At 41.8% G+C, this 144,179-nt stretch overlaps 1 protein-coding gene and 1 non-coding gene across 2 annotated transcripts; both read left to right on the top strand.

The window, feature by feature from the left end:
• The first annotated feature begins 76,850 nt into the window (after positions 1-76,850).
• fam20cb (FAM20C golgi associated secretory pathway kinase b) lies at positions 76,851-141,948 on the top strand. The gene is made up of 11 exons (XM_049562595.1): positions 76,851-78,200; positions 78,413-78,588; positions 83,392-83,470; positions 131,402-131,494; positions 135,296-135,411; positions 136,102-136,282; positions 136,694-136,803; positions 136,968-137,049; positions 138,298-138,357; positions 138,556-138,706; positions 140,186-141,948. Exons 1-11 carry the CDS (start codon positions 77,689-77,691, stop codon positions 140,300-140,302), a joined length of 1,677 nt encoding a protein of 558 aa, XP_049418552.1. The 5' UTR covers positions 76,851-77,688; the 3' UTR covers positions 140,303-141,948.
• trnar-ccu (transfer RNA arginine (anticodon CCU)) lies at positions 134,268-134,340 on the top strand. The gene has a single exon. It is a non-coding gene; the product is annotated as a tRNA-Arg (tRNA).
• Positions 141,949-144,179: the final 2,231 nt, after the last annotated feature.

The following is a 144,179-nucleotide window of genomic DNA, read 5'->3' as shown; positions in this document are numbered from 1 at the left end:
TTAGACGACTGAGGGAAGTATGTTGCGTCAACACAATCGGATTTGCAAAAGTCGCTGTTTTTCTGCGTTTGTTTCGCAGTGATGCCTTAACTGACAGGGACATCTGACAGTTATTTCCAGTGTAGTTACAGTTAAATCATCTGCTCTACAATGTTCTGCTCCTGTGTTACTTTTGTGCCAATTCTTTACCAGTTGTCACCAAATTAATGGCTATAATGAAACAGTTTACACCGGTTCATGTAATTGATTAACTTGCTATCACACTACTGCATTGGAAAAGTGAACATCTCTAGCAGTTTTCGTTGCATAAACAGCCAAAATATGAAAAATTTAAGCAGTTCTTGGATCCTTGGATGGTTGGGAGGTGAGGGGTTAGATGAACTCACTGCCCACGAGCCCTGAAGACCCCAAATTAAACAAACATAAAGCAAAAGATGATTAGTTTTACTAAGCAAAACAACACCCACATTTCTGCCTGTGCGTGCCAGCTACACTAAGGTCACAGATTGTAATGTAACCTCTTTCACCTTGCACAACTCCTTTCCTAAGGCAATGAAAGGTTAATGTTGTCTCTGGCCTCTGCTTGACACTGAACATTTCTCTGCACTCCATTCACTTCCTGCCCTGCTATTTCACTGCCAAACTGTTTGCAAACCCCGCACTGCTGATGCAGGATAGACGCGGACTCTAACAGACCTCTCAAAACGTCCTCTCAGGTGAATATCACCTCAGAGAGTGCCAAGTCGATAAATAAGTCCTTGCGGAGAAGGCGCCTCTGATGTTGTGGGGAAAACAAACTTCTCAAGAAAGTGAGACTGTCTTTTGCTGTTTGAGTTGTGTGTTTTAATGTGACAACATCAGTTTGGACAGAGCTGTTCCTTTTCCCTTACTGATGCGGCTGGCTCTGCACAAACACTTTAGTGCTGTGTGAATGTGATGAGTCTCAAGATTTTCTATTCCTCAGTCAACATCTGCAGCATAAGCCGAATAAATATCCAGGATCTTTATCCTCTGTCCTCTTGTTATTGTTTGGCTGTCTGTGAAGGTGACACGTTGGGCTTTGGGAGGTTGTGATGGTATTGTTTTCACTATTCTTTAACATTTCATAGACTGTGTGATCAATAGAGTTCTCGGAAAAACAATGAGATCAATTGAAAATGAAGATATCAGTTAGTTGCAGCGAGGGTTGGGCTGGTGTAAATGTTGGTGGTTTGGCGGCTTATTATCAAACTGGTTTGATATCAAGCCAAACGCTTGACAACGGACCGCTACAATAAACTTACCACTAGGTGTCGCAGTTGACTCAGCAGCTGCTCCCTAGTGGCGCATAATAAAACCTTGTCCTAACAGCAAACAACTATCTGACCATTGCGTTACATTGCATAACATCAGAGCTCTCTGTCAATATTAAATCCATCAAATATTTACTTCTGTTACGTCATGTAAACAAACCATAAAGGCAACCTATCAGATGTGCTCTCAAGATCAGATTGGACACTAGGGCTGGGCAATATATCAATGATTATATCAATATTGTGTCATGAGATTAGATATCATCTTAGATTTGGGATATCGTAATATTGTAAATGTTGTTTTTTGGTGGGTTTAAAGGCTGCATTACAGTAAAGTGATGTCTTCTTCTGAACTTACCGAACTGTTAGCTGGTCATCGTTATATCCACATTACTGAGTATCATTTATCAAAAATCTCATTGTATAAATATTCTGTGAAAGTACCAATAGTCAGTCCTACAATATCAAAGCAATATCGATATCGAGAATTTGGTCAAACTCGTGATATTTGATTTTCTCCATTACGTCTAGCCCTACTGGAGATGTAACCACTTAAAAGATGGGTGAGTAGCCCACTTGCTATCTTCCTATTTTTACGTAACGTTACTTTTTAAACAAAAAACACACATTTTATATTGATATTTACTAGAAATTGGATCCAGCATATCCAATAGCAATAACCTAACTTTTTATTAGTGATGGTCATTTATCTTACAAGAAACTTTCAGCTCCCTGGTTATCTCCCTCCCTATTAAGGTTTTTGTAGTGAAATAAAGAGGTACCAAATAGGGGTGTAAACCCCCTCTTTCATCACGATACGATATTATATCGATTTTTTGGAAAACAATACAATGTTTGCTGATATTACAAACCAATGATACGATTTTTATTCAATGTGATTTAGAAGTCTGCAATCGATGTGAAGCAATATTATCTGCCATGATGGCTTACAAAAGAAGCTTCCACCCCTTTTCATTTTTGCTTTTGGCCATAAAGGATGAAAACAACACACAAATAATGTAAATAACTGTAACTGCTTAAGTGCAGTAAAGTCTACTTTAAACTGACTCCACTAACACATAAAACAGCACATGGGATAAGTTAACCTTCAGGGCTTAAAAACCTGGAGGCAAACTTCTCCAAACAGCCATAAATCATGGACTAACAACAACACCGTTTAACAAAGACATCAAATTCAGCTCAATAATAACTGTCGAGGTTCAGAGACAAAACAATTGTTTTTCACTAGTCATCCATTATTAGCTTTCCATAAACTAGCCTAGGGGCTAGTGGACTTTTTCCCTCTACTCATACCTTAACAAATTACATGTTACATTATTATTTTCTTACTTACCATTGGTTTAAGTCACTGTATCACCTGGCAGAACTGCAGGGTTGAATATCAGTCTGCAAGCACATTTTTTTGCTGTTGCTGAAGTGAGAAGCTAGCCGAGTGAGATGGCCGTCAAAGCATGTAACATTATGTCATGTTTTATCTCGTAACTGCATTGTTTTCTGACTGTTGACCCCTTTCTTCTGCCAAATCCAAATTATTTCCTCACTGCTTATTTATTCCCAAGTACATAACGTTACCCTGTTTGACAATGACACAGACTTTCAAAATTTCAGCGTATCCTAAAGATGACGATATACCGTAGATTGATGTTTTCACATTAAATGAATTATACTGGATTGTTGATCTTTAAATCGATATATCGATCCAGACTAATCATTACACCCCTACTATAATGTAGATAATTCCTCAGTTCAAGTTAAAGAATCAGCCTCGTCCATTGAGGTGCTTTCAAAGCAAGCAACAGGAATAAATAGGAACAGGGATCCTGGTAAAAGTTCAGCTCAAAATGGCACACAGTGTAACAATTTTGTTCAGAGATGAACTTTGCCACGTTCACTCTTGTCACCCCAAAAAACACACAAACTCTCTGGTAAACAAACACAACGTGTGCTTCTCGTCCCTCCAACCTCTACTGACATTTGTGTCGCTTATGTTTCCAGCCCCGGCTCCCCGGGAAATTGCACACGGCTTGTCTGACACTATTGTCTCCCTTAGTCTGTTAATGCATTACAGGTTGGTTTAGAGCTGTGATGCCGTCAGCACAGGTTGCTGATGCAGGCTACTTTTTAATCTGCCATAATGTGTCATAATGACAAATGCTTTTTCACCAAAATCAAACAGGTTTAAGCTCTCACAATGGACCAAAACCTGAAACAGACCCAGCTCTACTTGCAGCATCTGTTTACCTCCTCATCAGCATCATAAAGAGCAAAGCACAAGATATGAAATGCATCAGATAGTGCTGAGTTTGCTTCATATCATGCTTTGTTTGGTTAATTGTTGCTCTCACAATCATAATCAGTGTGAAGACATTAACATATGCCCACAGGTTAGAATTTTTAATTTTTTTTTTTTAAATCAATGTGTTTTATTCAGTTCCCGCTGCAATTTCCTGATTTCACTTACATGCTATAATTAGTTGCATCTGCTTGATTGCATTTGTTTATTGATTTTGTTTTTCATTGTCTGGTGTTTATATGAAGTGGAATGATTTGAGAAATATGATAAACTCATGGGATGAGTTGAACCCTAATCTATGATCAATAAGTGTGCTGGAGGGATTATTGCTGATTATCAGGCACAACTACACACGTTTTTGTGGCACTGATAACTACTCTGCTACCACCACTGTCTGCACTTGCATCCACAGCGATGGCCACTACCAGCTCCGTACTCAGGTAGCAGACAGAGCATAGGAATTTTAATGCTTACAGTGTATCCTCTATCTTTCTGATGCTACAGCAGCTGTGTACTGAGCCGTGATACAGCCCCTAATTAGACGCGATGGTTTAATCAGCCTAACAAGCCACAGTCAGTCAGTCACTCCGACAGGCTCCTAATGAACCAACAAGTGTTTGTAACGAAAAGAAACCTCATGCTGTGCGTGAACTGTCTCTCAGTCGTGTGAATGGATGGAGAAGGGATGTATTTTTCCCTTACTCGCAGCATGGTGCCAAAAGCTGATGAAGACAACGCTGATAGAAATACAGAAGCTTCTGATTCTTGATCAGCAAGTGTCCTGAGGATTATACAGACCAGTGGGAGGGGAGGAATAATGCAGACACCTACACGATTCAATGTAATAACTGCAGATGTCACAGAGAATGTCCTTCGCTTTAAGGAGGGCTATTTGAATAAATCCCATTATCAATATGCTGAGGCAGTTTTTACATCACAGAGAAGAAGAGAAAAAGTGAGCGCGAGGGAAAAAAGAGTGAATGACAAAGAGGATAGTGAGGAGAGCGAGCGAGATGTAAAATGGTGTCTAACAGAGATGAGAAACAAAGAAGGAGGGGCGGCGGGGTGAGGAGATATGATAATAGATTCACTACAGAGCCAAACCAATTTCCATTCTTAACCTCATCCAGACCAGCTGATGATTAAGAACACAGCCGGGGTCACCTTGCTCTCGCTCTCCTTTCTCCAACCCAAATTAGAGACACTTATGGATTCATGACATGCATACAGTGGATAGAGTCACTGTGAATTATATGCCAATATATAATTCAGGGCGCTCAGACTTAATAAGTGAGACTCGCCAAGATAGCATATGTATGAGAGTATGTAAAGGAAGCAGAGTGTTCGAGTTTGATCCATTTCTGTGCTGTATGTGGAGGGTTAGAGGTTAGACATACAGTATTATAATCAGGACACTTTAGTTGTGTTGAAGAGGTGTTGGAGTTCACCCACAGGTGACCTTTGAGCTCAGGGCTACTTCTGCTCTTGTCGTGCACATCCTAAAGAGACACTCCAGTTGTAAAGTATTGCATTAATGTCCGAAAAGTTGAAGGATTTGTGAGAGACAGCTTTTTGAAAGAATAGTTTGACATTCTGGGAAATACAGTTGTTCACTTTATTGCTGAGAGTTATATGAGAAGATTGATACCACTTTCATATCTAAAAAGTGAATGTGAAGCTCCCATCAGCAGCTGCGTAGCTTAGCACATAAACCGTAAACAGAGGAAGAGAGTCAGCCTGATCTGTCTAAAGGTAACAAAAGTCTCTTTACATAACATGTTCTTTCTCTGTAGTTTAAACTGTACAAAACTGATGAGTTATGCATAGGCATAGCCTTAGGGACCTATGATTTGAGTCCTATGAGGGTCTGATGATTCTGTATCAAGCTAGCAGTCACTCAGATCTCCATGGTCAAACTGCTGGCTGCGGCTAAAGTTGTGCACTTGTAGGTCTGTTTAATCTGGTCTGACTCGTTGCTTTAATGCATTGAAACAGCCCAGGATACATGTATGACTATACCTGCTTTTCAGAATGAGATGTTATTACAGTATAAATACATATATGGAAATGAGATTAATTTGATTATATTCACAGAAAGTATAAAAACATGGTACCTCAATCCCTTATAAATTAAGAAATCCCGCAGTTGTAAGGGGATGTTATTAAATTTTGAAAAATAATGCAAATTATTGATATCATTATTATTTTTAATAATTTCTTATTGTATTGTTGACATTTTATTCAGCCCCCCCATGATTAGACACACATTTTCAGGACAAAGTGTGCTTAAATTGTAAAACACAGAATTCTGAGAAATTAAAATGGAAAACACTGTTTGGGAAAAAATAAATTGTAATCTAGAAAAGATGTAAAGTGGATTTCATAGAGCCCTTCTTAGCTGTCACAATTTCAGTGTGTTTTCAGTTCATAAAAGGCAATTGTAACATTTTGGTCACTTAAAAAAGTCTCGTTTAGGTTTGTTTGGGTTGTACTAATGATTTTCTGCCTGGTTTTTGCTAGTGAAAATAGAATTGCATTAAACCATAGCTCTAAATGGGCCATGCTAACCAAGCTAGCAGCGACCATTACGGTTATTTCCATCATCTCATCCAAATATGTTTACCTCTGGCTCCAAAAATTGAAGATGGCGACGGCCAAAATGGCAAGCTCGAGGCTTGCAAACAGGAGTCCGCAAACCAATGGGTGGAGTCACTGGGTATGTCCATTATTTATACAATCTGTGGGTTTTAGATGGGGCTTATGTGCTGTGTTACTTCCTGGAGGTTACTGTGCCAGCCTAAGGAATAATCTTGCACATTACCCCTTCTTAAATAGCACGACTTTGAATGAATTACGCAAATAAGTGATTAAGTTTAAATTGCACAGTTCAGTGAGCTTTAGAGATGCCGGTTCGATTCTTGACAGAGCCAGGCGGGATAGCCATTCCCATCTGTTCCCAGTCTTTGTGCTAAGCTATGCTAACTTCATATTTCCTGATGTGAGTGGTCTCAATCTTCTTATCTTACTCTTACCTAACTCTTCTTTTCTAACTAAAAGTGAAGGAGCAGAGGCCAAGTTAATACCCATAATGATTGATAGCACCTTCAAGAGACCAAATCTGCCTGATGAACACCATCATCTATCAGACTCCTCAACCAATATCACATCTGTCAAACTCCTCAACCAATATCCTTTAACAGTAGTAAGTTTGACTTTCCGAAGATGGTGCTGCTTTCATTGTCTTTCTAGGCACTCTGGCTGTCACTGCACATGCAGACTGTCCAGTTCTTCCACAGATTCCTCCAAACAAACACATTTTGCTGCTTTGAAAACTTCATGTGCACTGCAAGATTTTAAATGCCCCGAGTGAGAGGCTGTATTTTTTTTTTTTTTTTTTTTTTTGCATCACTCCAGGACCTTGTTAGAACAGTGTAGGGGCTGGATTTTGTTTTTTTTTAAGGACGCCAACATTCAAAGCTAATCTGGTATTCAGTGAAATCTCACACTGCACTGATCTGAGGAAGGTCTCCGTTGCAACCAACAGATCCATCCCTTCTTTCATCCATCCCCCCACTGACATCCTTTTCTTCTGTGAGCTCATTTATCCCATTGGAGTGTAGCCTAGTGTAATTGACTCCAAAGTGGAACTGAAATTGCTCACAGTAGCGCCATCATTTCCAGTATTATAGCAGGAAAATGGCATGGAAAGTCTTTTTGTTTCGTCTTTTTCTTTCAGAATCCCAGCGTTCATTTACACTGCAGTCGGCTTGACACCCTTTGAGCTCTTTCTGACATTACGGAATATTTCATACACAGTTGGTGCAAATCATTTCACTTTATAACCATGTAAGCTATAGCCTTCTGTCCTGTAAAGCCCTGTTCAGACCAAAGATTCATGATGAGACGAGTTGAAATTTGCAACTACTTGTAATGTGCTGCTCAGTGATGTTCCAATGCAACTACACACAACTACTAGAGGGTGTACATCTACATATCAATGACTCTATGTACTTCCATTCTAACTTCTGGATTTCATGGTACAAGTTACTACTGCTTTGTTTTTTGAGTAATATTATTATGTGTGTGTGAAGTGCACATACAGCCAGCAGCAGCAGTGACCCACAGTCCCTTAACAGTACACCATAAGGACAGAGACCGACATACCTGTCAACAGCTGTGGGGATGTCAATGAGACGGACTCGGGCTTGGTGTGCAGAAAATGACAGCTGACAGTTTGTGACTGACTTGACCAGCTGATTTTGCTACTAGCGGATTGGCTTGGCTGATGACAAGCAGATGCTGCGCTGGGAGTGACATAACACCGGAGTTGACTGTGTTCCAGTAAACAAGTCGGAAAGCCAAGATGTTGATATAGCAAGTTCTGTTTGCACTGGGAAGTCGGAGTATCTGAGTTCCCAGTTGTAAATTTCAAATGGAAGGACACCTGAAGTCGGATTTCCAAATCAGAAAGTCAAAATCCAATACAGCTGCTCTGTGCATCTGCAGTAGCTTTTAGTTTGTTTCGACAGAGCACGAGAAATATAAACTTGTTAGTATTAGCACATCATTTTATGGTAAGCACATGATGTAAAATTGATGGTCTGTTGAGATACTGCCGCGATGCTACACCTAACACCTTAATGGCAATTCCCATCATGTATTAGCATCGAGCTAATGGACTGAGCACTAGTTATTTGCCACATGGTTGTAACAGTTAGAATCAGAATGAGGTCGATTATTATTATGTTATTTAAATACACAACACAGGAAGAGGATAGGAGGATGGGATGGGACAGGAGTCATTCTTCCCGGATTGGGACAGGACAGGAGTATTTTTGTGGGAGTGGGAATGGACAAGAAAAATCCACTCCTGACTTCTTCTACTGAAAAACTTGCCAAGGTTAATGGAATGCACCATGAGCAATGCCAGTTCTAGTCAGGCTAGCCATTGTTAGTAATACCAGTTGATAGCAACACATTACTCTGAATTTTGTGCCTATAACCACAGTAGCAACATGTCCACATGTGCATGTTGGACACTACTGTGTGTATAAAATTGTTTGAATGAGACACCGATAAGTCTGAGGTGCAAATGAACTGCAGCTTTCACTACTGTAGATGTGCGCAGCAGCCATCTTGGATTTTGAGGTTGAGGTTGATGATATTCCTCCGACTTTTTCAAGTCAGATATCCGACTTCAGGGGGCGTTCCAGTTGAAGTTTCTGACTGGACTCAGAGATTCTGACTTCCCAGTGCAAATGGCACTCACAAATCTTTCATCTGAACTGGGCTTAAGATTCTCATATAACATGAGTCTGCTATTCAGCTTTCGTGACAGTAGTAATAACTGCATTATCATTGTTAAGCCATTAGGGACTGTTGGCCTTATCTTTCATATTATAATTAGCTGAGAACATTAAAATAATCCCCCAAATGGTGAAAAACATATATAGGAAGAGAGTTCAGAGGAAAAACAATTAACAGCCTAATCAGTAGTGCCTAATAGCAGCTAATTGCTGCCTGTTCTTACTGACCTTGTTATCACACACACACACACACACACACACAGAGGTAAACTCTTGGGCCGTATACTCAGATGCATGTTGAAATTATTTCCATGTGACTTAATGTGTTTCCCATTATGCTGCAGTGAAAAGTGACCGATCAGTTAAGAGAAACAGAAGATGAAATGTGAGGATCTGAGAGAGAAGGAGACTGAAGTGCCGGTAATCTCTTGGATTATGTCCCTGATTACAACTTTGATGCAACCAAGTATCCTGTCCCATGCACACACACCACCTCAAGATCTTATTTTGCTCTACCTGAAGGGCACACATGACATGATTTCCATTAGAAAACACCACATTACATCCGTCCTCCAGCAGCCAATTTTCTTGCGGGTGGCTGTGCACGCTAACAGGTTAATAGGTTCAGTGGTAACCCTGTGGTAAATTGGTTGCTCTGCAGTGGTTAAGGGAGTAATCAAAGTGGCTGATTGCGGCCCACTCACCTGTCCTGATCCCCGGGGTCGCACCATCAAAGTGGCTGGTCACACCGCTTCTGCTGCTGCCGGCCAGGCTAGCAGATGGCTAATTGAACGGGCCGGGGCTTTCAGAAGGGAGATGGAGGAGATGAAAAAAGCTGAGTGAGGGAGGGACAAAGGACAGAGGTGGGGAGGAGTGGAAGGAGGGATATTCAGTCAACAGCAGATTCTGAGAAACTGTAAATATGATACCAAACTGTACATCATGTTGTGAATCTAAAAATGCCTTTTGATATCAGTTAAACACTTTTACCAAAGCTCTTGAAAACACCAAACTTCATACCAGACGGACGTGATGCTTGTTTAGGTTTGGTCGATAACATGGAACTTTATTTTACACGTTATTTTTGAGATACTTGCTGGAAGGGAGTCAATGCAGAGGGACGTGTGGATTAGAAAATGAAGGGAATGTTAAAACTTGGAGGAAGAGGAAATTAGAGAGTACAAGTGTAAAAAGGTAAAGATGTGAGAGACATGAAATATTTTAGCATTTTGTGAAAAACTCTCTTTGCATTCTTTGCGAGTGAACTTTGAGAAACGGGGAAAACAGCTAGCCAAATCTATGTCAAGCCCACATATTTAAGTAGAAACAGGTAATGTTGATGCCACTGTCGCAAAGACACAGGATGGTTGTTTCACTATCCACCATTTTTGCTACTGGGGAGAGTAACTGCAGAGAACACAGACTGAAACCCTTTGGTATGTGGGGATAGCTACCGAAAGCGGCTGTGGCCCAGAGGTAGAGCGGGTCATCCACTAATCAGATGATCAACGATTCAATTCCCACATGTCAAAGTATCCTTTGACATGTGGACCCCAAATTGCTCCTGATGGCTGTTCTATCAGTGTGTGGGAGCTTGTGAATGGTTACTGAGTAGCAGGTCAGGTAGCACTGTGTATGGTAGCCTCGGCCACCAGTGTGAAAATTGGCGAATGTGACGTGTAAAAGTGCTTTGAATGGTCTAAAGACTAGAAAGGTACTATACAAGTGCAGTCCATTTACTGGGTAAAACAAAAGCGCTATCCTCTTCCTGTTTTAGTAGCGCAGGGGTTGACACACGTCCTTTGTGCCATAAATCCAGCCTTTAGTTTCCCAGGAGATGGTACTTGGTGGCAAACAGAATTGCACAGTGAAAGCAAGGCTTATAAAGAACCAATGTAAACGTAGATGGTGGTTCTATAGCCATCACACTGTGCACTAAACATTTATTTTGTGATGGTAACTTAAACAAGGTCAAGTATTTCTTGGACAGGCGCAGTGACTTCCATAACAGTCTTAAAGGTCACTAAAAAATTTAATGCTAAACTAATCTAACGATCATCAGGCTGTATGATCAAATTTTGCACACAGATATGAGAGTGATGTCTATCGTCTCATTGTACTCTTGGCAAGGAATTGAAATCAAGCTTTTCTGAAAATGTATGTTCTTTAACTATCAACTGTTCCTTTAAATAAACTCCTAAACATATACTTAAAAAAAATTACCAATAGTTGCGTACACACAGTGTTAGTGTGCTGTGAGAAATTATTACTCTTGTTTCTGGATATATTTGTTGATACTTTAAGATACATAATCAGGCTAAATTGTTGGCTTATGTGACTTCTCTTCATATAGGGTATCTTACCTGGTCAGCGGTGATGTGGCCATGTCCTAGAGCTCAGCTATTACTTTGGTAAGTACGGTGTTATATCGTTTAGAAATTGTGGACAAAACTTTTAAAATAGGACCAAATTAATTTGAATGATCTTCCAGCTTGTATCAACAATCACATCACTGTACAGTAAATATGAAGCTACTGTAAGGTTAGCATAAAGACTAGAAATTGTGTGAGTAATGTCTCACAGATAGATAAAGTGGAAAAAGAAGTGAATACAGAAAGAGTGCACAGGGGTAAGAAAGGATGAAAGGCAGACAGGACAAATGCAGGTAAATACTAGGGAGCCATGAGAAACAGAAAAAAGCAAAGGTTGTGAGAAATATAAGGACATAAAGTTTTGAAAAGAGAGGAGAGAGAAAGAGGAAAAATAGAGGATACTTTTAAATATGTACAGAAGAAGAGAGGCAAGCTGTAGGGTCACTCAGTCAACATGACCTATATCAACCTTTTGCAACACGCCAGCAAAACACTGTTTGAATAACCACTGCTTTCCTTTTGCCCAACATGACCCCTGGACCGTGGGTCTGAATATTTATAGAGACGACATGCAGAGGAAGAAGCTCTGCTGCACATTATCCCAGTGAGAAATTCATCTGCTATTCCCTCTTGCTGCAATAAATGCTTTACAAAGCATTTTTTAGACCTAATAAAAAAATAATAATAATGCACCACATGCAATTTTTTTCCCCGGCGAGAGATCCATTTCGGCGCTGGCTGTGGCCAGTTTCTCTTGCTCTGATTATCACAGTGGCACTGAGCCTTTCACCTTGAATTTCCAGTCATATCTGCAGTAAACTCAAAGTAGTTAATAACTTTGGTTTGAAGGACAAAAAGTTTGAAAGAAATGATTTGCAGTGACTCACACAGCATACGAGGTGTTTACCGAGACGCTCTGCCAGATGCTAATTTTACTTTGCTTCGTACTGTTTCATATTCACCATTTGATGGATGATGGCAGGTTGTGTTAATCATTTTCCAAAATAAAACCGCCGTCAATAATAGATGCCCCTTTCATCTCCATTTTCCTGTCGCTTGGTGCGATTGTGTGTGATTCACTTTTTAGCTCGCAGACAGACGGCTATTGACACAAGTAGGCAGGAAGAGAGACAGGTGTGCACAGTCAAGTGGTCAAACGTTCTGGCACTGAGGGAGTCGAGCAAACAAGCGGTCACATAAAGGCGAACATTTAGGAAATTCGATACTGATGCAGTGAGATAGTTCGATATAATCAGGTGTTCGCACAGGTGGTCAACCAGTTCAGCAGACAGACAGGCAGGCAGTTAGACCGGTTGGTAGGTTGCTGTCGAGGGAATACACTAGTCGGTGCCGTTACAGCCCTACAAACACAGACAGCATGGCAGATTAGCCACTCTCCACTGACCAGACGCTCTGGACAAGCCAGCAGAGCCACAGACAATGAATGGATCATTTAACAATAGGTCCCTCTTCCTAGAGTGGGTGGAGGGTGGGGGGGCAAAACGACCAATATGGCTACCAGAAAGACAAACTGTGAACCCTGGAGGACTGAGCATTGCAAGGTTTTTCTTGGTTAGGGGCACAGGATCTACTGATGACATTGCTGTTTAGTGAACTTCCCAGTGAAAACTTTGAGCTTTGGAGAATGTACTGTACATTGGAGAGCGATGAGGTATATTTTACGTGATCGCAATGCAAAATGAGGGCTGAACTGTTTGGTTAAATTGACTGGAATGGTGCAGTTTCAGCCTCATTAGCCGATCGCTGCCCATTAATTCTATTAGAATCAGTGTTGTGATGCAGAGTTTCTGCTGTGGATATTATCCATGACCTTCTCTGAAACAACATTAGTGATCAGGCGTTCTTATAATAGATCACTGATGGTAATGTAGTGCAGGGGGCGTAGGAGGGAAATAGTGATAACACAGCAAGAGCAAAGCAGCAGGTTATTATATATCGTTTATTAAAAATTCAACATGACCTGTGGTTGCACTGCATTGTGGGTGACTACGGCTACTGTGGGTAGAGAAATTGATATCTGTGTTTCTTCTGGGATGAATTTGTATCTGTTGTTTTTTGTACAACCTGACTTGACACTTAGCTTGCAGAGACATGTACTGATGCACATTAAATATGTATGATTATATTCAAACATCATGATATCCAGACTCAGCCACTTAAGATGTTATGGTGGATGTTTTAATAAAGTCATGGTCAGTATCAGCCTAGAGCTGGCTGCACCGCCTGCTTATAAGTTCAAACTTCTCCCAGGTATATTCTGAAAATCTTAAATAAGTAGAAACAGGGCCCACAAAAAGTACGCCAGGCTTTGAAGTAACTTTTTTGTCGTGGTGGCCAAACAATTACAACTTCCAAGCCCGTGACGTGTTACCATCGGGCCCACAACCCCTCGAAATGAATTTGATCCATTTGGTCCAATAACATTTGAGAAGTCTAGAGAAGCAGCATAATTGAATCATTTAACAAAATTCAAGTTAGTGGAGTGTTAAACCAGACATAGCTGGTTTGTGCAGATCATCCAGGTATTTTTTTTATGCAGCAGTTGAATGTTTTTGGCTTCCTGCGCCACTGAGCAACTTTTATAGGAACTAATGCGGCCCTGCCTCCAATGTTGTATCAAGGTCTCTTTACACATCCATGGTGGAAGTGCATACCTGAGCTAAAACAGATTGCACCCCACAAACTAGTTCTTATGTAGAGAAAATTGTTACTGAATACAGTAGTTGCACCAGTAACTGCCAGATGTAAAATAGGTAATAGTACAGTATGCTCAACATATCAGACCTGACACTTGATCAAAATGCTGTTTAATATTGATAGAAACTGAGAAGATTTTAAATGGCATTTTACGAAAATAACACAATATTCTTGGCACTGCAAATCAGGTTGCTATCATTGATTTTGGTAGCATAACCCAGCTCATTCCTTACAGCATAAATACTGCTAGCTAGGGGTCGACTGATGTCGTTTTCCAAGGGTTGATACCAATAGGCCCTTTTACACTGCCAGATGTTCCGCAAATGTCGGGCCATTTTGCCGGCAAGCTGCGAGTGTTTAGACACAGAGCCAGATTTGCGAGTTGATCCGAGGTGCCCAATTATCCGCCTCGTAGGGTCGTCATTATTTTGGCGGAACCCTTTTAGTTTAAACAGACCGAGGCGGCCTTTCGCAATGGGAGGGGCTGTTGAAGACTTGTGGGAAGAGCTGTTGATGACACCGCACGTGCGACCCACTGGCGGTGGAGAAACAGGAAACAGTTGATAGCAGGAATTAGTGAGCAGCTAGTAGCAAGAGGGAAACGCAAACCTGACAGATATTGTAAAGATGAGCAACTGAGGAGACAAGGAATTGCGCGCCATCCTTGCCCTCGCAAACGAAGAGGCCATTAACCGTCAGACGACAGGAACGGTGAAGACGTTTTTTTACTTGCTCACGCCCCCCCATTGCCCCGAAAAAGGCGCATTCTGTATAAACAAAAGTAGGTAGGTCCCATTTTGCCGCACTCCCCAATTTTGTTTTTATACTGCCAATGCTGATAGAGGACTGATTGGGCTTTCCTGCAAATTTGCACAATTCCTGTTTAAACAGGGCTAATATAATAATTAGTAATCCCAGAGACTGTTTAAGGATATTTGAAATTGATATACATTTGCGGTAAAAATAAAAATCTTGCGACACTAGTACACCTACCTTGTTTATATCTGGATTTTGGACTTTTCAGTTTGATGTGAAGCAAAATTACAGAAACGAAACCTTTCCATGACCAAACAGAAGAACCTTGGTCCGATGAAAAGAGGTGGTCTCAGATGGGATCATGCCAAAGCATGATTCGGCTCATTCTGGTGTGAAAACATTTTTTTGATGGTTTGGACTTTCGGTCCAATTACAGGAAATTTTGGCAGGCTATTGTCAAGTGATTAGAGTAGTTTTGCACCTAAGTGTATAGTGTGTCTGTGGGGTTTAGTGGAAAATCAATTAATGTCAAGTAAAGGGAGACCCTGCTCTGGTATGCAATGATGGCAGTACATTGGTATGTCATGTCATGTATAGTTTTTGAGTCCCTAGTCATTACTGCAAAACCAAACTAATCAGATCTAATGTAAACAATAAAACAAAAATTTGAACTTGATTCAGACTTTCAGGTGTGAAAAAGCCCCATAGATTTAAATTTTAGGATAACAAAATCCACAGCACAAAACTTTGTTAAAATCCTTTTACCGTTTTTAATTTAATGATTTGATTAATTTTGTTAAATACATTTTAACTTTAAAAAGATTTAAATCAATTTAAATCACTGTAACAGATTTAACATGAAAAAAGTAATTGCTTTTCCCTTCTATGCATGTATTGCAGTCCTGGGCGATTAGAGTGTAATACTCACATACAGTACTGTGCTTTTAGACAGACTCACTCCTTATCCTATCTTTTCATTTCTCATACTCATACAACTTGCTGTAAGTTACATCCAGAAACTACGATCACTCACAGCAGAACATTACTAGCAGAAGTTCTGGGTGTTTTTGCAACTTCAGCCATAGAGGATTATGAATTTTAAAACAGCTTCATGCATCCATCTTTACCTGTCGGAAATGACATGTAACCACTCAGATAATGCTGTGGGTGGGACACTGATGCGGCTGCATCTGAGCCAAAGTAGGGCATTTTTCAATTTTATTTTATCAGCTATTGGAGAAAACACAATAATGATTCTGATAATTGTAAAAATGCCAAATATCAGATGCCATTATTGGTCAGGCAGGTCACATATTTCTTCATGTGTGTATGCTAATATCATATCTACATTTACAAAGAGTTTACAATTAGGTTGATTAGCATTAATCCCTGTTAAAGGGTTATTTTCAGCAGTTAGGTTACAGCTTGTACGGCTACAGTACCGAGTAAAATTCTCATGCTAGTTTAAGTTCTATTGGTGTTACCAGATTTGGTAATCACTACTTTGAATCTCACTGGTACAGTTAAAGGGAATAACTAAGAATTTAGAAAGGGCTTTAGATGTAAATTTAATGGATTTACAAGTAGCCTGTGCAACCTGGACCAATTTGTGAAGCAGGTCTTACAGCGAATAAAGTCAAACAAAATGGCATTTGAGTCTTTAAAGCAGCAGACAGTTTGACTTTTCATAGCACAGGTGTCACTAATAACATTAATAATGAAGTGTCCCAGCAAGCCATGACTGTGTGACAAAATGAAATCCAGCCATTATGAATTTTATTACCTATACCTGTTTTCCTAATGTAACATGCCAAAATGTCTCTAGTGAAAAAGAAAAAGGCCTATTATCACGCTGGCTCTGTACAGTGGCACTGTAATATGCAACACAAGTTGTCATCCATATTCCGCTTTATTCTTGTTCTTTGGATCTGTGCTTTGAATCTGCATAGTTAGCACAGAGACTTTTGAATATATTCAAAACTCTGCAAACTCTGTCAGCTCCTCTAAATTCTCCTCACACACCTCCCTCTGCCAGGTTGTTTGTTAAGGTATTTTGCCTGCTCACAGCCGCTAAATGATAGAGAGAGATTTATTCCAACTCCTGCTCAGGTCAAAAGCCTTGTTTTGCTTCCGGATGCAGTTTAATAATGCCCATAACGAGGGCTGACAGAGAATTAATATAAATTAAAATGGACCAAAGAGTGCCTGCAAACTTGTCTTCATTAATAGGTAAGTGACAATATAATTTTTGTGGGGTACTCTTGCCAAGAGGCTCACACAACCAGCTCTGTACAGGCTGCCGTCCTTTGAGTTATTTCATTGTTTTTGAGCATAATTAGCTTTTGATAAAGCTTTATGAGGGGGGTGTAGACGAAGGCAGGAAAGAGGAAGGGTAAAATAAAACTGCTCTAACAGGGTATTAGCCTCTGGGCCCTGTCCTCTTATTGTGGGGTCTGGGCTCTGCACGTTGTGTATTAGGTTATATTAATTTGGAGAGCGGTATCTCTTGCAGCGAAAGGGGGGGCCTCTCTTTGATGTGCTCTCTGCGGTTTCCCCCTGAACCATTTTTCATGTAGGTGCTCCACTCCGTATTGATTAGGCCTCATAAATTGTGAAAGAGTATAGGGGCGATGGAGAGGCCTAAAAGCTGCCCTAAATAGGTTAATGCTGGGGAGCGAGAGCCAGCAGGGAACGAGAGCCTAATCTCAGAGCGGCTCATTTGAAGGCACTGCTGAGACCATGTATAATCCCCTCATGAAATTAACTAAACGTGCAAGAGGCTCTTTATTCATGTCTGCCTTTTGTCTCATACAAATACAGATATGTGTGCACGCTGCTGCTGAGAGATTTTACCTCCAGATTTTCTGCTGATTGGATGTTTTATCATCAGTGTGAGAAGCAAATAGAGCAGGGAGTTTTACATGTTGGAAATTTAGTCTACAGATACGTTTCATTTGTGCGTTTCATACAGAACATATCAACGTTTCTGAAGTGACATACTTCCGACTGAATGTATATGAGCTGACCTTGTCATTGGAGGGGATGGTGAATGGCGTGACATAGGCGAGACAGCTGCTAAGCTGCAGACCACTGTCTGAAACAAAAGTGGTTGTTTTTCAGTGTGAAATTGGTGGCATTTCCAGCACAGACTGTACCACTAAAAGCAGGTATTTAAGGCCAGAACACAATCTCTTTCTGACCATAATCAAGTGGTTTTTATGCCTATACATAACCCCATTTTAACCACAGCATTGTAGACACATTAAGTTTCAACATATCTCTTTAAAATAATGTGCAAATGCTAAATATCTGTGGTTTGTTAACATTCATTCTGGCATTTGGGTTGTAGGATTTAGGCTATACGACACTCTAATCTATTAAATGTGACACGCTGTGAGCACAAAGTAGTGTACATGCTGTGGACACCGCGGCTTTTTTCGTTGCATTGTGGGGTTTGTTTTCGAGGGCTCTAAAGTAGCAGACAGTAAATATAGTGCGCTGCAGAGTGAGAAGGGAGTGATTTTGCACACAAGTGTATTTGACAACTCAACCTGAAATTTGGCAACGTTACCATAGCAATAAGCAAATACCATGCCTCTTTTCATTGCTCAGTGTGTGATTATTAAACCTGGAGATCACTTACGCTCTCTGTCTAAGCTGCAAAGAGACATGTGAGGTATTTTTTTGGCATATCCACTATAGATCGCCTCATTCCAGGAGAACTACTACGAGGATTTTTAACTGAGCTCAAACTTTCAGAGTCAAATTAGTAGTTGTCAGAAAACGTAACCACCAACTTACAGAATATTATAATCCTTATAATCCTCATCTGTATAGAGATGGTTTCTCATGTTAGTTTTGGAGGAAGCTTCAATTTTTTGGCTGTTGAAATATACTCTTTCACTGGTCAATACCACCTCTAGTACTGGCAGTGCAGTTCAGAATCTGCCACCTGTACATATACAATTAGCACTGTGGCAGTTAATTTACCAGCATAAACACATGACAATAAAAAGAGGAAAAGATTAAATAAAAGCCTGTAACATTTACTCCACTCGTCTATTTCTCCATTGTTTCGACACAATATAAAGTACCTGACATTGTTGATATGAAAATTCAGTCATTCAGAACTGTCAGATATAAACAGCAGACTGGAATTGGGCTGTGAACAAAGCTGCAGACATTTATATGTGTGCTAACGCACGCAATCAGTCATGTACAACTGTATATCTTTGCTGCAGTTTATGTCATCTCTGTCAGAATTGAATATATGCTCGCAGTCATGTGTTCTGATCCCGCAGACACTGACGTATTTAGATTAAAACCATCTCTCCATTCCCGTTTATCACACTCGACTGCCGGCTGTCACTGCGTGTTAGTGCGGGGAGAAAGGGAAAGATGAATGTCTGTGTTACTGTGTTTGTTTGGTACAGTGTATAGTGTATTAGAATGTAGGCTACATGTGTTTCCTCTGTGCTGAATATCTTACGTGTGTGTGTGTGTGTGTGTGTGTGTGTGTGTGTGTGTGTGTGTGTGTGTGTGTGTGTGTGTGTGGGTGTGTGTCCTCCACTTCATCCCATGCATGGAAATAAGGTATGAGTTGTAACGCGCGAAGCACCACAGTCATCTGTCTTTGTTCAACGCTGATGTCCTGTTATATATCAGAGGCAAAGATGAATGCAGTTAATAGACTGTGACACAGCCATTAACTACAGCTGTAATAGAAGTGTAATGGAATCAAACAGCCATTTCTCCCCTCAGCGTAGGCAGGCACAGGTAAATGTTTAAAGACCAGTCGCTGTTCAGGCACCTGTCTCTTCCTTTCTCACTCTCGTTGTTATGTTTCTCTTTTATCTCATCCGGTCCTTGCTCTTCTTTCTTGCATACGTGCACATTCCCATTTCGTCTCTCCCCACCTATGACACGCATCAGTCCCACCTGTCCCGCCCCTCCTCGGCCCCCGCTCTCCCATGGCGTTGCAGTCGTCCTTGAACCTCCATCAGCTTCCTCACCAACATCAAAGCCAGCTGATAAAAGTGTCCAGTTGTCCATTTTCCCGCTGATACTCGCCGCCGCCAGACAGATCCTCTGATGTCTGCTTTTATCCCCTGTGTCTTGGGGATAAAATGTGACATTGCTCCCCGCACATCCCTCTCTGCAACCCCATTTGTAACTCCTTGTATATTCCTGTATGAAATTACTGTATTGATCGGTGAAATTGTCGTTTATGGTCGAGCTCTTGAGTTTCAGGAGATAATGGAAGGCGTGTTATGCACCGACGTGGACAGAAAATCGTTGGAAAATGGAGAGCAGTCATATCTGCAGAAGAGATATCCACATATGAACAATGCGGGGAGGATATATTGAAAGCCTATATGGCAATTTTTTTTCTCCCGAAAATCCTTTCATGTGATTTTACGTTGATCTTAACAAGCCATTTGACAGTTTCATCTGAAGCCAGTGCATTTTCTCAGAGCTCACACAGTGATCTATATGTGGCATACTGTAATGTAGAGATCTCACTGCCACTGTAGATACGGGATGATACAACTTGTTTCTTTTTTGAAAGAAACAGTGACTTTTTTTTTTTTTTTTTTTTTTAAAGTACTATTCATATTCTTCTTCCTACCTGTGTCATAACCTGCAGTTTCCATTTCTTTCCAGGTCTCTGCACCTACACATACATACCAGGGAAATATGCCTTGCATCCAGAGGAAGGTAATGGGGTTCAGGTGCTGTAGCTTGTCCCATGGGAATGCTTCATCGTCTTCCTTCTCCTCCTGTCAGCACATGACCGACCCCAACACCAATCACCACAGCAAGGTTGCCACACATGGAGGAAAAGGTACAGATGACTGCATTTACACTCTGCCATCTGTGGTAACATACGTCCTTCATCACTGTAATGTTTTACTATTACATGTCTGCTGTTCTTCGCTCACATGTATGTACATTTAATAGATGCATTTTAATATGTTAAAGGTGCCATTTAACAACATATCCTTAAGGTCCAACAAACATGTTGAATGCACTTCCTTTCAAATTATTTTGTATTGCGCTTTGTTAACCTTCATGTTTGCTTGGTGGCCATCTTCTTGTTCACTGGCTTTGTTGCGCAGTGCTGTGTTTTTTGGGCGCTGACCGGAATCCTCCGTCGTGCCAGGTACCCAGTAGGTGACCTATAAGAAATGGATGTGCTGGTGGTAATTTGTCTTAATTTTATCTCTGGGTTCAGTTCTGGATGAAAAAAGGAACATGCGGGTTGGATGGGGGTGTTGAATGATATGTATATTGAAATTAAATTAGATTTCACGTGTATGAAATGTTCCAAAATGACCACATTAAATGTGCTGCCTGACCGAATTATTTGTACAGCGCATGGTTAATTTAGGATCTGCAGTTTCGGGTCAGGCCACAGATTGTATGTAGGCGAGTTTGGTTGAGTTGTGGAACTAATTAGTCATATGTGCAGGTAGCGGGGCAGATGCAGCACTGTATGTTGCGTTTCTGGTTCAGGAGTGGGTTTTTGAAAATCTGACCCTTTGCAGGACTCTGTTGTTGACGGGCAACTTTTAATTACTCTGAAACTGACGTGTGTGTGTGTGTGTGTGTGTGTGTGTGTGTGTGTGTGTCTGAACAGTATCAGCAAATGGGGGCCCACTCGCAAAAGCATTATTCCATAGCACTACTAGTGGTCCAAAACTACTCAGGGTACCTTTTAGAAAATAAATTGTGCCTCACTCGCCCATGGGGATTTCTAAAGAGACGATAAGCACCAACATATCTTTCCAAGGTAGCCTTTACAAATAGATGGAGCACCACAGAATTAGTCTATGTGATCTTTCTGTGGTGAAGTACATCAAATTAAATACATAGTTTTGTGGACTTTCTCCAATTTTTTGTCATTGGCATGCGCCATTAGTTCTGTAAAGGGAAAGAACATTATGCACATCTTCCGCCTTTTTCCAAATGAACAGACTCACAGCACCTCACCAGGAAATGATAAGTGTGATGAGGCACTTTCCTGTGTCTAATGCTCAACTGTTGTCCACTACTCAAGCAGCAACCCCCAGGGCTATAAAATGAAGCCAACGCAGAAGTGCCAAAAACTGCAGTTCCTTGAATGGCCACTTGAGGCTGGCTCCAGAAGTGAGTCAATCCCCGTAGACACCCATGTTAAAATGCCCAACTTTACAACAAAAATAAACATGTTTACAGCCTGGAATAAAAAACAGTTTTGGTCTCTGTAGCTAATTTCGACATCCATTGCAACTTTACGTGGGTTTAATTTTTATATAACTCACCCATTTAGATTTTATTACAGCTCAAAGTTATGCATATTGAAGGGCAGGGCTGCTTGAGTGAAAAGCTGTCACCTTACGCTTTCAGTCAGATCCACCCCTTGCTCCTCCACAGCTCCAACCTCTTGTCCAAATATGGTCACGTCTGGCTCCAAAAAAATGCGAAAATCGAGGCTTCAAAATATCAGTTCACACAGTAATGGGTGATGTCACTGTGGCTATGTATGCTATTTTACACAGACTATGCTACTTCTACCACTTATTTTTGACCAAATGTTAAAAAATCTGATTCGGTTTGTGCCTCTGTGTAAAATGGAGTGATACTGAGGCGGCCAAAATGCATACCAAGTAACAGTTCTTGTTATGTCTGTCTTTAGTCTGCATTATTTTTATCTTGATACCAACTCACTTCTGTAAATAACCACATTCTAGGGACTACATGAAAGTGTGTCACGTGTTGAGTTGCCTTGGTGGCAACATCAACAGTAAAGCAACCATGTCGCTCCTCTGTTCACTCGTTTATCTACTCAACCAAACACCTCAACAACATTCTCCAACATTACACTGAAATATACTCCTCACTGTACTCTAGTCATACCATCCAACAATAAAACAAACCTGCCAATGGTAAATTGCACTTGCAGTTCTGTATGTTTGCACACTGCCCTTTATTCTGATCTGCGTTTGCATGTCTGACCCATGTGTCCTGTCAAAAAGAAAAGAACAAATGCACTCAGAATTCCAGTCATTTTCCCCATTTTTCCACCTTTCCCCATCACACCGATCGATTCGGACCAAATCACTGTCATTTGCCTGCCTATAGCCTGGCATGCCTGCGTGCACATCTCTCCAATACAGCACAAAATCAATCAGAAAGCACGTCTCCTAAACATATCGATGTTAGCTCTGTAATGAGATATGCCTTTGACCATTGTGCCTCGGCTCTTGTCAGCTCGTGGATAAACGGAGAAACATTTTTAAAATGAAACACTGTTGATATGCCATGTAGGCAGCCGTCACCCTCGGAGACGTGCGCGATATAAAAATAACCTCATCTTGATATTGTATGTATCTCATTACAATATGAGGGAGAAAAAAAAGTGCTGAAAAGATAAGATGTGTGTGACTCTTTCGGCGCCTTTGGCCTTGAAGGACAGTATCGGATGTCAGTGGCTTGTGAAGCAGTTGATGAGATTTTTGTCAGAACCAGCTTGCGTGATGGGAAAATATTATCAGAAATGTTTCGAAAGTTCCGATTTGAAAAGCAACACTTTAGAACAAAAGACGAAATCACTCTCCGCAACCACAAAACTCTTTGAAGATATTTTCATGTGTGGATGCTAACAGGGACATATTTCAGAAATGATTAAGGGTGAATAAGCTCCATCCTGTCCAGCTGAGAACAATCATGTGGTGATATATGAATTGTGTCTGCTTGGTGTTTACCAGAGCTGTGTTGCTGCTTCCTGATTAATCAGACTCACCTGTTTCCGGCCCCGTCTGGGACTGGACAAACTGAGCAGTGCATCATTACCTGGTCTGATTAGACCTGGATGGCTGCAGACGGCCACCACGGAGCTCTGCACCTGCTTCTTTTGCCAGGTAAAACTGAGTCATAACTTTCTCTTTCCTTGAGATACTTGGCTGATAAGTTTGTCCATATTTCTATCCCTCTTTTCTTCCTTCAGATTAGTTGCACTTAAAGGGATAGTTCAGATTTTTTGAAGTAGGGTTGTATGAGGTTCTTACCCATAGATAGTATATTACACACAGTAGATGTTAGTTGGCATGGCCCCAGTTTGGAGAAGCAGGCTGGAGTGTGACATCGAAGCGAAGCAATCTACTGCTGTGGAGTGGCCAGCAAAAAAAACCGCCTCCTTAAAAAAAAATCAATATTACTTTAAGCGTACACTATATTCAGAATATTTCCACTGCTTTACCTTAATGTCAGACAGAGATTTCCAACAGGAAAATTAAGCCATTATATTGCTTTCTTCCAAGCCAGACTCCATTGAGAAAAACAGTGATTTAAGACTGCTGAACACAGATGCTGCTGGTCTACTTCTGCCTTGAATAGTTATTTTTACTTGTCTTATTGTGTAACTTTGGCATTTAAAATGGTTCGTTTGGGCTCACCAAAGACACACAATTACAGTAACTAACTAATTTATGGAAGCAGGGGTAGACTAGCAGCTACTGTGTTCAGTGTGCTAAAATGACTGTTTTTGTCAATGGGGTCTGGTGCCTTTGACAAGAGCATAAATGGTTAACTGCAGCCACTAACAGCTTCTCCACTGGAAGGGACTGTCTGATGGAAAATACTCACAATATAGCGTGTTCTTACACTGATATTGATTTTTTTAGGTGGGACTCTTTATGTAGCCTGGAAATCCAGACCCAAATCTAGAAAGATTTAGTGTCTGGCTATGAGTAATGCAAATGGCCCAACTCGAGGGGCGGCACCAAGCATGCCTTTGAAAATATCACTGCATGCAATTGGATAACACTACGACCAATCAGAACAATCCACGGGGTGACGTATCCAGAGTGCTACCAGCGGAGCTAACTGATAGATTAGACTCTTACCGTATCTGGTTGGTAAAACAGCAAAAACATCCTTCTTGCAAAGTAAAGATTCGAGCGTCGTCTTCAGTTCCTCTTTTAGAGAAAAAGCCAAGTCTAACTCGTTCATTATAGCGGCCAAAGCCGTTTCAAACAACTGGTGTTCATCCGTAGCCATCTTACGGTGTTTACTGACTGATTCCGGACTTCGTCATCGCAGCGTTGTCGACATCTGGCCCGCCTATATCAGATACACCGATGTGATTGGTGCAGCTCGGCTCCAAGGGCATGGGTAATGAGCATCATTACTGATTGCCAGAGTGACTCGCTGAGCAAATTCAAATTGTGCTTTAGAGAGAACTCTGGATTTCCAGGGTACTTTTTATGGTAGATAGAATAGGTTTTGTTGTTGACCCCCATCCATAGCAGAACATCGTTCAGATTCTGTGTCAGACTTCATCCTGGTTCTCCAAACTGGGGTTGTGCTGACTGATATCTACTGTATGTCATACATTTACTATGGATAAGTACCCCGTACAACCCCACTTCAAAATATCTGAAGTATCCCTTTAACCTCTTCGAATTTGTGCTCTGCATTTTCCTGAGATGAATGCAAACATAATTAATTTTTAGATGCAAACAACACCAAAGAGTGAACTGCAGACTGATGTTAACATCCGAGCAGGCAGAGCAGCTTCACTGTAAGCCGAGGAGTAAATCAAGCTCAACTTGTCCTTCCACCTACTGTCCCCCCATCAGGTGTTAAGAGTCATTGCTCTCTGGAGCGCAATCCACCATTCTGGCTGCTTATGTGGCTGCCTGCTTGGGATTTAGTAGACTTGTAAATGATGTCATCCGTAGTACATACACACACACACACACACACACACACACACACACACACACACACACACACACACACACTCAAGGCCCCTCTTGTCGAAAAGTCCTGTTAGTCAGACAGATGGAGAATTACAGCACTGCAAATTGTGGTTTGCTCACATTCTGCAAACAGTCACTCACACGAAAACACACTTCGACTCGGTCTCGTGCACACAGGTGGAATCAGATTAAGATGCGTGTGTGTGAAATGCGCGGAGTTAAACACAGGGTGCAAAATAACAAGGGTACAGAAATGACCTTGAGTGAGACACTGTCTAAAATGCTACGTTAATAATAGGAATTAGCTTTTTTTCATTACACTTTGTTCATATTTTATTCATTAAGCTGTAAATATTTACATCATCCCTTCTCAGGGTGCTTTTTTTGATCAGAAAACAACTGAGTGTGCAGTCTCAAGTAGTAGAAAACGTTGGCATCGTTGCAGGAGAAGAAAGTGCCAACTCCACACAAACTACTCCGCTAGCAAAAAATAACCAAGTGATATGGCTATAAAACTTAAAGAAGATAGTTGACGGCAGAAAAAAACAGCAGCATCCTGTTCTATAAGGGTTGCTGGGAGAGGAACTTTTACCTGCCTATATGTACTGTAGGTATTAAATCATTGGTAGAAAATGCCTCCTAAAACCTGTTGGCGCCGGTGCAGACACATGCATTAACACACAAGTGAGGAGACGTAATATGGAGAATGAGCAAGCAAGCACGCGCACACACACACACGCAGAAAGGAGCAGTGAGGCAGCAGGCAGACTCACCTTGCTGTGTACTCTGTGAATGAGATGTAAATGTGCTGCTCACCTTGCCACCGCGAGATCCCGCTGTGATCAAAGCGTTTTTAGAGACATGACTGCTCTGCTCAGTGTGAAAATCTGCTCTGAAGAATATCACTGCAGGTGGAGAAACAGGCATTTTAATTACATTGTTTTGTGCGCGCGTGCTCGCCGACACCCGCACGCATATGACTGTGTTTATGCATGTGTTTTTTTGTGTTCGTATTTTATGTGTCTGCATTCCAGCATTTCTTGCGTGCGTTTCTGTGCAGTGGATGCAAGTTAGGCTCTGTGAGTGTGTGTATGTGTGAGTGTGTGTGCATATGTTAGCAGGCTAAAGTGTGACTCCAGGCTGCCAATGGTATCTCAAAGAGGCAGGTGGATCTCTTAGAAGCATCTTTTTTTGCAGCAGCAGCCACAGTGCTCACAGGCTCAGCCACCTGCTGTTTACATTACAAGCCAGCAGACCATAAAGCATATCATGCAGGTCTTTGTGTCAGCATATTTAACAATGTTTCAGACTCCTCAGAAATGCAGCATTTTGGCCCCATTTGACATATTCTGTAGTTCACCTCTGCAAATTCATTTGAGTGTGAAAGATTGTGCGAAATATATCTGGGCGGCGATGGATATTAGCAACTTCATAAATGGTTTATGACACCGACACAACAACAGTATATGAAGCCCATGACTCAGAGGGAGCCAGAGAGAGAGAGAGAGTGAGAGAGAGAGAGAGAGAGAGAGAGAGAGAGAGTGTAGCCACAAAACTCTGCGGCGTCTTGAAGATAGTCAAACAATTTTCAAGACCAGCAACTTTCAAGTCTATAAAAATTGATCTGTTTGTCATGAGAGGAGACCCATTTGGGATTTCTCAAGCGTGAAATCTTCGTGAAATGGGTGTATCAATCAGAAAAACAGAGAGACAGAGATTGAAAGACGATGAGGGAAAGAGAGAGATGAGAAAGGAGTGAGTGGAAGAGCCAGAGAGAGAAGAAAAGACAATATCTCTTTAATTTAGTCATTGTTTCAGCTTTCCTAAATCCTTTCAAGAAGAAAGGCAGTCTTCCAACCGTCTCTCTCTCTCTGAGCTACGGGGAGCAGAATATCACTGCACTGTCAGAGCAGATATGAGAAGCAATCGGCTCCTGTTACACGTACAAGTGTATGCTATCTTGTATTGTCTGTATGTTCCTAATAATGCACGGCTGCTGTCGGATAAATGCTCTCCACAGTATTGGCGTGCAGCGTCTGTTTATATAAAGTGCATTCAATTTTCAGCATCCAGTAGACTGATTCCAGGGTCGGACTGCCGACACAAACCATCTCAGGAATACTGTCAAGCGGCCCCAGAGTTGATGCACCAAATTCAAACTGACACAACATGTTTGTCGATCAACAAATCATTGATTAAAAAGAAAAACCACAATCTGTTAATTTGTATTGTTTGTGTTAGGCTAATATGTAAAATGGTGAAACTAATTTTCCAAAGTTTTTCCTCCCCATGTTTGTGTACAATTGAAAAAATGAAAAGTTTAATTAATATAATGATCACCTGACACCTAATTTGAATTAATAGCCTGGTTTTCAGAATTATTGGAAAATATTGCAACAGTGTTTAAACCTAGAACTAAGTTAGAACCAGCAGACTCTATTCGCAGGAGCACACTACATTCACACTGCATATTCACACAAAGCACACTATAATTATACTAAGTAAGTATATAACAACTCATTTTTACTGCTGGGCTTGTTATCACATATTACATACCTTGGCAGTGGTAGCCAACACGGTGATGGCCTGCATGGAGAAAATATGTCAGCCACAGGGCACGTTCTAAAAATAACAAGCCAGCCATCACTCACATCTTGGCAAAGTCAGAAGAAGAATACAAGGGTGACTGTCCGGTTTGAAAAATCAGGTGTAAAAAAAGGGTATATAATGCCGGGGTTGAGCAAAAAAGACCGGCCCTCACAAGGGGAATATTCCTTCCAATGGCCAGTCCGTACCTGGCTGATTGTTTTACATATAGTGCAGCTCAGCAAATATCTTCTTACACTTGCAGAGCTGCCATACTCATTCTTATGATAACTCAGTCATGGGCTACATTTGTATTGTACATCTGCGTGTACAGAACTCACAAAGAATCATGCAAGTGCAGCAAGTGTCTAGACTGATAGTAAGGAACCCAATGAGTTCTCTGCAATTTATAATGGTTACATTTACATGCACAGAAATATTCCACTTTTATTCAGAATATGACAATATTCTGAATTTGACAAGACAAATGTAACAGCATATTCCAACTGAATATTCCTGAATTAGGCCTTATTATAAAGGTTACATTTTTTGATTAAGAAATGTGGGATATGCTGGTATTTTTCGGGTTTTGGGAGCATTTCTTTGGACATATCTATGGTGCATTTTGAATATGCTTCTCAGTTGGGGTTTTTACAGCAATTTGCGACACAGCAGTTTATAACATATGGTTTCTTGCCTGTTTACAATCAGCTCTGTGCATAGTACATGTAAGTGTTTTTCCTATGATGGCAAAGGCATGAACCCAATCTGGAAATCCATCGGTAAAAAAAAAAAATTCTTCCTTTACCTCAGGAGGCACTGCCCAGGGGCCTCGGGGATCGCTCACCCCCTTCACTTCTGGCGGTGCCCCCAGTGTTACACTCCTACCTGCAACTTGAACCAAACAGCGGTAAAAACATTGCCGCTAATGCCCTTTTTTTTCCTGTTGTGAGGTGTGCTGGTGGATGCACAACACTTGTAAGTTGTGCTGTTGTCCATGTTTTTCACGTTGACGAGACAGTGTTTTGGGTGGAGCGGTCGCCATGGACGCAGAGCTTGCTGTTTCTGTAGGTACACATTTCCTGGGGACACCTGCACGTCTTGGCCCCACCCCCTCCATTGTGATTGGCTAAAGTGCAGCATCATTCAACCTCAAAGCCCCACCCTCCCCCCCTCTGTAGTTGTCTTTCACACAGGGCTGCCGACAGATTCTACAATGTAAATTGCAGAATCTGTCTTGAGAGATTAGCATAAACCTAACCAACCAATGAAGGCAAAGAGTGCTAGTCAAGCAAACTGGTGTTGTACACCAGCCAACAGTTTCCATATTTCTGTTGGAAGGAAGGAAAAATACAGCTACTTTCAAACGTAATCAAAGACAGATATCAACAGGTTTTTTGGATATGTGCAAATATCACAACGCCAACCTTCTCAAGAAGGTAGCTGAAGGAATGAAAGAGGGGAGTTCTGTTCGCATGGTCATACAAGTCTCCACTGGTGGAAAATGTTTAAACCGTAAGCTAATTGATGACGAGTTGGACACTGGCAGCATTGTGGAGAACATAAAGGATGATGAGGTGCGATCAGAGGAGGCAGATACTACCAGGTAGATTCAAGATGAGGCCAACCATTCATCCAGGACTCCAGGGGCTGTATTCACAAACATTCTGAAAACACTTACAGAAAGCTCCTAACTTAGCCTAAAAACTTCCTGTAAGGAGTCCTATCTTAGGAGGGATTTAGGGAAGATGTCAGAGCAACTCTGAGCAAGGAAGGGACAGAAACTTTTACCTGAATGAGGTGTGGTTGACCCCATTGCAAGGTATGATGCATTCTCTTAACAGATGTGATTGGTTGTCACAGACACACCCTTTTGTGATTCTGCAAGGTGTGGACACCCAGTGGAAATGAACTGCTGACTGTGGAAGTTTTGTCATTGTTAGTGTGATCACTCTGCTGATAAAAGGTTGAGACAGACTCAAGTCATGAGTCATGCAACAGTCATGACTGTTGCATTTATCCAGTTTTCCAAATATCTTAGTGTTGTGATCGTTTTATTTCTGGTGTCATAGCGTTATTGCGTCAGGCAGGAGCAAAGTGTGCATCCCTAATGAGCACGATCTAATCTGTAACATTTCATTCACTCACTGTCATCCAGTGTTTGGAGAATATTTCTACGACCTCTTTGTGTTTCTACCATTTTCTTCTCTCTTTAAGAAACTCTAAAGCCTCTTAAAAGTCCACCTCCCTATTCCTAACCTTTTTTCATGTCAGGAGCTCTTTTAAGGTTTAAGGTGCTTTGTGAATAACTTTCATCTTAACAAGGACCTAGTCTTAACTTTTGGGGGAAATTCTAAGAAAACAAAATGTTCTTAGTATTTTGTCACTAGGTGCAACTCTCAGCACTAGGAAGCTTTGTGACTACAGCCCCAGGTAAGCATAAGTTAGGAGGACTAATGCTAAGTAAGAGACTAGCCTATATCACAGTTAGTGAATATTCCCTCTGTTATATCAGGAAATTCTGAGTTTCTGAGAACTTATTTTGATGAATAGGTCCAACTAGCAGAAGGAGGCAGAGCTCTGCCATGAGCACTTGGTCTGCACAGCAAAAGGCATTTTGATGAGAATGCAAAGCCAGCAAAATCAGTGGCCATAATCCCAGATTCATCAGAGCTTGGGAAGAGAGAAGAGGCTTCTCTCAATGACGTTGAGATGTACGCCTGTTCCAATGAGCGCATGGTATCACCCTTGTGGAGGGTTTCTGAAGCATCCAGCCTCAGCCACTGCCCCTGTTTGTCCCTCCCTATCAGGAATACAACCCAACATCTCAGAGCCACTGCATGTATGCTCCTGATGTGAACAGATACTCTTATAATCCAATGCCAAGGGAAGGAAAGGGGATACACCCAACTGTAGTTGGTAGTTTAGTTTCATGTAAAGTTACTTTATTGAATGCTCTATTGGCTTAAAAGTCTATGTTTACAGAGGCCTATGGATAACTGTAAGTTTGGTTTGATTCTGTCCTAGTTTCAATACAACTATACAGAGTGGCGCAAGAATGAGTTCTAAAACCTGTAAATGAGTTTTAGCACTGGTCACAAAGTCAATGGGTTTTTTGAATGGGTGTTTGGTTAGATGCCTGGAATAAGGTCTGTGGTTGACACAAGCTTAAGTGATGTTCAAGTTTTAGGTCTCCTCTTGCACTCCACCTCCATTTTATAGCAAAAACGCCTAAAATGACATACCCAAATTAAAATGACTGTAGCTTCTAAACCGCTCTGACTACATGCATGCATGCATGAGGTGTTGCCAGAAAGAAAACTCCCTGAAGTTTCTTGTGAAAGTGTCAGAAACACTCTAGGTGATACAGAGACAGAGTAATGGGCCTTTGAAGTCAGTAAAAAATTGAAGATTTTGCCTAAAATAAAATTTAAAAAAGTTTTTCAGGATGAATAACTGTCTGTGGCTTCTGTGCAGGTAAGTCACAGTATGGGGCTGTAGGCACACTATCAATGAACACTTGTTTCAAATTTGAAGAAGAAAGCACAAAGTATGACCATTCTACAGTGTTTTTTCCATGAAAAGATCCAGGCAGAGCTCCAAAAGACAAGTCAGTCTTTCGGCTTCAAAACAGTACTGTCAGTGATCAAACAACACTCAGCCAGCTTCTAACATTGTACCATATTGAAATCAGGTGTGATTTTGACAGCTAGTGTTGTTTTTGACACAGAAACACCATAAAACATCACCAGAATAAAGCCACATGAAACATAAAAGTTATGATCCCACTTTCTAGATGGTGTATCTCCGCCAAAAATAGTGGTAGGAGTGAGACTCTTACCTTTTATAAAACAGCTAAGTCCCTGCTAACAGGTGCTTATAAGAATGCGTGTAATCCTGTAACTTTTCCTGTTCAAAAAACGGCATGACATGACTTGTCACCACTCATCGCAATTTTGGACTTTGTGTGTTTAGTCTGCTCTTGTGTGAAATACAAAAGAAATGAAAGAAAAACTGAATCCAGCAATACCAAACATCACATGGTTTGATGACGTAGTGCGCCTGGGAGATACCATTTAACAGAAGAGGGGGGGAGCGAGGACATCGGCGTCCTCGCAGAGTTAGAGAGGTTAAAAAAGGTAGTTGCTTACAAGTGGCTAAATGAGACTCCAGGACATCATCACACCAAACATGGCTTTACAGACTTGTTGTGGTGGCAACATAAAGTCATGCGACCAGTGTAGTTCGTTTATAGCCTAACGTCACCTTTCCACTTCTGGCAAATGCATTTATGCCTCTACATAATATTGGGGAAAATTATCTTGCGGAACAAAATGTTTGAAGTATCATAAACTTTTGTTTGTCACAGAGCTTATTTTCTGCCATTATCCAAAATCCAATGGAAAAGTCCCGTTGGCTTTTTGACGAGAGGACCAGGGCGACACTAACTTCTTCATCAGCCTATAGAAAAACATCATTCCAACAGCACTCCAGGGTAGGCTATTGTGTCTATATGTTTGCAACTGACCTAACAGCCATCACATGTGATTACAGAGGCCTGCAGCCTAACGTCAAGTTCAGTTTGACTGTGTTCAAGCCTTACTTGAGAACTGTTGCATTACCCTTTTTTTGTTGTTCAGCACAACAGCAGAGTAACACAGTTCACTGTGTACAACACAATACAGTATTTTATCTCTTTGAAATAAAAAATATGAGAACCTTGAGCTCTTGTGTGCCACTGCTACACAGGAACATTCATACATTGAATAAATCATACATTTTGGCTGGAGGTGGATCATCCGACTGAGTGGTGTAATGAAAGCAAGAGAGATGATAATAGACTTCAGAAGGACCAAGGGCAGACGATACCTTCCCTCCACATACATGGAGAGGTAATAGAAAGTGGAAAACCTGGAGTTCCTTGGAATCACCTTGTCAGAGCCGCTGACACGGACCACCAACACCTCACTGCTGGGAAAAAAGGCTCAGCAAAGACTCTTCTTCCCCAGGAAACTGACACAAGCCAAACTCCCACAGAAGCTAATGCTAAACTTCGATAGGAGGACAGTTGAAAGCATCTGGGCAAACTGCACCACAGTGTGGTTTGCCAGCTGCACAGCCACTGACAGAAAAGACTTGCACCGCGTGATGAAGGCGGCTCAGCGCATTGTTGGGATGGAGCTCCCATGATGGGACACCATCAGCGCCCACAGGCTTGAAGAAAAGGCAAACAGCATCATCAGAAACATTAAACACCCCGGCCACTCCCTGTTTGAACCGCTGTCGTCCAGTATATAGCTCAGGACAAATAACCAGAACAAACAGTTTTAGCACTGGTCTAAAGATGAGATAAAGGGTAAATAATCATACACCTATTGACACGCTAGGGACTGAAACAAACACACAAACAAGACTAATACTGTCTGCACAAGTCAATTTTTACACTGCATTCTGATGCTGCTTTTGTTTATTCAAGTACTAGCTTTATTTTTTTTGTTTTATTTTGTTTTATTTCATTTCATTTATGTTGCCGCTGATCTTGTGCTTCTCTCAGTCTTTTTGAGTTTTGTCTTTGTCTGGCTGTTTTGTTTTTATTTAGTTTTAAATTGACCAGAGAGTAGCCAAACAAAGTTTCATTGTACCTGTAGTGACAACAAAGATCATCCTACTTAATTGTATTTTCTTATATTCATTAATTTGACAGTCAAGTTTGTAAAAGCAAACAACACTTTATTTTTAAATTTACAGCTGTAGAGTGAGTGACTAACAGACAGCTACTTGAGAGAGACAGCAAACTACCTCAGTGACATGGCCAAACGCAAGTATGATGCTGAATATATTCAATAGTGTGGACCTTGAACTAATGACTAAGGGGAAATCTAGACCCCATGGCTGGACCAGTTGGGAACCACTGTTGTACAACAAAAGTGCACTCACATCTCTGGTGGTACAGGTGTGTGCAGAGGGACATCCTGGGGATGCGTGGTTCTCTCCATCATCAAACATAACTTTGGGAAAGACATGCAGGACATGCAGATGTTTTCTCTTTATTTTCCATCACTTAATTCTTTGAGGACCACTCTCCCACCAATCCTTGCTGCGAACTCTCATCCAGAATCTTGTGTGGTTCATGGTGGCATTAACATGATCACCGTAACGGAGTAGGCTACCTGCTGCATAAGTTGTATGTGTCGGAATCTGTTGCATACTGTAGCTGTGAAAAGAATAGCTTGAAAAACACAGTTTTGCAAAACTTGCATAACAGTGACAATGAGGTTTCATCACAGGAGCAACATGACTGCAACTGGAAAAGGAGGGAAATTCCTCCATTGGGCAGTTGGCGTTATTTAAAGGGTGTAGCCATATAGGATGTACTTCATGGGGGCATTTTACTTTGGTCGTGTTATGCATGGCTGCATGTACACAGGAATATTAGTGGAATATTAATTTTTAGCCAGGTAAACAGCTCCGTGATAATATTGTTCTTTGGAAAAGGCATAATTTGTGCATGTAAACATAGACACTGACAGATTTCCCACTCAAAATTCACAGTCATTTTTGAAGAGGTAGGTCTTCAAATTCAAGCAGAACTAAACAAAAGCTTGTTTTCAGCTGAGAGTCGTGGAATTATCAGAAATGACATCTAGCAAATTTTAGCTATTAGCTGTAACGAGCTAGAGTAAGCTAATGTTAGTGCTAAAACTCAAGTCAGTTGAAACTGTCTCAAGCTGACTTTTCAGTGTTTTCAGCCGATTCTTTTTTTTTTAAAAAAAGAAAAACTGTAAAAGTGTCTTTAATGTGCATGTGATAGCTTAAAAAAAAAACGAGGCTAAAGCTACATCCTCACCATGTGATGATCCACAGAATCTCTAGAAATAAAGGACAAACATAATAGAAATGTTGTTCTAATGAATAACTGCTAACGTAACTTTGATATTCCAGCACTTAGGCTCCCAGGCAGCTCATGTTTCAGGCCTGAATAGCTATTTTCCTAATGTAACCTCTAACCCCACATACCCCTAGCCTTTGGCAATAATGCTAGCATATTACAGTCAGCAGTAAGCTAGTTGCTTGTTAGCTGGAAATGCTAACGTATACATCTTACGTTAGAGCAGATAAATACACAGTTTGACCCTGTTCTTGAATGCCATCCTTGATAACTGCTGTGCTGTGTTACAGGGCTTGTGTTAAGTTATTTGTTAATTTGGAGTAATGGAATATTTGTAGCTTTTAAGGAGACTTTCACATCAGGGACCTGGACCTGGATCCTGGATAAACTTGTACCACTGTACCAAATATAAGCCCAAGTCCAATTTAAAAGATGGTCTCAAGTACAGTTCATGTATACTTGAGTACTGTTCACATCAAGTGTGACAACCTATTGTACCAAAACATGTAAGTTCGTTGACTGCTGTTTAACATGAGTAGCAGCTGGCAAGTAGAGATGCAAAGGCCTTCCTCAGCACACCCATTAGCACCTGTCATGTGAAGTCAAGTCATTTTTATTTATTTAGCACAAAACCACAGGCTTGTCTGTGAGGAACTTGCAATCTACAATATATGACACTCAAATCAAACAAAGGAAAAACAAAAAATACAATAAACAGAAAAAAAGAAATGGAAACCCCCTAAGAAAGCAACAGGAAATGAATCCCTTAAAGTGACTGTTGGGGATTTCAGTGCGCTCCTAGTTTTGTATCATTTGATACAGTGATGTAAACTACATACGGGTGTGTGCAAAGTTTCATTAATATACTTTTGGTTTTCAGTGTCTGCACATAGTGTTAGGCTGAATGCACGTTCATATTTTATGTAAGAGATTGCATCTTGTATCCAATAGTTTGTTCTTCACTCCTTTGTGTAATCTGTCATGATACACAATGTAAATGGGTTCATAAGTAGTTCACAAGCATGCTAGAAAGCAAAGAAACATAATACTTCAGGGTTTTACCAATTGGCATCATTCTTCAAATGTTTGCTGCTCCTTTGAAGAAAGAATGTGATAAATCTTGCTCGGCAGGTACAATGAGGGAAAATCATATTGGTAGGCACACAAGGAAGAGCAAAATTCACTTGTGAACTGGTAGTGACACACGTCCGTCATTCCAGCAGTCTTGTCAGTCCTGTCTGGTGTTTATACATGCAACTAGATATCCTACTGAGTTTCTGCTCTTTTCTGTCTTAAAACAACAATCATAAGGCACTAGAATGATTGAAATGCTTTTGGAGGTCAAGTGTCACACTTGCTCAGAATCACTGTACCTACTTGCAATATGGGGCTTTCAGGAGAGGATTTTTTTCCAACAGCTATGGTCCTCTGTGCTGCCTCACCTCCACTCTGAATGTCTGTCACGCTCTCTCAAGGTTGTGAATGTGTTGTCAGGATCAGAGGTATGATGGTCATATCCTGCCTCTGTCTGAGAGGAACATTCAGTCTATAACAATACATCCTTATGTGGAGCTGACAATGAGCTGCCGTGAAGACGTAATGACAAGCCATAACCACACTCTCCGGCCATTATGGTCACAGAGAGCACCTTGATGTTCATAAGAACTTCAAGAACTTCATGCAGAATGGATAAAACAATTATGAGCAACTAGGAAACTTTACCTTGAAAGGTATTATGATCGCATTTATCAGTTGTTGTAGTGTTGTTGTTATCAGTTACTGCCACCATACACCACTATAAGGGCCCCAACACACCATGCTGATGGTTAGCCGTCGGTCAGCACTGGGCTGTCGGTGAGCATCTGTGACCCTCACTGCTGCAGCATGTCCCGCGCCATTGGCCCTTGATGGTGCTAGTCAGCTTTTTTTGTAATGTAATCACTGATTGGCAGTTCAGCTCAGGGCAACAAAAGAGAAACCGAAGTGAGGAAAGTAAACAAAGAGCTTGGGCGGGAGTGAGACCAAAACATTCACCAACTGCTGACAAGCAATTTCTTCTTAAAACCCACTTATGCAGTTTAATTTAGGATGATTCTGAATTCACCAATGTTTTCTTACCTGGGATGTGTTCTGATGAAGGAAGAATTGAATCTATGCACATTCATTAGTACACTTAGGCACATTTGTGCAGAATAAAGGATCTTTGAGTTTTCTTCAATTCTACAGCTGTATAACATAATAGGATTTATATTACAATAATATTTTTATATTATATTTTATATTATATGATTATATGATTTTTAAAAAACATTCCCATCCCATACATTCCCATCCACATTCGTTTTGTTATTGGGAACCATGCCATCTAATAATTAGTGATTGATCACGCTAGTAAATATCAATGGTGGCTCAGATGGGAGGGAAAAAGAAAAGATACGTTCTGAGTTAGTTATTACTACTTTGCAGAAATATTGTGTGAAGTAGACCACCTTCACTTTCTCTCCCCCTCTCTCTGTCTGTCTTAAAACACACAGACACACTCCTTGGAAAGCATGGTGGCATTTAACTCTGTCCTCAGTCCAGACTTGTGCTACTATATTATACTACAAAGTTTACTGTTTGTGGGTCAGGTGGTTGATGAACACGTATTTTTAGCATCTCATGCATTTTATTTCGTTATTCTATATCCGCTCCCAACGCTACTAGATATGACAACTCATTTGGAGTTCACTTTCTGCCGAAGTACCTTCACTTCTCTACTTCAGGCAAGAAGGTGTTTGTTTGTTTGTTTGTTTGTGTGTTTGTGCACATGGCCTTGTGGACTCAAGGCCTTTCATGGGGACATCAAGGGTGTTTACCTATGCTAATTAGGGTCAACTGACACATACTTTCAAGTTACAAGGACAATGGCATTCGTCATGTTAAGAGCATAGGTACGAACAATGCTTGGGCTTAAGAACACATCATGAATCAGATATAGACTTAACAACAAATTCAAGAAAAAAACTTAGAAAGATATTGGTGAGTCCCAATCCCAACGTCATCTTTAACTTGGATGAACCACAGATGTCAGTGTGAACAGTTTTCATTCAAAGAACTTCTCCCAAAGAAATGGTACCTATTTTTCCTTTGCAAAATACGATAAAACTATTTTTGTACATATTTGTGGGAACAAGCTTTAACATTCTTGGTGGGTGTTTCCCATGGCAGTGCTTAATAGGCATCTGAGAGATGGCGTTGCTAGGAGGCACATTGTCAACTCTTGTGGCGTACTTGCCAACTCTCCCGATTCACGTGGGAGACTCCTGATTTTTAACCCTATCTCCCGCGATGCTCCAGGTCAGTAATTTCTCCCGCTAATCTCCCGATTTTACAGTGAAGGAAACAAGTAATATTGTGGGGGATATTTGTCGCAGTATCTGGCAACCCTGGCCTGCCTGCGCGTATGAGGCAAGCCGGTGACGTGACTCTCTCTGGAGGCAGTGATACGCCAAGTAGTGTTGATACTGCCGAATAAAAAGAAAGAGAAAAAGAAGAAGAAGAAGAAAACGAAGAAGAAGAAAAAGAAGAAGAAGAAGAAGCAGAAGTCACTCGCTGGTTTCTGTCTTCCGTTCAGTTGAGAGCCCAGACAGAGATGGATAGAGAAAGAGAGACACCTGATGCCAGGGCTACACCGCCCGTGGAAGTGCTGCGAAGCGCAGCGCATCGAAATTCTCCCACGATCCGAACCACAGATGTCAGGGTGAGACAGTTTTCATTCAAAGAATTTCTCAAAGAAATGGTTCTGCTCCCAGTTTTGTCTCCAAAACCCGGCTTGACAATAAAACTATTTTTGATAATAGATCAGACGCCAAAACAAGCTTTAAGGTTCACGGAGCTGCGCGGTGTTTCCCAGCAGGTGCTAATAGGCATCTGAGTCGGTTAACACGTTGCCGAAGGAAACTGGCTTCGCTTCTGCCAGCTCTCCCGATTCGCAGCGTGGGGCGGTGTGATTTTTGGCGTGACACACCTCCGAGGGTGGCATAGTCAGTAGCACACACTTTTTAATTTGATGTGCAATAAATACTGTATACTAAATGCATTGCAGTGTAACCGCCTTATTATTTAGCCTTCTGGTACTCATTTCAACAATTAAAACTGCTAATTTTTTCATTGTCCTCAATGGTAAATAGAATCATTTATTGAATATCAAAGAAACGAAAGATGAAGTTTCCTTCATCAGGTTTAAAATAGGCTACAAGGCAAGAAATTATGACAATTATACGCACACCCTGCAAAGGAACCTTATTCCTTGGGCCGATACACCAATGAAAAAAATCTCCCTATTTTTCACAACCCAATGTTGGCAAGTATGTTGTGGAGTTCAAATGACTGAAAAAAATCATAGCCTACTGCAGCAATTTGAATTCCTCTTAGAGAGTAGCAGTTAGTCAGCTAGCTTTCCAATGTTAGCACTGATTTCTCCATGTTATTTGTTTCGTTCATGTTATTTTAACACCTGCTGAGTCATCAACAGCTCCTGTAGCTCAGTGCTAGCTAACATTTGCTGTCTCTGTTTACTGGGTTCAGATGTGATGATGAGAAATAAGACAGTCGCAGTATAATGTAGGAAATGCTGGAAGCATACATGGGATTAAGCAACAGCAAATAGTGATTAACAGCCTCTGTGGCCACTGAAGTGATGTAACAAACTGTTTTTAGTGATATTACACATAGTGCACCACTGACATTACCTGTACAGCCACTGTCAGCTGGTGAACACTATGCCGGAGGTGCTGTTACTGCAGAAAAATAAAAAACATTTCATTACAGTTTAGACCAAATAGGGCTGCACAATTAATTGAACATTAATCACAATCACGATTTTGACTTCATCCGTTGTTTGGAAAAAAATTTAGATTTAGGAGAGGACAAATCATATACAATTAGTGCATGAGACTTTTACCCCCTTTTTGACACCCCTGGCTTGGCTTTGTTTGGGCTATCAGCCCAGCACAGCAGGGACTTGCATTTACATTACAACAGGGCTACCTTCTTGAGAGTGTGGCTGAAACTAATGATTTGTTTCAGGGGAGAAGGGGGGTCATTGGGGTTGGCTGCAATCAGCGAGAAGTTACCACTACTCTCTTGAGGGTGTGTGGCCTGGCTTTTGGACCTACTCTGGAGAAGGTCCATCTTTCCATCTGGGTCCATGTCATTGGTTCGACATCCCATTAGTCTGACTGTCCACGGTGCTGAACCAGCTTGAGGCGGAGCAGGCTCACAGCTTATGTGTTTGTCACTTTCTTTTTCATTTAACCCACACCATGATCTTTTCCTGACCCTAACCAAGTGGTTTTTGTGCCTAAACCTAACCAGACCTTAACCACAGGGCATCATGATGATTTCGGAACGGACTTCGGAACAATGAGTTTAATATGGTCGGAACAATGGGCTGTCGAACCAATGGGCTGTTGAACCAATGGGCAGTTCCCTTTCCATCTCACGCTTGGCATGTCACGGCATTTCTAAACTGACAATGGAAACACAAATCGGCGTAGCATGGCTTTACTCGGCGCAGCCAAGAGTGACAATGGAAAAAGGGTATATGTCACAACACAACTAATTTGTCAAACGACATGAAAAACACTTCAATCTGCAGTACAATGAAGGCCAGGAAAAGTAATATCATTAGTGTTACCTCACTGAATCCCTGCCCATGTCCAGGGTCAACTCATAACAGTAACGCTGTGCGGCACGTCACAGTACAATGACTGCTGTAAAGAAACAAATACAGCAGTGGATACATACCCATCCAGCTCTTAAAGACGGACTGAAATAACCAATGCAATCACACCCATTTGGCCAAAGAAGTGTGTCCAATAAACACTGTTTTTATTTGGTTACAGTTTGCAATCTCGGCATATTTTGTTTTAGTTAACCAATATTTTGGGTACAAATTTATTTATATTTTTGCTTGTAGTAGGTGCACTGAATTCAGGTAGAGGACAACCTTATTTTAAGTCATATTTTTATTTATTTTTTCTCATTAGCAGGAATGTGGCACAAGGTGAAAGTAAAAGCAGTGCTCTGTTGATTTAATATGGGGTAATAAGTCTCGGTACAATTTTATTTATATTTTGCCTCAAGGGGATGCAAATGAAAGCAGTGCTCTACTGCAAAAGTGCAATAAAATATTTTGTGCCTAAAATTAATGAATAATCATGATAAAACAAAAATCATGACATAATATTGATTATGATTAACATTTTGCCCATAATCATGCAGCCTTAAAACCAAATACTGCGACTGTACAAGTCAAAACAACTGCCAGAGATATTCAGTATAAACTACTTTTGTAGACTCAAAGACAAATTTGTCCAAACTACTGTGTATGTGTGCCTGCCCCATTAGAAGTAAGTGAAAAAATATGTTTCTTTTTTTGGTATTTTGGCTGGACAGACCCTTTAACTGGTCTATTTGTGGGCACAGAGACAGTTACAGGGTCAGTTGCAGGGCAGGAAAGGTGCAGCTCAACCAGAAAAAGATCTCACTCAGGACGCAGATTATGGCCGGTTGTCGCATCACTCCCAAATGTAGCCATTTAGTCTGATTTTAGGAACAAAGAGTGGCAGCTAAAAGCCCTAAAAAACGGTCCCTGCTTGTGGTCAGCGCTGCTCCTCCACCATAACATGAGCTGAAATGAAGCATGATCTCCACCCCCCCCACCCCCCCACCATCACACACACCATCACCACCTGCAGCTCTGCTCCTCTTCCTCCATTTGTCATCAGCCTGGGAGAACAGAGAGAGAGAGAGAGAGGGAGAGAGAGTACCTGAAAATGAGTGTGGTGGTAGAGATATAATTGCTTTCTTGTCTTTTTCGGTTCCCTCCCAAAAGGAGAGGAGGCATAGCTGTGAGTGACTGAGGTTATCTTCACCGCACTATCTGCTGAAGAAGCACATTAATGAATAGTGCATTAAAAGTTTGAGTCTGTGCTGCGCAAAAAAAACACACTATCCTGCAACTACTGTAATTTAAAAACCACAATAGCCACTATGCAATCTTGAAAATGAAAAATAAAGGCCTTCAGGCATTGTGCACAGGATTTCTTTTTATTCAAACAAAGCAAAGAAAAAGTAACATTCACCTATCTGTGGTTACAGCCTAATTGATTCGTCTCACAGCTCTTCAGTTATTCCACAAGTACACACTTTCCTTCCAAGAAACACACCATGTAAGCAAATATACAGGTAAACACAGAAATTACCATAGTGGGGGTGAGAGGAAAGTAATTCAAACCACGCACAGCTGCGGTGTTGGTAAAATGAATAAAAAGTAAAAACGTGATTAAAAAAAAAAAAAATGAATGTGGCACCCTGTAGAGCCCAAGACTTTCTGCACCTTGAACCAAAACTGGCTGAATGAACTGAAAACCTGATTACTGTAGCGTGAATGCTTGTTTAATTAGCCTTGTATGATAGGCTGCCCATCCATTACGTGGCTAATTGCCATCCTATCAGACCAAATAAAACACGCTATCACACTCTGGCGTCTGCATCATTGCGCCAGATGATATAATTTCCTTGTGAATCATCTGGATAACGAAATGAGGAGTGACTGATTGAGAAGGGGACTAAATGTGTGTGTAGTTGCGCATGTGTTAGATGGAGTACAGCGGGAATCCGGAATTAAACCTTTTGAGCTGGTTTGACAAAGTGGCCAAAGCAATGGCTAACAAGAAATGTTTCCTGTGTGGACTTCACCAGAGGGCCGCTTTCTCTCTTCTAAGCTCCCCGTGGGTCTCATCTGAGGAAACTGCACAAACCCCCGCACACACTTTATCTCCACTGCGGCCAGCGTCACCCCTCAAACAGAGGGACTGAACATTCCTGTTCATTTACTCTAATGTAGACAACCCAAAGTAGCTTGCCCTCGAATCAGTTTACTTAGCCAAAAAAACCTCCCCCTCCTTAAGCCCTGCAGTCATTTACTCCCATATTTGTTCCTCCCGGGGCCCTGCCACAGTGTATTCTCCTGATGAAACTGAAGCAAAGAACGACTATGAGTAGATTTTCACATCGGCCGGCCCATGTGAAGTAGAAGAGACTGTCATTATGCTGTTCAGTGGAGCAGCAATATCTCTAGCTGCTCGGGGACATTGGGTGCCTGAGCGTAGCCGACCTGCCCTCCTGCCTGTCTTGCTGCCTCCAACTGACTGTCTGCGCGTCTACCTGTCTGCCTGCATGGTTGCACGTGTGTCTCTCTGCTTGTCAGATTATCCGTGTCGTTTTCCTGTGTAGTTGTGGGTTTACCTGCATGTGTGTGTCTGACGAGAAGCACAAGCTGTACCCCAGGGATCGGGCTCTCGCCTCTGAGACAGCACGGCAGATAATAGGAGCTCCTCTGGTAGATTACTGGGCCTTGTTCTGTCCCCATCAGCCTCTCGGTGTCTCCTCCCAGCTCCTGTTTTAAAACCCGGCTGGTAAGGTTGTCGAAGCAATTAAACTGACTCCCTCTCCGTCACAGCCCCTGTCACCTTCTTTATTTTTATTTTTTCCTTTTGCTCACTCTCCATCTTTCTCCACATCTTCTCCTCCTACTTCCTTTTTTTTTTAAAGCGCTGTATATAGAATAGTGAAGGTTTCAGAAAGAGAGAAATTGGACATAAGCCACTCATCCTCATGCTCCTCATTCCTTCTTATCATCCTTTCCTCTCTCCGCGATCACCCTATCCTTCTCCTTTATGTAAGACCTTGACAGCTGTCCTCATAGAGAGAGCTGCAGCTCACACTGAGACAAATACAGATTCTGTCCAGTCCAGTGATGCATTGTGTGACAAAGACTTATAGCAAAGGAGACCTAATAAGTGATCTTCTTACTCGTGTAATTCATATTGATCTGCTGTCTCTCTGCTTTGGAGAATTCCGTAAGTGCAGGCTACATCACTTGCACGTAAAATTAGCCAGACCCCCTTGGTATGAGCTAAATTGTCTCATTTCTCAACAACTTTTATAAAAAAAAATTGTCTGCATATTGTGATGTTTTTTCCGTAACGGGAATAAGTGAAAGTTGCAAACATTCTTTGTATAATTTGCTAAAAATCAAAAGCAACTTGTTCCAGTAAGAATAAACACACTGTTTTGTGATTTACACTACACCAACGTTACCACTGACCATGTATAATTAATATCTCACCTTGTTTCTTTCAGCACTTGCAATAGATCTTAGTGCAACGGTCTCTGTCATGGTGATTTGTCTTTTCTGTGAACACCGCATTTCAGCCATTCTTCAGGCATGCTTTGTGGTAGAAATGTATGTATCAATCCATGGTTTTTGTTTGTATTCCACCACAGCATTGCACATGGTGCAAAACAGTCTACCCCTGCTTTCATGCAGAACATCAGGGAATTGCCTTGCATGATCTTAAGCAGTGGTTTGTGTTGGTAAATGTGAGACATTTGTGTTACATGTCTGTATCTTCACAACCAGAAACAAGAATGTAAGTTTGGTGACGTTATGCAGGGACTGGTGAAGCAAAAGGGAAAATACGATGACAGATCAAATTTGAAGGGAAAAAAAAAAGTTACAGGGATTGGCGAAAATTGCAAAGTCGTGCAGAATTCGCATACACTAATTTTGCTAATTAGTCAAATTAGTGGATGAATAAAACAGACTGTTTGCAACCTGCTCAAAACCAAATGGCAGAAAGACAAAGCTAGCAACTATAGCCAGGAAAGACAGTGGAGCATTTAGCAGCTAAATAGCCTCTTATTTTCTTTAAGAGTTGGTAGAGACCAAAAAAGAGCTAAAAGGAGAGAGAATATCACACTTACATTAATCTGGTAGCTAGAAACATGAGTCCCAGTGAATGCTCTGTGTCTGCTGGATGTGTAAATAGTCAACTGTTTAAAAACAAGTCTTCCATATCAAGTTAAAAAGATATGTCAGTGATGTGTAGAGCTTATTTCCATGTACAGCCCCTAAGTGGTCAAAAAAAATCACTTATCACAGGTTTAAATAAATCATAATTATATTTTGAAAAATGTACTTATTCACTGTTGCTGAGTTTTATGAGATGATTGACACCACTCTCATCTATGCATTAACCACGGGGCTTAGCTTAGCTTGGCATAAACACTGGATGCAGGGGGAAACAGCTAACCTAGCTCTGTAAACTCATGGTTTAATCTAAACCCTATAACCCCTAAAATGTTACATATGTCACTTATAAGGAAACTATCCCTCAGTTTCACAGTAATTTGCACTTCAACGCAGATCACTCACCACACAATGTAAGAGCAGCCAATAGAGCCCGACTGCTAGACGCTTTCTGATGGGGATAGCCTGCCTTCATTTGCAGTCCTGCCATGACAGCGTTGTTGTTAGGCACTGTCAGAGATTTTGGGAGGTAGCCCTGGACATTGTACAGTTTTGAAGGAACTGTTCCTCCATGAAACCTTCCTCATTGAGGAGCTATAGTTGTGTCTTTTTTATTCCTTTGTGTTCTCACTCTCATCCTCCACATATGACTAATTGTAATCAACCTCCACAGCATGATGAAAAAATCGAAATTGAGCGTTAAGCCCTGTAATGTGAGCATAGCCTCACAGTCAAAGGGGGGTTGCATGTCACATGTACAAGCTGATGGGTTAGTCAGTCAATCAATAGATCAATCATCTCCTGAACAAATAAACAGATGCATAAATGAACTAATGTACAAATGCACAGTTGAACAAACTAAAGAGCAATGTCCGGACAAATCAATTGATGAAATGATCAAGGATCAACAAATCAATCATGCAAAAAAGTGGAATTAACAGGACTGATCACTACAAAGCACAGTCCATGGATGTAACTGGATTACAAAACATCCCTCATCTCACCCAGACCTGTCAATTTCCCTCACTGTATAATAGAAACACTTAGTGAAATGAGGATTAACTAATGAAAATTATGGAAAATCTGCACCCGCAGCCCTCACAAAGTCAATTGTTTATCCAGCAGGGCTGAGATTACATTTAAACGGATAAAGTGATTTAAACACAGCTAATGGAGGTACTTTTACCATAATAAAAAACAGCCTTTATTAAAAACAGACTCTTATTCATAGTGAGTTTTTTTTCTCCTTCCTCTTCTCCCAGTGCTAATCCAGGCCCAGTGGTCCTCATCTTGACAGCCAATGAAATCAAGCCTGGCACCCACAGCCCAACATTATTAGCAAATGCACAAGAAACTCTGCCTTTGCCTGCTGGGTCTGTCTCTCCCTCCATCTTACTCTCACTCAACACACCAGGGCCACAATTCCCTCTGACAGCTTTCTAGCCCCAGTACGTGTGTGTGTGTGTGTGTGTGTGTGTGTGTGTGTGTGTGTGTGGAGGAGGGTCTGGGTGTCATGTGTGCCATGATACTTGCGCTACAGAGCTGCTCTTTTGCTAATTGCAGCTATTAGGCCTCCAGAGACCATCTCAGAGTGTAGCATGGTTAATGAGGAGAGCACAGTGAGATAAATGAGACATTGTATATCTCATGTTGGAACAATGACAGAGTGACGTTCGAAGTGCGGTCGAGGGGCACTTGGAGCGGTTATATTCCTCGTGACCCTTGTCCTAACAGCACTGAAGAGGTATTACTTAGCGGTTTTTGAATGGCAATAATTAAGATTATTATTTCTTTTTATGGCCGCTGATTAGGTCTTTGTCCTAGAAATTACTTGGAGGCTACAGTGATGTATATGGTTATCTTCCAACTTCTTGTTTCACTATATACATATATATATGTACATACAGTATATGCTTGGCCAGTGACACTGACAGTTTCTTCTTCTCTTCTTCACACTGTTTTATAAGCCAAGAACTGTAAAAATTCCTGAACCTGCGGGTGAGTCTGGAGTCCTTCAATTAATGATGAGATATTGTCACTGGCAGGTGAAAAGGAAATGTTCCTTTTCAGCCAGTAAAAGCAGTAACTTTTTTTTTTTTATTTATTTTTTTTTTTACCTTGAGTTGAAGATAATACATTTTGAGTTCATTAAAGCCTCATTTCCACCAGGCAGTCTGCTTCAGTTCAGTTCAGTTCAGTTAGGTACACATTAGAAAGGTTATTTTTGTGTTTCCATTGTCCAAGTTGAGGTTGGTACCAACATAACTATTTCAGTCTGTCCCCATTTTTTGTTACTCCTCTGTTGAGGTACCTAGCACACTGATCCCATACTAAAAGGCGGAGCTCGAAACACTGCAGTCAGGGTGTAAAATTAACATTTTACTTCATCTGCCATTGGCTAGTGACCTCCAGAAATTTACCAGCCAAACATATTTTTCACCAGCCAAATAAAAAAATTGTGCCTTATTTGACGAAAAATAATTACCTTACGTTTTTAGTATGAAAATCCAACTTTAGGAAAATCCAACCCTGTCCTCTGTGTTTCTTTGGCGTGCTTGTGGCAAAGGCTGCAGTAGTAGTATCACGATACCACAGCAAAAATGAGGCAGATGTGCCTTTTTTCATTTATAAAAAGATAAATCACTTTTCTATAATACATCAATGATATTTCAATGGAATAAATTACTTATTGATTTATTCATACTTCAAAAACAGCATCAATAAGTGGTTAACATAGGGGGATCAAGATAAAATAAAAATCAACCAGCCACCCTGCTCTCCTGACAGTCCCTCCATAAGTAACGAACAGTCCCTAAAGTGTGGTGAGGTTTGTGGAAATGTTAATGGCTCGTTTCTCCTCTGACACGCTACATACCTGTGTACCGCTACGGCTCGGTTGTCCAGGTACTACTGGGCAGTCATGACACCAACGAAAGAGGAAATTATTGGACCTGGAGTCGGACTTTGTCGGAGACGGCCGGTAAGCCGTTATCTTGCGCCGCAGAGCACTATGAACCTCCGCCGTGTTCCTGTCTGTGACCCCCGTTCAACCCACAACCTCCAGGATTCTCATTTCCTTTCTGCTGCTGGTTGAAACGTGATAATAGGGGCGCCCCACTCCACTAACTTGACGTGGAAATGAGCGGTAGTCTAGAAAACTGGTGAGTTTTTTTGTTGTTGTTGTTTTGTTTTTTTTCTAGGGTGCCCATGCGTCCTCACATAGATTGCGCCCTGGGCGGTCGCAACCTTATTCGGTATTTTTCAACCTGGGCCCTATTTCCCCATGTGTATGTGTGCATATGATTCATGGGTACCACTCGTTCTAAAATTGGTTCAGTATTGAGGCGCGAAACGAGCTAAAACGGTAATGGGGGCAAATGCGTCCTGTATAAAAGTGCTTTTTTTCGCCACTGACCGGTTCAGATCGCCAGTGCTATCTCTGTAAATAGCATATTGTAGCGGCCCTGGGGCAGTGGCGAGTGTGAATGAGTGGAGTCAGCTGTCAGTCAGTGTTGGAGCAGAGAGGCGGAGGGTGTCCCCGCTTGGTACTGTAAGTGAGTATGTGTGTATGAAGCGTGTGTTTTTTCGCCACTGACCGGTTCAGATCACCAGTGCTATGTCTGTAAATAGCATACTAACTTAGCCTTTCCCTTACCTCTGGGTTGTGTGATGTCACGAGCTTTGCTCCACTGTGTCTGTAGCTCTCTCTACTCATGGGACAGCCGTTTTCTTGAGGAAGAGGTGTTTCGGGATTGGATGTCTTCTCTTCTTCGGCAGTAGTCATCTTGGGAGAAGTGAGCACTGCAGACCCGATGGTCTGCAAGGCGCAGTGTCTGGAGAGGAGTGTTAGCATCCATTTGTAGCACAACTAGCCACAACTTCAGCATCTCGCCGTCCGACAAAGGCAGCCTGTGAAAGCTGTACGGGGTGTTGCGCGACATCCTGTTCTTGCGTTCGGGTAAAAAGGCCTGTTTATTTGAGCACTCCAAAAACTCCAGGGGGTAGCACGTAAAAGACTCCTGACTCTTCTAGCGTAACACACTTCACACACACATACTCACTTACAGTACCCAGCGGGGACCTCTCTGCTCCAACACTGACTGACAGCTGACTCTACTCATTCACACTCACCACTGCCCCAGGGCCGCTACAATATGCTATCTACAGAGATAATGCTGGCGATCTGAACCGGTCAGTGGCGAAAAAAAAGCACTTTTATACGGGACGCATTTTCCCCCATTACCGTTTTAGCTCGTTTCGTGCCTCAATACTGAACCAATTTTAGAACAAGTGGTACCCATGAATCATACGCGCACATACACATGGGGAAATAGAGCCCAGGTTGAAAAATACCGAAGTTGTCCTTTAAGGCCTTTACATACACCGCAAGAACAGAGAAGTTTGTTCTCTCTCGCAGGGCTGCAAGAAAATGACGTCATTTTTTTCGTGCAGCTCTGGTTTGGGAGTTCTTGCAGCTTGTGCTCGACACATCATCTGGGCAGAACTTTTTTCTTGTGTGGTGTCCGAGAACTACTGTGTGATTGGTCAGAAATTTGAAGTGGGCGGGTTTAATGCGGAAAAGCGCGTGTGATGTATGCAGCAGTGGGAGGGGCCTATGAGGACTTCCCAGGAGTTCTGCACTTGAGTTTCTCTTGAAGTATGAAATATCCTGGCCAGAAAGAACTTTGTTCTTGTTATTGCCACCTTGAGAAAAAGAACAAATTTCTCGGAGTATGTACAGGGCTTTATTCTGTAGGCCATAAATGAGGTGCAGCTGTTCCTAAGCATCACCAGTGAAGAGGTTTTCCCAGTGGCCACTTGTGGTATTGCAGCGAAAAAATCCCCTGCCTGCCAAAAAAGCATTTTCCGCTTAGGCCACCACTGTAAATGCAAACAAGGTCACTTGTAACTCTAACGTGAATTTTTGATCCATGGTGGTTTTATATTGGTAAAACTTTTCTCAAGCCCAGAAAAGTGTTTTAAAAATCTGCAACGTCATCACAGTGTAAAGTCTGTAAGCTGCTGGCCGCATACTACTGAGGTTAAACTGCAAGCTAGAAACTTTTTTGAGTTATGTGCCAGGTGAGCAACTCCAGTGGAATTAATAGGCACCATCTTGGGATTGGGTATCTAGTTATCATTAAAATCTATGCAACAGTTCCATTAACATTTAAGAGTAGCCTACTGTCTGTGTTGGAAACACTAGACTGATGTAGGGTTTAGGTAAAGGTTTTTGGTGGAAACACGGCTTTAGTGGGGATTGAAAGAGTTGTTAATCAGTGATGTCTCAAATCATAAACCTCTTATGATCCTTCATTTCAAGTGCAAACCTTTAAACCACCAAAGGTTTTCACCCAGCAACAACACAAGCATCTGCAGATGAGTAATACGCAATGTTATTGAGCTGATGGTGCAGACAATAATAAATGTGTGACCTTTTGTGGGCTTCTCCACAGATACTGTAGCTCTACAGGAAAAAAAATGTACTTTCAGTAACACAGGTGATCATGTTGCTCACAGTGTGAACACGTGGTAGACTATGTATAGGTGCAGCGTGTTGGGGGTTGGTGTAAGTGTGGAGAAGTATAGGTCTAATAAGCTGGGACAGTGGCAGCTCCAGGGTAGCAGAATGTACAGTTGAGCCCTTGGGTGGTTTTATTCAATTGTACACAGTGCCAGTGTGATAACCTACTGACATGTGCACCTTATCTTTTTTTTTTTTTTTTTTTGTCCAACATCCAAACCCAGTTTTCTAAATATAGGAGAAGCACACAAACAACTTGTGTAGTGCTATATAATGTATTTTATACCTAAAAAACAGAAAGAAATCTTGACATATGTAGATATTAGATTCTAACTGAACTATGAACTATTCTCACTTCGCGCTGTGATGCAAGCTGATTTTCTGTGGTGCACTACCTGTACCGTTTCGGTGCCCATGTTAACCAAGTGGGTTGGTTAAACTGGACATGCAGTGTTCTGCAGCAATAGTTTCAAATCTTAGCAAGCAAATGTGGCAAGAAAACATACTGATAATCTATAATAAATGAAGGCCATATCTTATCATTAAATATGCATACAGTGCTTACTTATTCCACATATTTGTCAGGTGTGTCTAAAAAGGGGGAGAGAGAGCCATGCAGACACACACATACACAAGCAGACAGGGATAGTGTGTTTAGGGATATGTGCAATTACAAATTCAAAACAGTTCTGCCTAGCACGCAAGACTGAGACTGTTCGTACTGTTGTTTTTTTAAATCGTAGTGGTTTTGCAAAAACGCATAAGTACTGAGCAAAAGACTGGATAAACAAGACTTGGATTATACTGCAGGAGTTGTGTGAGAGTTTGTGAAAGGATGTTTTGATATACTTTTGCTGTTATTAAACACAGTCCATGTTCACTTCAGTTCATGAAGAATGTTTGCCTTTTTGGATTCATTTGGATTCCATTCACTGTGGGGGCATGTAAGAAAAAAAAGTTCAGGGCCACTTTAGTCAAAGAAAACTTTATTTTCATTTGCAGTATTTGGCGGTGTGGCTCTGTTCTGAGACCTCTCCGCCCTTCATTGGGCCTACGTGGAAAGCCTAAGATGGAAAGAGCACGCCTTTCTGCCTCTTACATGGAAGCCTAAGATGGAGAGAGCACACCTCTCTGCCCCTCTGTGTATACGTGGAAAGCATAGGGTGGAGAGAGAACAATTCTCCACCCCTTCACGCAGCTACGTAAAAAGCTTTTACAGCAGAGAGAGCATACCTCTCTGCCCTTCCACATGCATACGAGGAAAGTCTGAGGCAGAGAGAGCAAACCTCCCTGCCCTTCCATGTGCCTACATGGAAAGCCTAAGGCAGGGAGAGCAGCAGCAAAGATCCCTGGGAACAGAACAGAGCAGCATCAGTGACAAACAGAAATGACATTGATAAGTCGGACACAGCATAAAGTAGCTTGCAGAGGAAGCAGCAACAGTAGGTAGGCCAAAGCAATTCAAACAGGGCTCTCTATATGAGATTTGCCAATTGGTTGCATAGGAAGGAATCATGTGATCTATCAGCTGACTCCCTTCCATCGGTCAGCTGATCCATCAGTTGATTGGGCTGTTTGAGATCAGCTGATGTAGCTGAGATGTGAGCTGAGCTTGACATCGTGTCCTGCCTGAACTAACGGTATGCTCAATTCTTCTTCCCGAATTTAAGGTAACACACTTTGAGTAATTGATGTGCAAATGGCTACGTTGTAGGTGAAATATTCCTTTAAGTTTGTATTCCACCCGAAAGAAGAAGTCATGAGGCCAGGCTAACTAGCTTCTTTCTGCTAATATTAGCATTAGCTGTTTAGACTGCTGTCCTGAACTACAGCGATGAGTAGTGCTGTATCCTTATGTTAGACTCAGGGATATGACTTACAACACAGAGCAACTAATGTACAGTGGTATGGAGTAACGTAAATAGCACTCAAAACAAAGATGGCACTCAGCAATAGCTTACCATGACTAACAAGGTTGGCCCTGCTGCTTGTTAATTGCCTGTGCCTGAGGTAATTTTCTGAACTATTTGCAGTGCCTGCCCACACAGATGTTCCACCATTCAACCTGCAGACATTGTGGTGCCATGCTCTGATGGCCAAAAATTCTAAAGCTCCTTTAGTCCAAAAAAATGTCCTATTCGACCAAAAGATTATTTGTCCAACAGCCAGTTATACCAAAACTAAAACAAATGCCTGTTGCAAGTCCTGTTTAATACACACTCCCTGCAGTTAGTTTTAGTTACCCAGTGATGCCTGAAACACCAATTGCAGTTGTTTTTACTGACCTTTTGTGGCACTTCCCAGCAGGACTTGAGCAACCAAAGTTCCTGCTTTTACAGCAGCTTTTGTGCTACCAATATGGGTGTTTTAAGCCAAAACATGATCTTTTCCTAACCTAAACAAAGTGGCTTTTGTGCCTAAACCTAACTGCATGTTTGCCACAGTGTTGTTGAGAAAGGGTTCTGCAGAAATTTAATGTACAAATGTAACGTATCCGTGGTTTACTGTAACATACAATGCAATAATTTTTCCTGCGATTTGATTGTCTAGCTGCAGAGAGAGGGTCATTTTTGGAGAAGCGGGACTTCAGCGCAATGAGCATTTATTTATGGGATAAAAGGCTGTCGGAGAAAGGACTTTCACTCCACAGTTGTCAGATTAACCACGGTTTGGAATTTTGGGCAGTCGAAACAATAGGCAGTCCCTGATATCTTCATTCTGTATCAAAAAAACATAACCCCCGGAAAATGCTACAGGGAGCACTATCAGGGTAGGAAAATAAGTATAACGATAATTGTGATTAAAATTTTACCAAAATCAAATAAATGCACAATTTAAACAAACACCATAAATATACTGTTTTATACACCGTTTCCTTTGAACAAATTTATTCCCAGCAAACAATTTTTTCCACTTCAAGGAAAATATTCCATGGCTTCCTGTTAATGTTCTTTGTAGTCAGAGTACAGTTAGTATAAATGGTGTTGTCCCTCTGTCACAGAACCTCATACTTTACTGTCAGCACAATGTTTGCCAGTGTTGAGATGGGAGAAAATGAGAGCTTGTTTTTGAAACGAGGCAGATGTGTCTTTTCATCTGGGAATTGCTATGGTTCTCACAACCTGTTAAGTAAAGGACAGCAGCACATATAGTGCGTACATACAACACCAACTGCAAATGACATAGGGAAACACATTCTGCTTGAGGAGATGTGACTGAGACATTTAGCCTGTGCACTTGCAAATTGCTGGATGTATAGATATTCAAATGTAGGATTTCTGGATATGTGGGAAATCGTCTGACAAATTACTCTCTGGGGACCAATTTGCAATCAGCGCTCATATTAACACTGTGCGACGGATGCGTTCGGTGGTTTCAGTAATGATGATAGCCACATGCTAGAACCATTCATCCCTGTCTCTATTGTCAGTCATAATGAAGTTATACTCTTCATTGTCAGAGATTGAGATTGAGAAACATCAAAGATTTGGTCTTTGTTCCTTCTCAACTCTAGATGAATATATATCCACTCCTTCCCTCTCAATCTCCTCCTTTTCTCTCTTGGCAGTTCCTCTCTGTTCTGCTCCTCTTTCAGGCTTAAATCGCTTTGCTGTCGCTCTCTGCTTGCTGATGTTGCCAGTTTTTTTTCCTCTGAAACTCATCTCCATTTGGGATTTCTCAAACAAACCCCTCTTTCCCATCAAAAACCATCTTCTTCTGTCTTTCTTTTCAAAGCTAAATCAATACCTTGACACCGCAGGAGGTGAGGGAACCATCCACTGGCACCAACAGACAAAACTATTTGTATCTCTTAATTCAGCTAAGAGGTCATCGGCGTGGGATTTTGATTTTTTCATCCTCCGGACAAACAAACCGATCAGTTTAAAGGCTAGCTTGACAGGCAGGGCTGCTGTTGATCAAAAGGCCTCATTTACATTTCAATCTGCCACTGCCAAGATAAGACAACGACGGCCATTTTGAGATGGGCACCGTCTGTCAAATGTGCTGGGTAGCTAATAATGATGGTGATATTTTATGTATGTTATCACGATCTACATGCGTCTATCTTTCAAATAACAGACGTCACAGGCTTAATGTGTCTACCTTCCGTTTTAATGAAAACATCGATTACCGTAGGAGCTTTGCAAACATTTTCTTTTTGCAAATTGAATCATCACTACTTTAAAGTCACAGTGGAAGTTGAGATGAATTAATTCATCAGTGCACACTCTTCCCATCTGAGGATCAATAATTCACATCCTGATACTAAAACAATAGATGGATTTTTGTGTATTTTTCCTCCCTGGAATATCTCCATCTCAACAAAAACAAGGCCTTAAAGTTCAATTTCATTCAAGGCCAACGTAGAATCAATGAATGTGACACCTGATTTGTGTATTAGGATGGTACTGTAAGACATACATGTTCATTTCACCGAGACATCACTTCTATTTTACCCCATGTCTGGTAAACCAAGAGGGTATGTTCATATACAGCATCCCTCCTGCAGCATGGGGAAACACGTTGACAGTCACATCAAATGAGTTATCGAGTTTCTTCCCCTTTCAACACCAGATCACGCCCTCGTAATTGCGAGAGGAGGCATGTCATAAATGGCAAAGAGAGGGAGGGCAGGATGTGGAGCAGACAAGGGGAAACAGGAGAGAGGAAGATGTGACGCAGAGAAAATGTGAGTAAAAAAATGAATTACCCATCCGAAAAAAAATATGTGCTGGGCAGCCCTGTGAGTGATATGTAGTATAGATATGATTTCACCTACATGTCAACCAATGGAATTATGATTGCTCTTTTCTCAAGGCCAGAGCTACCTTGCGTGTGTGTGTGTGGGGGGACGTTTGACTTGTGCTGCCTGGCCGCTGTCCAACTAAAATGAACAAGACTGAGTCTGAGACACAATAAGAGCAAACTGAGGAGGGCTGCAGATGCACGGAGAACTCAATTGCAGCTTAACTGGGCCAACCAGTCAGCATCACCTCCCCCTGTGCACAATAACGAACAGAAACACTTGAGAAAATGAGCAAAACGTAATGAAATCTGGCAGATCTGGTATGGTGTAGGATCATTTAACCCGACTTAAAAGCACCAACAAGTGAGACTTTTATTGCCCCATAGAACAAAATGACCTGATGGAGGTCGATAAGGGTTGTTGATCAATACGAGTGACTCAATGATTGCTCAACCACGAAGGCTAAAAAGCCTTTTTCCCAGCCAAAAAGCAAAGCAGAGGAGTGCTGTTATGCCCGTATTGTGCATGGTGATGTATCACCCCCTGACTAAACAATTCTGTTGTATTCCAGCTTTAATAATCTTACTTCTGTCTTCTGTGCAGCTTCTGTCGATTTTGTTGGAATACCTTCAGGTGTTTGATGGAGGAGGCACATTACTTGGTCCCCCCTTTAACTTCTGTAATACCACAGTCTATGTGAAAACCCTACTCTGATTGGCTGCAGGGAGTCCAGTAATTCCTGATATGGGACACCAATAAGTAGTTTCAGTGAAAGTGTTAGGTCAGCACTTCTAAATTAATGGCCCTTCATTTGTTTGGAAAAATCTTGATATTGATTTGGGGATAGCTGGATAGCTAGCTAGTCTTGTTAAAGATTAGGGCTGCAACTAACGATTGTTTCCATGACTGACTAATCAATCAACTATTTTCTCAATTTATTGCCTACTTTTTGGTATATAAAATGTCAGAAAATGGTGAAAAATGTTTATCAGTGTTTGCCAAAGCCCAAGATGATGCCCTTAATTATCTTTTCTTGTCCACAAGCAGAGATATTCAGTTTACTGTCATAGAGGAGTAAAGAAACTAGAGAGTATTCACATTTAAGAAGCTGATATCAGAGAAATTTTACTTTTTCCTCACTTAAAAAGTTACTGATTAATCGATTAATTAATGAGTTGGCTATTTAATAGTTGACAAGAAGTAAAATTGATTAATTGTTGCAACTCTATTAAATATACAGTCAAATTATTTTTACTGTTTGTCAACCGTACGCAGTGTTTTTTGGCTCGTAACTGAAACATAGACTTCTATTAGCTGAACGCACTGGACATATCTCCCGTTGCCAAGTCACATCTAAGGTCAGTCCTGTTTACCAGAGCAGTGAAATACATTTCCATTGCATATATACCTTAATGCATGGTAATGATTACTCCAGGTCAAAAACCCTCACGTTACCAGGGAAACTGGGTTATGTCTTGTGAAAAACCGAAAACAAACCCAGGCCACTACAGCGAGGACTGAGCCTCTGTACATGGGGCACCAGGTCTAACCACTTATCCGCCAATGCCCCATGAAAAACTTAAAATTTCGACTGCAAAATGCATGAAAATCTAAATGATTGGTCTTTATTTTTTCCTTTGCAAGTGACCGTGGTTTAAGCAGGAAAATGCCTAATGAGGTTCCATAAAACAGACTGTATGAAAATAATATATGTAGCTACGGTGACATCCTCTATTGGTTTGTGGACTTGCATATTGAAGCCATGAATTCCACACTTTGGTCGTCGCCATCTTGGATTGTTTTTTTTAAGCCAGAGGTGGCCATAGTTGGACGAGAGGGTGGAGCTGTGGAGGAGTGAGGGGCGTACCTGACTCACAGGCTGCTGTGATGCCCTGCAGACACCCTGCCACTCAAGGCGGCCCACCCTTGATTATGTGTAACCTTAAGCCTTAATAAAATGTAAACAGGTGAGTTATATAAAAATGTACCCCCCGTGCTGGTGTCATGAATGTTGAAATTAGCTATAGAGACCAAAACTGTTTTAATACCAGGCTGTAAACATGTTTATTTCTGCTGTAAAGTTGGGTATTTTAATATGGGGGTTGAGTGGGTTGACTGGCTTTGGAGCCAGTCTCAAGTGGCCATCCGGGGAACTGCAGTTTTTGGGACTTAAAAATGTGCTTCCTTTTTCGCAGCTAAGGCAACTGTTCTGTTCTGACCTCCTGTCATCCATTCTAACCTGATAATGGACACCTTATCAGGCATAATTCCTTTGATAGTGTGCGGAGCATACCAATAAATGTATGTTTTTCTTCTGTAGGTGGCCAATGAAACAAAAGAGATCCAACTACAATAGGATGCTGCACCATTATAAGCCTTTAGAGCAGTTTTTCATAATACTGTAAATACTTTGATGTCAGTGTCTTGGTGACAGTTTTGGCAATAGAGGAAAACACTGTCTTGGCACAGTTAAAGCTATCTACTGTTATTATCTTACCATAAAAGGAAAATAGTGAAAGAAATGTGTTTATATTTTATATTTTTGATAAAAGTTTTCCCACAAAATGATTTCTGTTCCATGTTATGTCTTAAGCTACAAGATCACGACCAAAGACATTTGATGAAGACAATTTAATTGGTTTAGTTTGAATGAGAATTTTAAGTTATTCATTTTTCAAAATCCAGTTTCAACCAAACTCCAGTAAACACATGAAACCTGGAATTTGTCTTGATTGGCCCCTGTTCACCACACAATCACTGAAATCAGTCCAATCAGACCAGCGTGCAACAGTTAAGCAGGAAAGCCTGCATTTAGTGTTTTTTTCTCATTTGAATTATAGGAGCTCCTGTAGCCTGCATTCAGGGTTTAGTAATGTGAAGTCTTTGCCATCAGATTCATTCAATATCAGTAATTTTCAAGTGTGTATCTGCGTGTGTGTGGGGGAGTATGCTCTCAAGCACACATAGCTCTGCTGTATCTTTCTGAACTTGCATCTGTGGATCATACTGGGTACTGCTATCATGCTGCAAGATGCTAAGAAATCAATACATATTTCAGCATGTGAGTGTTTTATTGATCTCTGCAGTGTTGCATTTCATGCTAAAGGCCGGCTAGTGAGTAAATCGTGCAGCTGAGTAAAGATATGTACGTCTCAGCAGATGATGTGGTGTTGGTGAGGGAAGGAAGCAACACCACTCTTTGCTAAATTATCACTTTTAGGACCAAGAAAACAAGACAGACAACTCTATCTTGAAAAGAGTAGTGTCTAGGATGAAGTGGAATCTAGCAATGAGGACTGCAGATTGCAACCAACTGAAACGTCTCCTGTCTGCCAAGCATAACCTCCTGGATACGTTCCTTTAGTGTTCATTGTTTGGGAGGTTTTTACCAGGAGCCAAATTATCCGCAGAGGTCTCTTCTTCTCCCAAACAAACAGACCAGGTGATTAAAACCAGCAAAACACTGAATAAATCAGTTTCTTTCTCTGATGCTTTTTGGCATGTTGCGGATGGGCAGCTTGCACACTTGCTAATTTGTGCTCACCTTTTTTACCTAATAACTTAAGATCCAGACATTGAGGAGGTTTTTAGTGAATTAGGAATTAGGAAGTGAATTAACCACAGATGTCCCTTCCTCTCTAAAACAAATGTAAAACAAATGGACCATGTTTCATGTTAAAATCAGTGTTTTTCTGATGCTTTTCAGCTTGTCGCTGAGAGGCTGCTAACTATGGTAGCTGTTGCAAAATCGCGGAAACGCAAATGGCTTAATCTAGAGCCAGTGTTTGGTTTGTCCATTCTGGGACACCTTAGGAACATGGCGGTGCAACATGGTGGACTCCATGAACAAAGAACCACTCCCTACGTAGATATAAATGGCTCATCCTAAGGTAATGAAAACACAACTATTTCTATCATCAGGTGATCATGCGCTAAAGAAAATATACTTATTGTATTATATTCCATTTCTGCCAATATATTCCCGTAAATTCTACACACTGGACCTTCAAGAGAGTTAATGTGCTATTTCTAGTTTCAAAAGTTACCTAGTTTCACTTTGTAGTTTCACACTGTAGTGTGTGTGTGTGTGTGTGTGTGTGTGTGTGTGTGTGTGTGTGTGTGTGTGTGTGTATTTCAGGGGTGAACACAGTTCGAAGGCCATTGCGTGTTTGTGGAACTTAGAAGTGATTAGATGCATCAACTAAATCAGCTCCTGTCCTTCCCATTTTCCCAATCAATCCCACTTTGGATACTGCAGCAGCCCTCCAGATATTTCCTCTGGCTGGGGATCAATAGTTGGATTGAATGATTGAAGACTACTAATCCAATTTACTTTTTCCCCTCCCATTTGACCACGATCTATTCAGAGGGCCTGAATTGTTTTTCCTTGCTTTCCTTAATTTAAAGTGGGCTAAATGACAGATAGAGACAGAGGGTATTAGTGTCTTTGGGCTTGATTGTGATCACTGGCCGCAGAGTACATCTACACTTGGTTTGAATTTGTCATTGTACAGAGAGCCTGCTTTTCAGTGGGTATCCATTTAGGCGAGTGCTGTTACAAATCAGCTGGCTTTCCGCCGTATTTACCTTGGCACAGCATCCATTGCTCTGAGACACGCTGGACGCTGTAGGCGCTTCCTTTGAATTCAAGGCTCTTTGAAAGTCTGGGACGTAGAACACAACAGGGCCCTGACTCTATTACGCTCGACAAAGAAGCAGCAAATAATATGAGGCCTGCCGAGAATCATTTTAACCCAGGTGATCGAGAGTTGTCCGTATATGCGGCGATGGTGAGCAAGGAGCTCTGCAGCCATTGTGATATTTAGATGGATACGCAATCATCCGAACAGTCAGACAGACCTTGGTGCAGCCTTCTTTGACCACTTGGGATTCAAAAGAAGACCTTGAATCTGTCCATGCTTGTACTACACATTCTTCAAGACCTCGGTGACTCACAATAACCCACCTTTGCTAATACCCTGTATTCATCCTCCACCTTTCAGTGTTCCAGTTGTGTCTCGTCTTTGAAGGACCGTCGGCAGAAGAAAATGAGGTGCAGTGGGAGGCCTGAGAGAAAGCCTTTTTACCGGTTTAAGATCAGCCACAGGTAGTAAGCTGCTCTCAGGGCCCAACAAAGCTGCGGCAAAAAGCCCATGCAGGCAGGTAGGAGCTCAGACAACGGAGAATCAGATAGAGGGAAGTCATTGAGATACACTGAGGCACAGTAATCTGAGGAAAACAGAAAACTGAGACTTTAATGTTTGTTTTGTGTTGGAAATTAGCATCAGAATGTGTTGTAGTTTGATGTCGGAATAAAGGATCAGGAAACGCTGATACTGAATTCATATTTTGTGCATTTTTTTAACCTTCATGTTCTCTTCTCTCATCGTGTCTATCTCAGCTTCACCTTTAATCCCTCCTCAGTCCCCTCCTTCATACCACTCTGTATCTCATACTTTAAAATTTTCCCTTTTTTTCTGGCAAACCGCTGGCAGGTGGCAGGAAACAAACCCCCTGCTTTTTCCTCCTCCTCTGGCGTTTCACGCTCGTCATCAGTCTAATGCAATCGAGGCCGGCCACCTGCCCCGGCCACCGCAAACCACCACCTATTACAACGGCGCTTTTGTCTTTTACGCACAAAGACACAGAGCCTCTGTTTTTAGAAGGAGTGGTATGGAGGAGTGGAATGAAGGAATGAGGGATGGGAGGGACGGTAGAAAAACGGGAACAGGTTTGTGCAGCCTTTATGTTGAACCAAATGGGATTAGGTAAAACACACACATTACGAGCACAACTAATTCACCGGAGTTCCATTTCAAAGCTCTTTTACATTTTGCTGTTGTCATGTGAAAACCCTTCTTATGTTTTAAATTCAATTGGAGGATTACATGGTTCTTTATAGGTTTAGAGAATTCAGCACCCTCCAGCATATGAAACCATTTCAAAGAGAAAAATAACTGCTATCACGCTGAGAAATTAACATTTCCTACACGTGAAGTTTGCACCCGACAGATGACGTGTCCTGTGGGTTATAGCGTTAAAAGGAGGGAGCCAAGGGTGCGTGTTGATCTATTAAGAGTAACAATTCAATATCTACAGCACGAACACGAGGAGCTTTAGTCACTGCAGTCTTTAGGGAAATAAGACAGGAACGGTTTTGTGTAAAGCTAAATCAATATGTCCTTTGAATAGCAAAAACACAGGCAGCAGAGGTCTTGCATGCATTGTCCTTTTGATAGTGTTAGCAGTAATAAAGTCTGATGTATGTTTTATGAGGCAATAATACTTCAAGGTTTGCCATATTTTACTCCAGCTGATCATATCCTCCACTGCCTATATTGCAGCAGTAGTCATAAAGAAAAATCCTGTAAGCTGCCGTATAGAATCACAAAAAAACAATAAAATTATGGATGCACAAAGCACATAAAGACGTGCATGTTTCATGGCTCATATCACCCAGCATTAGGGAGTACATTGGAACATGGCCCATGCCCTGAATAGTTTCAATTCTTGATACGCTTGCCGTTCCTAATGCATTTACATGGTGAGACTATTTCTGGAAAAAAAAAAGGAAGAGAAACAGTTCGCTCTGCAAGGTTGAGAAATGGACGAGGGTCAGACTTTATCGTAATTTTGCCCGACATTCGATAAGGAAAGTTGAGGAGAAACAGCCGCCCTTCTTTCTCTCACTCCCCCGTTCAATAAAGCTTCCATTGACGGGAGGAAAACAGCAGACGCGCCTTTTCTTTTTACCCTGAGGGGAAAGTACCTCACATTGAGGCTATCACTGAAAGGTCAAGCCTCTCCGAATCTCGTGGAAACTCCATTCAGGATACACACTTTCCATGCCATACTGGGCTCAGGCCAGCTATCATCTCTGTTACAATAACATTTCCGCGACCCGGCGGGGGGATATGAGCTCCAGAGGTGTAGAGAATGTCAGAACAACGCTTTGACCTTTTGATCGGCTGGAATATAGATGGGCATCTAACACTCTGTTGATGTCAGAAATGCAACCTGTGTCTTTCGCATTTACGGTGCCCTTTCGCTCTGTCACTTCTCTGTGTGTGCTTCTTTAACACAACCCACTTTAACATTTAAGCATATTTATATTTATACAGCACCTTTCAAAAATGGAATTACAAAGTGCCATACAAAATATCTCGGCAACTCTGAAATGGATTGCCATCTAATTTTGACATTCATGGTCCCCACGGGATGTCCACTAATGTCTTTAATGATCCGCTGACTTTTTTTCTAGCGCCATCATGAGGTTGCCATTTGTAGTTTTTTGTGAAATGTCGTGACACCCTGAAATATGGTACAGACATTCATGCCCTCCACAGGATGAAGAGTTGTACAATTTAGCTTCATTTTGTATTAAGTGCTAATTAGCAACCGTTTGCCTGCTAGCCCTAAGATGGTTATCATGGTCAATATTATACCTGCTATACCTTGCCAAACATCAGCATGTTAGCACTGTCACTTTGAACATGTTAGTACACCGATGTTGGCATTTAAATCACAGTACCATTGTGTCTAACTAGGCCACAGCCTCACAAAGCTGCTAGCATGGCTGTAGACACTTAGTGTCTCTTTAGTGATAGCTAGTGTGTGTGTGTGTGTGTGTGTGTGTGTGTGTGTGTGTGTGTGTGCGCGCGTATGTGTATATTTATGTAACTCTATGTGGGGTGGGAGGGTTGGGTTTTCTCTTTTCTTTTTATTTTCTGTTTTGGATCTTTGTTGTTTTTAACCTCTGTGAGGCACTTTGTCTTACTGTAGTATGAAAAGTGCCATATAAATAAAGTTGATTTGAATTGATTTGATTTTGGAAGGTGAACAAAAAACTGGGATACTCACACTCAGAGCTAAAAACTTTGCAAATGCACACTCTTTGGGCCGTTACACACTGAGGGCGTTGTTTGTGTATGTGTGTTAATTAATTCATACATCAGTATATAATTTCCGGACTGTTGGTTTTTTTTAGTGAGAACTTTCACGCAGAAAGCAAATACTGTGTGATAAAAAAGTGTTGTTGTTTTTTTCCCCCAAAAACAGGCTGATTTTTATTTATTTAGCCTGTTCACCACAAATTAAGGCATCAATCAGTCACATTGTATGGAACAGGATTCACCTCACACTGAGTGGGTTTACATGGACAGTTTAATTCCCTTTTTCATTCACAATGAAAGTTCATTTGTATTAAAAGTGATCTTGTAAACATCTAATTCGAAATGAAAATGGCCAATGCGATTGAAAATTCAATCCGATGTAAGGGGCTGAAATATTCTGTTTCTAATTCCGAATAAAAGAATTCCTCGCACTTGTATACACTCATTCCTCTTTTTAGTTCATTCCGGTCTTTCTGCGCATGCTCCTGTCCTTGCCCTTCTGGCACGATGACATATATAGTGTGAGTAGCAACGGGTTGAGATAGAGCAGTCGGACTTGTTGCACTAACCGGTTTCCATTCGGCAAAGCATGGTCTTCTGCCTCCCTTCTCCTCCTCAACAGATGAAGCATTAGCAGAACAAGGTTGTTGTCGTACTGCTGCTTCAAGAATATAAGCAAAACAAACCCGAAAAAGGCACTAAGAACGGCGTCGTCAACCATCTTGTTATCCGGAGCGAGGACTACAGTGTTTTCTTCCAGTAAACGTAAACATGTACAGTAACATCTGCCCCGCCCCCTATCCAATCAGAAACCTTCCCTGCCCCAAACCTTGCGCGGACCCGAATAAAGGCGATTAAACTGATCTCCCGTGTAAACCCTCATTCGGAATGAATATTTCCCATGTAAATTACCTGGAAAGACTTTAATTCTGAATGATTTCATTCAGATTTATTTAATTCCAAATGAGAAGCCATCATGTAACTGTCAATATCAGATCTTTTGATTGTATGTGTAACTGTTTACCAGAGGGAACTCAGATTTACTCAGAGCATTTTGGTAAAAGAAAACTTCATAACTGGATGATGTTGAATCGACAGCTTTACACCTGATTGTTGGACTAGGGTCAGATTTGTTGTTAAATCACTCCCCATTTACTGTACACACCACTGGTCTGTTCGCCTTGTGAATTACTGCAACAAAGAAGGTAAATCTGGCTTTACTCGCACACTAGTGTTTCCTGTAACAAGGCACTCTAACCCAAAGTTTATCTTGATACAACTGCAAGCCAGCAAGCACTCAGATAAACATGCTGGCAGTAAAACAGACCCTTGAATGAATGGAGCATTGTTTATGAATTCATCATTAACCATATAGCAGCCATTTGGTTGCACCAGCATATAAAACAGATCATAAAAGAGGCTACAATATGAAATTTTGCTAAGTGTTTTTGTACGGCTTCATGACCCAGAAGCTGAAAACTTGCTGGAACGATATCCTCAAAATACACTTTATCCATTGAAATCCCTCTTTGTGGCTTTGTGGGAGCTTTGTGGTTCCACACTGTGCGTGAGTCTAAAGCCAGACTTGTACCTCCAGCAGAAAAACAAAGACAAGTGCCTCTTTCGCTGTGTCACCATGACTGGCTATCCTCCCACACACTCACACACATGCGAGCGCACACGCACACACACACACACACACGTGGGCAACACACTGAGAAGCCATGCCAAGTAGAGCCCGCTACCTCTTACAAACCTCATGTTTATGCAGACATTTTGTGTGTTTCTGGCTGACAGGGATGGGACTTTGTTGACACGCCACAACAGCAGTGAGGAGATGAGCGAAAAGGAAGAGGAAAGCAGGGATGAGATGATATGAGGAAGCAGAAGAAATGAGAACATAATGAGAGGAGAAGAGCCCCATGACAGGTCTACGGTTGGGAGTGTTTTGAAGAGAGAAGGGGAAAAAGATGAAGAGGTGGAGGCAAACTAAGAGGAGGGAGGCATAAGTTGCAAAGTCAGCAGTCAGGAGACAGGTGTGTGTGTGTGTGTGTGAGCGTAGGAGTTCCTAGGTGAGAACCGCTGGTATCGGCAAGTTAGTTAGAGGGTGCGTGCGTGTGTGTGTGTGTGTGTGTGTGTGTGTGTGTGTGTGCGTGTGCACTGTCCACTATGAGTTAAGATCCCAGATGGAATAGGTTCATATATCATTCTCCTAATGGCGTTGGCCCTGAGTCAAATCTTTGAGATATCTCCCTTTCTCTCTCATTATGACTTAACGACTTCAGGATCTGTCTCCATTTAGCTCTATTTTAGCTGGGCTGTCATAACTGTTGAGATTTACTGCAGAGTGACTCCTCCACTCCCACTGCATTTAGCAACCCAAACATGTCTCGGCCGAGCAGACGGCTGGATTAATAGTGAGATTTCGGTGTTTTCAAGCCACCAGGATGTTAATATCCTTTTCAGGTCCCAACACAGGGCTTTTGCTCCTGCAGCACACTCTTTACTAGTGAAGGCACTCTGCACTGCATTAAACCCATAAAATGTTCTAATATAAATGTTGATTTTGTGAGATGGTATCTGTAAAAGAGGTCATGTAAAAGCGTAGAGGAAGCAAAAATTTGTTTAGCAAAAGGAGCATGTCACAAGATAAGAATGTTTTTTTATACTCAAACGGTGGTTACAGTGATTAATTCAAATATTTGCATGAAATTGAATATGTGGGCATGTGGAAAAATAACATTCAGAATGAAAGGTACAGACACAAGAGTGAGAGTAGGCTATAAAGCAGTTTAGCAGGGATGGAAAAAAGTACCATATCCTCATAATGAAATGCACAGTAACACTGATCATTTGCTGAAACTTTAAATTAAATTTGATAGAACTGGTGCAAAACACTGCTTAGGTAAAAGTCTGAAATGCCTCATTTAAAATCTTCTCAGAAAAAAAGTGTGACTCAAAATACTGAAATGTGATGCAGACAGTACTTTTGAATAAAGCTGTTAAATTAATAACTGAAAGTTGGGCTGCAACTATTGACTATTTTCAGTATCAGTCTGTATTTTAAGAAATTGTGAAAACTGCCAAAACCTAGGATGACATTTTTAGTTTGCTTGGTCGTCAACCAACTGCCCAAAGTCCTGATGGTACTAAATTTGCAGTTATATTAACCCCGAGCAAATTGGCTTGATTTCTCTCAAAACATGGGAAAAAGGCAATGAGCAGTGAGGGAAGAAATGACCCCAAACAATTGCAAGAAATTAGTAAAAAGAGAAAATTAAAAACAAGAAAATTGTTAAAAACAAACAAACAGGGAAATGACCTGGAAAAACTGCATAAAAATTATTATAATTCTGTACCTAATTTAAAATATATTAATAATTAGAAATATATTTCCCCCAAGCTTTTTTTCTTTTTTTACCTAGATGAGAGGATTGATACCCCTCACTTTGATGTCCACTGAACACGCAGCTGCAGCCTGGAGATGGTTAGCTTAGCATAAACAAAGACGTTAGCTTAAAGCCTAAGGATTCAATTCAGAATTCTTAATTTTTGCCTTAATTGTAAATTTAGCCAAGGGTGTTTTGCAAACACAAATACACACACAATATTATATTTCTTGCTGAGAGTGAAGGCGTTTGCACACTTAGTCCAGATCTGTTTTCATCTGAAAAAAATCACACTGATTCTGATGCATTTTATTCTGTTTTTCGTTGCGAAAATTCGTAATACATTACAAAGTGAAAAGACACATTTTCTCCTTTGCGCTCTCTCCACAAGAGTTGCCTATCTGGCTGTCATCACTTCCCCCCCGTGTTGCATTTGGCACCACAGTTGCATGAGCTGTCCTCCCTCTCTGTCTCCACATTCTGTGTGCGGTCTACATCCTCCTCCTCTTCATCATCATCCACCTGAATGTTACTATCTGACCTGCTTAAAGTGAGCTATCGGAGTTATGAAATGACTCAGTGCAACCCATTCTTCTGTCTTGGTTCGGCTGTGTCCTGCTGCCACATTTTCTTCACTGATTCTTGGTCAAACATCTTTAAAGGCTCTGACGGATGTGAAATCACAGAAAATCGAACCTGTTGTGAAAATTTTAATGACGGACGAAAGTTCCAGACCGTATTTATTTTTAGACATGCCACAGTTTTGGACGAAAAATACAGACTCGTGTGTAAAGGCCTTTAGATGAAAAGAACAATAAAACATCAATTAAATATGAAGCTACATCCAGGACACGTTAGCTTAGCATACAGACTAGGGACAGGGGAAAACAGCTAGCTTTGGTCTTTCCAAAGGTTAAAAAAAATCTACTAGAACCTCCAAAGCTCCGTTATCAAAATGTCACATCTTGTTTGTTTTGTCGCCACAAAAACTGAAGTGAAAAAACAACAATGTGTGTTTTTGTGGAGTCTTTTTGGCCACAGAAGGGTCAAAATAAGTTGAAGAGTTTTCCAGTGTGTAGCCCAGCCCCCCTCAAAAACCTCAACTTGTCATTTCACTAGATTTTGTTATCTTTGGACACAGGAAGTCTAGTCTTTCCGCTAAACCAAGCCAAGCCATATTTAATGTACAGACATGAGAGTGGTAGGCTATAAATCTTTTCATCTAACTCTCAGCGTGATAGCTGAGCATATTTCCCAAAATGTTGAGTGTTTCTTTTAAAATGCACTGGTCTCTCCATGATGCATCACCATGTCAAAGGTGAGTGTGCAGGTCAGGGAACGTCTCATGCAATCAGAGTAGAAGTTAAACAAATTGACCGCAGATGACTGTTATTTGTTGAGGATCAGGGAGGGTGCTGAGGGTCGCTGCTATATCTGGACCTGAGCAGCAAGCGCTGTGCTGGGGAGGCCTGGCGGTCGATGGAGCCGCACTCTAAAATAAACACACGCTCGTACTAAAATGATCCAAACAGGAACACTCATCCATCCAAGCCAGCCTTCATTAAAGTGGTCCGCCCAAGCTCTAATTATAGGATTACAGGGCAGCCAGCAGGACAAACACAGCAAGAGTCTCTGGTTGGATGCAGCTGCCCCAAAACACACTGATCACTGTACCTAGTGACCCAGGTATCCACCCACACGCATACACACACACTCCTGCTCAAACCCCAAACACTCATTTACACAGTGCCCGTCTCTTTCGCCTGTCCGCAGGACGTTGTACACACTTCTCAGAGTTTGAACTAACACTCACAGGCTAAACAACACATATACCTGGGTAAGTATAGTGCTGATGGTGTGCCTCCTTAACTGACTTAAAAATAACCCCAAGGTGGAGCAGCAAGGAGAGTCAGCCCCACAGTCTGATAGCAGAGTGAGGCAGACAGGGTCAGGAGAACTCTTCTCAATAACACCTTATTATAGCCACAGACAGTCTGGGCTTTTAAGATGTTTTAAGAGATGACCCTGGGGAGCCTGTATCACCACTTAAGAGTCCTGAATCGAGAGGGAACACACATCCTTTCCTCTCTTTCCTTCTCTTAAGATATTTCGTAATCTGTAGGCAGCTCGCTCTGTTTTAGCCCCCTCATTCTTTTCGGTCCTTCATTCATTTCCTCTGGGGTTAGATCGGTAAATCAGTTTGTTGGTTGCTGATATGACCGAAATGAGGAAATGATTGAACCTGCCCACGTATAGGTTTGGCACACTGCAGAAATGGAAGTTAAACTCTTAGGAACTGGTGCCTCAATTTCAGTTTGGCTGCTGGCAGTATGGCTCAAGGAATGGTGGTTTGTCGCCCACCACTTTGGTCCAGTTAGCAATATCTCAACCATTACATTTTTTACAGATATTCATGGTCCCTAGAGGATGAATCCTACTGACTTTGGTGATCTCCTGACTTTTTCTCCAGTGTCACCAGCAGGACAACATTTTCACTTATCCTGTAAAACATCTCAACATCTTCTGGATGGATGGCCCAGAATGTAATAGACATTCATGGTTCTCAGAGGATGAATCCTAGTGACTTTGGTTATCCCCTGTGTTTTTCTATAACCCCCGATGAGGGTCACATTTGGCTGTGGTGGCACCATGAGGTGCTAATGGATTTTGACTAACTACTAATGGATTTCCATGGAATTTTGTACAGATATCAATGGTCCTCAGAGGATAAATCCTAAAGGAATACTTCACCCACAAAATGACCATTTATATATCAGCTAATCACACTCACGATCACGACCCCGTATGGACCGAGAATGGAGTGTGGACTGGTAGCTGGAGAGGCGCTAGCTTGCCCCCTGGGCACTACTGAGGTGCCCCTGTGCAAGGCATCCAATCCCCAACTGCCTGGGGCACCTGTCCAACGCAGCCCCATAACTCTGACTCAGTCCCCTCAAGGATTAATAAAGTATATCTTCTATTTCTTCTTCTTTTTTAAACATCCATTTATAAACACTCACACAACTCGTGAAGTTTCATTTATCCAATCGTATGCTCAGTACCTTGCCAAACGTGTGCATTGTGGCTATAACCTTACTGTTCACAACTGAACTGAAAGTGAAACTCATCTATGCTCTCTTCAAAGCCAAACTCCGATACTAAGGTTTTCTTTTTTTTTTTTAGCAAAAGTGTTGGTATCGTTAGATATATAGATATGATATTTTGCTGTTGTAAAGACTGGTCCCCAATCAATTGATGAATAAATCAATATCACAAATTCATGGTAACACGGCATGATTAATTGATTTACAAATGGTCATTTTGTGGGTGAAGTGTTGCTTTAATGGCACCATGAAGTTGACATTTGTGGTTCTGATGAAATGTCTCTACAACCATTGGATGGATGTTTATGAAATTTGTTTCAGACATTTACATCCCCTTAAATATGAAGTATAAACACTTTGGTGATTCCTTAACGTGTCATTTAGTGGCACCATCAGTTAATGCTTTAATTTTTGACCAAATACCTGTCTAACCATTGACGCCACCATCAGCCTCAGCTGTACTTCGTGATTTGTGCTAATTAGCAAACAGTATCATGCTAACATCCTAAAGTAAGATGTACGTAGTAAACATTATACCAGCTAAACATCAGTGTGTAAGCATTGTCATTGCTGCTTTGCTCATAGCACCACTATGCTGAAGTACAGCCTTATCGAGCAGCTAGCATAATGCTAATAATCGTGATGTTTAACAGGTGTTTTTCTGCCCTTCAAAAAAGATATTTAAGGGAAACACTGATTTCTTGACATTTTATTTTATTCAACTATGTATTATATTATGTTTTACATTTTACTTGAAGTATTTATACTCATTGTTTTGTGAAATGTTGCACCTTTTACAATATACTGACATAAAATAATGGCTACAGGTAGCTTTAATTGTCAGCTTACTGCCTGTGATTATACTAATGAGACCAAAACAGCCCACTTTAATTTACTGTTTTGTCATAATTATTCATGAAGGAATACATTGTACATTTTGTAGATACGCATATTACTGGTGTAGAACTACTGATCTGTAAAGAGCTGCCAAGATGTGTTTTTTAAGCCCTCGGGCATCATCTCGAGGAACAATGAATTCTCCATGAATATTACATTTCATCTAAATGAGATGCCAATTATTTTTATCAAGAACTTCCATCCGTCTGTAAGTAAGAACAAAGTAATGATCACAAAGAGAACGCACATCTCTCTCACACGTCCCTAATATGCAATCAAGCAGAATGTCAACCTTGCTTTGCGCTGACACCCACAAGTGATAATTGTGTAAACAAAAGGCGCATCATTCATTCAAACGCTATAAAGAAATAGATGAAAAGGGATGACAAAAGAATACAAACAGTATCAAGGAGAGCCACACTGAAAATAAAAGAACAGCCTCTTAGGGTGAGAGCAATTCAGAAACAAACATTTCAAAATGTCACCAGGTCTCCTGTGATTGTGGATGTTTTTACAGAAGTGATTATCATGCCAGTTTAAATGTGTGTGTTTACACATCTGGTTTCTGAACCGAGCGACTGTAAATGGAGGTGAGGAGGGGGCTGAAGGAGGAGGAGGAGGGTCGAGGAGACGGAGGAGCAGTGAGAACGGCGTGAGGCTTATTGGGGCCAACAGAGGGCATTGTTATCTGTAATATCCATTCAAATGTGCCGTATCAGATGCAGTGAGTGCGGCTCTGCTCGGGGATGGAAATTAGTCTTGTTCCCCACTCAGCCCTGGTCACGCCAAGGGCAAATTCAGACAAATGAATTTACTCAGACAATACATATGGAACACTGGCGATACAGAGGGGTGTATGAATGGCAGAAACAGTGGAGAGATGTGAAGCAGAGAGGTCTGTGCCTCAGAACGCCGTCCAGCCTGCAACCACTTTCTTTTCTCACAATACTAAACAGCTGTCAGCATTTTACTTCCATGCAGCCTCAGGGTGACTTTCCTATTTCACATTTTAACTTCATGAACATTTTTTACAATTTGCCCAATGCTGCCATGGTCATTTAATTTTCACTGGTTACAACTTTCTGCCAAAACTCATGTGATAATAAATCAGATTAGCTGCATATTTTTGTTCTGAAACATTTCCATGAAAAATAACATCCATATGACGTGTTGTGGTGACTCAGCCTTAATTTGATAAACTCCTGCTTGAAACAGGATGTTAAAGGAAAAGTGTTCAAAATTTAGGGGGACTTAGTTGCATCTAACATTGAGAAGTGCAGATTGTAACCACCTGAAACTTCTCCTGTTCCTTCACTGTACGTTGATCAGGAGGCTTTTAGCAGTAGGCGCATTTTGCACAGAGGTTTTGTCCTCAGGTCACATTTATAAAGCAATGCCTATGATCCATACTAAAAATGTACGTACAAACAGAAGCCAAAAATGGTGTGCACCAAAAAATATTTCAACAAATTCTACCATCAGGCTTCCACCTCACCATCTGCATCACCAATTTCCCATCTTGAAAATGTTCATAAGCATGGGTCTCCCATGAAGTCTGCACAACTTCTGCGTGGGAAGTGGCGCATGCCTCTTTCAGGCCTTGTTTTACGGGTACGAAATATTTATAAATGAGACTGGTGACTTAAACCAGTAACATGGCTAAATAAAGCAGTTTTACCTTACAAATTGTTTCCTGACACTGGCATGTCGGAGACTGGCTGCTAGCCTAGCACCTGCTAATGTGTGCCCACCTTTTTTCTTTGATAACTTAAGGTACAGACGTTTGGGAGGTTTTAAGCGGGAGCTGAATTAACCACAGACGTCTCTGCCTCTCTAAAACAAACAGACCAGGGGATTTTAACCAATAAGAACACTGAATAAAGCAGTTTCACATCAAAAGTCAGTGTTTTTCTGATGCTGTTCGGCTTTTAGCAGAGTTGCTGCTAGGTTTTTACTGAGAGCTGAGTTATCAACAGAGGTCACTACCTCTCCAGATAAAACAGACCTAGTGATGTAAATCAGTAAAAACAGAATAACACAGTTTCATGTAAAAAACAAAAACAAAAAAAAAACAATGTTCTTGCGTCTGCCTCAGTCTCATGAACACGATATCTCAAGAATGTCTTGAGAGAACTTGTTCAAATTTGACACAAACGTTCACTTGGCCTCAAGAATAAAATGATTAGACTTTGGTGTTCAAAGATCAGTAAAATGATTAAGTGATGAAGTTTTTAATTGCATGAACCCAAACAACTGTGATGTAACCAAACCTGTTTGTATTAGTAATGTAGGCCATGAAGTCACCAGCACAGATTTTAATAAAATCCAGTAAAAAACAAAGCAGCAAGATAAAAAATAACATTTTTTTTTATCAAGGAACCATAAAACAGTTTCCCATTCATTTTTTACACTAAATAGAGGCATGTTATGATATGGAATATCAGCCAACAAAATAAAACCGTCATCTTTCTTTTTGACTTGCATCACCTCTTGCCTGAATCTATGTGGCAGACTTTGTACAGTAGCAAAGCTCACCCTTCACCATGATGGTGCAGATAGGAACACGGATAGTGCTATCTTGCAATCCCCCTGTGCTATCTCACTGAGAGACACTGTGAAGTGTAGAGGACATAAATCTTGTGTATTTACGACCTGTGCTGTAGTCAGCTATCTGTTAGGATGCCCTGCCCTCCTCCTCCTCCTCCTCCTCCTCCTCCTCCTCCTCCTCTTCTGCCTGATCTTGTCTGTGCAACGTCTAGGTGCTTTTAATACTGTTGTCACATATCAGAGGATGGTGTTTCATAATCAGGCTGTTATGTCACAGATTGCAATCAGACAGAGTTCTGTCAAAAAAAGGCTTGGTCATAGAAAACAGACATGCTGTGCACAAAGGGTGGAATTTGACACTGGTAATCCCAGAGTTGGCTCCTTTTGTCTGCAGATTTGTTGTTTTCTCGCACCGCACTTTGTCACGACGGCTTGCATTCCTGCCCAGTAATAGAGTGAGATTATTAATTTGGAGTTGCAAATTGTCATCTCACAACAGTCCACTTCTATTACCAGATCTGAGGCGCTAATGTCACTTGACAGCATATAAAATGAGAGTAAAAAAAAAAGGAAAAAAAAAAAAAAGAAAAGAAGTGTTGACGTATCAGCCCAACAGCCCCGAGAGCGAGAGAATCCCGTTGATGCTGAAAAGCTCGGCTACAATTGCACAAGACAGGCCTTGTGAGGAACCATTGACCCATCGACTGCTGTGATCCATGTCTGACTGACATCAATACACATTCATCTCTGCTTGCTTCACCTCAGGCTAGTAGGCCACAGGCTACAGTGGCTGGCTTGAGATCTGGACAGGCAACAAGCATCACTTTGTCTTTCCATGCTTGCGCTATCACTGACATCAAACACCAGAGGAGGCGATCTGATGGACCTTTTTGCTTTGTTGGGAATTAGTCACTGTTAAAGGGCCCTGAAATGTCAGTGGTCAGTGTATCTTAAGTATGTAAACCCCCTATTACACAGTCATTTAGGGGAATACTTCCTCCAGCAGAAAAACAATGTTTTCCCTATGTCTAATACAAACGTCAATGCCGTGAAGCTGAATCTATTGTTAGCTTGACACCTGATGCTTCTTCCTGGAGTAAACCAATCACCTCCCACTCAATGTGCCACAACACACACACACATATACAGAGCTTCAGATTAGCAAAGACCTCTATGCTGCTGTTTTAATTTTGCTTCTATATCAGCTTCATTAACATTCACAACTAATGTTTTGTTCCACTGGGTGAATCCCCCTACTGAGCCTATCTTAAGCCATCTCCACTCTTCTGTCTTATAAATCTATTCTGTGTTAGTACAAGAGCCACCACCATCTCCAGCTCCCTCTCTCTCCCTCTCCCTCTCCCTCTCTCTCTCTCTGGGCTCTTTTTAATTATAAACTAATCTAGGGAGGTAATCACAGACAGCATGATCACTTACTCATGCATATATGCCATACTATGAAATGCAGGGTGTTTATCGCCCTGCCTCTCCCGCCTGTTTACAGCCACCGTGGATGCAGCCATAATGCCGTGGCAATTAGCCGTAAAAAGGAAACATTAGTGCAATGAATGGCAGTGGCGGATCTTTGTATAAGCAACACTCAAAAAAGACAAACATAAGGGCAAAATTATCTAAATATGTAGTGCTAACGGTTGGTCTGTAGAAGGGGTACTACATTAAGTCCATCTAGTTCATCAGTGGGTGAGCATCACATTCAGAACGTAGAGTACGGAGGTAGATTTGCCTCAATATTATTTGTGTGAATAGAGCATCAATCAGTGTGTCATTGTGTAACCTGTAAACATAAAAACGACTTACACAAAAAGAAAATAAGATTTGAAAACTCAAAAAGTTATTTTGCAATATAAAACGGATCTGAAAATACACAAACAAATTCAATGCGTGAAAAAATATGTGAATACATTTAATTATTTCACAGATAAATAAAAACATTTACAACTCTTGAAGAGATATCTGTAAATCCATCAAATCAATCTGTTTTTATTTATGAATCTCAATTTTAACCCTTGCAGATTTTAATTTTATGCACATTTTTTCAAAATTATTTTTTGAATTTATCATTATATTTTTAATCGGGTTAATATTTGCAATTTTTTTTTTTGGAAGCTTCGAAAGCTTACAAAACAAACAAACAAACAAAAAAAACCCTGAATCAAGTCGAAATCAAAGCTTTTGATTTACCAGTCCATCTACGTCCCAACCCTCACCTATGGTCATGAACTCTGGGTAGTGACCGAAAGAATGAGATTGCAGATACAAGTGCCCAAAATTAGTTTCCTCCAAAGGGTGGCTGGGCTCAGCCTTAGAGATAGGGTGAGGATCTCAGACATCCAGAGGGAGCTCGGAGTAGAGCCCCTGCTCCTTCATGTTGAAAGAGGTCAGTTGAGGTGGTTTGGTCATCTGATCAGGATGCCTCCTGGGCGCCTCCTGCTGGAGGTGTTCAGGGCGTGTCTGGAGGGATTACATATCTCATCTGGCCTGGGAACGCCTTGGGGTACTCTAGGAAGAGCTGGAAGGCGTTGCTGGGGAGGGGGACATCTGGGGTTCTTTGCTTGGCCTCGGATAGGTGGATGAAAATGGATGGATGTTTGTTTGTTTTTTGTGTGTTTGTGGAAGGTGTTTTATATTTACAGATAACACATTTACTCAAGGATCGTTGACCTCCTCACACAAATAATACTGACACAAATCTATCTCCATTCTCATTAGTTCTTTGTAAATACCAAAAGTATACAAGATAATAGAAATGATATTTGTTGTGGGGGGGTGCTGCTGGAACTCGCCTAGGGCTCTGAATGTGCTCAGTCCGGCACTGCTGTCTGGACACTGGGGAGTGCTGCCTTTGTTTTGTATGGCAGGTTTGTTGCTTTATGACTTCATGTGGTATGTAGGTTAGAGGTGGTGGAAAAAAAAGCCCGTAGTTGGTTTAAGTTCTGTTTTTCTTGGTGCTTCGTGGTTTTCATTTCATGCACACCAAGTCTTTGTCTTTAAATTTGGAAATTTGTTTGTGTATTTGTAGACTGGGTTTACAATTTCTTTTTTTGTATTTGTGGAAGGTGTTTTTATATTTCCAAATTACACATTTAAGCAAGGATGGTCGATAGCCTCACATAAATACTATTGAGTAAAATCAATTTCCATATCAGAGTATTTATAAGTATGGTGAAGAGGATATTTGGAAGGCTTCAGAGTAAGAGAAAATGAAAAGTCAAACAAAAAAAGAGGATGAAATTTGCAAGATGTATTACTTATTATTTTTTAGTTTTGTTGATTTATCATTACCTCTTTGTATAAATATACAAGATAATAAATTAATAATATTTTGTGGGGGGTATTGGGGCTTGCCTTCAGGGCTCTGAATGTGCTCAGTCCCCGACTGATGTCTGGACACTGGGGAGTGCTGCCTTTGGCTTGCATGTCAGGTCTGATGTTTCATGTGTTATGTAGGTTAGAGGTGGTAGAGAAAAAAAAGCCTGGAGTTGGTTTAAGTTCTGTCTTTCTTGGTGCTTTGTGGTTTTCATTTCATGCGGCCTTTAAACATTATTGAAGATGTGATTGGTGCTGAGTGGCAGCAGTGCAGGATGGAACTGGATCCTCAGACTGATGAGCGGTCTAATAGGCCTGTCTAATGTATCATCGATGGATTGACTGCCGTCTCGGAGGAGACATTTCAGAGGGATTCCAGGAGATGAATTTCAGACAAAAAAAAAGAGAGAGCAGCTTAATATTGGCCAGTGGAAAGACGCCCTCTTCTTGCGCAGCCGGGATGTGCAGGGAGGATTTATTCCAAGAGGAATACAGACGAGCAGTTATATGCTTCACATGGTCGCTGCGTCTCTCTCACTATCCCTCTCCCTCTCTCTCTCCTCAGCCAATCTGCGCACAGTGACGCTGCGCAAAGGCTGGATCTAGTCCTGGCTTCATCATCATATTTAACACACCCACCCAGATTCACACATGCTACAAGAGGTGCAATCTCCTATCCCGCTTTTACTCCTAGAGGTTGCCTGGCCCCTGCGGGAGGATCTCTGTCTCCTGTTACCTGTGCGAAGGATTCCGTTGGCTCGCCTCGGGTCATTAAGTTGGGACTCGGTGAGACAGAATTTACGCATCCCGGATCGCCGAGGTGGATGAGAGCACACACTACTTTTCGGGGACTTTCCCGAAAAGCGTTTAAAATGTGAAGAGCTTGCACTTCGCTGTACGTGTTTCTCAGTCCCAGCTGATCCACGGCTGCTCTCTCCCCGCACAGGATCGAGGTTGGATGGTGAGACCGATGCGCGCCCTCGAACCTCTTGGACACGCACGTTTAACGGATCATTTATCACAGCTGCTTTTGGATCCTACTCACTTGTCCGCTGCTCCTCCTGAAATATTTGGTGGTCGACAGTAGAGCGGCAGTGTGTAGAGGATGTGGCTTGCGCAAATCGACCGATGGTCTGAACCGACTCGACGTGTCATACCTGGACGCTTGCGGATGATTTTGCGCTTCTGAAACCCCCCGGACTCCCCGTGCGCACAAAGCAGGACTCTGATGTTGAAAATACAAAGGCTGAACACTGAATCCTTTACTCAAGACGGCAAGTGAAGATGGCTCCTACGTGTTTAATGTATATTTCATTAGATTGGCGTCCAGTCTAATAAACATCATCAGCGATGTAGTCAGCCTGTTCATCTGCGTGCTGATCATTTGCAGTAAATACTCACATCTGCTCAAACGGGAGACCATGAAGATGATCCTCCTGCGCAAATTCCGGGTTCTGATCCTCATGGTGTTCCTCATCGCATGCTCCATGCACATAATGATAGACTTGTTACCCAAGCTGGAGAGGCACGGCAACAGCGGCTGCTCGTGCTCCCACACGCCGAGCGAGGAGCCTCAGAGCTGGGTGAAGCAGAGCTGGCCTGACAAGCACACGCTGCGGATCCTCCAGGACTTCAGCAACGAGCCCAGCTCCAATGTTTCCTCCCACTCCCTGGAAAGGATCCCGGTTACAGGGGACAAAACGCAGGCTCTCAGGAGGCTCGAGCATCTCGGGCAGCGTGGTGACAGGAAGAGACAGTTCATCCAGGACGCCACAGTGACCAAGAACATGCCGGTGAAAGGTTCAAGGTTGTCGGCTCTCTATGAGCATCCCTTATATAAAAGACCCCTGCCACCTCTCACAGACGAGGACACGCTGTTCAACGTCAACACGGACATTAGATTTGACCCCAAAGCTGCAGAGGATCAGACATGGTAAAGCTCATGAAGTCACTTTTGAAAGCACCAAATCTAATGCAACAAAAGCTTTAAATAAACATTTAATCATGTCATCAAAACAAACAAGGGCTTATAGCTCTGTGCAATCACATTATTATAATTCTGCATGGGCTGTTGCACAACACCTGTCACTGTTTACAAAAAAAAGCCCTCTTTACCTTTTACCCCCTTTTCCTCTCCTCTCCCAGGAATACTGAAGGCAACATAGATGAGTTTGGCCCAACAGGGGAGCTGACGTCTGATTCCTACCCCAACTGGCTCCGCTTCCATGTTGGGATTAATCGATATGAGCTGTACTCCAGACACAACCCGGTCATCGATGCTCTCCTGAAGGACCTGGTCACCCAGAGGATCACCAGTGTGGGTGAGTCATGAAAAACAGAGGGGGTGACTGGATGGCAAAAGCCTGCAGTAGGGCTGCGGTGCACAGATGGAGCATCAAAATGACACTTTACTCTGAAGACACAGAGCTGATACTGCAGAAAACAGTTTGCACTTTATTAAGCTGACACACATCATCATGACATATGTGTTTGGGGTGTGTTGAGATATCAGGATGATCAATATGTGTGCTTATATTGCCATGGGACATCGGCTGGAGGTCGAATAGTTAGAAGCTTCTAGGGAGTCCAGTGTTTTAAGGGAACAGATATTCAGCTCATGGGTCAGTGCTGTAGTGTCTATTTGTGTCTCTGTGTGCTGTGGCAGAGGGCAAAGTTCAGTTTAAATAGTCTGCTATATGACAGTCAACAGTGCTGCCAGATTATACTGATGCCAAGCAGCCAAATCAGAGCTTCAAATCCAGCCTACTGTTGTAAAAGTAGCCTCATTTTTAATTTAGCAGAGGTTGTTTTTGTCCAGCATTGTGCACATATGAAATAACACTTGGCATTTGAAAGTCTTAAGTCTTCTTATTTCGTACATTTTTTTTCATAAAACAACACAGATAACAGTCCCAAATACCTGCAACCAGACAACAGTGAACCTTTTATCTTGATAGTAGTGTAGCATCTGATAATGGACGTTATTGGATTTGTTCTGTGGTGCTAAGAAGAAATCTGCCCCCTCGGATCCTTGCTGATATGTTTCGTGTTCTGGGGCTGAATAGAAGTAAAAGCAAAACTGAAGTGTTCACAAGACGCACCTATGGTCTTCTGTTTTATTCGCTTAATTAGATGAACAATATTTAAAAATCAGGGTTAATAAGGGATTAATAAATGGCTATACAAGGCTTCTATGATAGTGCCATGACTTTTTAACATTTGAAAAGGAGAAGTTTGCTGCGTATTTTTAACTAAAATGACGATCAGGCCTAATCTTGATAGCTAGAGAGGACTGACTGTTCTTTTAACTATACGTTTTTGTAAAGGGAAATGCCTCAAATGGTACAGAAATTAGCCCCAATTATCACCAGCAGTCCAAGACAAAATTTACCTGCCAAACTGGGTGTAAAACAGCCCAATCTGGTAACACTGAGTGTCAGTGTAACAGGAAGCTAAAGAGGAATGTGTGCCTCTAATGTACGTCTACATGTTAAGAGTGAGAGGAGGTGCTGTTAAGTAATGGACAGCTATGCTCCTCGTCGCCACAGGCGCTGACGCCATGAACACACACTCAAGCACACAGTATGTATGGAGATGGAAGTCAGCTGCAGGCTATCGTACGTCAGCACAGAATCTGCTCGGCCTGCTCGATACTCCTACTTTACCAGGCTGAAGGAATAATCAGACCCCACGATCTCCCCTCGTGTATTCCCAGAAAGCGTCACAGCAGAATGTATGAGATCACCTGGTCTCTATGCAAATCACACAGCTACACATCACGGTTTGATTCATATCAAACACTGTGGCTTTTCATTTGATTGGCACGTGCACTGTGAATTTCTGCAGAAAGCCTGCGCTGCAAGTAGATACCTGACAGAGACGATAATCCATGCTGGGGCCGTTATATGGAATCTCTCTCTGCTTATTTTTTTTTTTTTTTCGAGGGATTGTCTTCCTTTTTTGGCTCAGTCCAGCTCCCACATTCCAAGAGTGCTTGTCGACTCAAGGTCGCCCATCTTGTGCTTGCTGTGAAAAGTGATTGCAGATTTCAGGTTGGTCTGCCAATGACAAAACCGTTACTGGCCTTTAGCTAAAGATTATATGCTTATCTGGGAGTTGGACTGGCTGTTTATAAAACTAGCATCCATGCCTGGTCACTTAAAGGAAGAAATTCTTTCTTTCATTACACTGTCTACTCGAGATGTTCTGATTTTCTCTCTCTTGCTTTCTGTCTCTCAGGCTGGGTGGATAGAGGAAGCAGTTCTCAGCGTCTCTAGCCAGCTAAATACATGGTGGCTCTGTAATTACAGAGCCTTAACACAGGCCTGGGGCAGAATACCAATAGAAGCCAATAGCAGTCGGTCATTATCTAAACTCAAGGATAGGAGTGCTCGCATGTATTATACAGTACAACCTCCTTTGAGCAGCGTTCATCAATGGGGACATAGCGTGCGAAAGCAGCAGATAGGATGAATGTTATTACAGATGACAGTGAAAGTCTGTCACTCGATGCGACCAAAGAGACAAATGTAAACATAAAGTCTCCACAAATATGGTTTGCGTACTGTGAGTGGAGGATGAAATACAGTTCCTATCAATTACAGTTAGTTTTTCCTTTATTTAAAATGCCTCCACACACCCACAGAAACGCTCCTCACACAGAGGCAGGTGAGCTGAGGCGGACATTGATCCTTTCACTTGTAATTTCTTCCTCTGTAAACATTTTTCTTGTCCTCATGATTCCCATATGTAAAAATAAATGAGAGCATTGATTGAGAAAGGTTGTTCTTTGGCGAAAGGCCACCGAAACAGCGCTCTCAATCGATCCGCTCAAGAAAGAAACAGGCACGGTGGCTGCTTTGCTCTTTTTAGTGAATTTTGCTGTATTTTAGCCCTGTATAGTCCTCGCCCCAGCGCTGAGCCCAGTCCCACGAGTGCCTTTAGACTGCATTATCATGTACAAAAAGGGAGAAAACATGAAGGATAGGAGGATGAATAGAAACACAAAGAGGCAGAGGGAGATAGAGATGGACCCTCCGGAGAATACAGAGAGAGAGAGTAAACAGCGGAGGAACAGAGAGCGCCGGGCGAGCACTGGCTGTCCTTCACCCCCTCACTCTCCCTTCCCATCAAACAAACACTGTGACATCAGTGCTCAGTCCTTTCAGAGCACAGGAACACACACACACAGACTCCAAACACACATCTGTGCACATATAAAAGCTCAAATGCACAACAGTATGCTTCAACAACATGATTTCAGGCTTCAGGTGTACAATGACATGTCTCTGAAATGTGAAATCACATCGGTTTCAGTCAAAGCCTATTTTATTATGTGTTTGGACGCATGGTTAGTCTTTTATGGCTGAGCTTTCTGTATTTTCTTATATCACATTCTACTGCTCAACACACTTTTGGTTGGTTAATGTGCAAGTTAATGTGTCTGTGCTTGTTACTTAATTTAGATGAAGTTATGAAGCCCCGTGAGCATATTAGTCTTTGACCGTGCTTAGCATGCTTATCATGCTTGTAAGGGGAGGACAATATGGTCACAATCAATCACAGTATATGTAATTTTATAAGGGTACATATCATGATATAGTAATTGTTCTGTATATTCAACTAAGTTTTTAATGGTTTAAAAAGAACCACTGTACTTCATCGCATTTGATTATTTTCTTCTTTTATTTGCAACTTTATACAAACCAAGAAAAACAGCTGCCTCATGAGACAAAAGTTGAGTTAAAAACAAAAGACTCAAAACAATAATTTCAAGTGTTACAGGTTTCTGTATTTATAACGTCTCTCTCTTGCTCCATTTCTGCCCAAATCACGTTACCTTAAGAGGCAGCTGGATTCACGATATCAGGCAAGAATTCAGCCCTGGTTTGCTACATAACCCCGTATAGCTCCCGCAGTAGAAACGGTATTGCCAGAATCTCTGGTAGCCTATAGGTCGACTGTCATAACGCCGAACTCCAGTGCTTAGCTTGTTGTTCTTCCATTTTCCTACAGTGGTTCTTTGGCATTCTTTGGGGAGAAAGTTTTTCAGTAAACAGTTGAAATGAAGTACCTTGACTACATATTTATCATGTGTCAGCTGCTTGGACTCTACAGATTAAGAGGGCATTTTCAAGTTAAAGACAGAGCCACAATAACTTGGTAGAATTGTCCAACATTCACCTATCTATGCCAATGACTGGACATAAAGATGGCCAATCCATCCAATTCACTTCCTTCTACTATAAAAATGGAAGTCAAAATAGTCAGTGATGATGTCATTTGGAGCACAGTCTGTGCAGTAGTGATCTCCGCGGTATCGAGTTCACACTGTCCGACCAATTGCGAGCAGCACCATTGATTGCGGACACTTGATTGACACGTAACGCTGTCAATCATGATGTCAAACCTTTTAAAGTATCAAATAACCAGTTAAAACCAAACGAGAAAAATGAACACTTAAACCTCCATCAATGTAATTAGATCTACCTTAAATGACAGAAACCATCTTTGGGAAAACTTTATTGGATGTGCACTTTGATTTTTTACTTTAGCCCCTGTCCCATCCGCTAACATGGAGGAGGCGATTGAGATATTTCAGCTTCACTTTTGGGAAGCTGGTTGGACAAAATCAATTTAAAAATATCATACTGGCTTTTGGGAATTTGTGCTGGTCTATTTTCTGTATTTTTCTCATATTTTATTGGCTAATAATTTTTCTCAGTGCAGAGCTTCTGTGGAGGGGAAAACAAGTTAATACCTGAAGTACAGGCAAATGCAAAATGGCTAAGTTGCAAAATCGAATCGGCAAAAGTTTAACACTGGTAGAAAAAAAAGGAAATGAAGGCAGTGAATGATTTATTCAGTTGTTCATTATGATGTCAGACAGTTAGCAGCCCACTTAGCTTACCTAAGAACTATAGTTTGGCTAGTAGAAGTCGGCAAAGCTAACTAGCTAACACCACTAGCTAACATAGGCCAATTTCTTGTCAAAGTTCAAACTGTAAGCCCAGTTATGGGCTCATTTCTTTGGTATAACTAAAACCATATTTTATAACAAATATTCATAGCAGTTTTCAGATAATGTGTTGTTAATGGCCATGTTGTCTGTTTCACTTCAACAGCAATGAAGTCCGGAGGCACTCAGCTCAAGCTCATCATGACCTTCCAGAACTACGGCCAGGCTCTCTTTAAACCCATGAAGTAAGTGTCGTTTGCGTTTATAAAGTAGTTCACGCTACCTCTATTGTCCCTGTGGTTAAACTGCCCTCTCATCCCTCCTCCTTCACCAGTGTCAGGTCCACTCTCTTTAAGAAAAAGCAATCTCTTTCGTATCGTGTTAAGGCTTGAGTGCCATTTCAGCATAAAACACCAACTATGCAGCTTTCTACCTCCAATGACTTCCTTTTCGCATCCTGCCGCCTACTCATTCTCCTCACAACATCAATCTCATTTCCTCATTCTCCTCTCTGGCTATATCAAATTGCTTTCATTTCAGCACAACCTTGATACTCGACTGAAGGCCGACATCATTCTGCTGTGTCAGAGCCAAATGTTGAGTAGGCATTTCACCTCACAGGGCTTTCAGGTGACAGTGCACATCCTTTAGTGGCCATATTGGAGGTCCTAAGCCTTGATGACTGATTCATCTGACCATTTTGTTTTGTGTTTTGATAACTGTCTAGTCGGCCAAATGTCACTGTCGTGTTATCAACGTGTGATTTGCGTGTTTGCTTGCTACAACTTACAACCCATAAAAAGTCCAAACAAAATGTAGAACCGTGATCTTTTCAGACTATTTGCTTTCACTTGAATAGCTGCAGATGATTGCATATCATGATTATTTAATGTTAATTGTTTGTCTTTACAGTTTCAATGTAGAACTTTTTAGCCTGGGCAATGTTGGTCGTTTGGTTGAGGATGAATCCTAATGACTTTGGTCATCCACAGTGCCACCATGAGGCTGTGTTTTTAAGTTAAATGTCTCAGCATCTATAGGCTGGATAACCATGAAATTTGGTACAGAAATTCATGTCCGCTTCAGAATGAATTGTAATAACTTTGGTGATCTCCCTGACTCCACTCCCATGTAGTGCTATCATTAGGTCCAAATGCTAAAGTCTTGGTGAAGCAAAATAAGAGACTTCTTTCCTAACACAATACACATCAGTAAATACTTATTTAAAACTTGTGAAAACACTGTGAACTATACTGTACTGCATTGTGAAGTTAGACTGTTGTCAAGTATTTTTTGAGTGGGTCTGAAATCATGGCTTGACTCACTGAAGCAATCCTTATCGTCCAGCCTTACATTCATAGCATCAGTGTTGTTTTGTTCACCCTCTGTGTGTAAGTAGAGTGTGTTTCCTACGTTCAACAAGCTCTTTTAGCTCTTTCAGTAATGTCATGAACTCTGTTAAATGCCACAATCATATGAACACAGGCAAAAACAGCTGTCATGCAACATACCTTTCAGTCTTTCACCCCGAATTGGCTATCCAGCCCACCGGCAGTTGCTTCTAGCTGCTGTGGGTGTGTACTCTGTGCTAACAGAAGCTGCTTCTAGCTGCTAAACGAGAGTCTGATGCTGCACAGTGGCCAACTAGACATTTCTCCGGTGTTTCAGAGCAGAGAATACGGCAGTTTTTTACAGTTTTGAAACCTAATTTTATGTACTTTGCCATTTTCTTAACCCTTTGGGCCCTAGGCCTTTTTTGGGGTATTTTTACTGCCTTTACTTTTAAGCTCATATCACAGTCATTATAAAGGCTACATACACATGCTATATCTTGATTTCAGGACAATCTGGGCGATCCAGATTTGCCATCATTCCATGACCTTCTATGTGCCTGTATTTTATATTAATTTTTATATCAATGAAAAAAAAATCTGTGTTACTAAATTCTTACACTTTTACATGTATCTCACCATAGCAGGGTGGAAGTTGACATATTCTGCCATATATGAAGAGGGGAGACTCTCTGGAATCTGGCAATATAAGAACCACAATGGTGGGACATTCTGTCACTTCACAGCTGTCCAAAACATGTGGTTTGTGCCAGGCGGACATGATTGTAAAGAAATTCGTCAGGTTTTTATTTTGTAGACAATTGATCTGTATTTATAGCGTGATGGAATGACAGCACAATGATGTGTTTGGTATCATCGGAAAGCTCCGGTCCTGCGCTTTCATGTGATATACGTGCGCGTGTGATATGCATTTCTGTGCGACCTTGCATTCACGAGTAATCCTTCCAAGAGTAATGTGTGTGCAAAGCTGTATGAAAGCTCTGTTATACATAATTTTAGTGTAACTTCATAATTTTTTTTCCTTGTGAAAAGATTGGACTACCGACAAGTGCTTGGTCTTGTCAGAAAGCTGCAGTTATGCTATTTCACGTGATATGCGTGGCTTCTCGCTATGACGCACAGATGCGGAGAAAATCCATAGAGAAGAACAGGTGTGAATTTGGATGCACTTTGCGTTCTTCGGGCCCTTAGGGTAAAATATTCAAATTTGGCTTGATGGTTATTTACAAACTTTTGTGTGACATTTGTGACATTTTATTGCTTTACCAGCACTTTAGCTTGTCCATTACTTTTCTTTATAACCAAATATCAGGATAACTAACCACACTTAGCAGATGTTAGCATGCTAACACACTAAAGATGGCGAACATGGTAAATATTATACTTGCATGTCACTTGGAGCATGTTAGCATTAGCTCAAAGCATCAGTGCGCCTAAGTACAGCCTCACAGAGGTGCTAGCACGGCTGTAGACACGCCATTTGTTGTGGCCCAGAACTGTTATTATAGAGATAAATTCCTCCCAACTTGGTTCCTAAAATAACTGAAAATGAAGCTAAAAAGAATCAAAAGTAAAAGTTTATGTTATCCTGCAGTCCAATGTGATAGACAGTTTAACAGCTGAGTTTAATGTATAATTTAAGGTATGTATTTTTGGCGTAGTGACAGGAGCCACTTTTTCTAACCCAGGGGCTTCATATTTTGCTATTATTTTTCCATTGCAAGTTCTCTGTAATGCTGCCAGACAAAATTGCTGTGAGCTGTGTTATCCAGCGCCTCTGTTCGTCGCCTCATCTCCTTCTGAATCCTGTTTCGGCTGTGATATGAGAACATCCAACCAGTGAACTACAGCCTATCATTAATGTCTCACATAAAGAGGTGAAGAAGAGCACAAGCAACACTTTGCTTTTCTTTTGTACCTGAGCTTACCTATGCACACCCTGTAATACGCCTTGGCTTAACTTGTGAAGCAGATAAGTCTACCCAGTGGTAAAAACTGCCCCACTGGTTGATACTGTGTAATGTTTGATTAATTCACACTTCCTTTATCCACACTGTCATATTTAGAAGATAATGTATCCCAAGAGAAGTGCTCTTTGCTCCTAATCCCTCCTCGATTGGTGGATTTAAATGTCATCCGTCCTTTGTTATGGTGATTGTAATTTAATTGTGGGTTAATGGTTTTCTACACAAGACTGTTGTCTGGCCCCCTGCATGTCAGCATGGAGAGCAGGGTTAAGCCTGTGGATGATAGGTAGCGAGGGTTTTCCGTGGGAGGAAAAGCTATTCAGAGACTGTTGTAATTACTGCTTCAATCGTACCACACTAAGTCAGGCCAGACGCAACAAGCCTGAAATCATCCTGACAGGTTGGGAAGAGAGAGATGAGAGTAAGGCGGGAGGAGGGAAGGGATGGGGAGTGAAGAAGTGTGGGGTGCAAGAGGGGAGGGCGAAGAGGTTAAGAGGGCAATGGCGAGAGAATGAGAGGAGATAGGAGGGTATAGAAGAGAGACAGGCGAGGAGACGTGGGCAGAGAGTGTTGTCAATACACGTCAAAATCCGCAGATTATCTCGGTGCGCTGACTCGAATTTGAACCCAGACTGAAATGTGAAATGACATTTTCCGAGAAAAGCATGGGGTGATGGGGTGGGATGTAAATCTGTTGCTTGACAGTTGTGGTTGTCAGAGCCGCCGTGATGTTTGATAATCCTGAAAAACGGCAAGAGTGAAAGGAGTGGGGGGGCTTTTCATTCCCTCCTGCTTGAATGCACTTGACTTTAACAAAATAGGGCGACCCATGCTGGCGTGTGTGTGTGCTCATTTGGACTGCAATCAAGGTCTTGACAGATTTGCAGTGTCATTCCCGCTACATACATCATTTCCCTCGCAGAGATCACACATACGCACACATGCCAACACACACACATCCACTTAACACCCAACATCATCTCCTGGCTCCCAAATCTGCTGGTGTGTTTCCACATGGTGCATCAAAGAGACAGAGGCTGAGAGATCAAAGACTTCCCCGGCTGTGCTCTTCTGCTCGGCTCCTCTCAGCTTTAATGCAAATGTGTGCCAGGCAATCAGGCAGCGAAAGGCGGGCAGGCAGGCATGCATGCACGCACGCGGTGTCTGGGTAACGATCGACCCTCAAACCATCCATATCTGTGGAAACCTGCGCTCTTGCCGCTGTGCTCTCTCTGTTTATTGGCCCCTCTGTTTGTTTGTGTTTTCATTTGTAGTATTCTCCATCGTTCTTCCAGCTGTCTGTGCTACTCTGTTTATTTTTTTCTTTAATGAACGGCACAGATGAAGAAATCCATTAACAGGGCTGCCGTATCGATCCTTTTTTTTCCCCCAGAGAGAGAGAATGATCAGATACTATGGTCAGTATATGGGCGGATTATGAGACAATGGGCCCCTGGGCACAGACATGCAAAAAGCCCCACCACCTCTTCTTCGTAGGAGCAAAACACACACTTTGTGCTGATTTTGCATCTTTTTGTTGTCCTGGTTTTGCATCTCTTTGTGGTATTGTGTGTCCTTGTTGTCGTTCACTGTCTCTTTGAGGTCAATTTTGAGATATATAGGTGTCTTTTTTGGCTGTTTTTTCTCTGGAGTTATTTTGTGTCTCTTTCAAGTTGTTTTGTGCCTCTTTGTAGTTCATTTGTGTCCCTTTGTGGTTGTTTTGTGTCTTTTTGAGGTGTATTTGTGTATTTTTTTTGGTTGTTTTATATCTCTTTGTAGCTTCTTTGCATCTCTTTGTGGCCATTTGAGTCTCTTCCTGGTGTTTATTTTAGTGACAATTTGTAGGTGATAGCCAGGGGGGCCCTGACACTTCAGGCCCCTGAGCCTGTGTCCGCCAGGCTTGTGCAGTAATCCATCCATGGGTCAGTACCTCAGTTACCTCAGTGTTTTGTGGTGGCAGACTTCCTCTGTATGTGTATGAAAAGTGAAACACACCTTAGCATGATTTCACAGTTTATGTGACAGAGACTGAATCAGCTTCCACTCTATCGAGACACCACATAATGACTTACAGTACCTGTCCGCTATGATGTAACACCGATGAATCAGCCTTCTGAACTGCTGTCTGCGGTCCTGTTTTTCCAGACATGGAATAAACCCACTCTTGACTAGTCTAATCTAACTGGAGGCTTGTTTTGCAATGTTTGTTAAGACTACAGGTCTTGTGAGATCAGAGAGGCTTCGAGGGGTGTTACTAAAACTCCCAGCTGATGCCCAGCCCTGTGTTGCATAGATGAAAACATCATGATTGCGCTCTCTGTCACAACAACTGCACTGTAACCTGAATGAAGCTGAGTTCGATGACTAAGCTCAATTATCATCTTCGTCATCCCCTGCATCCTGTTATGCCTGTGGCCAGGACTGAAATAACCCTGAATTTGCGGCATTTCCATAATTCCTGCTTTTATTCCCATAAACAAACACTTTACGCTGTCAGGCTGGAAGCAGCTACTAAACATATGTGGGTAAAAACATGTAGTGTTTTTTCACATAAGCCCTCAAATTATACAAATGCACATATGGGCTTTTAGAAGACAAGGTAAATTTGACCATGTGAGATATCTACTTCAAATGGCAAAAATTCACATTCATAGATTGGTAGAACAAAAACAATCCCAGTCACTGTCATGTTACAGCTACTGTATGCTGTTGCTTCTGGCTCAGGTAGTGTTTTTTAAGTTGAAAATACAAGAACAATGCTGCTAAATCAAGTGGTTGACCTAAACAAATAGTCTCAGTACAAAAATGATCATGTTTTTTTTTACTGCCAAATGTAAAACTTCCACAAATCTGACAATTCAAAATAATATCAAAAACTTTGGAAGGTACCAGAATTTAGATAAACCTAGCAAAACTGATGAAATTGGTCTTCATGCTTACACAAGTCTAACAAAAGCAAATAGAAATATTATCCTAATTTCTGTATTATTAACCCCACATGATAGGGAACTGAGAATCCCGCCTAAATATTTAACATGTTGAATATCCTTTATTTAATTCACGCATAAGTAAGTGGCTATTTTCTCCATAGCTACTGGAAGTAAAGATGCCACTCTTTATTTTGAATTAGCATGTACATAAATGGCCATGTCACCTGCTTACATTTTGATATTAACTTCTGGATAGATGGGAGATCATTAATTTAAATGCTAAATGAAATGGGGCCTAAAATAGCACCTTGAGGAACACCGATAGTGCACCTGGGAAAACAGTGATGTTTCTCCTTCAATTCTTGTACATTGTGTGCTGAGTGGTGTTCTCAGCTATTCCTGTCAGGCTGTGTGTGCCCCTCCAGCAGTCACAGGGTTAGGACAATTGCTGTGTTGCCTGACAGGTGAAAAATATACACCACAGACTCAGTGCAGCTGGCAGGGCTTAATATTGCTGTGAATGCACAATGATAACTTTTATTCTCTTGGCTTTTTGACCATACTGGAAGTCCTGCTTTCATAACTCACACTGGCAAACCTGATGCTATGTTGCCAAAAGGGTCACCAACTGTTTTGGCCAACAGCTTTGAAAAAATGACTACAGCTTGGGACTGGACTGGTAGCCCACGGCAGCATTCTGTAGTGCTATGGAAAAAAAAAAACTTCACTGTTTGAAAAGGTTCAGTCCTTTGGGAGGGCCGCTCCAGCAACAAAACATTTTGTACCTTCAAAAGCTTACCTTCAAGTTCAAATAATACTAATGCCATGATGTGCCTTTTGCTGTCAGACAGGTCCATGTACCTTTTAGTACAATGAAAAGGTATGTATGTAATACCTTAAGGACCACATGAACCTTTGTAACAAGTACCTCTGTGTACCAAAATAGACATGTTCTGTAGGGTGTGTTCACACCCCAGCTGTAGCATCATACTTTGCAGTACTTTGAGTGATGAGAACACTGACGGTGAAAACAAAAGCAGTCATTTATTTTTTTGATTTTCTTTGTCTCTTTTTGTCTTTCCATCATTAAGACTTTGTGCTGGTGTGAACCAGGAGAAACATGATTGTAATATTTACAGTGAAAATTGTCCCCGAGCACACAAAGCCCATTAGATGATGAGCGCAGATGATCAACGAAGGAAGGCGGGGGGAAAGACTGATGATTGATATAATGATGGTCTTCCGTTCCTTCTCGTTTCCACTTAATTGTATCGCTTGTCAATCATCCGACTGTTGGCTCAGTCACACACAAATCAATCTGAGTATTCCTAGAAGAGATATCTGCTCTTTCCGCTGCTTCTCCCCGCAGAGCGATCTATATCTGTGCCGAGCTGGGTCCATGAGTAATTTTTGACTGACACATCGGGGAGACAAGAGAGAGGAGCCACATAATGTCACCTCGTTTGTGTCAATAACATATTGACAGCAGCACAAATAACAGCCTGGAGGAAATGTCTGTGTTAAATGTGAAATATAAGAGGGAAATTGGCTGCGTAGAAGAGTTGATGTTGTATCATCAAGCTGCATCAGCCGTGGGAGGTGAAAGAATAAGATTGAGGGAGCTTTGTCTCGAGATGGGGAGGGCATGTCTCAACAAAAACCCTTATTATCCTTGCTTAAAGCTGCCCAGATTTGTCCTCGAACAAGGCAAAGACTGAGACTGATAAAAGACAGGACAATCCGGCGATTGTTCCTGTGTGTTGCAGAACAAAAGGATGTCAAACAAACTGACTCCTCTGTGCACTAACCTCCATTTTTCCCCCCCCTCACTTTTAGTATGCATTTTGTCAGTTTAGTTGTTTGTCAGTGCGTGTGCATGTGCTCTTGTTTGCTGTGTGATGTTGTATTCACAAGGTCTTCTGTGCCTGTGCTTTGACTTTGAGTCGGGGAAATAAAGGGATGAACTGCCTCAGGACAAGTCATTCAGAGCACAGATGATGAGTGCAGCTCTGTTTGGAAATAGAGGAAATTCACATCAGCGCAGTTGCAACGCCAGAGCTGGGAGGGATAAAAAGTACTGTTAACTCCAAAAGTGCTGGCACACATATCTAGAAATGCAACACACACTTCTGCAGCTGCATTAAACCATGATGCAAAGCATTTAAACAATATCACAAGAATAATTGGATATACAGCACATACAGTAATTAAACCCTATACTGTACAGTAGGTAGCACATGCATGAAATCCACTTCGAATGTATTTGCATTCATTACATGCTTTTAATTTTAGAAAAGATTAAATCTGATATGAGCAACACACTCAAACTACAATCACAATTATCCCTGTACGCACAAATAAGCGTAATATCTTTCCCAGCTCAGAGTATGAGTCTACTTGGACCGTAAATGCAATAGGGTGTGCACATGCTCCACATCTTAAACAGAGCACTTGGGGATCATGAATAATAGTGCAATGTTATTATCGCTTGTAAACGCACCAGATGACCTCAGGAAATATCTCCATCCTATTCATTTCTGCTGTACCAACCGGTTCTGTTGGTAGAGAAAACAGTTGAATAATTAATCTAAAATTACAACCACTGTGAGATGTGTTATTTAGCAGCACTTAAGGCTTTGTACTGCTCTCTCCTTCATGTTTTTACTGTATCCCCCTATGTTATAATTGTTTTACCAAGGGTGTTATTTGTGCCGAAGCAAAATTGTTGGAGGAACGGAGAGAAAATGTGTTTTGGAGTGCTCGGTTAAAAAGAAATAGTCACACAAGCACACACACCACTTACCACATGTTCTGTAGATGAAATTTGCAGTGCAGGAGTGCAGCGGAGTGATACATATGATCAAATGGAGCCCTGAGGCTCAGTTATCTGACCCCCTTACTGTCTTCCCTGCAGAGACTGTTACACACTGCAGGCCACCAGGATCACATAGAGCATAAACTGTGTTTCACTTTGTGTGTGTGTGTCTTAGCCTGAGATGGAAGAAAAGTCACGAAAAATAAAATAAATTATAAAACCTATCCTGATGCTACAGGGCGTTAGATATGTAATACTAATTAGTTTCACTGACACTGGATACCAGGCCTAATACATCCCTGATGAATTGGTGAAGAGAGCAGAATAGTGTGGGAGCAGAGAATCATTGCTCGAGGATACTCAGGGAGACGTTTTTCGACCAGCTCTGTATCACAACAATGTTGGTAGTATATGCAAGTTAAATGTGGTAAACTTCCCTTCATCTTACCAGCGCCCAGATCTCCCTGCTCATCTCCCAGCACACTGTGTCACCCTCTGGCTCTAGGGCTGTTGCTCAAACTACAGATTGTGCTTGTGCATTTTTGCACGCCTGCCACAACTGACACAAAGAGTGTAGAAACGGATCAAGAGAGACACTGGCCTCTCTTTCCCTCTTTCTCAAACTCCGATCTAACAGTAAAACTAGACGGTGCTGATGAAATATAAACCAAGATTCTGTTACTGTATCACCTATTTCGCACCTAAAATGTCTTCAGAAACATATTTCAGTGCATATTTAATGAATTTGTGAACAGGAAGTTGGTGCAATACTGTTTCCTGTATTGTAAAAACTGAGCTCAAATGGCAAAACTAAGCAGTGTTGCTCAAATGTGAACCAAGATTCTGTTACTGTGTTGTCCATATCCCATGTAAAATCTTTTCAGAAGCATATCTTAGATTACTGTTTAACTGCATTTTGAGATTGTTTGTTACCAGCTGGCTGCCATAGCGTTTTCTGTGTCAAAACAGTCAAGCCTGCATTACGTCATCCACCAGTGGGAGCGTTTATTGGTCTGGTTGTTTCTATGTTCTGTACCTCTTGTACAAAAACAAGTGCCAAAGCCCTTTTTGTCTGTTTTCTCTGGTCAAGTTGCACCAATTTCAAAAGTATTTGCATGTTTTACTGCAGACACAGCCCAGTTTTATGAAAAGAAAAAGTGAAATACTTCTTTAATGACTTCCATGTCACCAGAATGTTTAAAAACAGGTGTAACTTGTGAGACAAGGAGGAGTTAGACAAAGCTTCCATTTTGCCAGGTTCACATAGTTTAAAATGTGCTGTAACATGAGCCTGCTCATTTTTACTCCCTTAGACTTTGATGGAAAGTAGCACAACTGAAATGATCAATATCGGACAAGGTAGTGCCAAAGGGCACTGATGCAAACTGTACTATTCAGTGGCCTCGTTCACATAAATCATTGCTTTTTATTCAACCAGAATAGAAGTATTTTATTGGTATTGTATGTGTTCCAGTGCACACTGGTCAAATAATGGCCTCAATGAAAAGGCTTATAACACCGGCTCCAAAAGACGACAAAATGAACCACTTTTCAGTGCGCGGAGAGCATATTTTTTACAGGACAAAAATAACTCCATGTAGCTTTCAGTGTTAATGTTCTGATTTAAAAGTGGTTGAGGACCTATTTACGAAGCAGCTGTGAAATACCCTGTAATTAAAAATAAAGGGTAAACTGGCTCACTCTGATAATAATCTCTTAATATGGGGCTGAAGTTGTCATGGTAATGGAAGCAGTGCAGACCCATCGCCCACTATACTATAGAAGAATATGCTATGAGCACTCAGTAACAGAAGCTTATGCAAATAATCTATGGTCTAGTGGGGATGGGGAAAACTGTAGTAATCTGTTAATGTACTGTTGGCGTTCTGCCATCTACAGTAATCAGCCATCATGATTTATGGAGAATGTAGATATTAGTAAGTAATGTATTCTAACACACAGTGCCAGTTTTAATCAGTGTGATTAGCATAATCGTTAAGTTTGACATGTGTGTTGGATGCTAACATCCACTACCTTTCTTCTGTGTTACACTACATTCTCTAAAAGCCCAGCATCCCTCTGTCTTCTGACTTCCTCTCTCTGCACCACAGTAGCTGCAACTGAGATCTCACTGAGTGTGTGTGTGTGTGTGTGTGTGTGTGTGTGTGTGTGTGTGTGAGAGAGTGATAACTTTAGACATTCAGCGTTGCAAACTGTCTCAGTATCCATACTGTAGTGTAAGAGACAGAAAGTGGTCGTGTTTTTTGTCTGTGCGTGTTGACCTGTGTGTACACGTGTACGTGCTTGCCTGTGCACACGAGCACCACTCAGCATTGATACCGTTATGGCAAAACCCCACGCGGCCCTCGCTGAGGCCTTCCAGGAGCAGAAATGTCTTGACGATATTATCAGTCAACTGCCCCCCCTTCAGGTAAATGTTATCAGCTCTAATGCTGTGCTGAAGGAATGATAACACAGTGTTGCAGCCAGCAGAAATGACAAGCCAGCATCCAATCTGCATATCAAAGCCTCGGCTAAATTCCTCTGCCATCTGTGTGTGTGTTCGTGCGTGTGCGTGTTTTGTGTGTGTGTGTGTTTGTGTGTGTGTGTGTGTGTGTGTGTGTGCCAGACGCATACGCATGCATTCTTAAATGCTGTGCTGCCATTTCTCTGCAGTCTCAGAGGCAAGTTGTTCCTGGCCCGTCACAATCGCGGTTCATCCTTGATAAACTCCTTCATTGTTTCTTAGAAAGAATCGTAATTACTCGCCCATAAACATCTCGGAAAAAACCTGATCCAGCTCTGTGTTTCTGTGGGAACGCGGCCTTCGATACCATCTGTCATCTTGTCTCTTTGCTTTGAAGGAGCTGTCAGTCAAAGGCAGGCTTTACTCTCTGTCTGGACACAGTACACCTCAACAGCTGATGTGACAATCACGGCAGACATTGATTCATCTGTCCTGGGCCCGGCCCTCCACGCTGCCATTCTTATTGAGGACCAGATGCTGAAAGCAGAGGCAGAGAGGGTATTTCATGACTGGAAATGAGCCTTTTATGTCTTCACAGAGTCAGTGAACAAAGAGAGAGTAGGACAGTGTCATGTGTCCTGTATTTAGTATCACATTCTTGAGATAAGTGGAAACACTGGCTTTGTTTTTTTCTGTTGAGCTCAAGTTACAAATTGAAAATTCATGGGGCTAAAAATGAACTTTGTTGTTGTTCTTTACACCTGTAAAACTACAGGTGGTAACTTTTATGACAATATCTTTGTCATTTTTGCTAAAACTGTCACTATATTTTGAAGGAAGTACATGAGGAAGATAGGATGTGAAAAACAATCATGTCCCGCTGCTTCCTTGTACTTCCTTCAATGGCATTTGCTAGAATCCACTGTGGCTCACCTAAAACAACCAGCCAGATAGAGCTTAGATTGGGCCCAAAAAATTCAGCCCGACCCGGCCCGAGCCTGTGCATGTTATGTCCGGGACCGGCCCGGCCCGTCCAATTAACTGTAATTATGGGCCCAAGCCCGATTTAAACCCGACATTTTTCAATAAGTTGGCTGTTATAACTAACGCTAAGGACACACAAGCGCATTAGTGCTGCGGAAGTCTTGCGAGTGTACTCGCAGGCGCTTGACTGTCCACGCAGGCAGTGCATTTCTCCTGCGCTCTCTGTGCCGGTTAAACATCGACTCCACTCATCTGTTCCCATCAGTACTCGTTTTTTCACTTCAACAGGTCGTTTTAAACATGGGTAAGTCCATATTTTCATCGTTTTTTATAACGTAATAAGTTACAATTTGTCATTGCATGTCCATGTATTGAGCGTGTTGGGTAAACACTGAATGAATAGGGCATATTTTTTGGAGGTACAGAAAGCCGTTGTCCCTCCCACTTATCTCTACCATCCCCCCACTCTCTCTTTCTGTATGTGCGAATTGCAACCCCCAACCTGTAGCCATTTCTCTCTCTCTCATATCTGACTCTCTCTTCCTCTCTCTCTCTCTCTCTCTCTCTCTCTCTCTCTCAAATGTCAAATTAGCCAGTGCTGATCAAATATGAATCAAGATTCTGTTACTGCATTGCCTATTTCTTGCCTCAGATGTTTTCAGAGACATATTTTAGTGTACTGTTTAGCGGTAAAATGAGAAAGTATGTTACCCCGCCGCTGTTACGGATGTGTGTGATTAGTCGACAGTTCATTAAACGTTGTCGGCACCAAAAATACTAGTCAGTTTAATCCAATCACAATGTCATTTTAATAATAGGGCATGTTTCCTAAAAAATATTTTCCTAAAGAATATTGTTTTCAATAAATGTTTATTGTTAACTTTTATTTAGAGAGTTGTCATCATGTTTTGCAGTAAAATTTGCAGTGTTCATAATCGCAGAGAAAATTGCAACACATTTCAGCAGCATTTAAAATTCAGCGTGATTATTAAAAATGTGATTAAATATTTTAAATGGTATCGATTGAATTTTGCTCAATTTTGATTGTTTTCTGCTCGTTGACTGGTCAACTAGTTTAAGTTTAAACTCCTGTTGAATCAGTCATCAGGAAAAGCAGTCATTAGCAGCAACTGTGGCCAGCAGTGCTGGAAACAGTTGACCGAACTTCCAAGCACCATCCAACTTTCTCATTTCACAGCTAAACAGTACACTAAAACATGTTTCTGAAAACATTTGAAGCAAGAAATTGGTAGTGCAGTGACAGAATCTTGATTCATATTTGATCACTGCTGCATAGTTTGAAAGTTTGACCACAGTTCATATCGACTGATGTGATTTACAGCTCTTTCAGAGACTCCTCTGCTCTGATTGGTTGAAAAAAAAAAAAGATATTTATTCACAGATTATCAGTCTTATTTAGTGATGTGTGCATATAGTGACAGTTTCAGCAAATATGACAAAATTACGTTTTTTATAAGAGTTACCTGCTACGGCTTTAATAGTGTGATGAGACCATTAAGCTGCTTTTCTGGCACCAGTCTATGTTAACTTCATTATATTTTTGTATTTGGTTCATTAAGGCTGTACGATTATAAGCAAACCAGGTCTTGTAAACAAAACTCACACTGACTCACAATTCGCTCATTCACTGGACAGAGTTTCATCTCACGAGGTTAGAGATTTTGGCAGTAGGGTGACTCTAAATAAATCCAACTCGAGTCCCTTTAACTTCAGCCAAGAATCATGGACTCATTTACTTTCTGCACTTAAGAGCATGTGAAGGAATAACAGAGCATCGTTCCTGACTGCAGTTTGTTTTGCTCAGCTGCAGGCTATCAAATGTCAACATCCGTCTTTGTGTTGTATTCAAACCTTTGCATTTTTTTTTGGGCTGTTTCCTGTAGTTGGCCTAGATACATTTTCACGTCTAAGAAACAGCACTGAACTCATCTTGGAAGGAGCATGTTCACCTGCCGTGGTAGGGTTATTTGAGCCTGGATGTTCCAGCCAAATAAACTTGTGAAGGCTCCCAGAGTTTGATGAAACTGCTCCAAATGTGTTCGGAAGGTGAAAGTGCCGTTAGTCTCATTAATTATGGAGGGAGAATGTGCTTTGATTTAAAGAAAGATGTTCTGAATGGGGCGAACATACCTTCAAAAAAAAAAGTGAACTGGTGCTTTCGCTTTTCTTGATCTGAGAGCTGCGATGGCCCGAAGAAACAGCCGCGCTCTGCGGTTCATATAAAACACACAGTATCTGTTATGCTGCCACAGGGCGAGACAGCTCTACTTTTACAGAAGTATCCAGCGTTTTATAGTGTGGCGGAGCTTCAGTCTGGTCTGCAGCGCTTCTCCTGTGATCTTCCTCCTTACTTTCTGTCTTCACCTTCACTAGCCATTAAAGCTTCCCGTCTCTTCGCACTGTCCCGACGGCAGAAACTGATCCCTTTTATAAGCTGTAGTTAGTGTCAGGGAAAACACCTTGGGGGGGATCATTAGACTGTAATGAAGCAGGAGGTAAAATACCATGTTCACCCGTCGTTCTCCAACATTCCTGATTGTCAGGTTTAATTATAGCCCCGTAAGGTCTTTAGGGCGTCACGTTTTTTACTGCGTTTATCTCATTTCTTCAACACACCCTCCACCTCTCTCTTACAGCAGATGGACGCCTGGTCTAATTAGGCTTTCTCTTCCCCCCGAAGAATTGCCCTCTGAGGGGGGTGTTCAGGAACGTGGCATTATGAGGGCATGTTGTGATACGTAATTAGCAAACAGCAGAGGTTACGGTGGGAAAGAGGTTGTGTGAACCGCAGCTGTCAGCGGTCTGGCTATAGTATAGATGCGGATTAAACAACATCTGTTCCACACTGCTGCATACTGTATGAGCTTGATTAAAGTAGAAAGCTCTGCTCATACAATTCAATATCTGCATATCCCCCCTCAAGCTTCACTACTGACGTCCTCTTCAGAGGAAAAGAGGGAGGCTGGGTAGTCAAAACAAGTGATGCAACCAACCTCAGATGGGAAGATTAAAAAGCCATCCATAAAGCCCAAGTCCCAACATGAATCGCTGCCTCACATGAAACAGGATGGAAGAGGTTGCATGCACTGTACCAGTCAGTCTACCACTCAGACACCTCTGGTTGTCTTAGAGATGAGCATAATTTAAAAGTGATGACAGCATGTGATTTGTTTCACTTGGGATGTGCTGCTAAGTGGCATAATAATATACTCAGACTAAGTTGCCTATTTTTTTAATGGCACACTTTAATTCTAACTGTGTATAACAATTTTGTTGCATTATAGTTTGTGCTTTATTGGCACGAAATGCAAATGCAAAACAAACACATCAGATTACGGATTATACATGGATTTAAAGCATTATGTAACATAATAATAATTCATAAGAACATAAAATATGCATCTTTATTTCATTATGAATGCCTTGTTTGTCTGAAGTTGTAACAAAGAGAGATTATTGCATTCGATGTGTTCAGACTGAAAGCAGTTTTAATTGCTGTTATTGGCCACTGGGGGGCAGTGCAACAAGCTGATTGACATATTATCACCTTAGGCCTGATTTATGATTGAGCGCTTGGCACTTTTGGTAAGTGTCGCTCAACCTAAATGAAAGAGCACAATGATGTTTTCAATTTATGCTTTGATGGGCGGCTGTGGCTCAGAGGTAGAGCGGGTCATCCACCAATCGGAAGATCAGCGGTTCGATCCTCGGCTCCTCCAGTCTGCATGTCGAAGTATCCTTGAGCAAGATACTGAACCCCAAATTGCTCCCAATGATGCTTCCATTGGTATGTGAGTAGCAGGTGGCACCTTGTATGGTAGTCACGGCCACAGTGTATGAATGTGTGTGCGAATGGGCGAATGTGACTCGTAGTGTAAAAAGCGCTTTGAGTGGTGAAAAGTAATTGTTGTGTCCATGGTAACCACGGACCCCCTTTTTATGTTTATGCTACAAGTCTATTTCTGACGCATTGAGTGAATGTAATATACACAGACAGCTGCTTAAAAATCACACAAATATACTGTTGTATATCTGTGTTTTAATATATTAACTGTATATTTAGTGATTAATCAGCTCCCAGTCTGTCTGTGAGCGGCAGATTCCTCTCACTCGCTATGGTGGGCTGGAAAATAACAACAATGAATCCATAAATACAAACGCTGTTGATTTCTTCCTGTGCCACTGACTTGAAAATTATATTGGTTCAGTACGTCTGCTGTCAGCCAGCCTGGTGAAGGCAGTTTTGCCGGCCTATAGATGTATACTGTGCCGGCGTCTGTCCTCTCAGCTCCACAGGAGCTGCTGACAGACGGCTGCTTCTGCGGACTGAATGCAGGTCGGATTTGGTGTGGATTTAAAACTACTATTTCCAGGGCAACAATAGTAATACTACCAATCACATTGTGTGTCAACATTTTTTCTGCTGAAAATCAACATTTCTGTCAAGCAGCACTCATAAAAAGTGTTGAGCATCCAACCATAAATAAGGCTTTACACAGCAGATAGGGCTAGCATATGAACAAACAGTGGCTTGTTAACACATCCAGCAGACAAGGAGCCGCATTAGCATTGATTTTTTGTGAGGTTTTTTTTTCTGGCCAAATTTAATCCATTTATTGCACCAAAATCTGCATGTGAAATAGCACATTTAAAACTCCTGAGCTTGGCAAGGTACCCAGCCTATAACACGGTATGACTAGCAGTCAAATAGCCACCAGCATGTCCAGCATCTTAAGCTAACTGAAATGACCTCAAACCTGTAATAGACATAAACAACCCCAATACTTTTTAGTTGATAATGAAAACCTGTTAGCAAACGATTGCCTATAGAGTGCTGCAGAAATGAATCCCGAAACTGAGTTAGAGCTTGAGTACTCCCCGTTCCCTCGTCTCGAAGTCAGTGGGTTTTTTCATGGGTTTTTGCTTGACATAAGGTCAGTGGTTAACACAAGCTTACGAGATTTTCACATTTTGTTCTACAACATAAGATGCATCAGTACCTCACTTGTGAATTTTGACTCCTTTATGTATCTATAAAAAGACAGTTGCTGGTGGTTAAATGAGACTACAGAGCAGCATTGTGCCCAACAAGGCTTAACGGCGTCATTGTGGTGGCAACGTTGAAGCGACTTCGGGGGCGGTCGTTTAGAGACTAAGGTTAGCTTTTTAATTCTGGTGATTGCATTTATGCTTCAAAAATCATAAAAGTGGTGATCATTTGTGAAGATTATCCGGATGGACAAAACATGTATGATAAACTTTTGCTTGCCACAGAGCTTATTTTCTGCAGTAATCCAGTATCCAATGGAAAAATCCCATTTTGACGAAGAAACCATGGCGACACTAACGTCTATGTAGACCTACAAAAAACCGTCACCCCTGGCACACTCTAATTACACATCCATCCAGCAGACAGAGCAACAATAGCACTCATTTCAAGTTTTGTTTCTGGCCACCTGACCAATGCAGGTCTGATAGTCACTCACTTAGCTCTGTTTTAATTTCCACCAGCTCCTGAGGGAAATATCAGGCTCTGTAGCTGCTAAATGCTTCAGCTAGTTGTCTGCAGGTATCACACAGTGGGTCTGTGAGAGCTTTTACAATGTAAACCGTCCTTTTTTCACTGAATGATGCTAAAACTGCATTTTTAGGTGACAATTCTCTGCAAGACTGAGATTCAGTCATTTTCTCATCGCCCTGAAATACTGGTATATCAACAATCCAATGAATGTCAGGTTCAGCTAAAAGAAGTAGCCTACAAAAAACGACAGTGGGATTATTTGAATGTTGGGAGTGTTTTGGCCTTCTACCATCTCCCCAGTCCTAGAGATTATTAATGTCAGTGGGGTGTGGATAAAGAAAGGATAAAGAAAAGACCATATGGTTGGGCTCACCAAAGGATTATGATTTGTTGTTGTTCGCAAAAAAAGAGAGAGAGGGAGGAAAAGTGACTTCAGCATTGTTAGGCACAGTGAGGAGAAAGAAGCTTGGCAAAATGGCACGGATTAGTGTGCTGCGAGAGCTTTCCTACCAACTGTGATGCTGTGCTGTGTGTTCAGCTAACTCAGTGCAGCGTTGGGGTGGGAGGGGGAAGGGGGGGGACAACTACGGTGTTTGTCCAGCGCTTATTCAAATATGAGCTTTGGAGTCTCAGTTCTTGTCCAAGCACGAGCTAACTTCAGGGGAGGCGTGGCTGTCTCATCATTCAAAGTAATGATCCGGGAAAATCATAGCCCAGCGTGTGGAACGGGGGCCGGGCTTTCACCTTTAATTCCACATGTCCTCCCCTAATTCACTGTTCGCGAACAACTCAAGCAGGCAGGCCACTTTAACATGCAGCATGCGCTACCCAAAACACTCCTTCTTCTAAATGTAAGAGTACAACTCATAATTTATTAGTCAGTCTGAAGAGGGGCTTTCACATCTGTCATACCGTGTAGGGAAACATTAAAAGCAGTTTGTTTGAGCTCTCAGCCAATATTCCCCCCTTTATTCTGCAGTGCAGTAATGGAAGAGCTGCAGTTAAGTGCAGAAGACTTAAGAAAATACTGCATATTAAATATGCAGATTTACATCGGTCTTCTTTTTTATACCATGTTTTTTTTATTCCTTCAATTAAATGTGCATGCACCTGTCATGGTGTGTTCATCACGAGTGACTGTTGCTCGCTGCAGCTAGGGAACTAAGCAGCTGTTTGTGTCTCGATGGCCAGTTTGCTGCTGCATTTTCCTCCCTCTTTACTCACAAAACTGCCTGCCACTGATTTGTTACGCTCAACTTTGTGATTGTAGATATGAAAAACGATGTTTACAGTTTTTCACGTCTGTCTTAAAGGTCCAGTGTGTAGGATATAGTGGCATTATGCCGACAGGTTCAAGAGCTGAAACTGCTGTGTGCTAAGCATGTAGGAGAACTAGTGTCCAACATGAAAAAAGGAATGGCCCTATGTAGAGCCAGTGTTTGATATGTTTGTTCTGGGCTACTGTAGAAACAACGATTCTGGGGAAGAGGACCCGCTCCATATAGATATAAATGGTGCTTTCTGAGGTAAAACATGATGGTTATTATCTTAAGATCATTATAAACTAAGGAAAACATACTTGTAAATATTATATGTCATTTCTGCTAATAGATGCCCTAACATTCAACACACTGGACCTTTAAAAACACACTTGAAATAAAAAATGTGACCCTATCCTTTAAAATCTTTATTATGGTAAAGCTGTCATCACGATCACACATCATTTAATCACCATGTTTTGTCTTCCTTCTCTTCTCTCTCTCATTCTTTTTCTTGCTTTTCACTGTTTTATTCCCTCATTCATCTCTCTGCTTGTCTTCTAACCCTCCCTAGGCCATTTCCTGTTTTTCTCTGTCCCTCTTCTCTCCCCGTCACTCTTTTTCACCATCACTCCTTTTTCCTCCGGCCACACCTCTCAATCTCTGGTCTTGGGAGAATAGAAAGCGAGAGGAGAGCGCTGCTCCCGCTCCCTCCGACAACACCTTCGTCCCCTCATTTTCTCCTGATATGATATGAGTGATTCGGCTGGGAGAAACAGGCTCACTTTATGCTGTCCCCTTTTTTCCTCCTCTCCTGTGAGTTTTCTTTCCTCCACTCGCACTCGCAGCCCTCCCTGGAAAATCTGAATCTGTCGTTTATCGTTCCTCCTCTCGCAAAACTTGTTTTTCCCTGCTCATAAAGCCTCCCAGACAGTCCTTATAAATGCTTAACAAGGTCAGTTTTGTATTGTATTTTCCGGCAGCGTCCATCCGTTCGGCTTCCTCTTGTATTTGTGAGGATATAATGGTGGTGCAATAAAAAAAGAGGCTGGTTCCTCTGAGGCTGAAGGAGATGCAGCCTTTCCCTTCGTTTACTGCTCTTATGAAACCGGAGAACTGACTCGTGTTAGTGAGATCTGATAAAGGTCTTGTATGTTTTGTGGTTTAATCTCCTTACTCATTCCATCTGATTTGTATTCTCAGTGTTTTTGTTTCTACATTCCTTCCTCTTCTAGTTTATTTCTATCTCTATCCATCGCCATTTCTCTCTGTTTTTCCTTGAATATTTCTGCAGCAGTGCTCTCCGGTTTTTTCTCCCCTCCCTCTGCAACCTTGCCATACGAGGCCCATGGCTCCAGGGTTTCCCTATGTGTATTTATAGTATATTTATAGACCTTGAGCTCTGTTTTCTATCTGCTTATCAACAGCCACCGGGTACCCCACCCACCAATTTACCAGACACAGCCCTTGGATTTGAGGACACCACAGGCCCTGGCTGCAGTCACTCATAGCTCACCAGACCTTGATGCCAGTTCTCCTCCTCTCTCATTCGCTGCTTTTTACTCAAGTGTTCCCAAATCCCTTGATTTGTGTCCCGCTGAGTCATGTTTTTTTCTTTTAACCACCCAGTTTTTATTATTTCTTCCTTTTACTGTCTCTCTCTGCTAACCCACTTTTTGGGGTTTCTCTCTAGTCAGTCGGTGCTCTCACAAAGTGTTCGTAGCTCTGAGGCCCTGGCTGCCCCTCGGTGGCTCTCTCCAGAGAGGACAGGAGAATACCTAAACGCTCCCCTCCTCTTCTTCACTCTTGTCATGTGTGTATTACTTTAGCTATGAGGCGTGAACTGTGATCCGCAGAGATTTGTGTGTCATAAATCAGATGTGCTAGTCGCCTACCGGAGCATGTTGCCAAATCACGTGTGTCCCTGCTTTTGCAATAACGTGAGTCAAAAGTTGAGACACACACAAGTTGGATCCTGTTTACAGTGGCATGGCATGCCACCGCCTTCTTAGCTGGGCGGCAAACTGTATAATTAGACTAATTGTTTCAGCAATAAATTTCAATTCAGACATAAAAGAATTCGGGGGCGGGGGTTACATTACTAATTACTCACATATTTTGCCGCCCGTGTTCAGAGCGCCGGGACAAGACATATGTTTCATGCCAGAGACTGGCGCAGTAGTGGATGGTGGGTAATTTGAAGCCAGGGTTGATTAAAGTAAAGCTCACAAGTTGAGGCACAGTTAAATGAAATTGTGCACAGCAACCACACGATTAAATGTAAAAAAAAAAAAAAAAAGAGCACCTTGATAGTTTGTAGTGTGACTCAGAGATGGAGAGGGAGCGAGGGCAAGAGAGATAGAGACAAAGTGGGAGGCAGACAGGATGAGGGGCTGCCTAGCAGAATGAGCCACTTCAACTGGATTTAATGGGACGTTGCTAACGGATGTATGAATGGTTTATCTTCTCATGTCTAATTCAGCTCCACTCTCCCCTCATTGTCAGCCACTCTGAATGAGGCGAGGCACTACAGGTGAATACGGAGGGAAAATCCTTTCATCCCATCCTAATGACATTTATATATATAGGTTAAACACAGTCACGTACCTGACACATTATACCTGCCATAATCAGGTTAGGTAATATTTAATCAAATTATTGCACAATACAAGATTATTTGTCAAAATAATCAATGAATAATAATGCAGCTGGTGTTAAACCAGACATTTTAAAGGGACAGTTTAACATTTTGGGAAATTAGATTATTCGCTTTCTTGCTGAGACTCAGAGTGGGAACATCGACACCGCTCTCATGTCTGTGTGCCAAATATGAAGCCAGAGTGAGGAAGCTATTAGCTGGTGCTTCATCCAATTGCTCCTTGGGTGGTCTCATTTTCCATGTTGGGAAGCCGTTCTTCCGGTTTTGGTATGTTCATGAGCTGTAAGTTGTAATGTGGAAACAACATGGACGCGGAGCATTTAAACAACTCTTTGATAACAAGTTGAAGCTTTACTTTATGTAAATATATGGTGCAAGCTTTATATTACAATGACTTTGTACCAGACTTGTTGCTGCACTAGTATTTCCCCTAAAACTACTAAAATGTTGCTCTACCTGACTAATGCTAATTCAGTCAGGAACACTTCAGTCAAAGAAAGCTTTATTTCCATTTTCAGTATTATATTTGGCGGTATGGCTCTGTTCTGGGGCCTCACTGCCTTTCCTAGGCCTATGCAGAAAGCTTCTTCCATGCACCTACGTGGAAAGCCTAAGGCAGAGAGAGCACACTTCTCCACCCTTTCACACCCCTACGAGGAAAGCCTTAAGGCAGAGGGAGCACACTTCTCCGCCCTTCCATGTGCAAATGAGGAAAGCCTGAAGTAGAGAGAGCAAACCTCCCTGCCCTTCCATGTACCTACATAAAAGCCTGAGGCAAGGAGAGCAGCAGCAAAGACGCCCCGGGAATAGAACCAGCAACAGTGACAAAAAGAAATGACATTGACAAATCACACACAACATAAAAAGGAGGAGCTGGGGTGGAGGCAGATTGCAAAGAGACTTGCAGAGGAAGCAGCAACAGTAGGCAGGCCAGAGCAGTTTAAACAAGGCGCTCTGAATGAGATTCGCCAACTGGTTGCATAGAAAGGAGAAGAATCATGAATCACAAGAATCATGTGATCCATCAGCTGACACCCTTCCATCAGTCAGCTGCTCCATCAGTTCATTGGGCTGTTTGAGGTCAGCTGATGTAGCTGGGATGTGAGCTGATGTGAGTTAAGATATGTAATCCCTCCAGCGTGTTCTGGGTCTGCCCAGGGGCCTCCTACCAATCGGACACGCCTGGAACACCTCTAACGGTAGGCGCCCAGGAGGCATCCTGATCAGATGCCCCAACTGCCTCAACTGGCCTCTTTCGATGGAAAGATGACTGTGCTCCTCTCCCTATCTCTCAGGGTGAGCCCAGCCACCCTTAGGGAGGGAACTCATTTCAGCCACTATCTGTGCTTTCATTCTTTTGGTCATTGCCCAAAGGTCATGACATTCGGTGAGGGTTGAGACGTCGATGGACCAGTTAATCGAAAGCTTCACCTTCTGGCTCAGCTCCCTCTTCACCACGACAGCCCGGTGCAGTGCCTGCATCCCTGCGGTTGCTGCACCAAACTGCCTGTCAATCTCATGCTTGGGGCAGCAATTCCCTCCCAACCCAGAGGGGGCAATCCACTGTTATCCAGCAGAAAACCATGGCCTCAGACTGGGAGGTGCTGACTCTCATCCCGACTGCTTCACACTTGGCTGCAAACCACCTCAGTGCATGCTGTAGGTCACGGTGTGCTGAAACCAACAGGACCACATCCTGACAGAAACATGTCAAGAGAAAGTTTATTTATCCTGCAACCGTACAGTATAGACTTTCTGTATCTGAACCTCAGCTCCTGCAATAATAAACAGCCATGGTCCAAAATGGGTTGCTGCATTAAACATTAAGGATTTGAGTTTATGGTGATTAAAAGATAGCTCATTTTGTCTCTAAAGTAGCACTCTTAACAAATCACTACTCTTACCATCACCAGAATCTTTGTGGCTTTTTTTCCTTCTTTCTTTCTTTCTTTCTTTCTTTCTTTCTTTCTTTCTTTCTTTCAAGTCCAAAGCCTCAGGAAATGAGGAAAATCCATTAGCTGGGTGGTTTTAGCCATCTTGCCCTCTCAACACAGTACTTCAGTGGAGTGGAAGCGTAGTCCTGCCCTGTGGGCCTGCATGACAAGGGCAGAGGAAATGGCCAGGCATTAATGGCAGCTTTGATTACTCTCCTGTCACTAATGTAGCCGACATGAAAGACAAGAAGAGGAGAGGGATGACTTCAGCCCCAATCAGAGGCAATCTGATGGCATCTACATGTAGCCGGGCCATTTGGAGCACGCATAAAGGCTCAGGGGAGCACACCTACATTATCCAATCACCACATACCTCCAAGCACACGCATCTGATCTGTGTATCCGGATAATGGTTAGTTACTAGGGAGGTTACAGAATCTTCGCTCTCATCTCTGTCCTTCCTTCACCCTCTTAAATCAGAAGGGTTGCTGTGCAGCTAAAGGATATTAGTATTATCTGTTGTTTGAGCAGCAGAAATGCGAGGCCTGAGGGTAACCCTGGTCATAGACACACTGTCATACAAACAGTTTTAAGTCTTTGTATCTGGGAGTGTTTTTTTTGTTTGTTTGTTTTTGTGATTGTGTGTGTGCTCACGTTTGAAAGAGTTTCCACAGTGCAGAGTTCATATGCGTACTGTAAACAAGACACATGGCATCTGTTGAGACCATAATGGCACATGGAAATAGAATAGTTGACTTAGCTTGTAAATTGAATTTTTGCGTTTTGGACTATTGGGTGGACAAACAGTATATTTCATCTTTGGTTGTCAGATATGTTTTCTATGCTATGACCAAACTAGTAATTGAATTATTGAGAAAATAATCATATAACCCAGTCGCCAGAAAAAATGTTGGCGTTGTACATCTCTGCAAACCACGAATACATTACAGTTGCACGTTATTATGTAACGAATATGCTGAAATGCTGTGATTAATGTGTGGTTAGGTTTAGGCACAAAAAACACTTGGTTATGGTTATTAAGAAATCATGTTTCAGCTTAAGATTCTCTGGTTTGGAGGACACAGTCCCAGCGGGGAAAGCAGCAATGTGTTAGTAAAAAAACAACCATTTTTCATGCTTAAAAAGCCACAGCGCCAGGTTACTGAATCACAACCGGTTTGGTTGTTTGTTGGTCTCAAACAGTGGTCTACAGCTTGGCAGGTGTCTCACCTAGGTGACACACCATTCAGCATCCCCTCCACCACCACACCACATAGTCAGCTCATGTATTGTGTCACTTTAGGATGTTGATATGCTTCATATGAATTGTGCAAATGTAATTTATTCATGGTATACAGAAACATACAATGCCAACATTTTCTTCTGAAGACTGGGGTGAGTCACACTGTACGTTACAGTCACGAATACCACGACATGAATGAATGAAAGAGAAGTCTTTTCTGAATTACAGTTCTTTCTTTGCTTCAATCGGTGACGTAATTTATCATCTCAACAACTGTGGTGCTTTGGCTCTGCCCACTGAGGTTAAATCTCAGCCAATGAGATTAGCTCTGCCTCCAGAGAAGCTCTGGCTCCTTCAAATGCTTGGATAACCAAATTTCCAATTTGCCATATGCATGTCCCCAAGGGTATTGGTGTGTCATATAAAACCTGATCATGTGCTTACAGTGCAGACATGTTGTTATCCACCCAGTCCACAATGGTAGTCGGTGCCCAGTGGAGCCATTTGTGTGTCAACCTGAGTAATATAAGCACAGCATGGCAGCCTGTACCGCCGCTGCCTGCACATAAAAACATAGAGGTGCATATAAACTACTGAGGTGCTCTTTTTTTAACAACAGAAGTACTGCAGTGTTGGATGATTAAATCCAAAGGAAATTACTGCATTTAAATTCAAATGGTTTCAGTCAGTCCATTTTGGGGAGAAAAAAAAATATAATAGAATATTTTGAAACTGCACCAGACTTCATTTCTATGTGAAAATATCTTATCGGCCGCAAATTTTGGCTGCAATGGAGAAGAACACGCTGTCCCCTCTAATTGCGATGCTGTAATTTGCCTTATTTGCCCAAATTATTGATGCTGGCGGGAAATCTTCTCAGCATGCAGGATTGATGAATGAAAGTTCAAGAGCAAAATACAAAGCTGCCTCCTAAATAGCAGCAAGCGAGCAGTTTGTAGAGAGGAAGCTGGACTCAGCAAAGATGCCTGAACCTGCTGTGAAGAGAATTTTTCCTTTGGAGTTTAAATCTCATTTTCATATATCAAAATTGGGATGATAATAACATATGTTTCCTCTTCTTTCTTCATTTGAACTTTTTATGATTTCTGTATCCATGTTTTGAAACAAAACACATTAAAGAAACAGACATTTTAATCCATATAGGGCCTGTAAATGCATTTTAAACGACCTTAAGCACTTTATGACAAAGTTAATAATGTGCGACAGGAGCCCTGGTGCATTATAAACTATTAAACCGCATTGTGTCACGGTGCTGAGCTGATTGACCCCGGCGTGATGTTCTTTGCCGTGTACCAGCGTTGATCAGCCATGTCCAGCTGTTTCCAGACAGTCAGACTGCTCTGGCCTCGGCCTCTCTCCAGGGGAAACACACACACACAAGACAGCTGGTAGCCTGCGTGTGTGTCTGCATGATTTGAAATTTTCCACCTGCATCAAACCTCACTGGAAATAGCATTTCCTGCAGTCCACATCGCTCCCTCTCTTCTTCTCTCGCCTGCCCCCCCCAGTCACAGATGTGGACTCACCTCTCAACTCTTACTCTGATGCCTGGGAGTTCATTTAATGTCAGCTATGGTCTTATTGACTGGAGTCTGCACAATCGCTACAACATATGTCCGCCAGACCGCCGCAGTCCTCCTCTCAACAGAAACATTCTCTGCCATTCTCTCCTCCTTTCATTCCCTCCTCATAATTCTATTAGTGCGTCCTATTCAGGAACGGCCTGATAAGTCGGCGGCACAATGAAGTGGCGCGATGGAGAGGTTCTTCTGGGGTTTGGATGGCGCTGGCCTGTATGATGTTTCAGAGAGCCGCGGCTTTGTTCTCAGCAGTGTAGCCTCAAGCAGACGCTGCTGCTGGTACAGTAAGCTGCAGTCTATCAGCTCAGAGAGACGCTTGATGAGCTTAGGAAAGGCCCGTGTCTTTGCTGGGTATTTCTGGTGCCACAAATGGCACGATATAACATCTCGTGTGACAGCAAAATGCGTTCGCATACACATAAACGAGCAAACCTAGAGACGTTATGTGCCAGTGCAATAGCACATCCATACATCTGCACACTCACACTTACACTGACTTGTCTCTGCTTCGGGGAGTATGTGCATGCATGTACATGTACACAAGCTTTAATGGGTGTGTGTGTGACTGCCACTCTCTCACAGGAAGATTACCCATACCCATCTGCAGTGTGTACTTGTGCCATTAAGCTGTGTCAAACAGAGAGTCATAATCTGGAATGAGATATTCTGACTTGGTCATCATTAATGTTCCGCCTAGATTTAGAAAAGTGAGCTCACCAACATGTGTGTCATGAAAGTGTGTTAGTGTGTGCGTTTGTATACAGTCAGGGGCTCCAACCTTCACTCCTATGATGCAATGCGATGATGAACACAGCCTGTTAGGCAACTGCTCCCACAAGGCTGCAGTGGTTGTTGCACGGCATTCCTGTTCCCTCTATGTGAACAGTAACGGACAGAAACATGAATTAGGGGGTTGATGGAAGGACAGATTAAATGTCGGGGGGTAGGAGAAGGAAGAACAGGTTCTGCGGAAGGAAAAGAGTCATGACAACACTAGACAGAAGAACACAGCTTCATTAAGACACCACAGTGTGTCTTGTTGCAGGCACAGACTTTAAATATTGTATTTTAAAGAGCACATCCTGCTCTTCTCATGAGTGCTACTGTTGTGTTACCTCTTATATTTCTTCCTCCTCTCCTTCCTGCATCGTGTCCGTCAGGATGTAAGCACGGGCCTTCTCGGTAATACCTCCTAATAAATCCATTGCACGCTGCGAGAGCAAAAGGGCGGATGAGGGGATTGAGGGAAGGAAGAAGAAAAACTGCATCGAGGAGGAGGGCGGGCATGAATAATGAAAAGCGCCAGAACTCACGCTGTCCCATCAGGCCCAGCGACACCCCGGCATCCTCCTGTGCTGTTTTGGTTACGGGCAGATGAGGGCTGCGTGTGCAGAGGGAAAGGGAGATAGAAGTGGAGAAGAATGGCCTGAGAAGTGAGCGGATGGATGTGCGCTACGTGCTCTGAGTGCTAAAGGCGGGAGCTGAGGAGGGCAGAGCGGCTGATAATTAGCAGTAATTGTTGTTCAGGGAGGGGAGAAAAAAGGCAATTGGTTTGGGTTTCATCTCAAGCGCCTCTATGTTTATGTCGGAGAGTTTCTCCTGTTCTCCGCGGTGTTAGCTTTAAATGGTTTTATGCTATTTTTCAAGTCATCCAGCACCATAGAAACAGTCTCTGTAGGTAAATATTTTATCGTTTTTGGACTGCAGCTTTACTTTCATTATCGCCTAATCTTGTGATTATTATCTATTTATGTAAATTGCTAAATATTAAACATCAGAAGTCAGTCTAGAACTCAAATATATTCAATTTACTTCATGTATAAGATGAAAAATGGCAACAAAATCTCACGTTGCAGGAGCTGGAACCATCAAAATTACTCAGTCAACTGACTAATCAGTCATTTTACCTCTATACTTTATTATCTGTTGTACAGTTTTTCATTCATGATGTGTTGACCAGAGTAGCTTCTCAGATACAGTAAACAGGGCAGTATGAGTTTTGGTTGGTAGATCCAATATTAGACATGAAAATTAAACACGTAGACCCCCCACAAATGCCAATCGACAGTCATTCTGCAAAAAAAAAGGTGTAATCTCTCAAATATTCAGCCAAATTTCACCCATGCTGTGGCAGTTGGCTGTGAATACATGACCTCTAAAATGTTTGGCCAGTGTCGTCATCAGGTCAGTCAGTGTAAGATGTTTCGCCAATGCCAAGCGTATGTGGTATGTGGTGATTCGATAATGTCCCCCTTTGAGGGCACCACTGGCAGTGCACATGTGAATTGTTGATGGTGACAACGTGTGTGTCGGCGTCGTCGAGTGTACCAAGTGCAGCATGTTGCTGATATATGACAGCAAAAAGACAGGGACCTCTTGGGGACTTAAGAGGCACATGACGAAGGCTCGCCATGGAAAGAAGGACGTGAGTCAGCCTTCAATGTCCACGCTCGTATCCTCGGGTTTAAACCGGGCTCGGGCTTATAATTACAGGTAAAGGGACAGGCTGGGCCGGGCTCGGACAGAACACTTGGGTGGGGTCGGGCTGGATTTTTTGGGCCTGATCTAAGCTCTACCCACTGGTGGAGTGCCATCTAGTGGTCAGCAGAGGTAATGCCATATAGTTAGCTTAACCTCAGAATTTATTTTGTTGGTAATTTACAGAGCTAGTTATTTCTATGTCCAATCGTGCTCAAGAATTCACATAAAAACGTCACATGATGATGACCAACAATGTACAACCATCGACAATGAACGTAACCAATGACCAGTTACGTTGAAATATAACCATGCTAATCCCGATGCTGTTAGCTAGCTAAAGTTACCTCTGATGCAGTGACACAAAATGATTTGGTTTTTGAAATGAAAATCTGATGGGAAACAGCCCTGTGCCAGTAAAAGCTCTAGAACATGTGGTGAGAAAACATGACCCTATAACACTAAATGTGGATTCCTAGTTTATTTTGGTCATCACTGCTTACAGTAATATAACACATATTTCCAGACCACTTTAATTTCCCTCCCTTTTTGTCATGTTTTTCTTTTATTTGAGAACGTGGGTTTCAGAAGTGTGCCGTAATACATCACAAAAGGTTGAGAACCTCTGATCTGGATGTCATCCTCAAGGTTTTATCACAAATGTACAAATAATGTAGGAGCCTGTATAGTCTCAGTGAGGCAGAAGTTAGAGCTTCTTTGCTTCACAATATATGTGGCGTATGTTGACGAGGGGGTATAATCACCAGAAAGATTTGAATCACTTCCCTCAGATTTTATTGGATTGCTCAAAACTGGGCATGACTTATGACTCATGATGGATCCCCACGGAGCTGTAGTGAAATACGGGTCTATGAAAAACTGTTGGCCTCTGCCTACACCTCCCTCACTTGCGATATTAGATTAAGAGAAATAAATTTAATTCAACCTCAACAACATTCTCAGGCAATAATTTTTCTTTTTGACTGGGATCCAAACAAGTGCCACTATGTTAGACGCCAAAATCACATTTTATCGGATAAAGCTGTGTAAATGCCAACGAGTTCCTGATGGGGGGGAAGGCGACACAGGGGACTTGTCCCCCTTAATATTTAGTCCTTCCCAATAAAAACATGAAAGTGGCAGAGGACTTCTGACAAAATGAAAGACATTTACACCATAAATGGAGAGAAGGCACAAAATGGTGCATAAAAACAAAATGCAGGAACCCAATTAAGTAAAAGACACAGGGTTAAAACTTGACCATGTCATTTTAATGTCACTCTAAGTATATAAATGCTGCCTTTTTAATTACAATAATGAAGTAATGCCCAAACACAAGTTTTGAATATGTCTAAGATATTGCATTTTCCAGACAGTTGAAGGCAGGCAGATTGTCTGTTATAAAAAGGTGCAAAGTACAACTTGATAGCCAAACTGCCCGCATTGAACTTTGACATTTTTGCACAACAATCAGCAAACTAAGTGTTACGATCTTGCGAGGTTATTGTATGTTCATTTGCATTTTCATAACAGGTTAGACGGACAAAGTCAAAGCAGTCTTGGAAAACACATATGGCCAAAAGACCTGTGGTCCTGACACATGTGCACTGTCAATACTGAGCCGTAGAAGCAGGCTCTCCATCTGCACTGTTGACTGCCCTGTGGGGGAAGACAGCGAGGAAGCGAAAAAGAGCAGGTGAAATGCAGATATAAAGGGAGAGAAAGAGCGGCCGTGACAGAGCTGTAAAGGAGCAGCCCCTGTATGTAGTTACACAGAGGCCAGGGCTGTGTGCTTTTGTTGCTGCACGCTGGAGAGGAGAGCTCAGCGTAGGTGAGTGAGCCTGCAGATGATGGAGAAAATTGCAGTGTAGTGTCGAACAGAGGAGGCCGGTTACACAAAGTGAGGAAAGCTCTCAGCGAGGCTCGAAACTTACGAGACTGATCCCTCTCTTGTTGGGATTACTCTTCTTAATGAGAATCCCTCTTCAATTATACATCTTAAAATGACATAATAACTGTATTTAAAAAGGAATTATTTAGAAATACATCTTGATAGAATATATTAAGCACCAAGTTGTGTAAGTATATGAAGATAGATAGTGGTTTCTTACAAGACGAAGGACAAAAGAGGAAGATCTTGTGAGCAGCAGTGCGTTTTGGTTATAATTTTTTTCCATAAATGTGTTGATGTTCTTCATATCTGACCTTTAACCCGCCGAGGCGTCAGCCTGCATCTCATTATAGCAGACAATAGCAATCGCTTTCCTAACCCTACCCACCGAGCCACGCGGTTACATGGATGAGCTGCTCAATTCCAATTACGCTGCGGTGATTGCAATGTCGTCACAAAGCCTACAGAGCCTGCTCAATGGCGCACGACCACACATGCACACACACACACACACACACACTGGAGAGCAAGAGTGGCTAGCTATTGTTGACGCAGGGAGAATTCAGAGAGGCGACATCAATCTTGTCATCAAAAATCAACATGCTTGTTAGTCTGTGTGTTTGTGTGTGTGTGCGTGTTTAGAAATGAGATTCACCTTTTGGTCCGAGCGAGGTTTTACTGGACTGTGGGTCGATAGATCAATGTTGAGTGGAAGGCACACACTCAGCAGAGCCAGAATAACCCTGGAAAGGCCACAGCAATCAGTCTTAGCCCAGCCTGTCCCCTAATCATCCAGTGGAGATTCTCATTCTGAATGGAGGCTATTTTTACAAACTGGTACTTGAAGCACGTCCAATGAAGTCGAATGTGCAGCAATTATAGATGTGGATAATTGAATGTGATGATGTGTCCGTTGTCTATCGTAAACCATGACTGTATTGCTGCTGTTTGATACTATTTTGCTATTTACCACTAGAAAGTATGGCTGTCATGGCAGCAGGTTGGACTTTGAGTTAATCTAACAATACTCAGAGAGGCAGAGGGCAGCAGATGTAATCTCAGTGCTTGAGTTAAACCTAAATGAGCAAAGCCAAAGCCACAGATTGCTAGCTGGCAAGCTTGAATGGCAAATAAATAAGCCTGATCAAAAAATGGCTAGCATTTATCGAGAGAGTGGGGCTTCATAATAACACTGTAGCTGCTCTCCCTTCACCACTGAGGTTGAACTCAAACAATCAAAATTGTTTCTGCCTCAGAGAAAAGCTTGTTTAACCAAAGGTCTGCATTACAGAAAAGTCTTACTCACTGTACTTCCTTTTCAGCTGCAATATAAGTCATCTGTAATTGTTATTAGTGTGGCTGTAACTGTAGTATAATTTAATACAGGAACATTTGGTTTGTGGATATTGGTACAAATTGCAGGAAAAGCAATTAATCACATTAGGCTAACTTCTTTTCAGTTCGATTACAGTCTCATCTTGTAGGTTTTTAGCCATGGTGACCAGATCAGGGATGTATAAAGAGAATTGGATACAGTGTTAGAGGCTATCAAAGGCACATAAAACCACGACTTCAGCCATGACTTTTGGAGAATTAAATTACCGAGATATTCCGCATTATCAGGCCCAAATACCATTAGAGACTTCACCGGCTGAGTGGTTAGCTTCCGGTGTAACCCATGGGTAATCTAATTGGGGACAAAATGATGTAATCATGCGGCTCTTCTAAACGAAATGTTATCAGATAGAATGGATCAAATCCCAATAGTGAAATGAGTCATTTCACAGGGGTTGTGATGCTCAAAAAATATATCCAGTGATATACAGTTGTCTCTTTCCCATTGGCTGTCTATGAGTAAAAGTCTTTTGGGACCCCATGTCATCATGTGACGGACTCAGTTGTAGATACATGGTTTGGCCACTATGTCAAATTGGCTTCAAAGTCAGGCACTCTTCTTGGAGCCCTGGATCAAATAAGAATTGGTGAAATTCAGGACAGGTGAGTGGACGTAGTCACCTGGCCATGGAAGGCGTCATTGGGAAAAAGAAACACATGACTGAAACAGTGTGTAAATCATTATCTGTTACATACAGTTAATTTTATTTTATTAATTTTATTAGTGCGGTGCCCGCTCACATCTTTCATGTCAGATGACTCCTTTTCCATGGCTGCTTGCAGCTACACTTTGACTCCAATTGTCTGGACAAGACGGGATTCGGGATTCAGGACAGCTGCTCTTTATAAGGGGCTGTTCCAAATTTTTTAGGACATCTGGTCAACTAGTTTTAGCCATGTTAGCGGCATGGCTCTGTGACAGGTAATATCAGTCTGTCTCATGGTCAGTTGGTTGATCCACCACTTTGGTCCAGAGTAAAATAAAAATTGTTAGCAAAGCTGTTGACAAAGTAGAGTTAGCAGCAGTTTGAAGGAGTTTATACTATAATGCTAACATGCTGCTAAAACTAACTGAGACGGTGAACGCCTTCTAAAATATCAGTGACATCAGCATGTTGAAATTATCATTGTGTGCTAGCATGCTGATGTTGTTAGCACTTAGCTCAAAGCATGTTTTTGCCTAAGTAGCCAACACCCTCGAGCTGCTAGCTTGTTTAAATCTGCTTTAAATCGACAGAGGCAAGGGCTAACAACACCTTATTGCAGTCTATCAGAATACTTAAATTGAATTTTGCTAAGTATAGTTGTGGGCCTAACTGTTTCATTCAAAGGAATAGGGGGTTAAAATGTTTTGATTTAGCCTATAGCCTGCACTGTGGGCCCTTGACCCACAAAATCAAATCATAATGGAAACCCCAGATTTATTTGAATTGTACAAACCATGAGCAGCCTACTGTAATTAAAGTCCTGAAAGTTGAACCCATGTATCACAATGCACACTTCAAAGGCACAATTCAGCTTGCTATACATTCACATTCCACACAATTGTGCAGCATAATGTGATTATTTGGCTGATGGTGGCACCGCTTCATTGATGCCGTTCGTTTGAAAGCTGAATGAATGGCGCAGATTAAGGATCGTCTTTAATGCCATACGGGGGGGAAATTCATCATCTCGCCTTCCCACTCACTGAGACGCACGTATGTGTAATCCACCTCAGCTTTAGAGGTGGAGATTAGAAAACAGTTCAGTTGTCCTCTTATACAGTTTACAGCTTATATGGGAATCCAATGATGCATGTTTACATTGCAGTTAAAGAGATTCAGTTTAAATCTTCGGCGTGTTTCATCGTGCCTGCGTGTTTCATTTCTTGGTCTGTTGCATGGAAAATGGGAACGTTCGTCTGTGTGTAATTACTTTGTCTGTCTGTCTGTCTTTGCCACTCCACACTTAAATCTGAGGCATCCATCCATCCATCCATCCATCCATCCATCCATCCGTCCATCCATCCACGTCTCATTCTGTCTAACCTCTCCATTCCACCTTCGAAGGTGGAAGGAATGCCATTAGGCGTTTTGCAATGCTTACTGTAATTGCGTTCCCAAGCTCAATTTTTAATCCAAGACAATTTAATTAACTCTGTGGTTTCCTGCTGGCTTTGATGCATTTAAAATGAAAAAAATGATTGGACACTTCCTCGGAATATTCCATCACTGGAAGGACGACTCTTGGGAGCGCTTCGCCGGTTGTCTTCTCTCATGTAGAAGAGCTGCTGTGCTCAGTCCGCCCAGTCAAACCACAAAAAACATCTTCCAAAAAAAAATAAATAAATAACAGTAAAAGCATCAGGCCTGGGATGCTCCTATTTTTTAGATCCAGATGGAGAGAGAAGCTGACAACAAGATGTAGTAGAGTTGATGTGTTTTTTCTAATAAAGAAAGACTTACAGAGATTGTAAGGAAGATGGAAGTGCAGAGATGAGAGGTGGCGCAGTATTAGGATGTGTACTGTCGGGAGGAGGCGTCCTGCTGTCAGAGGCAGCGGTATATCTGTCTCAGATTATGTTGAGATGATGGCTTCATCTTTACGGCCTGTTTATCTGCCCCGGATATTTACAGGACGACATGACAACAGCTCAGGCAGCAGGAGGGGAAGAGGAGGTTAGATGGAGCATTGTAGCTCCTGGAATATTACCGTGTGTGTGCAGGGGCGGATTATGAGACATTTGGCCCCTGGGCACAGATATGCAAAAGCCTCCCCAAAACACAGGACTTTATAGTTGTTTAGGCTCTTTTTGGGTCGTTGTTTTGCATTTCGTCTTAGTCGTAATGCATCCTTTTGTGATTTTGTGTCTCTCTGAAGTCATTTTGTGTTTCTTTGACGTAGTATGTGTTCATTTGAGTGACATTTTACAGACATCCCCATACACTTTGGTCCCCTGGGCCTGTGCCTGGTAGGCCCATTCAGTAATCCTTCCGTGTGTGTGTGTTTACATGCTTGTACTGTATATATGCGTGCCTCTCCATTAAGTATTAATGCAAAGAGAATGACAATACAAATCCTTGCAGACTAATGGCACGCGCATTTCACCCTTCTGTCACTCTTGTCTTGCTGTCATCTAAAATGTCTCTCTGTAACAATCTAGTCGAACATCCGTCTTCCAGCGTCTCCTCCTCCTCCTCCTCCTCCTCACAGTCAACCCTCTTCATGGTGTCTTTCCACGCGCTAAACCTCTAATAGCTGTGTTTTGCTCAGTGATTTGCATTTCGGACTTTTCTTTGAAGTGCCTCCAGATTTAAAAAAAAAAAAAAACTGTTGTATTGTGAAGGCGTTGGCTATTTATTCAAGATGGCTTCATTTACATTGCGCTGCCCCTGAGGACTCGGAGGCTAAACTTGAAACAGGATGTAGTTTCTTTTAAAATCATCTGTCTTGCATAATTCATTATATTGACATTATCTGTGTTCACACACATTACGATGTATGTGAATCGTGGTTATGTCTGTGAATTGGTCTCAGAAGGAGGTGCATTTAACATGAATACATCTCTGTTTTCCATGGAGAATTTCTAGATAGGAAGCTTCCTGTAACGTTGGTTTTTACAATAAGTGTGTGTGTGTGTGTGTGTGTTATCCTAGTTGTCAGTACGTTAGCTCTCTACTTTCATCACTTGCCAGCATGTGTGCGTGTGAGAATGTGTGCCTTTGTAGCCTATATATGCCTATTTGTGGCTCCCTCCTGTGTCTATCCCAATCTATCTCACCCAAATGTGTGTGTGCATGCATACCTGTGTGTGTGTGTGTGTGTCAATGTGTCACAGCAAAAGAGAGAGAGAGAGAGAGAGTGAGAGAGCTTTGCTGGAAGGAAACAGCTGTCTCTCTGTATGTCAGGCCTGGGATCTGAAGGGGTAAGGGAGTATCGGAGGAGGAGGAGGGAGGAGGAGGATGAAGAGCACTGCAGTGCCCGGGGAGCTATGACAGCCATCACACTTAGAAACTGCGACACACATAACCTGAGCCACACACACACACCTGGATCATGGTGTGAAGGTTGTTTCGAGAGCCTTTGGGTGTTTGTGTCGCGCTACTTAAAAATCCTCAAGTGAAATTTCATTATGGCTGCTCACACTCAGATTGAAATCAGCTGGTGTCTTTATATTTCAGGTATCGATGGTTGTCAGATTGTAATAGTCAGCGTGGAGGAGCCGTCATGCAAACAGCCGTCGTGTGTCATTTAGACTCTGTGTTGTGTTCTGTGCCTTTTGATGAAGAATTACTTTGCAATAATCAATTGAGCATTCAAATGAGAAGAAACACTATTAAATTATATGACAGGTTTTAATGGAGTGTTGTGATGAAGCTGCAGGGAGGAGCTTTCATCATGTCAGCGGCAGATAACATAACTGGCTCGTATCCAAGTTGAAAGAAAAAACTTGTTGATGTGATGTGTAAGGTTGCTACACCTGTCTTTGTTTCTTTTTTCCTTCCTTCCTTCTGCCCTTATTCTTAGCTTCCTCCTTTCATCTTTATTTCTTTTGTGCTTTTGTTGTCTCATTCTTTCTCTTTTCTTCTTTTGTTCCTTTTTTCTGTCAGTATGTTCCTCTTTGTTTCTTCCTTTCTTTCTTTTCCTTCTTCTCTATACTCTCACCTTTTCTTTCCTTTCCATTCTCTTCTTTCCTGCCTTTGTCTTTTTTCTGTTGTTCCTTTGTTTCGTCTGTCCTTTCCTTTTTACGTCTGTCTTTCTTTCCAAACTTCTCTCCCTCTTTCTTTCCTTATTTCCTTCCTTCTTTCCCCTTTATTCCTGTCTTTCCTTCCTCTCCTTCCTTTTTTCTGTCTTCTCGACTTTCTTTCTGTCTTTCCTTGTGTTTCGTTTGGCCGTCTCTTTTTGCTTCTGTCTTTTTTTACTTCTTTCCCATTTCTTTAATTATGTGCTTCCTTCCCTCTCTCTTTCCTCCTTTCCATCCTTCCCCTTTCCTCCTGTCTTTACTTTTGTTTCATATGTCCTTCTTTCTTTTCTTTCCTTTTTATTTCCTTCCTTCCTTCTCTTGCTCATTCTTTCCTACCCCCTTCCTTCCTTCTTCTTTCATTTTAATTTTCCTTTCCTTCCTTCCTTCTTTCCCTCTTTGCTCTCTTATGTCCATCTCTCCTTCACATGTTCCTTATTTCCAGCCTTAGTCCTTTCCTTCTGTTTCATCTGTCACCGTTCTTTCCTTTCTATTTGCACCTTTGCTTCCTTGTTTCTTTCCCTTTTTCTTATTTCCTTCTTCCTTTCCTTCTTTCTTTCCTTCTACCCATCCTTTCTCCTGTCTTTCTGTCTTTCTCTGTCTGTCCTTTCACACTCAAACACCAAATGTCATGTCTGTGTACCACCATACAGATCACTTACTCATACAAAATAACCTGTCACACTTTCCCATTTGTGCGCCAAATCCGTGTTGCAGACATGAGATTATAGCAGTGACACCGGTAAACGGTAACACATATCGTGGGATGCAAACGGGCAGGTACGCCCGTCTCATATACTGGTGAAAGGCTTTTTTCTCAATTTATCAAATGTCATTGCTCAAAAGGTCAGCCTTCACATGCGTTATGCTTGAGATAAAACAATGCGCCGCCTCCTCTCATCTCCAGTCTCCCTGTGGTGCTTTTTTTTTCTCGTTTTGTTGACCCATAGATGGGATTCGCTATCTTACCCTCTCATGCATTTAAAGCTTACCTGCCTCCTCGCAGCTCAGCACCCCCCTCTTGAGGTTTCAAAACCTCTTTCAAGCCACCTCTGTGTGTATGTGTGCATGTACAGTTCAGTATGATCCTATATTTGTGTATGAGTGTATAGATGTGCGGGGGTTTTGTGTGAGTGTGCGAGTGTGCTCTCACTTTGCCATGCCCGTGGGTTTGACGGATGATGTGTGACAAGTGTGTGGAGTCAGCCCTTTGGTGGGAACCCGCTGGGGCTGGAAGATGCCCTTGTCCTTTTATATTTTACAGCATATCTTTTTACTCCTCCACTGTGTGCACTGTGGCCTCCGACCATAGCTATAGGCTTATGGTGATCGATTGGCAGTTTGACTTTGAAACTAGATAAAACTCTCTCCGCGCTATGCCCAGATGCACTGTGGCATGCTGATACTTTGGGTTTTATACATCACCTTGGATGAGATATTCACTCTTATTGTTAAGTCAGAGGAAACAACATTCTGATGTGTTGTTTCCATAATTCAGCTCGGATGAGACGGAGTATTGGAGAAAGATACTGGAGCGTGAGCGAGGATTGTTCAACGGTGAGCAGGCCGGACTGTGAAAAACGATGAAAAGATAAAGAAAATAACGCCCACTGTATCTCCAGTTGTGTGGAAGGAATTCACAGTGAAATGCTTCATGCATAATGCTGAGCTGTCACAACTCCTGGATTCTTCATAATGGATGACTCGTAGCCACCGGGATGCAACGCAGAGAAAAGGGAGACATGGATTTGGGATGCGAGCACCCAGAAGTGCTCAACTAAAGGCATATTTGGAATTGTGTTGAATATATGTAACAGCTGGTAAGGTGAACAAGCTGCTACGCCATATAACATCACATGTTGGTGGCTGTAATTACTGTAAGCAGGGAGAGTTAAAGGAGGTCTCCACCAGTTTATTATGAGTTAAATAATTTCCTCTGTGGGCATGGAGGAGTGTCCTTTAGGCCCTGTCGACATGTGAACAGATATTATTAAAAGGGGATATATTCATCCATGTCTTGGCCTCTCGTCCACACACAAACAGAGTTTTAGGTCACTAAAATAGAGATTTTTGAAAACGTCTTCTACAGTGTGGATTTTCCAGAATTCCGGTACTTTGTATCTGTAAGGAAATCTGAGAAAGAGTATTGGGGAAACGGTGACATTGTCTCCTCAATTTTTGCATGTCTATTCTTGCTTTGTGTAATGATCATGAGCTAAACAAAATTTTGTTAGCACTGCTTGGCCCAAAGACTAGGGTCGGGTACCAAACTTAGTACTTTTTAGGCTACCGACCAAGTTACGTCATAACTATAGAGTACCGATTCACGTTAAATCCATTGGTGCAAATGTTGGTACTTAAGAGAGCGCATCTCCATGAGAATGCTGGGTTTAGACAAGAGCCGGAAGTGCCGTGAAGCACCCCAAAGCTTGGAAGCCAGGCACCAAGCTCTGAGGCCGACAATGGAGCTCCATGGAGCCGGCAGATTCAACTTCAGACAAGATGCAGAAGCTTCCTGAAGCTTGCCACGGCGTTCTGCTGTCGCTCAATCAGCTGCCCAGTGAGCCAAAACTGTCACGGCAGCACAGATCTACTGCGATAGTTAGCCAGACGAGTGGACGTATATATTTAGTATTACTTTTCAGTGTACTATGTCACCTCTGCAGCTGGATAAAAAACTAAATTTCTGTTATTACAGAGAAAGTAAAGTACCGAAAAGAAGTACCATTGGGTACTAGTGTTGAGTTCCAGATAGCAGTGCCTTATCAGTTCAAATGTGAATGGTTTCCAACTCTACTGATTACTACTTTACACTTAAGCTTAGTATTCCTGCACCCCCTCATGGGCAGATGTAGCTATCTGCTGCTCCCAATCTTATTTTATCTCTAAAAGTTGGCCAGAAACAACAGTTTTGGATCAGGCCTGATTGAACTATCAGATGGTGGGATCATTACAGATTGGGATTGTTGTAGATGAGGAATGGTAGGAAGACATTAGCATGTCCAGAGCATCACTTGTATCTTTAAGTGAGCTCCTTCACCCTTGTATTGAAGGGGAATCAACGGTGATGAAATCTCTAGACGGTGTTTAGAAGAAGGTAATGTTTACTACCTTTGTGATGAGGGGAGAATGTGGAAGACAGCTAATGCCGGCAAGCATTTGGAGTTGTTTCGCATTCTAGTGTGGACTGAGATATTTTGTAAAACAAAGATCATATGGACAAGTGTTTTATTAAACAGGGAAAAAACATCTGTTATTAAAAATATGTGTGGACGGGGCCAACATCTTTTTTTACTTCATCAGGCTGATCTTGGTTTAGGTTTGAAGACCACTTATGTTTGACAGAATGTCTGCCTAACAAACAGGGGCATGAAGTTTGGAAGACATGGGTATTAACCAGGCAGCGGACATCTAATAGAGCTATATCTTTGCATTGTGGGGAATGTAGGATCTGACCTTTTTGGAGCTTGACCTAAACAGGGGATTCCACTACTTCAATTTTGACCATTTAAAGAAAAATCTGTCTCTTGCGAGCCTCCCTGCTTTGTAGGAAAGTGGTACTGAATTGCTGGAGGAACTAAACTTTGATACCCCGAAATCCTGCAGCGGTGCATCAGTGAACTGAACACAGCAGAGTCACGCTGCAAGTTTACCATCCAGGTGGTTTTATACCAAAGGGACGACACATCTAGCGTTGAGCCTTGCTGTGTAGGAGTACGCCTTTCAACTTCAACTCATCACTGAAGGCAGGAAAATGACCAGCGCCAGAATATTATTTGGACAGAGTGAATCTGAGTGTTTTTGTTTGCAGCTCCAGGCAAAATACCTTTTACTGATTTGATGTCAATAACAGGGCAAAAGGAAATGCCTCTTCCTTATTTCCCCTCCTTCCTCTCTCTTTCTGTCTCTCCTGCTGGTGTTGCAGAGGTCAGCTATGCACTGTATGCACAGGTAGATTTTCCAGATGCAGCGCTCTCATTCACCTTTATATTCTCACACTGCTGTGTGTTTGCTACGAGACCTCCGCTGCCCCACTGGCTGCTGGGGCCCCTCGGAGCGGAGCCAAGAAACTGTCTGGCCACCCAGTGTAAACTATGTGTTTACAGCGAGACCAGGGTCACACTAGGCATGCTCGAGTCAGTATGTCTCACCTGCTGCCCATGATAAAGGATCTGATGTTGGCGTAGACAGCTGGCTATAGTGGCACCACCAAACCCTACTTCAGAAAATACTCTATTTCTTCTGTCCTCACATAACAGCGTTTGGCAGTTATACTCTGTCTTGCTGAGGGGAGAGAAATGTATGCTTCTCCTGGCAGCCCGGTGCAAGATATCTACTTATCATTCAGCATAAATCCGCAGTGGATTTGTAAATATTTTAAAGGTTAAGCTCAACCAGGCGGTCCAAAGTAAAAGGAACGAGTAGCTTTTGAGCAACCACCATCTCTGCCCTCCTCTCTGTTTTCACCGAGCTTAGTGCATACTGTGTACTCAAACATTTATAGACTTTATAATGTGGTCATGCATTTATGTATGTTTTCCCTTGCCTTACGTTGGCAGCGCAGCTTCCTCGAAACAACATGCCTCTAATGGTTTGCTTGATCAGAACACACTCAGATTTGGCTGAACACAGGTGCTGCTGTTAGAGGATTCAGACATAATGTTATGTAAGGGCTGCATATTTGTTAGTTCAAAGAACACGTAGAGACATCTTCTGTGGTTTGTCCTCTTAACTGTCCCTGGTTATTCTCCCCATTTAACTCCAGCGCCTTTGTTACACTTTATCTCTTCTATTTTCTTCTTCCTCTCTTTTTAGTTCCCGGTCGGGGGGGGGGGGTCATGCCATGCTCTAAATAACTTTATTGACATTTGAATTGGATGTGGATCACGGTAATTATCCAGCCTTCCTGCTTCCTGGCTGGCATTCAGCGAGAGGAGAGCGTCGGTGCAGCCGGGCCACAGGCAGAGAAATTTGTCTCAAATGCAAACACATGCTCGTATTCACATGCTCTTCACTCATATTAGCATTCACTGAGTCACAGAAAAGCAGTGACACAAAACGTGCACGCCTCATCGAGTTGTGTTTTGGAGCTTAAGAATAGAAGCACGGATGAAGCAGCTTATTGTGGTGTCCTCCCCTATAGAGACAGCGATGTAGTAGCACTATGTGAAATATGCTCGTGGATTTCTTTAAGGCTGAATGACTATGAATCATTGCAGCAGAATGTTTGCTCATGCTTATCCCCCAAGAAATCTCCATGACGACGCTCCTGTACGGTCAGCACAGTCATGAAATACTGGCAGGTTAGAGCTCCACTATTAGACATTTTGTCTGTGGTGCTTAAATATAGCTGCAGGCTTTTATCTTGTGAATGTGAAGAGATTATCTTTATTTTACAACACATGATCATGTCAGGCAGCGCTGGAAATCAACTTATCAACATAAGAGTGTATTTGCCTTACTTATTTTTGATGCTGTGTCATGTTGTTGTTAAATATAAAAACACAGTACTCTCAGTTTTTGAACTGATTTCTCTCAAGATTTACTTGCAATCATGGTGTCAGGGAGTGATTCAAAGGAATAGTTTGAGATTATAAAATACACTTGTTCGCTTTTTTTGCCAAGCATTAGATGAGAAGGTTGATACCACTCTTATACCCTTCCATTAGATATGAATCTACAGCCAAAAGTTAGCTTAGCTTAGCATACAGACTGGAAACAGGGGGAACAGCTAGTCTGGCTCTGTCTGAACGTAACAAGAATCTAAAACTCACTAATTAAGTCTTCACCACTTACATGACTTTATGGAGTATCCACTGGTTGCCTGGCAACTTCAAGGTGCCTACAAGACTTGAGGATGTCCCTGCATTCGGCTAAGAAAAAGTCCTACACACAACCCCGTTTAACACAAGACCGTTTTTTCTAATTTACTCAATACTGCTGGGTAGTATATTAAATTTTATCATGAATTTCCTGAGTCTATAACTCTCAGCTCTTACTGGAAACTAAAAATAATGATAATTTGTGGGTGTTCGCAGTTCACACTTATGCTAACGCCTTCACTGAAAAAAATATTTTGCACTTTACTTCTAGTAAATCTGAGGTGTCATACTAAGTAAAAAGATCCTGAACAAAAAGACACGGTTTTAAGTGGATTAAAAAAAGGTCCATGTTGTGAAAAACACCACAAGTTGCTGTTTTCACAACACTGAAGATGAAACATGGTAATTTGTGAGCTTCAGAGGTGCAGGTAGGTGAGTTTTTATCTTTTGGAGAAAGTCAGACTCGCTGTTTACACCTGTTTCCAGTAGGGTTGGGTCGGTATGAGAAAAAAAAAAAAAACGGTCAGGTTTTTGTGAAAAACCGCAACAAGTCGGTAATACCGGAATTTCGCCAGTTGGGGGCGCAGTTGACTCATTTAAAATAAAAAACAACCAAAGGACAACAGAGTGACAGTAACACGTTGTTTCTTTTATTCCTGACAAATAAATTTGCAGGTTTAGCTTACTCAGTCAGTGCAAACAAGGGTTGCCTCCTTCGTCTGGCTCAAAGCTAAAGTGTTGCCATATTGGCGCATTCTTTGATTTCTTCAAGACTAAATTGTCCGCCATTATCGACTCCCCGTCACTGTTAAACAAACTCCAGGCTACAGTAGAGGCGCATGCGCACTCGCACCCCCTAGCTCAGTCCCTGCCCCACCCCCCTCTCTCTCCTGCTTGCTGTGCGCTTGGCAAAGAGGCAGACACAAGCTGTAAAATGGCGAATGCGGTCCGGTCGGTCTCAAAAAAAAAAAAAAAAAAAGGTCCAAGATGGAGTACCGAACCGAACTGGTATTACCGAGAACTGACCCAACCCTAGTTTCCAGTCTTTATGCTAAGCTAATGCCACATTTCCACATTCCACATTGTACGGCTCCACCTACGTCGACTTTTCCAGGTTTCTATTGGCAAAAGTCGTAGATGCTACCTGATACTTGTTTTGGTACAACCTCAGTCGAAGATCCAAGTGAGCTGAAACACTACTAGAAGGTGTAGTTAAAACACTGCAGACTCTTGGGAACTGTCACTAGATGTCACTTGCACTGATTGGTACAACCTGCACAAAGCCGCCATTTTTAAATAGCCAAGCTACCACCAATAGCGGCTGCAGTTTCTGTGTTCACTCGCCCCAGATTTTTAAAAATTATAGGGTGCAAAACTGCTTTGCAGAGAAAAGGATCCAGTGAGTGACATGTCTGAAGATGATATCATGGTAGTTTCATGTGGCGTCACTGTGATCAGCTGAGAATCATGCCAACACTTAAGGGGTACTACCTGCAGTGGAAATAGAGATAAGAACCTGGTACCAAAAGTGAGGTGAGTCAAGTCGAGTTGAAACATGCAGTGAAAATGAGGCACGAGCTAACCAGCTGCTGACAGTTGCTTCATTTTTAGCGTATGTCCATGATAGTGGTATCAATCTTCTCAGCAAGAAAGCCAATAAGTGCATTTCTCAAAATATCAACCAATTTCTAAGTTGCCATGGACTAGGAATTGTCAACTGGACAACAACTAAGGAACACATCAACATGTCTATTTGGAGAATGAAAGGCCTCTTATTTAATTGAATATCGGTTTTGACCCTTCCACCTTGCATACACTTCACCTCCGACACTAATTTTCTCAACATTTGGCAGGAAATAAATCCAGGACGTGACATAGCACAACTGTCCCCATTGATAAAAGAGTTGTATCCCCTTCATATGCTGGACTGAATGATATTGTCCCGTTGCGGGAGCTGAGCTGCACTGGTGTAAATAGACACTTTACTCTGCTTTCAAAGACAGTATCATTTTTCCTTGATGTGGAGCGAGAGCTGTGTCCCTGAAGCAAGGCCATCCAGGAGAAGAGAGCGATACAATCAACAGACAGCGCTCGGCCTTTACTGGCAAACAACCGCGTGGATGTGACAGATGAGCGTGAGAGAGGAGTGGGGAAACTGAGATTGAGAAATGTTAAAGGGAGAAATAAGTTGATGCTGATCATGGCAGTCTAGTGTGAAAACGCTTGCTAAATACTTCTCTATAAGCTCAGTGCACCACATGATGATTTTCTGTTTGGTCAAACTTCCACCCATCTGCATGTGGCTGTCTGTCAAATGCTCGCAGGCAGATCGAGGATGGAGAAAGATGAGAGAAAGACTGATAAAGAGAGGAGGAAATTGGAGAATTTTTAGTAGATGAGTGTGTTTCTGGGCTCCATGTTGGGTTAGTTAATGACTGGTGCATATGTCAGCCATGCAGCTGCAGAGTTACAATCAGCCAGCCAGCTGAGGAAAACGACGGATGGAACGGAGAGAGAGAAAGAGAAAGGGAGAGGCAGACAGATATGAAGTATTAAGAAGAAAGCAGAGAAAACAGTTCTGCGTGAGGGAGTGCGGAGAAGCAGAGGAGGTGAGATAGAGGATTTTGAGCGAAATAAACAGAGAGAGGCATCCGGAGGGAATAGAGAGAGAAGGAGAGAAAGAGAAGTTGCCAAGATAGTTTCCATTCTTCTCATCCTCCCTCAACTAGCTGAAGCAGAAATGGCAGAGGCTGCAGTCCAAATCATTACACTCAGCTGCCTTCCTGGAAAGTATTTACTGTTGTCAATGAAAAAAGCAAAGAGAAGGCAGTGTGTATAAAAGGAAAAATAACTCAAATATGCAGCTCCTCTGTAGAGAGATTGCAATTTGATGATGGTCTGCAATGCCGTCCTTGTATTTCCCAAAGACATTAACATATTCTCTATACCTCACACCTTCTCACAAAGTCTTTTCACCCCCTTCCTTTGACTTCGCCTTTTCACCCCGGCTGTCCTGTCTGTCCTGCCCCATCTTGGCCGTCCTCCATCAGCTCTGGGATTTAAGCCTTTAAGAGCCTCTTTTCCCTCCAGTAAGAGCTTTAAGGCAGAATGTGTGTGGAAAGCAGTTTTTTGGGGAAGGATCAGAGCCGGACAGAAATAGGTACAGATCGAGAACAGGAGTGGGCGCTTCAGGAGGAAGTCTCCGACCTTCGATTGTCCCTGCTTCTTGTTGCCCCACAAAACACCCACAGTAACTCCAACGAGGGGCCTTTTTTGTGAGGCAAGGACACGAGTTTATTGTGTCTCGGTTATTGCTCACAAACGCTGTTCGCAATATTAGGTACACAGGTGTAAAGCCAAAGTGTTTTATCACAGACTGGGCTCCTGTGCAGTGAGACGTCTTTGGAAATGGGAAGTTGTGTTGAAGAGATGTATTGATTTGAACTCAGTGCACCAATATCAGGGTGCAGAATACCCAGCAAATACTGTAATATGAAATTCTTTTTAGTATGGCTTCTTACATACCTGCATTGTCTCGTGAAGTCCAGACCCACATATATAATGTTAAACCAGAGGTGGAGTGGAGGGGTGGCTTCTGGGGCTCCAGCCCTGACTGTTTTCTCAAAAGCCCTGAATCTTGTAGGTTTGTAAGATACTTTCAACTTGATGTCATTTCCCCTAAATCTCTCTGACAGGACTGTGTCAGACTGACAAATCAATGGAGCAAAAGCTCTTATTTATCAATTATTAATGCTTTAAAACATCTTACTTAAACAACTTAAAGCACATTTTTGCCTCTTTTATGGTGGCTGGAGTGAAAATTAGTCATGCTCAACATTTGTTGTGGTTTGATGAATGATGAAGACAGTCGGAGAACAGTTAGCTACAAGATAGGATGTAGGCTCTACAGGATTTTTTTTTTTTTTAATCTTAGCGGCAACCATGCTTTTCCCAAAGAATTTTAGGCCTCGTATTATCTCAAGTGGCTTGAAAAATAGTGCATATAACTGTCTTAAATGGGATAAAAATCCACTGGGGGAGCATGCCCCTGGACCTCCCTAGATTTGGGCTAAGCCCCTAATGTTTACATGAGGCTCTGCCCCTGTCTTAGACCAGTTTACAAAGAAAAGATATAGCAACCAGCTTCTCAAATGTGCACATTTTCAGTTTGTCTTAACCTTTTATGAAAGTGAATACATTTATTTGAATACATTTGGCTTTTGGACTTTTTGCCAGACAAAACTAATCGTTTAAAGACATCATTTGGGACCTATGGGATCTTCTGACGGGCATTTTCTTGCCACTGACACTCTGTAGACTGTAAACTTGCTTTGAGCTACACATTTGTGTGCTCATGATAGCTGCCTCACATATCCTACATCTTCCATTTCCTTTGTCTCAGAATCAACAGATTTTGTGAATGGGATTTTGGTTGGGTCCCTGAAATAAGGTCTGGGGTTAACACAAGCTCAAGAGGCTTTGTTGTTTGTTTGTTCTAGAACATAAAATCCGCCAGTAAATATCCCACTCATAAATTTTTTGAGGCCTTTATGTGTCTTTAAATGGTTGCTAACAAGTGGTGAAATGAGACTACAGAACGTCATCATGCTGAACACAGCTTTATAGCCTCGTTGTGAAGGTGATGTTAGGTCATATGACTGTGCTGTAGGGTTTTTTGTAGCTTTTTACTTCTGGTGATTGCATTTAAGCCTCAGAAATACAAGTGGCTACCGAGGTTGTTTTCTGCAGTAATCCTAAACATCATCCCTGTTGCGCTCCATATAGTAACTTCATTGAGTGTCGCCATGTTTATTGTTCACATCATGCAAATCTGAAGGTTCTATATGGTCTGACTTCTATGGTATGCCTTCTGGTGGAATCCTCCATACATAGGCATATATGTGAACAATTCCGTCCACGATGCAGCTGGTTGCCTACGCAATTGCATGGTTAAAATCCAGGTACACCTCCAGCCTGAGTTGCAGCTTCAGTTTAATATGTTGCACTGTCAGGTGAACATGGAACCTTTTGCATATTGCTGACTGTCGAAACCTCGGCTTTGCACGACAGCTATACCTGACCTCTATGCTTTTTTTCTCCTTGTGTCTCTGCAGGCAGACCCGGGACCAGGAGACCCCACCAGACTTCTTCTATTTCTCCGACTTTGAACGACACAACGCAGAGATCGCTGCTTTTCATCTGGACAGGTAAGTCAACATAAGACAGTCTCACGGGTGTGCGGTACATGTTATCTGGGGCATCACGTTGTCATGGTCATCTGTCTGTCTTCTCTGTCGTTTTGAACCACATGTTCTTCTCTGTAACCACCAGCTAAAAGGGTACAGATTTTTGTAGATAATTTTGATAACGCCTTTAAAAGTATGAGCTACCCTTGGTTTCAGAAATGGTTGTTTTGCATCTCTTTCAGCAACATTTTGCAGGTAAAACAAATCTTTATGCAGTTTGTCCTATTTTAGTACTCCACTGATTTAGCATTGCACTCATAAATAACACTGTCAGACTCGTGGTGGACAGTTTTTAAAAAAAGAGGATCAAAATCGATGCAGCAGAGCCAGAGATATCATCTTTTTTTATTCCATGCATTCTTCTTCCTTGTCAAAGCCCGGTGGCTACATTACCCTCAGGGGCAGCAGTGGATGTCTGGTGCAGAAACGGCCTCAATGCTACAACCACTTTCAACTAAATAAGGAAGAAATCCAATGTTCTTGAATGTGCTCTAACTCCTTCAAGCCCAAGTGCTTCTTTCCATCCTTGAGGGCCAACGTCCTGCAGGTTTGTGTTCCTCCCTGATTGCTAATTTGCTTCTGCTCGTGTCAGCTCATTAACCACCCGGGAGGAACAAAAACCTGCAGAACACCAAGCCAGAACTGAGTACCTTTGTTTTACAGTAGAGCTTTAAGATATGTGTTTGCGAGGAGACTCGTGTGTGTGTGTGTGTGTGTGTGTGTGTGTGAATGCAGGCAGAGCTGCAGGCATACCCCATTTCTCTTCTGTGCATGAACCCCCTCCACGCACTCCACATTTTCTCCGTGCTTATTTGTACATTTTGTTTCTCCTTCTCGCAGCTTCTGTCCCTCAGAAACTCATCTTTTTTTTTCAATCGCAGCGAGCGGTGTGAGCCGGGGCCCGTGCAGCACAGCCTGCGAGCTCTGAGAGGCCATGAGTCATAGAGAATGAATGCCGCCCTCCCGCAGCTAGCATCTGACTGAACAATGACTGCAGCCTCCTTGCTTTGCTAACCACCACGCTCCCTGACTTCACTGCCTTTACAAGGCTAACACTTTACGGCCGGCCTGCCCGTCTGCCTGCTCCAGAGACTTTAATGAAAAGAGAAAACCTCACAAGGCTCTCTGATCGACCAGAGGAGGAGTTTTAGCGCCGGTGTTGCTATTAAAGCCGAGCTGACGTCACTGTGGCTGTATGTTGTTATGAGCTTGTTTTGGAGTGTGAATGCTTGTGATACAAGATGATACTGGGGTCACACACACACATACACACACACGTCTATTCACATACATGCACACACACAATGGGGCCACAGCGGGTAGTGGTGTTGAATCTGCTTTTCCTTCAGGCACAATGACACAGTTCAGCAGCAATTGCATTAGCAGCAGCTTTCTTCACCAGTCTGCTACACATCTGGTCCTCCTCTATACACACACACACGCACACACGCATGAAAATACGCTCACACACTCCCGGCATATGTGTGGGTTAAGGGGAAGAGGAGGAAACCAAAGGCATGAAAGGCCCTGTGCCCATTCTAAATATAAGCCAGGCAGGGTTTGCCAAAAGCAGCGCTTTATTTTTTTTTCCTTATTTTGTCTGTTCTAAATTAGAGCCTGGCTACAGAGCTGCTGCTGCTGCTGGTGCAGAGGCTTAGGCTACACTGCCTCCCAGGGGGCCCACAGACACACACAGGCTCTTTTTAAAAGTAGCATTCGCACCAGCGTGTGTGAACACATACGCACAGAACCACTGTCTTTTCCTATATAGGCTACACTGCTGTAAGCATCATTAATTATATGATTGGATTTAAATGGGAAGTGCACTTGGTGTTGCTGCATTAGGTGGGGGAAAGAGAGCAAGCAGCTATAAAGATATGACCTTAAAATATTAAACTATATAGCTACAAATTCATGACACCCACAGGCGTCATACTTTTTTCCGCTAGGAGTATATGAGATGAGTCCCGCTGTTGTTTGTGCGCAGCTCTCAGCGGGCCTCTCTGTCCCACCCTGAATGTAACACAGGTTTAAAATGGCCACCGCTGGGGGAATAAGGTTTATCAAAGGGACAAGGATGGAGGAAAAAGTGTGGGTGATGAACGGAACTGAAGCCAGCCCTAGCTGTTCCCTTTAGCATGGCAGCAGGCCCGGGCCCAGCAGGCCAGACTGTGCTCTGCGGTGCCTCATTTTGTGTCGAGGATAGAGACATGACTGTGTGCGTCTGTCTCACCCCACCCACCACCACGCCACTTGATGGCATCATTTATATGGCAAGCCCTCCGTTAACGGCTCTCCTTCTCCACCAGGTTCTCCCATATCTCTCCTTCTATTCCCCTGGCTCCATCTTTAATCTTGGTCTCTCTTTCCGTGTCTCCCTGCCCTCGGGCCTCGGCCATTAGGTGTTGTCAGACGTATTAATATTTAAAGAGCCCGTGCTGATGTTGTAGCCGTGTGGTGTTGACTACAGGAGCCACACATGCATAAAATAGGCATGTGGCACGCACACAGGAAGACAGTCACGCCATCTTCGAGTAAAACCTATATCTCAGAATATATTAAACCAGAGAGTTGTGTGGAAGTTAAAAATGGGTTTGATGTAGAATGATAGCCACATAAAAACCACATAGGTTTACCACCATGTGGTGTAACTGTCAGGTCAGGACTTGTGTCACAGTGCCCCCTGTTGGCAGTGACAGTGAATTAACTGACTGTGGTGTGCAGGTGGCTGTGTGCCCCAGTGGCCTAATGGATAAGGCACTGGCCTCCTAAGCCAGGGATTGTGGGTTCGAGTCCCATCTGGGGTGGTATGTCTTTACTTTCCAAACCTACATACAGCATGTCCTTGTGGATCAACCTGCTTTACGTGGGGGTCAACCTTGCAAAACTGCAGGAGACATGTGGCAATTAATAAACGAATACTGATAATATTCATCAGAGAAAAATCCAGTTATGGCAGTCCTGCGCAGGTCAGGTGTACACAAGGGTGTTTCTGGGGTTTGAGAACATTCGCGGCTTAGCCCGGACCTCTGTCAGGGGGTCCTGGGGTCCCTCTCCTCACACTCCTGCACTTTTTGTGTAATTTATTTTCATTGTGAATTAGAAAATGGTCAGCAGACCACCTAGCACCCTATCACGGGCCAAGATTTGGCCCAGGGACCATAAGTTTAGTATCACTACTCTACAGACACTTTTTCAGTGGGCCACATGAAGAGCCCTGTGGATGATCATTTACTCAAACTCTCTTAACATTCTCCAAATAATTAAAATAAAGCAACATTTTCAGGGTTTTTGTCAGCCAACTGGCACCATTTAAAGAATGCTGAAATAGCTATTAGTGGTTCCTGTTTGCAGACCATCCATGAATGTACAGACAACTCTTACACTTTTACTTTGATATGGAAGAAAACCCCCAAAAAATGTCCAAATGTCCCAAATGTCTCAGACTAGTTTTGGAGTCATGAGGAGCATCTTTTTTCTCTATGATTTCTCAGTGGATTCATGGACATTGGAGATATTCCATTCCATATCTTAGGAAAGTGTAAGTAAACACTGAATCTAAAAATATCTCTGTCACATCTTTGTGTGACTGAGTCATGACTCTGAGAACGAGTGCGGTTTTCAATGCAAATTGCAGCAATTAGGTTAAAGTATGTTAATTGCCTCCATTAGCACTGTGTTTGTGTTCAACCACTGTTTGAACACCTCTACTGTATTCTGAAGGCAGACTGTAACCCCTCAGTATGTGTCCCTGTTCTGTAGGATCCTGGACTTTCGTCGCGTCCCTCCTGTGGCTGGCAGGCTCGTCAACATGACGAAGGAGATCCGAGACGTCACGCGAGACAAGAAGCTCTGGAGGACGTTCTTCATTTCACCAGGTACAAACCGAAAAACGGGCAGAGTTATTGGTTTTCAGAAACACATCTAGGAGGAAGAAACTTTAACCAAGATACCATGAAATTGATTTTGCTACATCCACAGAATTGATATAAAAAACGCTGCACACATTTCAGTTCAGTCCTCTCTTTAGTTTTCTATCATGTGTACCCCAAAACTGAGGGACACACGCTGTTATACAGTCATCAGTTGAGATTATTTGGTGATCTCAGAGGGAAAAAATAATAATTAAATGCCATCTGTGCAGTCTTCAACAATATCTTTTCATCATGCAAAAGTTAAAGCCAAGCAAAAATGAACAATTTTCCTTCTTGGTAATGTAGAGCAAAGCCCGTTCTGTGCCCTGAATTACTGGGATATTAATTTGCATGGGATTAGTATTATCAGGGGACTTTAGCTTTGCCAAAGCACGACAGTTAATTAGCAATGCAACTTTTACTTTACATATTATACACATGGAAAACTTTCACAGGATTAAAACTACTGACAATCGCAGCAATTAATACAAGTCACTGGATGTCTCCAGGTAGTTTTAATCTTGTGAAAGTTGGCCTTTAAATATATGTGGTGTGCATTTCAAAAGGCCAGAGAGAGTGTGTCACTTTTTATACTTGTTACAAACAATGGTTTAGCAAAGCAGCCACAACATGTTTTCTTCTTCCCACTCTCAGCCAACAACGTGTGTTTCTACGGAGAGTGTTCATACTACTGCTCCACTGAGCACGCTCTGTGCGGTAAACCAGACCAGATAGAAGGATCCCTGGCCGCCTTCCTCCCAGACCTGGCGCTCGCCAAACGCAAGACCTGGAGGAACCCGTGGAGACGCTCCTACCACAAACGCAAGAAGGCAGAGTAAGAGATCGATCCTGCACTCAGACAGTGCTGCGTTGGCTGAATGAAGCAGACACTGAGAGATTCACAGTAGAGCCCTGTAGGTCCGGCTATCAGAGGATATTTATTACACTCACCAGGAGATCTGTGGTGTCTAAGATATCATGTAAATCAATTCATAGCTGACTGACATCCAATGAAACAATTTGCACAGATTATGCCACGGAAGAAAACACTTAATTGCGATCTTGTTTTGATAAGAAAAAAAAAAAATCTTAGTTTCCCTAAAATCATCTCAAGAATAAATTGGAACAAACATGTTAAAAGGCGGAACAAATTGGATTTTGGTGATGTGTTTGCAAAGCAGATGCATAAATTCTGATAAAATAAAAATGTGAACAAGATATTAATGTGATATGTTGAACTCTTCAGATGGGAGGTGGACCCAGACTACTGCGAGGAGGTCAAACAGACTCCACCGTATGACAGCGGGACACGACTGCTGGACATCATGGACATGACCGTCTTTGACTTTCTCATGGGTGAGTATGACCATCTTATGGTGGTCTCTCGCATCGTTTCAGAAATCAATAGTAGGCGAGACGTTGTTGTACACCTACTGTACACACACATCATATAACTACAGACACATATGTGCTCTCTGTGATCCCTCTTGGCTGAATTGTTTACTTGTATCCCAACATAGGAAACATGGATCGCCACCATTATGAGACGTTTGAAAAGTTTGGAAATGAGACCTTCATTATCCACCTGGACAACGGCAGAGGGTGAGACACCGCATTGTAACTCAAGAGGCTGAAATGAAGAGACTGTCAGACTGATTGTCATTCAGAGATGTGCTGCTCTCATTATTCCACTTGATGGATCTGTTATAGTGTATTAGTGCATTCACACAAATAATAACAAATGAGAGAATCACAAAAACAAATACATAATGTGCAGGTGTTTGAACCAGAAATTTGAAATCATTTACAGAATTGTCTTACCACATGAAAAGGTAGGAAGTGCATACGATTGCTGTGCATCCTGATGATGACTGGAATACTTTTTGGATGACTTATCATCATATGAGCACTCTTTAAAAATGTCAGAATGCCTTTTATGCACTACAGTACATGATTCATAAACCAAATATGTCTTCATAACGAGCTCACAGTTGATAAGTGTGTATTGACAATTTTGAATTTGATTTGTACTTATGTTACAGTACCAGAATTTTAAACTTTGATACAGTATCATCTTAAAAAAACGATAATCAATACCTTTTTTGATGCCATGGCAAAAAGAAAAAAGTCTTTTGACAGCCTTAGTTTGTACAACGCAATTGCTGAGATGTTGAACATGTAGTTGTCTTGGGATTGTCTTTAGATAATACAATCATTTTAAAATCCTGTTTTTCATGAATAGGAAACTGCATAAAATTATGCACGTATGAATATATGAATGATAAATAAAGCATAAACTGTTTGAGAGTTACAGGTTAGCTAAAAAAAGGCACAGAAAAAAGGAAAAAATTAAAGAAAAAATAAGTAGCAGGACAAGGGTCCAGTGTGTAGGATTTAGGATTATCTATCGGCAGATATATTGGCAATTATACATAATATTCATAACTATGTTTTCTTCGGTGTATAATCACCTGAAAATAAGAATCATTGTGTTTTGGTTACTGTAGAATGAGTCGTTTATATATACATAAGGAGTGGGTCCTCACCCACAGAGTCCGCCATATTGGTCTACAGTAGCCCAGAACAGACAAACTCTGGCTCCAGATTGGGCCATTCGCGTTGTTTGCATTTTCACGTATTTGGATTGGCCACCATAGTTCACCTACATACTTGGCACACGGGGGACATTTCAGTTCCGCAACCTCACTGCTAGACACCACTAAATCCTACACACTAGACCTTTATCACAGTAAAACTTGCAAACAGCAAATTGCAAAACTGGTCAGAAAAAAGATTTAAATACCAGTCATCACCTTTAAAACCATCTATTCCTTTATCTTCTCACCTCAGCTTTGGAAAGCACTCCCATGATGAGATATCCATTCTGGTGCCGTTGACCCAGTGCTGCAGGTAAGATCTTCTTTCTGGTGTTTCTTTATATATCTTGATAAGAGTGCTGTCGTAGCATTATTAATGCCAGTGCAAAATATACTGTAAGCAGGATTTTCACATGTGATTAGTTGGTACATTATCAGTACTCCCGAGCATATGGGGTATAACTGAAGCCAAACTGACTCCCCCCCTCCCCCGGCTGCTCTCTTTCTGCAGGGTAAAGAAGTCGACCCATTTGCGCCTGCAGCTGCTGGCTAAGGAAGAATACAAGCTGTCCATGCTCATGGCAGAATCTCTGGTGAGGGACCGCCTCAGTCCCATTCTCATCCAGCCACACCTGGATGCCATGGACCGACGACTACGCCTGGTCAGTGTTTCATTTTATACTGTGTGCCTTGTTTGCAGTGATGGGGAGGTGATAACTACATGTAGTTCAATTAGTAGTTTAACTTCTGTTTGCAGTAGCTGGGATGGCACATCAGATCTCAGAAGCTTTTTCAGTGGTTTACTACTATGGGTCATGTAGTTTATGTAATTATTTACATGACATTTTTGCCATGCCATACTCTGGCTGTCTAGGTGAGGACTGTTCGCCCCACTCTCTAAATCAAGCACGTACCTCCTCTTTACTCAGTGTCAGTTCAGGTGTACCTCTGTGTAACACTATGATATACCAGACTCAGATTGTCATCATTTCCAACGATGTAGTTTGGATGTAGTTGAACAACTGTACTACAGTTTCAAAGTAGTTTCCTCAACACTGCTTATTTGATTTGTGTCTTTTCATATAACTTTGAAAGGAATAATTTTCAATGGTACACTTTCTTGCAGAGAGTATTGATCTTTTCGTCAACCCTTTTGGCAGGAAAGTGAATTACCTAAAATGTTGAAGTATTTCTTTAAACATGCAGGAAAAAATATATTTGTGTGTTTATTTTTAAAAGTCCATGAAATGCTTTGAGCTTATTTGACCCTTTAAGTAGGGATGTTAACGGTTAAAAATTAATCGGTTTATTGCTGGGAATATTTTTAACCAGTTACACATTTTGGTCTACAGGTTAATTTTGCTACTCTTCAGTTAACTGCACCGTGCACCGCCTGGGCCTGGTTTTAGCTAACGTTAGCTGACAGCACTTGTAACCACCACTCATCAATTGTAATGCCATCCCGACTAAACAGCGTTACGTTGTGTTGTGCACACCCGCCGGTGTCTGCAGTAAGCAGCTCAATTTTGAGCCACAGACTTTAGCATTGTTGTTAGCTCTGTTAGTGCTGTTAGCAGTGTCAGCACCGCTAGTGGTGCTAAAATAGTAAATATTGCTCACTGGGGTGACCTGGGCGGAGACCAGAGGGTGGCCATCATGTTTCTGCAGCATTGCCGTCCCACTACCAGGGCAGCGTCACTGGAAGTAATCGCTAAACTAGCAGTGCTGCTAGCTAGTTCCCACCTGGTTAGTGCGCAGTGCAGTGTGGCTGTGGCTTACAGTAGCTAATGCAGCTAGCCAGCTGACTGTCAGCAGTGCCCACAGAAAATAAAATAAAAGGCAAGACATTTACATCACAAATTAATAAAAATTCAGCACCTTAAAAATGGATAGTGCTTTGAAATGTGGTGCTAAAGCTCACTGAGTGAATGGAGCGCCGGACTAAAAGGAAAGGCCTTCTGAATTTTATATCATTTTGCTTTTTTTTTTTTTTTTTTTAATTAACTGGGTAGTGACCGGCTAATGGCTATCAAAATTAATAGAAAGTGAAATCTCTGCCTGCTATAGTGACTTCGAACAGCTTTCTCCTTCATTCAACAATTAAACCTTACTCTTGTCTTTTGGTGTGTCATTGTCACTAGGTGCTGAATGTGCTGTCAGAATGCATTGAAAAGGAAGGCTACAGTAACGTTGTAGAAGACGACCTCCAGGGGCATCAAGGGACAGACCATGCCCACACCAGCCCACGACGGAGGTAGCTGTCCAGGGGCGCTGCCGGCTGGATAGGACTGCCTCCCTGGAGACAGGAGATCCAGTCTTTCTCTTAAAAACTGAACTCCTGTGACACAGATGAGCTCCATCTGTACCGAATTTCTCAGAGGGCTTGATTTCTTTTTTGCTGAACTTACAGCCTGTCTGCCTGAGGTTAATATAAGCTGTCTGGAAGTGGAAGCCTGCTGGATAGGACTGGACTTCAATGTGCAATGACTTGGAACTGCACAGATGCTCGCAGGTGATGAATCTGGTGCCGGGGTCACAAACTAAACTGAACCAACCCCCCTCCCAAACATCACCTAGACTCCTTAAAATATCCAGCTCTGACTCTAGTGTAGGATAGTGTCACCGCACCGACCCACCGCAGCACTACCAAACCATGAAAGTCTTGCAAGAGACGCCTTCTCTCTGTCTTGTTCAGGACCCTTTTTTTGAATTCAGTGAATTCTGAGGGACTTGTAAAGAACCTCCCGACCCCCTCTCCTCCCCTCTCTTCACAAGCTGAATTATGTGTTTATACATATTGTTGGTATTGCAAGTGTTTTGGTTTCACGGTGGAGGAGGAGGCGGAGGTTGACGTCCTATTGTCTTAATTATCAAAAATGATGTTTTATTGATTTTGCTGAAAAATGTTTTATTGCATAGTGTCTTTTTTTTTTTGTTTATTTGATTTCCGCTGAGCCGATTCAGCTTCTATCATTTGGTTTTCAAGATGGAAATATTTGATTGGAGTGCAGGTTTACTCCTGGATTTAATTTTTGCCCATAAATGTTACTTGTACTTGAGAGAGTATTTATTAAAATTCATATTTATTATTTGAAAGGAATACTGAAAAAGGAACTGAAGTGACATCACAGAGGTGTACTTCCTTGTTTGTCCAACAGAGGGCAAACTGAGCATGTGCAAATGCAGCTGCCAGGTCTGTGCCTCTCAGTGAAGTTAACCCTCTCCATATTCCACCCCATTCCAAGTATCGAGCTCGCTTTGAAATTGGTTTTAAATCCACCACCAGTAGATTCAAATGCGTTTAATCCGACTACTGTTTCTGTTTTATCAGTGCAACAGATATGAGGTTAGAGTTATGGTACCAAAAGCCAAATGTGACACTAATAGTTTTATATTATTGTTTCTTTGTAATATATTTGATGTCCAGATGTTGCTGTTGTGGAGAGATTATTTTTCAGGATGTATATTTCATTCATTACCAACAGCTGATCGCTTTTAACTGTTGGTGTCAAACGATTCAGTCGCTGGCTGAAAGTTAATATATACAGTAGGAAAATCTAGTGCCTGTGCAATGATAGAAATACTTGAATGTCTGGTTTCATAGCCGAAAGGTTTGAGCTCCTCCCAGGTACGAGCTATAGATAAGATACAGAGGTCTACATATGTGTGTGCTGACTCCATCTGTTTCATAAGGGTTTTATTATACAGTCTAAGTTTCCATGGTCCTGTGTCAGGTCAGTACGGTGTGTATGGGCGTGTGAGTGGATCCATGGAGGACCTTAAGATGACGTGTTCTTAAAGTGAAAAATGCTTCTTTTTTTTTTATTCAACTCATTGTTTCTGTGGATTTTTTGGGGTTTGTTTTTCATTTCTTTGCATCATGGTTAAAGTGCAATAAAACAAAATAAGCAGAATGTTATAATGCATCTAAATCTTTTTTATCCAAAGTATCTCTTGCATGTGTCATTATCATGGGAGGTAATTATCCATGTAGTTCAACTGCAGGGTTTGTCTTACAACCTGTAAAGCCTATGTGATCATACATGATTAGTGTTTGAGGACAATATTGAGAGGATGCTACTTAAAAGGGAACACCACCTACATTAAGAATTCCAATATGTTATTTCCATGGCCTAGGAAGGTTTAATCAATATTTGTGAACATGAGCTCTCTCTCAAAGCCAGAAACCAGAGAAGCAAGTTTCAAACTCATGATGTCATTAAGTATAGTGTGTGGCAAATCAATGGAAAATCAATGGGAGCCTTATTTGTTTTTTGACCAACAGAAGGCTTGTTTTCTTCTTTATACCCACACGAGCTTTATTCTGTCGTAGTGTTCTGCAGTGGTAATTTTGACAGCTATCGTAGATTTAGTCTTGCTTATTAGCTGTAGTCACATTTAGTCATTTTTATCCTTTAACGTTATAGTCTAGTTTCATTTGATGAAAGTACAAAACTGAGGGTCGATGAAAATTTATAACATTTTAGTCATTACTTTAATTCAATACATTTTCTATGGTTTTTTTTTTAATCTTTAAACTAATCGACATAGGCTAATTCATGTATCGGAAATTAGAATCTAGGTGACAGGTTGTATAAATATTTCATTCAGACACTTTGTCTCTACAACTACAAATAATTGCTATACACTCGTACACTGCTATCATCTTGTTTTCGTCATGGAAAAAGGTCATTGACGAAACATTTTCGTCATCACTTTCGTCAACATAATTAACACTGCAGTTCTGAAATAGAAAATGTACCTATATACTCGGGGTTATTTCCCTGAGTGCTATTAGTCTAATCTAGAACATCTTCCCTAGTTCACTGTCTACGGAGCAGCTCCAGACTTTATACCCAATGACATCACAAGTTTGAGTTTAAGCACTCTAGTCTTTGGATTTAGGAGAGAATTTTCATGCTTACTAACATTTCTTTAAACTGTCGAAGACCATAGGAATAACGTGTGAATTTAAAAAAAAAAAAATGGCCGTAGTTTCCCTTTAAGGTGAAACCTGCGCTTAGACACCCCCTTTGGAAGGAGCAAGAAAAAAAAAATTCTGTAAATTTAAAGAATTCCCTTCACCATGTTCACAGGCTGAGTACTCCTTCACGTGACTAGTAACTGACTTTGACATTGACAGTAAGATACCTACCCTTTGAAGAACCACTACAGTAAGTACTTTGACCTTTGACCTTGAATTTGATGGTATTACAAAAGCCTTCCACAGTTTAACTACCACTCCAGGCTAATGGTATAAACGCCTCCAGTGATCACAGACTTTTTTAAAAGTACACACTTGCAGGACTAAAGGTACTGTAGCAGTGTGGGGTAGCTTGGTGAATGGAATAAGAACAATGAGGAGACGATGTGCATCTGCTTCAGTAACAGCCAACCTAAGGTTTAGATGTCCCTGGTAAACAGCAAAGGCAGGGTGACTAACCTGCTGCTTCCCGTAACTTGTAGCTTTCTTGTTAGCTAATTCTCCATTAACATTTCCTGTTTCTTCACCACAGAGAAACAGATGTTCTGGCAAGGAATAAAGCGATATACAAGCATAACCCTCTTTTCACTCCCCAGGAAACACTACTCAGCTAATTCCCCACTACTGTGGACACCTCGCTCAATAAAACAACCACTAAACAACACAAACAGGGACTCTTACCCACAGTAGCATTACAGTGTGATATATAGAAAATGATCAAAAAATATTCTAATATATATTTTTTCATTCTTTAAGAGAGTGCAACTTCATGTCCAAGTTTGTGTGTTAAGCTAAGCTAAGCTAAGCTAAGCTAAGCTAATTACCACAGGGGAAAAAACTGGATCTGTCAAAAATGCAACAGTAAAAGCTCCTCATGTCACTCTCAGAAAGAAAGCAAATATGTGTATTTCCCAAAATGTTGAACTATGGTTTAGTAATATTTTTTAACTAGGCTAATGTTTATTTAATATATTTTCTACAGAATCATTTGACATCAAGCAACGGGTAATATTGTTAAGACAAATAAAAATACTTTTACTTTACTAGTAAACTAATATTAAGCCTACTCAAATATTAGTTTGTGTGTCATATGGTTTTATCTACAAATAAAATTAATCAGCAGGGTGCCCAGTAGCTCACAGGTGCCCTAT

This window comes from Epinephelus fuscoguttatus, linkage group LG20, assembly GCF_011397635.1.
Source record: "Epinephelus fuscoguttatus linkage group LG20, E.fuscoguttatus.final_Chr_v1".
Taxonomy (NCBI): domain Eukaryota; kingdom Metazoa; phylum Chordata; class Actinopteri; order Perciformes; family Serranidae; genus Epinephelus; species Epinephelus fuscoguttatus.
Note: the sequence above shows the minus strand (reverse complement) of the source record. Positions and strands in the feature narration are given on the sequence as shown.

What these genes read in the sequence shown, in the direction of transcription:
- fam20cb (XM_049562595.1), top strand. Translation starts at nt 77,689, where the DNA reads ATGAAGATGATCCTCCTGCGCAAATTCCGGGTTCTGATCCTCATGGTG. An exon ending in GCTGCTTTTCATCTGGACAG is followed by an intron (nt 131,495 to 135,295) that starts GTAAGTCAACAT and finishes CCTGTTCTGTAG; the next exon opens with GATCCTGGACTTTCGTCGCG. An exon ending in TGGACCGACGACTACGCCTG is followed by an intron (nt 138,707 to 140,185) that starts GTCAGTGTTTCA and finishes CATTGTCACTAG; the next exon opens with GTGCTGAATGTGCTGTCAGA.